The sequence below is a fragment of the Nelumbo nucifera genome, chromosome 5 (genome assembly GCF_055504915.1).
Source record: "Nelumbo nucifera cultivar China Antique chromosome 5, China Antique-T2T, whole genome shotgun sequence".
Lineage (NCBI taxonomy): Eukaryota > Viridiplantae > Streptophyta > Magnoliopsida > Proteales > Nelumbonaceae > Nelumbo > Nelumbo nucifera.
The window spans coordinates 3,414,704-3,552,645 of record NC_142653.1 but is presented as its reverse complement, the minus strand read 5'-3'; the positions used below and the strand labels follow the sequence as shown (position 1 = coordinate 3,552,645).

At 37.7% G+C, this 137,942-nt stretch overlaps 7 protein-coding genes and 1 pseudogene across 12 annotated transcripts; 6 read left to right on the top strand and 2 right to left on the bottom strand.

Annotated features, from left to right (window-relative positions):
* The first annotated feature begins 13,220 nt into the window (after positions 1-13,220).
* Positions 13,221-22,028, top strand: LOC104603663 (putative protein phosphatase 2C 60). Of its 2 annotated transcripts, none has more exons than XM_010267743.3 (5): positions 13,221-13,770; positions 14,270-14,692; positions 14,844-15,211; positions 20,461-20,697; positions 21,444-22,028. In XM_010267743.3, the coding sequence occupies exons 2-5, from the start codon at positions 14,374-14,376 to the stop codon at positions 21,711-21,713; spliced, it is 1,194 nt and encodes a 397-aa protein (XP_010266045.1). In that variant the 5' UTR covers positions 13,221-13,770; positions 14,270-14,373; the 3' UTR covers positions 21,714-22,028. The 2 variants fall into 2 exon arrangements, with proteins under 2 accessions (XP_010266045.1, XP_088743854.1); XM_088887728.1 differs by lacking the exon at positions 13,221-13,770 and adding an exon at positions 13,798-14,147.
* A 2,817-nt stretch (positions 22,029-24,845) lies between these two features.
* LOC104603664 (protein ALTERED PHOSPHATE STARVATION RESPONSE 1-like) lies at positions 24,846-31,009 on the top strand. The gene is made up of 4 exons (XM_010267745.3): positions 24,846-28,012; positions 28,496-28,719; positions 29,576-29,799; positions 29,910-31,009. The coding sequence occupies exons 1-4, from the start codon at positions 27,133-27,135 to the stop codon at positions 30,751-30,753; spliced, it is 2,172 nt and encodes a 723-aa protein (XP_010266047.1). The 5' UTR covers positions 24,846-27,132; the 3' UTR covers positions 30,754-31,009.
* A 630-nt stretch (positions 31,010-31,639) lies between these two features.
* LOC104603665 (protein CHAPERONE-LIKE PROTEIN OF POR1, chloroplastic-like) lies at positions 31,640-38,106 on the bottom strand. Of its 3 annotated transcripts, none has more exons than XM_088887729.1 (4): positions 37,532-38,106; positions 35,532-35,874; positions 32,372-32,448; positions 31,640-32,044 (listed from the first exon to the last, which is right to left on the bottom strand). In XM_088887729.1, the coding sequence occupies exons 1-4, from the start codon at positions 37,880-37,882 to the stop codon at positions 31,994-31,996; spliced, it is 822 nt and encodes a 273-aa protein (XP_088743855.1). In that variant the 5' UTR covers positions 37,883-38,106; the 3' UTR covers positions 31,640-31,993. The 3 variants fall into 3 exon arrangements, with proteins under 3 accessions (XP_088743855.1, XP_088743856.1, XP_010266049.1); XM_088887730.1 differs by having other exon boundaries at positions 31,640-32,041; XM_010267747.3 differs by lacking the exon at positions 31,640-32,044 and having other exon boundaries at positions 32,066-32,448; positions 37,532-38,103.
* An 8,358-nt stretch (positions 38,107-46,464) lies between these two features.
* LOC104603666 (beta-adaptin-like protein B) lies at positions 46,465-64,966 on the top strand. The gene is made up of 15 exons (XM_010267748.3): positions 46,465-46,782; positions 50,836-51,033; positions 52,107-52,220; positions 52,413-52,663; positions 53,874-54,009; positions 54,165-54,344; positions 54,607-54,699; positions 54,822-55,033; positions 55,144-55,207; positions 55,303-55,482; positions 62,823-62,915; positions 63,011-63,420; positions 63,531-63,711; positions 63,791-63,994; positions 64,534-64,966. Exons 1-15 carry the CDS (start codon positions 46,696-46,698, stop codon positions 64,831-64,833), a joined length of 2,703 nt encoding a protein of 900 aa, XP_010266050.1. The 5' UTR covers positions 46,465-46,695; the 3' UTR covers positions 64,834-64,966.
* A 5,016-nt stretch (positions 64,967-69,982) lies between these two features.
* On the top strand, positions 69,983-82,471 carry LOC104603667 (uncharacterized; annotated as a pseudogene). The gene is made up of 14 exons (XR_016076573.1): positions 69,983-71,814; positions 73,079-73,279; positions 73,365-73,449; positions 74,143-74,249; positions 74,550-74,618; positions 74,744-74,798; positions 75,549-75,596; positions 75,728-75,885; positions 75,996-76,234; positions 80,566-80,656; positions 80,888-81,016; positions 81,112-81,263; positions 81,938-82,032; positions 82,188-82,471. The product of XR_016076573.1 is annotated as an uncharacterized LOC104603667 (transcript).
* A 7,821-nt stretch (positions 82,472-90,292) lies between these two features.
* On the top strand, positions 90,293-93,880 carry LOC104603668 (putative nucleoredoxin 2). 2 transcript variants are annotated; one of them, XM_088888558.1, is made up of 3 exons: positions 90,293-90,782; positions 92,274-92,780; positions 92,982-93,880. In XM_088888558.1, exons 1-3 carry the CDS (start codon positions 90,561-90,563, stop codon positions 93,603-93,605), a joined length of 1,353 nt encoding a protein of 450 aa, XP_088744684.1. In that variant the 5' UTR covers positions 90,293-90,560; the 3' UTR covers positions 93,606-93,880. The 2 variants fall into 2 exon arrangements, with proteins under 2 accessions (XP_088744684.1, XP_010266051.1); XM_010267749.3 differs by having other exon boundaries at positions 90,321-90,680.
* Positions 93,881-107,857: 13,977 nt separating this feature from the next.
* LOC104603669 (V-type proton ATPase subunit B 2) lies at positions 107,858-122,592 on the top strand. Its single transcript, XM_010267750.3, has 15 exons — positions 107,858-107,961; positions 108,624-108,688; positions 109,916-109,971; positions 110,091-110,189; positions 110,519-110,578; positions 116,881-116,992; positions 117,121-117,329; positions 118,523-118,648; positions 118,752-118,889; positions 119,686-119,836; positions 119,943-120,025; positions 121,310-121,357; positions 121,513-121,566; positions 121,790-121,873; positions 121,998-122,592. Exons 2-15 carry the CDS (start codon positions 108,631-108,633, stop codon positions 122,181-122,183), a joined length of 1,464 nt encoding a protein of 487 aa, XP_010266052.1. The 5' UTR covers positions 107,858-107,961; positions 108,624-108,630; the 3' UTR covers positions 122,184-122,592.
* A 1,876-nt stretch (positions 122,593-124,468) lies between these two features.
* On the bottom strand, positions 124,469-126,440 carry LOC104603670 (NEP1-interacting protein 1-like). Its single transcript, XM_010267751.3, has 5 exons — positions 126,160-126,440; positions 125,389-125,567; positions 125,199-125,282; positions 124,913-125,080; positions 124,469-124,802 (listed from the first exon to the last, which is right to left on the bottom strand). Exons 1-5 carry the CDS (start codon positions 126,320-126,322, stop codon positions 124,680-124,682), a joined length of 717 nt encoding a protein of 238 aa, XP_010266053.1. The 5' UTR covers positions 126,323-126,440; the 3' UTR covers positions 124,469-124,679.
* Between the last annotated feature and the right edge of the window lie 11,502 nt (positions 126,441-137,942).

Here is a 137,942-nt window from a genome sequence, read left to right as displayed (position 1 = left end):
TTATAGTTTTACAGATTTATTATACTTATCATTTAGTTTGTGTTTTACTAAAGTACCCTTTATAGTTTGTAACCTATTTATTTAATTGGCATTTCATTAAGAACTATTTGTTTTGTCATCCAGAAATAGTAACATGATCACCTAAGTATATGTTTGGCATTGGTGTTGCAGATACAACACCGATTTCTCATCAGTGCTGCTGATGTATGGGTTGGAAGCACCATTTTTTTGAGAAAACAGAGTCTTTTTGGAATCGTTGCTGCCAGGTAGGACGTTTCCTGGAGCAACAACAACCTTTTCTATCTGGTACCAATGCTCCAGGAAACGTTTTCAGCACTGGTACCCATTATCCAGTGCTACATCACTGCCACCTCACATCCCTGTTGGCAGTAATGAGTTGCAGCTCCAAGAAACGCCAAATTCGGCGTTGCTCCAAGCCATTCCTTCCCGATTTTCAAGGCATGGTTTGGAACACCGTTTTTTATGGTAAAAGGTTCCAAACACCCGTATTCTGGAGCATTGTTTTTTCTGATGTGGCACCGTTTTCTGGAGCAACGGCAACGATGCCAAACAGACGCTAAAGTAACTGGAGAAAATGTTTAAGGGCTTGGACCCATGGTTGTTTATTCCAAAAGTACCCCCTAAACTGAGTGAAAAATGTTCAAGGGTATGGATCCATCATCCATGGTTGTTTATTCCAAAAGCACTCATAACACTTTTTGCATAAAAACAAAATTGACCAAATAGAAAAAAATATAGTGGTTGTCCATGTTTTATTAGGGGCAAAAATTGTATTTTTATTTTTAGTTTCTTTTGATTAAATTTATTTAAATAAATATTAAAACTGTCATTTTCTATTTTCATCTAATAGAAGGTCGATTAAGTAAATTGATTGCAAACTGTAAGGGGTGTTTTAATAAAAAACAAACTATAAAATAGGTTTGAATACATTAATGAAACTATAGAGGGTGTTTGCAAGTGTGTTGACTGTAGCCAGGCCCAGTTATTTTCTTTGGCCCATTTATACCCAGAATTAGCCCACGCACGTCTTTTATGGGCGTATACCATTTACACAATGGTATTACTGTGTAACAGGGCCCATTGGCATTTAGGTAGGCAAAAATATTGGACTTTAAACAATTTTACATTGTGGAAGATGTAAACCCAAAAACCTGCCCAAAGTTTAGCAGTTCAACTATGTACTTTAGCTAAGCCTGTAACTCTGTAAGGCGTTTTTGTTTATAGGGCATAGATTGCCTTCCAATTCTTTTTAGGTTCCAGACTCCAAAAGAGAGATCGGTTTTTCTTCAATGATTCAAAGGTATGGAATTGGAGTAAGCAGACGACGATTCCTCAGTTAGGTTAGGTAGAGAAGAGGAGATTTTTGAAATGAATCCACAAGATCATCGTCGTCATGGATTCAAAACCTTGACTAGGTATCCGTCATCGATCGGAATCCCAGGAATTATTCAAATGTTTGAATTAGTTGGTCAATGCTTCTACAATTTAGTTTCTTGATTTTCTTATGACCCGTTATTTTGACAACCTACATCTCTCTATCTGCCCAAAATCAAAAGTCTCCTGAGTGTAAGCACTTATGCATATTTATTTGTTTTAATTATGTGCTAAGATTTTTTTTTTCTTTCTTTTTTCTCTTTTGCATGAAGCCGTATTCAAGTCTATCTTCTTCAACTCAACATTTGACCTAGATTTTATTTCAGTACTTATAGGAGTGTTCGACAAGGAATTGCCTTATTTTCAAAAACAAATCGGCATATTTATTTTCTATTTGCTTGTTTGGCCTGTATTTGTATTGATGTCCAATAGTGGATTTGTTTTTCTTGTTTCTTATTTTTGGATTTTCTTTGTAAGGGGAAGAGTTGGAATTTGTGAGGGAGAGTATTATATCCTCCCTGCAATCTTATTGCTCTTTTGGCAAGGATCTTAGGTGTCCGCCGAATTTTCGAGTTGAAAAAAAAAAAAAAGCAATAATGTGATACATATATCAGACTGTACTACTCCTAGATAAATAGAATGCCACTCTAGAGGTCAGATAAAACCAAGGTTTTTCAAATCGATTTGGACAATGAATCGGTCACGGGTTCAGTTTCTGGGTTGAATGGCTTGACCGTTTGAACTGAATAGATGGCCTATTCTGACAAAAAAAATTAAAAATTAAAAAACAATCAAAATGGTGGAACAGTTAAACTGCCCAAATCAATGATTTGTTGACCAAATCAACGTTTTTTGGCAAAATTCCAGTTTTAGAAAAAAATGAAACCAATCAAATGATCGGTTCCTAATTTTTCTGGTCCAACCATTCGGTCAGGCCTGGTTTTGAAAACCATGGATAAAACAACAATTGTTTGATTTATGCATTTTTTTTTATACATGTATGTATTTCATTCATTCTTTTGGCCGTATGAGGTTATTTTAATGCAACAGTTGGACATTACATGAAGAAACATCCAAATTTGGTCAAATTTTCATCGGTGGACTCTCTTTCCATAGTCGTAACCTGTAACCTTTCTCGTTATTTGAATGATTCGTTACAATTATTTTGGTTGGACCTTAGTTTTGATAAGATTGTTTTAAAATTAAACGGGCGAATTTCTCATTAGAGGGATTAAAACTTTAAACTGAGTATACGGTCTATGTCAATGGTATGAAATGTTTGAAACCAGAGTGTGCGGTACAACCGCAATTCGCAAATGTCGTGCTTCTCTGGTGGGGAAGCTTTACAAGCCATGCGTCTATTGGGTAACCTATTATAATATTATATTCCAGTCTAACAATTGCCACGTGGTAAACCCGGTTTCGAACCTTGGGTAAGACGTAATATTTGCTCGGGGGCAACCATAAGATTTACATTTGGTTGAGGAATGAAATGCTGTTTTTATTTTTTGACATGGAATTTTTCACTTCTACCACAGACTTTGAAACTTGAACACTTGACGACTAGAGACCGAAGAATGAGAGGCAGGGGACGGTACACAAGGCTCTGGATCTACCACACGTGTACAATGGTCTTCATCTACTTGACCAATCATGACGAATAAACATGTCAGTTGGCAGTACATCCGTTAATTGTACGGATTGCTGATCTGTCAATATTATACCTACTCCGTGCAATCAAGACCGAACACTATCATGACGCGTTGTTCAAAATGTAGCCTGTTATATCAAAACCGGGTTTGACCAGCCCTATGTTTAACGTGACGGGATCTGCTCCTCACAAATGGACGCATCCACCGTGTATTGGAAACATTTTTCGTGAATATTATTAAATACGGAAGATGTTTTCAATACATGTGCGTGTAAGGCGTCAATGAGGCGCCAGTAGTGAGGAGTAGACCGGTTCTCATGTTTAATTAGTTGTTTTCTCAGGATGGAAACCTTGTCCCTGTCCTGGTTTCAAAATTTAGCCATTTTTCACTGAAAATGGCGTTTTTCTTTGGTTTGCAGGAAATGGAATTCCTCCAAAAAAAAGCCATTTTCCAGTCCTTTTGACTCTTCATTTTTTTCTTCTCAACTTTCCAAACCCGGATGAGTCTGGGGATATGGTAGAAACTAGAAACAGTACAGATGACTGGTGAATCCATTGCTGTAAGATTCGAACCGGATTAAAAGCTGGAATGCCCCACGGGTCCCGGTTTCATTCATCGGTTAACTGGGAGGTTTGCCCATTCAGTCCATAAGAATCCGACGAAATCGTCATTTAACCGGGACGGGAAAACTAATGGGATTTGCTCATGGTTAAATCGTCATTTAACCAGAGTCTGAATCACCCGTCAACATCATCTAACACCCTACATTTCATACATGATAGATCCCACTTTTAGGGTATTGTGTTTTGTTGGTAGGGGATCTCTTTGTATATACTCTACAAAGTTGTAGAGTACCTTATACCAGCCTCCTAGTGAATTTCAGCTGTTTATTAGTAGCCTTTTCATAAATAATAACATCCGGTAAGGGTGTCAATTGACTGATTTTGGATTGGACCCATCCAGTCCAAAATTAATTTAGACGGATTGTATGGACCAACAATACATATTGGATTGAATCAATTCGATCTAAAATATTTATTAGATTGGATTGGATCTCGTCAGTCTGTAATAAATTTGTATTACATTGGATTGGATTTAAGTCAATATCTGAATATAGGTGTTAATGGACCAGGCTTAGGTTGAAACCAATTTAAATCAAAATGAATTTGAACAGATTGAATGGTCCAGACATTGAATTGGACCAATCCAAAATGGTCCAAAATTAACACCTCTAACATCAAGTACATGAGATGTTCTTAATGCACAATTACAATGCACTGTAAGGTTAGTATGAGGTGTGCTTTGTGAAGAGCAAATCCAATCTCCATAATTCCTGTTTTAAACAGCCTGTTTGTCTAATCTGGTCTGAGTCATACAACACTGGTGTTATGGTGTATCCATATTTATGAATTGAGACTGGATCTGCTCCTCACACCAACCTTATAGGCACATTCCACCGTGCATTGAAAACATCTCCCATGAATAATAACATATAAATATGAGAGATGTTCCTGATACATGGTGGGATGTTCTTATGAGGTCAGTGTGAGGTGCATTCTGTGAAGAACCGATCTGGTCTCTTATGAACTGGTGTACTAGCTGTTGTTACACATCGTGCTTCTAGCATATCTGGGCTATGAATTTTGAAGCCTTTTTCTTCCGATTTCTTGCCTGTTTGATCAATTGTCAGTATGCATTTACCGATCTTTACCACAAACAATGGAAATTCGTATTTCATATATTTACTAAAAATAAATGGAATATGGCATTAGACATGGATTCTGATTTATCTATTCGTCAATGGATATGACATTAAACATGATTCATGTAGTTAATTTGTCTAATGGGATAAGGCTTTGGATGATGATGTATTTAATAAAAATGAGAAAAATCATTCTAGGAAACAATTATTTTCTTTACTCTTTTTTTTTTCACCCAACCCAGTCACAGCATCTGATTGAACACTGCTTCTTTTATTTACTCGTTTTTTTTTTTTTTCACCCAACCAAGCATAGCATTTGAATATATCATTTTTCCTTCCAACAAATAAAAAGTATGTTGGAGTTTGGAGTTAGGTTAATTTTCAATGCTCAAAGTTTGTGTAGGTATGAAGTATGGAGCGCATACTAATTAGGAATGTATCAACGGAGGACCAATGAGTGTAATTGTATAGAGTGGTTTGTCTTAACCTCTTAGACTCAGTTTACAAAGAGTATAAATGTAAATATATACAGTGCAAATATATAAAATTAATACAAAATATAAGGTTTTATATTCTATATATTTGTATTTATAATCCTTCTAAATTTAGCCTTATGGAAAAACCATCCAAAATGGGGTCCGGATGTAGTAGGCACGTTAGGTAAACACAATGAGTGAGCATGTAATAACTGTGACACATGCCCTAGTTAATGTGCCTTTCATCCAAATGTTTTCGCTTTATTAGACGGAAATTATCCATTATTTTATTATCTTTGTCAAAATAATTAAAAATAGAAACAATAAAAAATGAAAACCTAAACGTATTGGGAATTAGGACTCATTTATGTTTTCCTTTTATTTTTAATTATTTTGACAAAAATAATAAAATAATGAATAATTTCCATTTAATGGAACCAAAATGTTTGAATGAAAGGCACATTAACTAAGATATGTGTCACACAACTATTATGTATTCACTCATTATGCTTACCTAACATGCCTACTACATCCGGACCCCCAAAATGGGGTTTGATCGGTTATTTATTTTCAAATTTAAACTAGTTAATGACCCCATACTCAACATGGGGATATTTATACTTGATCCACTATCCAAAGTTGTGAGTCTTGAAGCATTTATGTTAAGCTTTTCTACTTGATATAGGACACTAAATTAGGTATTATCTAATTAAATGACCAAGACCAAACTTATCTAGAAGAATGGGACCCATACCCATAACATCTTAGAAAGCCTCTAACACTCAATATTTTATTTGAACCAGGAAATCAAATTCAGGTTTGATTTGTTGTTAAAGGATATGAGCCAACTTTCAAACATGAATTAGTTAAAATGGGACCCATGCCCCTTTATATACTTTTTATTTTGAACTAAAACCTATTTAAACCCTTTTCTCTGAGTGGAAAGCTAGCCACGTAAACGTGTTTGAAAGAGAAACCCTCTTGTCTAAACTTGGAAAGAGAAGATGAATCAATAAACATAATAAATAGAGATACAGGTAAGGTTGGTGCTAATGCTTGTTCAATTATATGGTCTAATGGTCATCCATCCGACTTATTGTTTATCCACACAGACAAACAAAGAAAAAATGAAAAGAAAGAGAAAAAAGCTAACAAAGGTACAAACCGAACTGACAAACCATGAACCCAATGGATATTTAGTTCGTGGGTTTGGGGATTTGCTGTGGGTAGACCATCTTCATGTCTAGAAGAGCTTTAATTCAATTCTCTTTTATTTGTATTATTTGTTATGATATTTAGCGTTTCTTCTTTTTGAGGAAAAAAAAAAAGAATGACTTGAAGCCGGACTCAACAAGAGAGACAGACCTGAAGTATATAGGTATGGGTAGACAAACACATGGGCCCAAGAACCATTACTCTCGGTTAGAGAGAGTTGAAATGGGTTGTACTTGTAAAGGCCTAAAATTGCTGGAATGTTTTGTTTCAATTAGTATGTTGAAAGAACACATTAGTGTTTGAGTTTCGAGTCTCTTGACACTTGGGTTGGGTTCGTACTCGTAGGCCAATGCACCAAACTTCAAACATTATCGTGTTGGAATCTGAGGCCCAGCTGGGCAACGAAGAAGCTTCCTTCATTCATTGAACAAACCAGCCCCAATTTTGGAAGCTTTGGGGGGAGGATCAGGATTCAGGAATCCGGACCCATGAAGCCGATAAGGCATCATGTTCAGTGGCGTATTTGATACGTGTCCTCCCTTCCACACACACAGTACAGCGAAAGCAACCATTCTTGTTGTACTTGATACGGGACTGAGGAGTGAGGACCTCTGTTGGGACACCTTGTGCTTCTACCCAGCTAAAAACAAGCTGACATGGGGAGACTATTTTGGCTTAAAATCGAATCGATTTGACACTCTACCCATTCAATCCAGAAAAAGAAGAAAAAAAAAAAAAAAAGCTTTGTATTGCGTCTAAATGCTTTGCATCGGGTAGTTAGAGAGTTATGGGTTTCATTAGAGTAAGAGAATCCATCATCCTCCGCAATCCAATCCTAACATCAAATTTTTTATTCAGACCCTCCCAATCATTAGTGTAGCTTAAACGTCAAATTCATCAAATGATCTTGCCCTTCTAACCATTACGTCCAAATGAAGCTGGCCGAGTATCTCCCTGTTTCTGTAGAGGATTCGGAGTCCTTTGACTCTCAGACAAAAGCAATAGGTGAAAATTTTCAGCAGGGAGAGGCGACTGATCAATGTGTCGGCCCACTGTACAAGCACAACCGCAGGAATCCTGCAATGGGCCTTTTGGAATGGGAGATGGAGGGGGGATTCGTGGAACTTTGTTTTTTTATTTATTGAAATTATTTGGTGGTGATTGGTGAAGGGAGAGAGAGAAAGAAACACTTCACTGAATCACTGTACATCTTCTAAAGAGGATATCGAAAGATACTTGAAAAACTTGTGATATTGTTTTTGTAGTAGTAGAGGAGTGTAGGACCCATCATTCCATCAACCGTGAATGAGATTCATTATTGATATAAACTGCGGACTGCCTGAGTAGTGAGCAGGCTATATTTGGGCCTCAACTGAATGATGGGCCTGAGTTTAATTGTAAAATATCCATTGTTTATTGAGCCCTGTGAATCACATGAGAGTAGGATGGATATATTCCCATTTTGGGGGGACCCGATATTTTGGCCATAAATCCTTTCTGAATGAGCCATTTGGAATAGTTTCAAACTGGGGAAAACATTTTTTATAAAATCTTCTAGAAACCTTGTAAAAATATGAATTCAATGAGATAGAATTTGGCAGTTTCAGATACTCCAGATAGTAAAATAATTTAATACGAAACTGGCGCAGTATGAATGATTTAAAACAAACCAAATTAGTGCTACCAATAAGGTTATTAAACGTTGTTGTTGTTGTGGGCTTGTGGCTATTGAAAATTATGTTTTATCAAAATTAAACGGCAAACGCTATTATATTGTAGAGAGGAACGTATCCACCACACGCCCTTCTAATTTTCTATAAAGGTAAGAGCGTGATTGGTGGGTGTGGACATGTTGAGGGTTTGGTTGAAACTTGAAAAACAATCTCAACTGATGATGCCATTCATCTCTTCTTATCTCTCTCTCTCTCTGGCTGTTGCAATGAAACACTTGTTTTTCTACATATTTGAGGCTCGGTCTCTTTAATCAACGATTGCTCATATCATATGTGACTTTTGACTTCCTATCCATTTTGCAAAATCCCATCAAATAATGGAGATAAAAACTTCACATCACAACCAAAATTAGTGTCTTAATCATTTCTATTATCTACTCATACATCGGTTTCATTCTTTCTATTATCTTCACATCAGAATCTGAACTGATTATCAAGGAGGTTGACTGCGATGTTTGGGGCCCACCCCATCTGCTCACACATCACATATCATCTCCCTGCATTTTCAATTCCTAAATTGATCTTGGACATGGACGAAACAGAATATCCCCCCCCCCCCCAAATCCATCCACAAGAAAAGAAAAAGAAAGAAAATGCGTAAACCAATTCTACAATACAAGTCTAGTCATTCCAAGTCAAGAGTGTTTGATTAACAATGAACATAGAAAACAAATTTCAAAGGGCAAACTCTTTAAGCTTAGATGGATGGACCATTTATGTTTTGTTGCATCTGTTGATTTTATAATCAAAGAATACCGGCCGGATCAATTAGAAAATACCCTTGTAAACCATTTTGAGGTAGGCCTTAACCAAGTATTGGCGATTCCTAATTAGAAAACACATGCAAATCGTTTAATTTGAGGTAGGCTTCATCTGGGTTTGATTATTCTGTTTTTCTTTAATGAATCACCCAAAGTCCAACCACAACCATGAACTGGGTGCTTGTAAGCAATATATAATAGAAAAAGAGGGAAAGAAAAAGCTGTATATGATCTCATCTGATCGTTATATACCAAAGCCGAGGTATTACCAAACAGGAAACCAAGAAACAGGAGTTAGGTCACTCACCAAAACCAAAATTGACTTGGTTGTAGTTTTATCATGACTCTTGTAACAAGTTTACGACATCAAAATTATCAAATGCAGTTAAAGATATAGATAAAAAAAAAAGGAAAAGAAAAAAATAATGCTACCAAACCATAATTTAATAGAATATCTGGATTTACTCTATTCCTCAGTGTGTTCCTTATATCAATCTCATTGCAGCTGTGCATTAGAATATGAGGCTTGAGGTTGATTCGAGCTAAAGACTTGAACTCGAATCTGGTTTGAGTCAAAAGCTTGTAAGTTTGATATCAACTCGAGTTCCATTATGATTCAAATGTTTTATTAAAATAAGAAATAATTATTTTATTTGACATATAAAAAATTAAGAATTATAAAACTATTTATTATTATAAACATAAAAAATAAAAATATTATATATGTATAATATTTTTTTTATTTTTTATATATATAATATGTATGTATGTAAAAATTCAATTAAGCTTGTGAATTTTATGAGCCAAATTTCATTGGGTTTAAGCTCGGCTCAAACCTCAATTTAAACCGATACAGATCAAACTTTTCATAAGTCAAAATCGAATAACTCATAAAAAATTCCGCTCATGACCACCCCTAAAGAAATATCCCCAATGTACGGCTGCAATAATAAGATCGATGCGAGGAGCAAATCCAGCTTCAATTTATTGTTTCAGTATGGCAGTGGGTACTAAAGATAGTATAGAGAAGTCATGGTAGTTTGGCTAGGCAGCAACCCCAGTCCCGATAAAGTGTGCGTATTCATTTTTAACCCTAAACTGTTTAATTGGTGGGGGCCCATGACGAGTTGGATATTGGTTTAACTGGACAAACCAGATGAGTTGCAGCAATGATTCCTTTTTAATTTGAATGGCTGAAAAGCAAGGATTGTAGTGTAGAGAAACATGTTCAGTCATAAAATTCTTAGATTTTATGAGCTGCTCCATTGATTCTCCCCATCACATCCAGTGCCTCGTGATAGTATGCATATATACTGATTACATAATACCAGTTGCTTTTAGCTCTATATCTAGTAACTAAGAATTAATACATACAAGGGCATAATCACATGGGCGATGAATACAGCCTTTTTCTGCACATGGGGCGATTATTAAGATATTTTCGCTCACTCACTTAGACATGAAATATCGATCCTCAGTCTGGTATTACATCTACAATCAGTTAGGGGGTTGGCAAAATCACTGTGACTGATGATTCAATTCTTGTCGACAAGAACAAGAATTGATGCATTGAATGAAATATGTGGTTGGGATGGGCTGTTTTTAATCCATCATTGATCGAGCCAATTCGGAGTGTTTTTGCCTTTTGTTTTTATTTTTTCTGTTTAGGAGTACAAGTTGGATACCTGATTTGAAAACTTTAAGTTGTGTTAGACTCAGGCTTTTGGGCTGGGTTCAACCTCTGATTCATTGTTTACAAAGACATTATTGATGAGTCAATGACCCATCAACCCGAACAGTAAAACTGTTCACCTTTCTGATCCTTTTAATGAATCAGAATTGCCTAGTTTTTCATTTTGCTTTGAAATTTTTGATAATAATCACATCAGGGAAAATCTATGAATTTTGATGAATACCATCTGATCGGTCACCTCTTTTATGATATCTTTTGATTAGCTGTAAAATTTTCCGGTATTATAGTCGGATTTATTGAGTTAAACGGTTAAACCAGTAATCCATAATGAAAGCAGTTCAACCTTTGGGGCAGATTTTGAAACACTGGTTGGTTGAGATTATCTTACTTTTACCATTTGAATAGTTTTAACATGTGATTGTCATGATAGATTTTGACCTTATAAATATAGGTAAAGTTGGTCGAGTGTATGAATTTGAGTAATTTTGCGCAAAGATGAGTGTGGATTTCACCAAATCATCATCCATAGAAAAATGGTAACCGATCAATGGTTGAGGTGCTTTATTTCAATGGGAGAATCTGGACGGTTTTTTCCTTTTTATGCAACACTTTATAAATTGAAATTGTTGCAGATGTGACGAGGAACGACGATTTGTTGAGATAATAAATAAGGGACAGGAAGAAGGTAGCATGAGATGTGTTGAAAGTAGAAGAAGCCTATAGTTTGTCAATTATAGCAGTTGGAGATAAAAGAAAATGAAAACATTTGTGGACGAAATGGAAGGTCTTACTTCATCCGCATGGCGCATTTTAGAAACTTGCTGTGATCATCACAGTAGTCTTTAGAAACTTTACTGTCATGCACTGTTTAGCCTCAGATGTGAGCAAGTTCTGAATCAATCCAATCAAGGGCGGTGCCAGCATTAAGAAGGAATAGTTCTTTCATTAGGCATGCTCAGCCCTATCAATCCATCCCATCAGAATAGGGTGACATGGGTCCACTGCCATTGAAGACATTCAGTCATGGCTTTCAATGTTTTCTTTCCTGCTTCACTCGTCTGTCATTGAAGGGATTCGTCGATTGTAATTGATGAATTTAAACCTGGTTGACTGTTGTTTTATTGGTTTACATGTATATTTTTATATTTAATAAGATATATTTATCATCAAAATGAATTAATATTACATACACACCATAGATGAAATATTGCTTGTGACTAATGATCAACAAAGTTATTTGGCACCACTCAAATAAGGGGCTCGGATCTTTACCCACAGGGCATTATAGTTGCGTATTAGGAATATCTCTCAGTGAAATGTTCTCAATTAAGGATGAAAAAGAATTGAGCTTTTGATGAGCTATTCAAGTTTGAATTAATTTTAAATTGAGCTTGAGCTTCATATATAGGCTTGTTTGTTAATTGAGTTGAGTTCAAGTTCAATAAAACTTGGCTCGTAAGTTTAATCGAACTTAATATAAAATAAATAATCTTTATTATATATATATATATATATAAATATTTTTACTTTTATAATTTTTTATTTTTTGTATATAAAATAAAAATAAATTATATATATTTAATTTTTTTTTGTAGGAAGTTTAGTTCACAGTTAAACTTGAACTTGCGAGCTTTTGAGTCCGAGCTTAAAAATATCTAGCTCGAATCGAAGTTGAATCTGACATTATTGTGATGAACCTAACTCAAATAACCAATTGGGCTCGACTCAAATCCACCCCCACGACGTGTTCTGTACGTAAAGATATAGGATTAAAATCTCAAGCTTGAATTTGTTGGTCCTACTGTTACAACATATAGGCGGCTGTATAACCAACCGATCACAAATAAAGATACCACTACCAGTGTTTACTATACATCGGTGTGAGTCTGTAGGCTCTCACCAGCATGGCCGGTGGGTCCAAATCCCCTGAAATGTGTAGATTGTGATAAAAGAAATGGTAAATGAAATATATTCCCCAATTTAAGGGTTCCCATTCATTATTTGGATGAGGTGTATATAGTGGTTTAGATGACTGGTTTCCATCTCGTTTGCAGTGTGCCCAGGTGCAAACATGTCATTGTCAAGTCCAGACCAGGCTTCAAGAATCAAGATTGGATTGGGTTTGCCTAATTATTGCATCTTTCCCCACCTAAATCGAGTTTGGTCGGATGGTTGAACCGAAATGGTTAAACCGGAACAACTCGCCAGTGATCAGCTGCTTCTGAGTTATAGTAATTGTTCTCTTCTCTTCACCAAAACAAAAGTCCTGGTAATTGTTGCGGTGTGTTAGAGCCACTCATCTAGAATTATCTGGGCGGAGAGAGAGAGAGAATCTAATGGGAGACGGGGCCATGGATAAATAAGATGATTGGGATGTGACAAACATCACGCAGGGTTGGGGTGTGGGGTCGTCTCATCTGATACGTGAGTTTCACTTGCTAGTTACTACCCAATAAGGTGCTCATGGCGCACATTAGCAAGTACCATTTTAACGCTTTCACTGTTTTTTACTTATACCTTTTTACCGTTTTACGTCATTGCCATTTTAGAATCCACGGAAATAAAAAGGGGTCGGCACCCTCTGCACTCTGCACTGCAGAGTTCAAAATGTCCAAGCACTGAAAAAGGCCCACCTTGAGCGAGAGCGGACCGTTGCTACTCGGGTTGCACTGCAGCCAAACAAGTTGATTGGTGTAAAATTGCAAAAAGGAAAAAGAAAGAAGAGAAAACCTCTCTCTCTCTCTCTCTCGTTGTGTGGAGTGGAGCCCATAGCTGCCCCTCTGCTTTGCTGGCTTTGAGCTCTCCCTTGTTGGTTTTTATGGGATTGTCTGCTGAGAGTTTCAGTTCGCCCAATCGGCACTTCGGCTGATTGAAAACTCATTTTTCCTTGTTTTTTTCTTCTCTTGTTCAATCTTCTCCACTGCCTACTCCTTCATCCACAAGAGGGAGAGATAAAAAAGAGAGAGCGAGAAAAGAAAACGAAAGGGAGAGGCCTCATCTATTTCTATCTGATTTGATGGATCTACAGATCTAACGCTCTCGGAATCACATGGACTGCTCTCTCTTTTCAGATCTCCATCGTCTCCAGCTGTAGAACCCAGTAACTGTCCTGGAACAAGAAAGGAGAAAAGCCTAATAATAAGGTCCGTTTCTTCTTATTGTACTGCTTCTTTTTTTTGGGAAAATGTGTAATTTTCCGGATTAAGGGTTTTCTTTTTCGGCTTTCTTGATTTTGCGGTTTTTCTCAAAGTGTGAAAATTGAGATGGGTTTTTGATTCGAGTATTAAGACCTTGTCGATTTGGAAAGGTGTATCTTGACTTCTTGTTATTCCACAGCTGCTTGCTGTTTTTTTTTTATAGTTATATATATATATATATATATATATTTCAATTTCTGCGGTTATTTAGATTTTATTTGTCTTAGTTCTTCTGTTTCGAAGAGAAACATATGTGGGTTTAAGATTCCAGACCTTTTTCGCTTTGTATTAGCGAGAGGTTTAACTGAAGCAAACCAAGAAAGGCAGGTTTTACCTTTTCCTTTCTCCCCTCAATTACTTTCGGCTTCTTCAATTTGTGTTGGTTTTGTTTTAATTCTGTGGCTTTTCTTTTGATTTATGCTTGTGGTTGTGCTTCCTTGTGCAGTGGAGGAGAAGGCAGGTGGCTTTCTTTATCTAGTGGGGTTTGGATTCGTGTTACATATTTCGTAGATGTGGAGAAATTGGAGGCTGGTTTGGATGAGATGAGGTATGTTATCGGGGTTGATGAACCTTCTGAGGGCCTGTTGGCGGCCATCGTCGGATCGTTATGTCCATACGGGCTCGGATGCTGTGGGTCGACAAGATGGGCTTCTATGGTATAAAGACACTGGGCAGCACTTGAATGGCGAGTTCTCCATGGCCGTGGTTCAGGCCAACAATTTGCTTGAGGATCAAAGTCAGATTGAGTCGGGCCCTTTGAGCTCACTCGAGTCCGGGCCATACGGGACTTTTGTCGGTGTATACGATGGGCATGGTGGCCCTGAGACGTCACGCTACATCAACGATCACCTCTTTCATCATCTAAAGCGTAAGATACCCGGCTCCATTGGAACATCAGACAACAGGCTGACTTTTCATACATGCAAATGGATTCTGTTGCGTTTCTGTTCAGTGGTTTGAACTTGGAGATCACTTGGTTATTTTCTAACGCTTCCTTTTGAATTAATGATTGTTTTTAGGGTTCACTTCCGAGCAACAGTCCATGTCAGTAGATGTAATACGAAAGGCATTTCAGGCAACAGAAGAAGGTTTCCTCTCTGTCGTTACTAAACAGTGGCCAATGAAACCCCAGATTGCAGCTGTTGGATCTTGCTGCCTGGTCGGTGTGATATGTGGAGGGACCCTATATGTTGCCAACCTTGGAGACTCTCGTGTTGTTCTAGGGAGGCTTGTCAAGGCAACTGGGGAGGTGCTCTCTGTCCAGCTTTCAGCGGAGCACAATGCGGGCATAGAGTCTGTGAGACAGGAATTGCATTCTTTGCACCCGGATGACTCACGGATTGTAGTTTTGAAGCACAATGTATGGCGTGTAAAGGGCCTCATACAGGTAAGTTAACCAGTCACCTTTTTAAAATTATTCCCAGATCTCATTAATCTGTTTAACCTTTTCTTTGGGTAGAAAGTAAATACCGAAAACTTTATTAGAAATGATCAATGAAGATGCAAGAGGAGTTTGTATTCAAGGAGAGAATAGCCATGGCAAAAAAAAAGGTTAATCTGTTCAACCTTTTCTTTAGATAAAAGTAAATAATGAAATTACAAATTAGAAATGAAAGGAACAGAGAAAGATGTAGGAGAAAGCCTAGAATCCAAGTAGGGAATGGACATGCCAAGAACATACCAAACCCTGGCCAACGGTCAGAAAAAAAGATCATATCCACCTTTAAACGTATCTGTAGTATCACTCCTGAGCATTAGAATCAACCCAGCCCAACCTTTCCAAGGATATGAGATGCCAAATCTAGAACAAGCCAAGGTATAAAGTGAAGAAGGAAGACTCCATGGGCAGCTAGATGAGCAATACTGGACAATAATAATCCTTGAATCACCTTCAAGCAATACCCCATCAGAACTCAGAGAATGGGATCCCTTGAGGCTATGCACTGAAGGGATTTTAACTTTATTTGCTCCCTTTAAGTAGGCGTCTGATACATGAATGATTGGAACCCTTTTCCCCTTGTCGTTACCTAGGCACTTACTAATAGGGCTGTTGCCTGTATTGTGTATTTAAAGTTCTGGTATAAATTCTTGTCCAACACCTTGTTTACCCTCGTTTGTCACTAGAAAATTGAAATGCCTGTGAAACCATACCAGTGAGCAACCATGAAAATTGATCTCTGATATTATCTTGGGAACAGGTGATGATTTCTTAAATAGCATTGTGGGTGGACCAATGAAGTATGTGATATATACTATATTTGTGTGTGTGCGTGTGCATATATATGTGATATATATTATATTTTTTTGATAAGTATGTGATATATACTATATTTGTGAACATTAATGATTAAACACCTGGTCTACAATTTCAGCAACCACATATTGCTGGTACCACAATTTCAGCATGGGTTTTCCACATACGTGTGACTGTTTTGACAGAATGCTGTCAAGCTTGGAAAATAGTGCAGGAGTTTATGAAAGATCTTACACAATTTGGAGAATTGGGGGGTGGGTGGGAGGGGTGAGGTTGATAGGTGGATTTCTGCATCCAATCTACCACTCTTTTTAATTGAATTACTATGGTCTATCTTATACTGAGAACTATGCTCTCACATCGAATAACATTTTAGAAATATGCATTCAGTGATGTTCCCACCAGGGCTAGCAGATTCAAGTTTTTATATTTAAATCTGCAATGAGAATGTAATATATATGTATTTTAAGTCCTAATCAAATTGTTCATGTCTATCAAGGATTCAAAGTGGCTCCAACAAATCAAAGGAAACAACTTTTTCTTTTCCCTGTGCTCAAATTTACTAGGAGTTGTTTGGCTTATAAGCAAGTTGTTGAAGGACATCCTAGTAATGACATAAAATGGGTACACAAGTAAAAGTTAGACAACTGATGCTTATCCCTATCATAATTAGTTAAGCATGTAGGATCTCCTTCAATGGTAAGTGTCAAGTGAGAAAAGTAATTTGACATTTGATCTAGCCTAGGATTGGTTTTCGTTGGGGATTTTGTACAGTTACTTGCCAATTTGTTTTGGATCTCTTTTGTTTTAATTGTTAACAGGGGCCATTACTTGGTGTAATTGTAAAATCTTTGGGTTGTCAAGAGTAAGAACGCAGGTTCAAGTCTTGAGAGTGGTCACTTCGTGTGAAAAAAATGCCAAAGGTAGGATCATATCCTATCTAACCCCTCCCAGGACCCCAGATAGCTGGGAGCCTGGCACCAACATTGGGTAATGGCCTTTTTTATTGCTAACAGTAGTAAAGGAATTTTTTTCCTTGGAAGAAATCCTCATGACTGGGAGATGGCTTGGTGAACCATGTATTTTTCAACTACAAATTCTCAGTGAGCTTCTGGACCTGGGTGAGAGGAATATTTGGGCTGCAGAATGTTGTCTGGAATCAATTGAAGCCCCTTTTTCTGTCATTTAGGGTATTTGGTCAAAAGAAATGCTAAGATATTTGAAAGCAAAATACAGTCAGAAGATTTGGTTGTTAGGAAGATACAAGGCATGATGTTTTCATGTCTTGGAGTTCATAAACTGTTTAGGAGAATACTCTGTACTTCTTTTCCCCTGAAGGAGACTCTTTTTGTGCAATTGGCACTAATCAAATGCAATTTACTTGACTTTTTGTATATTCATATTGTATGGTCTCTTGGTGTACATGGGTTCTTTCATTAGTCATTACAAATCCATACTATACCTTCTTCAAAAAAAAAAAAAAAAAATGCAAGTTATGTTGTTACTGGCTTAGGTGGCCCACTATTGACCGTGTAGGTGTTACTGTCCAACTTTAAGATGTCCTTTTTTGAAGTTGTGACATGGCAATGATTAAGGCTGTCAACAGACTCTGCCTATTGGATAGGATGCAGATTTGGCCTCATCCAATCCAATAAAAATCCAAGTCCAATTATTTGTAATGCATATATATTATAATATTTCATATTATATACATTTCATGTGTAAGTTCAAAATAATTATTTTTTTTATTTTTTATTTTAATGACAAGTGCAGTCATATTAAACCTGAATCTGAATTGAGTCCAATATTTTGGATTGGATTTAGATTTGGAAATTCAATAATCAGATTGGATTCAAATGTAGCTGAATCTGATCTATATTCAACCTGATTAGAGACCTAGTATTGATGGTTGTTTCTTAAGACCCACAACATACTAGAGATGGGACTATGGAATGTTAAGTAATGAAGTGGCAGAGGGCTAATATTTTTTTTAGCTGAGTTAGGGACATCTGGACGTGTAGTTTTCCAGTCTATTCCCTATCTCTTTACTGCTTATCTTTTTCTGTTTATTTTTGGTATTACATATTACACATGACAGGAGGATCAAGGGGATTGGGACAGAACAGGGTGCATGTGAGGTCCACTGACCTTTTCACAGAGAGCCTACAGTCATGTAGGCCTGCGCCTCCATATTTGGAGAGATGCCAATTGACCATCTCAGCTACTGGGTCATCAGCATCTTTTTCTCTTTATTGTATCTTTGACCAGAACTTTTTTGAGAGCTAGGCTGTACTTTGAACTGAGAATATTATCTTGTTGTCTAAACAAATCTTGGAGACATAATCTCTGGGTTATTCTGTACTTCAAAATCACTGACTTGATCTTAAACCATTTAAATGCCCATAAACTAGACTATGTATTCTTATTTCCAGCTTCATGTGTAGTTACATAGATACTGCCTAATGTATCCAGTTATCTTCATTGAACTTGTGCTCGAATTGCAATGTTTTCTCCTGATTTTCCTTGTTCTAGGTCGTAATCATTGCTTTGATTATATTATTACAAAGTGTGGTTTGTCAATCTTACAGTTTGATGTATTATTTATGGAGAGTTTTCCTATGTCTTTGACCATATTCGTATTAACTTGAGCTTTGTAGAAGTTTGTAATTTGCTAAGGTTGCCTTGTCAAATCGTGCTGACAATAAAAAATGAATTTAGCCTTAAGTAGATGTTTTGGATAGTTTGTGTCTTTGTGAGGCTTATGAGGGAAAGAAGCAGTAGAACTATCTCAATTGTGTGCGAAGATGTTGAAATTGCCTTGAAAAAGGTTACATTTTGCCAAGTTATTCTGATGATAGAACAAATGCACTGATTTAGGTTATCAAAGAAAAAAGAACAAATACATTGGAAAGATAAATTACTGGGATGGATGAAGTTGAACAACTTGGACATGGGCATATGGCAATGGTAGATCTTGATATGGCATGGTGCCTTGTATCCTTAACCGTCTGGCATGTCAATCTTTAGAAATCACGTCAAAGTTGGCATGCTCACAAGTGTCAATTTACACATAATTTAAAAGTGCACTGGAAATATTTTAACTAAATTCCATTCTTAATAGATGAGTCCATGTGTCCATAAGATTCAATTACATAAATGATTTAAAAATAAGTAAAAATATGTCCATAATCATATCTGTCCGACATTCCAATATTTAGAAATCATGGTGCAGTTAATGTAGCAGTAAAACTCGAATGATGTAAAAAAAGCAAAGGCATTACCCAATACTGGTTCCAACTATCCAGGGTCTTGGGAGTTGGGAAGTGTTCTACTAGATAGAAGACTTTGCATTTTAGCATGAATTGGTCACTTTCAGGCTCAAATCTGCATTCTCACACTAGTCAACCTGAGATTTCACCATCACCATGCAATGTCCCCAATTAAAAAGTACAGTGAAATATGTTAGACAGTATAGAGCACTGGCATGAGGTACCCACAATTGGATACCTCACTCAGATAGGTAATGAGATAGGTGTAGACAGTGTAGCTGGGTAGAGATGTTATGTTATTGGGTGCTTCTGTGCCTGAATAATGTAGTCCTAGGATCTGGTTTTTGGCTTTGTTTATGCATCTTTGATAAGTTGTTTTTCCTTGAAAGAGTTGTTGGTAAACTAGAATATTGCAATTTTCTCATCTTTTGCATTAACAAGTCTCTTTGAGCTGGTTATTCATTAAAATAAAATTGTGGAAATGAAAGAAAACTTGGAATGAAAGTGCTGACAGGTTATTGAAAGAGTTGGGGGCAATATTTTGGTGTCCCATTACCAATCAAAAAATATTTTGGTGGTGCATTTTGGGGACAGAGATTTTGAACAATTCTTTCTGGTTCAGAAATTTGCCAATAGATAGGAGGTTCAACGGTTCATTTCCACACAATAAGAGGCCAGAACTTTGATTTCTAATATGAGCATCAACAAACACATCTGAAGATTCTTTTAGTAAGGGAAACAGCCAATAGGGAAGATGCATTCTGGGAATCTTCTATGGGGGGCTGACATTTGTAAACTTTATTTTTTTACTATCTTAGGCTTCTGGTAAGCCTATTTTTAATAAAGATAATGGATTTAAGGTTAATAAATTGGGATGCCACTGATAAGTATGAATTTCATAACCTATGTAACTGGCAATTAGGGCTGGCGCTTCCAAATGTTGCTGCTTAGAATGTCTATTTTCATTTTTACTAGATTTAATTGAGGTTTTTGTAGATACTGAAAACTTATTTAGAATTAAGGTTAATATTTCATTTCTGTTTCCTTTCGGTAGTGTAACAGGATTTATGACCTTCAAATGATTTCTCTCTGATGTTTTTTCCCATCTGGCAGGTTTCTAGATCTATTGGCGATGTGTACTTGAAGAAGGCTGAGTTCAATAGGGAACCTCTGTATTCTAAGTTTCGCTTGCGTGAACCCTTCAGGAGACCAATACTGAGCTCCGAACCATCAATTTCAGTGCATCAATTGCAGCCACATGATCAATTTCTTATATTTGCATCTGATGGTCTATGGGAGCACCTTAGCAATCAAGAAGCAGTCAATATTGTTCAAAATCATCCACGCAGTGTAAGTGTTATCTGGACAGACCCTTACCTGGGAATCATTATTTCTATAACCTAAGAGATTAATTTCCATCATCTAGTAGATTGTCTGTAAAATGTACCTTGACATCAGTGGAATTAGTCATTTTAACATGAAATAAAATCTAGAATCCTGGGTACCTGGATCTGGATGATGGATCAGATAGCCTTATGTGTACCTTGACGTCAGTGGAATTAGCCATTTTAGCATGAAATAAAATCCAGAATCCTGGGCACCTCGATGATGTATCTTGTTTAAATTTTCATTTTTGCTAATAACGTAAGAGATTTGTTTGAAAATTTGCTCACATTAGTTTGGAACAACATTATAGTAACCAATAAAAAACGTTTTGGGGGCAACCTTTTAATTAGCCACTGGAGTTGACGACTTATATTTAAGGGAAAATAGAAACTAATGCTTTTGTTGTGGGTGGACCTATTATTAAAGGGTTTGTCTATTCACTGTCCTCTTGGGTGTATTGAGCTTTTTTACTGCTGCATGTTTTTTTACTAGTCCACTCCACCTGATTCCTGTCTAGGTGTCTTTTATAACATGTCACACATGTGCCCAACTGACTTCAAGTCTCTGTACTGTATAAATTAAAATGGACCACCCCCTTCGGTTCGGTGCTATAGCCAGGAAAATGTAACAATATATTTTTGCCTGGTTAGGTGGAAATACATGATCTGAGATTTATTCTTACTGGTATAAAAGTTCTTATGCTCATGCAGGGAAGTGCTCGGAGGCTTGTGAAAGCTGCACTGCAGGAAGCAGCAAAGAAAAGAGAAATGAGATACTCAGACCTGAAGAAGATAGACCGTGGAGTTCGCCGGCATTTCCACGACGACATAACAGTCATCGTTGTTTTTCTCGACTCAAATCTTGTGAGCAGGGCAAGTACAGTCAAAGGTCCCACGCTGTCTGTGAGAGGGGGTGGGATCAACCTACCTGCAAACACTCTTGCCCCTTGTGCCACGCCTGTGGAACTTGGTACCACATGATGAAGCCATCTCTTTTATTCTCTTTGTTGTACTAATATGTGACCCTACTTGAATCCTCTGTGACTGTCAGGTAGCATTCAAGAGAGAGAAAGAGAGTAGGAGGCATTGAATTCTTTAGTGTACACTATAACATTTAACTGTGGGGACAGGTAAATGAATTTAGTTTCGGAGCTTCAAAAGAAAAAAAAGGTGGGGAAGGAAAGAATTTATTTCCTTGGAACAGATCCTCCTACTTGTCTTCTTTCGAATCTGGCTTCTGTAAATTGTGTGAAACATCTTCCTTGGCAATCGAAGTTCATCTTTTCCTTTTCCCCATCCCTTGGGCCTGTTTGTTACTGAAAGTCTATTCTGGTAGAAATTGAATTTATTTTGTTATAGCTCCGTGGATGATGTTCTACAGCAACCGTTGACGGAGTGTCATTGACGACAAATTATATGTGAACAGCTCAAAGCAATTTCTTCCTTTCTGTTTCTTCATTTTAATTTTTTCCCCTTGCAAGTTGTAGCTATCATAGATTGAATGACTTGGTACTTTGGTAGCCGGGTTTGGGTAATTCCATTATTCGGGACGATGGGGTTTGCGTACTGTGTTTTTTTTCTGTACCCAAGTCCCAAGTGATTCATATTTCATATTTCATACATCGGGTTGGGCATCCGAGACTAAAACCTGTTGGTGCCTTAGTGGGGAGCCCGAATCTGGAAGGGTCAGCGGGCCTGCCTCCTATGTCCTAGCCTAGGCTTGCCACTTTACTACGAGTTGCCAGAAGATCGTGACCGCTTGACTCTTATCCAGTCCGTTGGTGAAGCGCGTCAATCCAGATAGTATGTTGTTTATTCTGGAGTGGACAATGGACATACCTATTAAAGGCTCCTATTCTATGCAACAACAGGTGACATATCGATTAACTAAACATGAGAAAACCCTCAGGTGAGAAGATGATAGATAAAACCAACCTTACCTTACCGGCTCGGAAAATGGAAACTTGTTTTCTCCTATACTAATCCTAACTTTCTTGAGGTGAGAATGAGGAACCCAGATTTCCTACCCATTCTCTATGCCGTTTGGAGAAAGAGATGGTACGAGTTTTTGAGCGAATGTTAGACAGGCACGGGCAGGGTTTTCAGTTTTCACTTGTTTCCTCATCAATTCGAATAACCTCTTCTTCCTCAAAAATATTTATCCATGGGCTAGGGTGGAGATAGAGAGATAACATGTTGGTTTACTTTGCGAAATTAACTGAAAGAACTGCTTTTGCTTTCTGGAGTTGAAATCAATACAGCAAAAACTAAAAAGCGCATATGCGCCCTGTCTGTTAAAGCTGATTATGTCCTGCTTAATCTTCCAAATGGCACTCATTCCACCACGGCAGCTCCTGCCGAACAGAAAGCACTCGTTGAACGTGGGCCATTGGAGTCACCGTCCTTCAAGTTTCTGCCTCAGGCCCAACTGCCCAAGAATGACATGGTGCTGCCAGCACAAAATTATAGTAACTTCAACTTTGGCAAGAAGATAGAATAGATAGAAGAAACAAATTTAAAGCGAATAAATTGTTTCTCTAACTAAATATGGTTTTCTTCCCTCGATAAATTCTTAAAATCTCTCTACCCATTTATTATTAGGGTCCGTTTGGTTTGCAATCTAAATCTTTCAAAATTGGAATCAGAATGGTCCAATCCCATAATTTGTTTGGTTCATAAAGGAATGAGAATGAGAATTAGAATCAGCAGGAATGAGATTTTATTCCTAAGGGATAGGGCAGGGAATTTCCATTCCCTCAATTTGAGGAATCCCATTCCAGCAGGAATGATGATTCATATTCCGGACCAGTTGCCTGACTATCAGGTACCTATTGACAATTTATGATGTATTTTTATTTCAATAGTACAGGGGTGCATTTGGGCAGCCCAACCCTGAGTTTGGATTGACCCAGACCACAAGTTTAAATGTGTTGGGTTTGGATGTTCAGCCTTCGGGCTGGACTTGAACCCAAAACCTTGGGCTTTCTTATTTTTCAGAAGGGGCCCAATCTTAGGGTCCATTTTGTTTGCAGTCAGAATTGGAATCGGAATTATCTATTCCCATAGTTTGCTTGATTCAAACTGGAATTGGAATCAGCTGGAATGAAATTTCATTCCCAAAGTGAGAGGGAATGGCCATTCCCTCAAACGGAGGAATTTCATTCCACCGGGAATGAGAATGGGATTCCAATTCTGCTCAAGTAAACAGTTAGATTCTGATTCCAATTCAGATCCCTGTTCCCATAAACCAAATGGGACCTTAGTCTTTGGGTAGCACATGCCCAATTCAAGCTTTGCCCCACCATTTACATAAATACACATGTACATTGCACTTTTGGTTCGAGAAGCACAATTGTATAGAGGCACAAAACATGGTTTGTTAATGAGACAAAACAACACAAAGTTGGCGTAATACGGCAAAAGTAATTCGTTTTTCTCCTTCAAAGCAACTTGTTTTTTTTTTCTTGACAAATAATGTTGAAAACTGAAAAGAGTTGCTTTTTTTTTGGGAAGTAAAAACTAAAAAGAGTCTTTATGCTATGTGAAAGGTGCTACTATGCGAACCCCAAAATTCTCTTATCATTTTACACGGTACATACAGTATAAAAAGCGTTTTTCAATGGCTTTGGCCAAAAGACTTCTCAGTCAAGAGCGTTTGGGTGCTCTTTAGTCTTTACAATTGTTAGATACATTGTTTCTCAGCCACTCAGGAGTCAGGACATAAGATTCTTCTTAGCACCAAATCTGGAACTGGAGTTTTGGGCCTTATTTTGAAGGGCCTGGATCCACGGGCCTTTGTATGTTCATAATTCATAATTCATACATACAGCCCAAAATGTTAATACAAGCAAAGCGATGATTGTTTTGGTGAGTGCGACAAGCATCGACAACAAACCCATTTCCACCTGATGTCCCTTTAATGCTTTCTGCGACATGTTTGCTGTAATTGAGACTCCGTTGCGTAACAGGTAACTGATATTAATCCCTTCTAAATTCTAATGCTCTACTCTATTAATCCACGAGCAAATTAGGGTTTAGGACACTAAACTGGGCGAATAAGTGCGCGAGGTAGGAGGGAGAGAGAGATTGGTGGCGAGGGATTTACGAGGGGGAAAGACTGTTTTTTCTTATGTGCCAGAGCATATTCACGCCACCCATAAAGACCCATTCCTCTAAAACTGTTCCTTTATTTACTTGTTTATTCTTAAAAGGCACAAGTTTCAATATCCACGAAAGGTTCCTCCTTTCTTCCATCAAGCCCCTTGCTGCTCCTTTGCGCCTGGCCTGAGAGAACACTAACAGAGTAACAGTAACAGCAACAAAGCAGAAGCAAGCAAAAGAAGATGACACTCACATGTCTACTTTGGTTCAAAATGCTTTTTCCACACCAACTAATCTGTTGTACTAAACAATCAATTGATTTGAACGACTAACAACATACCCATCCTCCCATCCAGAGTCTCTCACATATGCTCATACCCAACAAAATTTACCTTTGCTAGTCTAGTCTACCGTCCAGGTCTGCACAGTTCTGTCAATTGGTTGCAGCATGAACTTGGGTCTAGGTCTAGGGTTACTTGACCTGTATGGTGGCCTAGACCACCATTAAGCTAATTTGGCTGGCAAGTACAAACACATGCAGTTAGATGGTTGAACCCTGATGTCTGAACACTCTTGAGTCTGAATAAAGGTTCAACTGGCATTTCCTTAAAAAGTATTTTTGAAATTGGTATTTCCCTAATGGGATCCGTAAAACTATAAGATCTTGATCCTCTCTGCTTCTATAGAGAAGATCAAGATTCAGTTGCCGCAGACTCGCATCTGTTTAGCAAAGAGATCTCTTGAGTTAATGGCGCTTCTCTGCCGGACTACTCCACATGCATGCCAAATGTTTGAAGCGGGTGCAGAGAGAGAGAGAGAGAGAGAGAGAAGGGCTTCATACTCTAGAGGCAGGTTTATATGCATTTGCAATAGAATATTTGTTAGGGCCACAGCTCCTCCATGACTTCATCACCGTTTATTGGTTGAAAATATGCATTGAGCACCGTGTTTCCAACCAACTGATGGTGGTTGATAAAAGGCAACACAGGCGTTCCAGAGTTGCAGCAAGTAGCCAACACTAACCTCCCTCGCAGAGTCGCAGAAGATAATGGTTAAGCAATACCGGGATGTACCGCATACGTACGTATGTATTATTTACAGAAAAGAAAAAAAAAATTACAGTCTTTGTCTGGAAAACCCCCAGTCATGCACCCCCCACACCAAAAATCCACCAAATCCTTACCCTTATCTTGCTGTCCTTCAGAGATTCTTTGAAGGTCTCCAGCCAAGTATCTGATTTGATGTTTACAAGGGCTAGGGATTGCTTCTTGCATAGAAAGCACATTTCCTCAATGTTAGGGATGAAATTGTCCTTTCAGAAAGAGGAAAGGATAATTATGTCTTTTTGTCCCCAGAGCCCCACTAAACCCACATTTCACACAAATCAGTGAAATAACAAACAGACCAACAAAACCACTGTCCCGGTTATTTTATAACTTTTTATCATTATTGTCATTAATTATTAATTGTCACTACTTAGAAATACAAAACACTAAAAACAAAGACTACCCTCTCTCTCTCTCAGAGTCTCTCTGACTCTAACCTTCTTACCACCTTTGACTCCTCTTTTCTCTCACTGTCCCCGTGGTCCCCCAGACCAAAACCCTCTCTCCCTCTCTCTCTAAAATAGCTGCCAAATTTAGCAGAACCTCCATTAGATAGCAGAAATGCATTGCTCCAATACATCAAATAGAAGAAAATGGTTTGCCTTTCTAATCTTCGGATACCATAGCCAGGTGGTTCATTGGCTAGAGATTAGTGAAGATGGAAGCAGGACTTGACCCCAGACTTTATTACCTGGATTCTGCCTTTTCTCTTACTCCCAGCTGCTCCCTTCCTACAAAACCTCTCTGCTATCCAACATCACCATTCTTTCAACATAAGAAGTAGAACCAGAGAAGAGCAAAAGAAGACAAAGCTATTTTCTATATATGAAGACTGTTCTCTCATTATCGGGCCTCTTCTGAAACCATTTCTCCCAAACTACGATCTTCCTTCCCCCTCCATCTGCCAAAACTGGAACTATCCAGTCCTCCACTTGTTTTTCTCATCAAGCCAGACATCCCTGTCTATTTTACCGAGAAATGAGATGTCTTGACCTGAAAGTACCTGCGTTTCTTTCTGTGTCTGAAACCTCTCTTAAGACCAATACAACCTCCACGGCAGTAGAAACCCAACTCTGTTTTATTAAGCAAGCAGATGGGTTTCTCTAAAAGAACCATGCTGGCTGCTTTATCCTAAAGCTAGCACCCAGCACTGCCATTTTAGCAAAACCCACTTTTAATTTAGCAACAGAAGAATGGGTTGTGTAGCCTCTAAGCTAGAGGGGGAAGAAGAAGTAGTCACCCTCTGTAGAGAAAGGAAACGCCTCCTGAAATCAGCGGTGGAGCGCCGCTACACCCTCGCCGATGCGCATTGCAGATACCTTCACTCTCTCTACGCCGTTGCAGCGGCGATAAGGCTTTTTGTTGCTCGTCATTCCTCTCCACCTTCGCCGTTCCTCATCACCTTCCCTCCCCCTTGTCCTTCCTCACCCTCTACCGCCACCCATAACGTAATCTCCAACCCCATGTTTCTCCAGCAGGCACCATCAGAATCAACAGAAGAAGCCGCTGCCTGTCAGTCATCGGATTCTTCCAGTTGTTCAGACTCTTCGGAGACGAGGAGGGAGGAGGAAGCGGGAAGAGAAGAACAAGAAGAAGAACATGAGGTTTGCCAGTATTTTTACTCAGAAATGCCCCCACCACCGTCCCCACAGAGGGATTTCGGGTGGGACTTCTTTAATCCGTTCGACGGAGTGAGAGCAGAGGTGATTGGTGGATTCAGTCGGAGCTCCGATGAAGACTTGAAGGTGGTGAGGGAGGAGGAAGGGATACCAGAGCTGGAAGAAGACGAGGAAAGAGAAAGAGGAGAGCAGAATGCAGTGATGGTTGCGGAAGATGAGAAACATGAAGAAAGTGGAGCAGAGGTTGTAGATGTAGTGGGCAGTGCTAATTTGAACGGTGGAGAGCAGAAGGGGCTCACTGTGATCGATACCCCTGAAAGGGGTAGGGAATTATTGGAAGCATTGAAGGATGTGGAGGACCACTTCATAAGGGCGTATGACTCTGGCAAGGATGTCTCCAGGATGCTGGAGGCCAATAGAGTTCATCTGCAATCTGGTCTTGAGGAGATTAAAGGTGGGTTCTTTGTACACAAGTGTTCATTTTTCTATGTTTCTCCTTAGATTCGTATGTGGGTCTACTTAATTTTTTTTTTTCTGCTGCAAATTTGCGGAGGAGTTTGTTTTATTTTTTTATTTATACTTTTTATTTAATTTTGTACCTTACAATAAAATCTGATTGATTGGGGATCCCGTGATTAAAACAAAGAGAAACTCAGCTTCTCCTTTTCAGCTATTTCTTTACTTTGTGGTGTCCTCCCAGGTAAAACCGTAAAAAGTTGCACATTCAGTTTACAGGGGTTCAACTTCCTCTATGTATTTTTTGTTATCTCTTATCTGGGTATTCCTCTCTGATTTCAGGGAAGCTTAATTTGTTAAACTAGATATATCTCTATGACTTATTCTACCATTACTTGCGTTGGTTCATATTTATCAATTTCTACGTAATGGTAAATCCAACTATGCCCGTAACTAACCTATTTATACCAATTAAATGCAGAGAACTCCACAAAAATCATCCAAGCCATAACGTGGCACAGGTCTACTTCGTCTCAATCTTCATCTTGTAAGAGTTTCCTCGCGTCCAGTTCCAAAGGTTCCTCCACATGGACAGAATTTAAGAACGACCTCTTTGATGATTATGGAGGAATGGAATCAGGGAGCCATTCACTGACGCTAGGAAGGTTATACGCTTGGGAAAAGAAGTTGTACGAAGAAGTTAAGGTAAACAAATTTCAATTACTTCTACATCCACTTCAACTTTCATGCTTTGCTTCTAGAGCCAATGCCATTCTTTTCCACCATTGGGTTTGTTGTCTGAAATCTGCTGTTATATTATTGAACCAAATCCCCTGTTAAATGTTCTTATTTACATGTTCATGTGCACAATACACAAACTCCGAATCATTTCTCCCTATTTAGTTTAGATTTTTTTGGTATTCCCCTTGTCCTTTTTAGAGTCTCGGTTTAACACTGGATCATGCTGTTCTCTATGAAAAAACCTTGAGATTTATGATTGAACTTTCCGGTAGGTCATTCTATATCATAATTTCATGGTGTTGCCATATAATTTTCAATGCTAGTATCCTTCAGTTACACTACCTAGAAATCTAGTTCAATGATTGGCCTGATTTTAGTCATTCAGCATGGAAGAGCTGTAGGATGCAACATTTTAAGTATGCAGTATGTTGCACGAGAAAATGGTTAGTTGACATGATTGGCTGTTTGAAATCTTCCAAAATTACACACCTGTTGGTCAGAAACAAATTTTGGCCGAGGGCATAATTAGGGGTGTCAAACTGTCAATGGACTGGCTTTGGGTTGGACCAAAGTATTTATTGGATTGGATAGGACCTGGTCCATTTGTAATGGGTTCATATTGGACTGGGTCGGATTGAACCAATATCTGGTCCATTGACATAAGATAAGACATAATGTCTAAGGCCATCCTGTCAAACCTTTGACATGAGATCCCTTCAGATATGCAATAACTCAGCAAATTTCTTTCTCTTATCAATAATAATTTAGTACTGCATCGAGACCTAATACCTCCTTTTACAATTTTTTTCCTGCCTTGTAGGCTGGAGACAGCACACGGAAACTTTATGAGCGAAAATGCTCACAACTGCGGAACCAGGATGGTAGGGGAGATGATGTTCGTTCATTGGACAAAACCAGAGCTACAGTAAAAGATTTATATACTAGAATTTTGATTGCCATTAAGAGTGCTGAGTCAATTTCAAACAGAATTCAGAAATTAAGAGATGAAGAACTGCAGCCACAGCTGGTTGAACTGCTACAAGGGTAAGGCATTAAACGGTACAGACTTGTTGCTTGCAAAACTTGTAACCCCCCCCCCCCCTCCTCTCCCCCTTGTTTGGTCTTATATGTAACCCCCACCTGGGCTTTTGCAGTTTAATGAAAACCTGGAAGATTATGTTGGAATCTCATGAAACCCAGAACCGCATAATGTTTGAAGTGAGATCCTTTACCTGCCCTGCTTATGGAAAGTTTTGCAATGATTCACATCGTCTTGCTACCCTTCAGCTCGAGGCTGAAATTCAGAATTGGCTTGAGTGTTTTTCTGGGTACATTACTGCACAAAGAGCCTATGTGGAAGCTCTAGATGGGTGGCTGTCCAAGTTTATTGTCCCTGAAGTTGAATTCTATTCCAGGGGCAGGTCTTCAATACCACCATATCGAGCTAGTGGACCTCCATTGCTCGTGATTTGTCATAGTTGGTTAAACTCCCTTGAGAAATTGCCCGATAAGACAGTAACATATGCCCTGAAGAGCTTTAGAAAAGACATTCGAGCTTTGTGGGTTCAGCAAGGGGAGGAGCAACAACAGAAGAGGAAGGTTGACAACCTTGCTAAAGAACTTGACCGGAGGGTTCTTGGATTCCAGAAGGTAGAGACCAGGATTCTCGAGTCCAAGCTTTCAGAACACAAAATTGAGCCAGACGTTCAGCAACGGATTGAGTACTTGGCAGAGAGGAGGAACCTATTAGATATGTTTAGGAAGAGACTGGAGATGGAGAAGTCAAAACACCATAATTGCATGCAGGAAACACAGCGGATCACGCTAAATGGGTTTCAGACTGGATTTTCTTCAGTTTTCGAGACACTTGCAGAATTCTCCAAGGCATCCCTAAAGATGTACGATGAGCTTGTGACATTCAGTGAAAAGGCAAATGGGAAGGGTGGGAACCCATCCTACATTGAAGGTTCTTCTCAAGTTGAAGTAAATGGTATGTAACGATGGGAATCAAGTTGTGAAATTGTATATTAGCTTTTGTCGAAGCAGCTCGCTGAGACATTTATTTATGACAGGCTCTAGGAAGTAGCCCTGTTTTGATTATTTTTTGTCAATAGACTCTGTTCCTGCTCACAGTTTTGTTTTATTAGATGTAACATCTTGATGTCTAGCATCCCTCTTGCTCAGAATAAGTGACAAGCTGTGTCAAAGGAATTAAAGTGAACGATCCCTATGTAAGACTTGGTTTGGTGTTGCAGCAGATGACTATGATGGCTAACAAGGGTAGTTTGACTGCAAGTCATCGATATTTCCCCTCGACTCTCTCCTCACTAGTTTTTGTTTAGGTATCGGCGTTTGGCTCTCAATCCCTCGAATCATACCCATCGTTAACAAAGGGGATGACTATTATGTGCATTTGTGAGCATTTTGCTTGCTCCAAAAGCAAGAGAATGGTATGCCAAGAGACTGAAATTTCAAATTTGTGGTACATAAACTTGCTTGTGATTGATTCTGCGAGTGGTTTAGAAATCAGGCGGAGCGTGTAGGGGAGGCTTGCTTGGTTTAGAAACTGGGCGTAACCCTCTCAGGGAGGCAATCAGTCTCTGCCTAAACCTAAAGCTGTGTTTGGTTTTGGTTTATATGGGCTTTCTTACCTTTCCCTTTTGCCATCTTTTTCCTTCAAACCAAACACAGGCTAAAATTCCTATGCTCTGAGCCCAGGAAAACGTTGTTGATTACCTATTTTTTATTACTATATATAATATAAATTGATTTTTTTGTCTTTTGTGACACTTGGAAAACGGACTTCTAGGTGGAAGCAACGAGAGACAAGTGGTAAAAGCAAACTGATAAAAAAAAAAAACATCTGGGAGGCAACTGGGCTTCACAGTTCACAGAGCAGCTCAGGTCAGGTCCAATCGTTGAGTTTCATTCACTACAGTTACAGTATGTATTGGTTTATCAACTAAATCCTTGAAAATGAAAATATCATGCATATACAAGAACAACGAATATGAATAACTTCCCAAGTGCCGGAGTGGATTTTAATCTACTTGAATTTGTCTCGTTTTCGCAAGTGTGGCCAGGTTTTAATTCATAACTTCCCGAGTTAATCCCACAAGTGATGTTTTTGTCTGGTTGTGTATGTATGCACCTACTTCTTGATCAGTCTCCTTAGCGTAATATAATAGGTCTTTCCTTCGTCAAACGATCGAATTGAAGATTCAATTTCTCGAATGGATCACAGCAAAAAAAGCTGTTTTTCCCGCCATGCAAGTCCAAAAGGTATCTGCTAAAATGAACAAAAATGACGTAATAGCTATAAATATTTGCCAGCATTTTATGAGCAAAATCTGTTAATGATGCAAGCCTTGTTGCATTTTTGTATTTCCCATGATAATCATACATGGTAAGAAAGAGCAACATTTATAGGATTGGGCCAAAGAATACACCGCCCGGCAGTTGCAATAATACTTACAAACATCAGAGTTTCAAGATAAGATGATTACTGCTCTAAAGACTATCTTAGGTACAAGGAGGTCAAAAGCTGTGAGAAAAGTATGAATTCGCTTACTACTACGGCAGGAGAATGTATGCCAAGAAATGGGACAATGTCTACCTGCAACCAGTATTCAACTGCTGAGCCCACGGCTGCACCAATGACAAGGCCCCCAATAGTTATTGCAGTGGCCTTCCCTGTAAAAGACATGGTGAAATACCTCTCAGATACATTCATCCAGGCTTCATGAAAGCAAAGGCAAAAATCTAAATCTATTCATTTGGTGGGGCATGCTATTTGACGCCTTATCATTCCACATCTGTGACAATTTCAGCCATTGATGCAGAATTCAATCCTTTTATCAAGGTGCACCAGATTATCTCCTGGAAAAGAATATTTCTGATCCCCAACAAACAAGAACCAATGATATTGTAGCGGGGTGCAAGATCATCACCCTGGTCAATATTATACCTTTCAATTTTAATGAAATTTCTTTTATTTACTATTAAAAAAAAAACACAAGAAATCCAGCCTCCCCACTTTGTTGCAGGCATGGGATAAATAGAATTTTGGAATCCACAATTTCATCACTGCAGAAGAGATAACTCAGGCTGAAACCATTCCAATAGGAAATTCTTTCAACTGGCAGACAAATATGATTGCGGCAGAAAATTTGTTATACTATGGGTTGTTAAGATTTAAGAGTACTTAAACTGCAGAAATTTATTCTTATCTATAGAAACCATGTCTTGGTGAACATGACCTCTCTTAACATGTGCAGAAAACACTTAGAGGTGACAACTTCATTATGTACTCTCCTGGTCCTAAAATTCCTACCTGGGGGATTTTATTGCTTCTAGAGTGGATTACTGGCAAAAACTACCAAGGCATGTGATTGCTGAGTCTTCCCAAAAGGTTCTATATGTTCAGAAATAATTGGCAAAATTACAAATAGACCTTTTACGTATATAATAAAATGCATGTGGAATGATCTTTCATCATAATGAGCTTTCAGCATCAAAACAGAAGTAGAAAAAGGACCAGTAAGGGCACCCTATAAACAATTCAGGACACTATTTTGCGGGACGACGGACGACTTTGTAGCCAGAGAAGTTGTGGACCAAGTAGCCAGTATGTTTAGTGTGTGCAACTTGATTAATTCAATTTCTATACTAGAGGTAGAAAATTGAACTACTAAACATTAATTAGGTGATTTTGAAATACAGATCATCTTGTAACCAATTGAATGTGGTCCTAGGTATAGTTGGTGTTCTTTCTTTCTGCAAAGCTCTTGTAATTTTATATGAATTAATGAAAAACTCACCATGACTGGTGATGTATCAAAAAAATCAAATGCTTCATTGAAAATTCAAATTTAACCCTCTAATATGAATCCTGCATTGCAGTTTTACTAAACATTGCTGCATAGGTTCGATAGGGCAAGGATAAGTCCATATAAACTGACAAAACATTACATTCTAAAGTTAAATAATTGCTACCATTTGCATAGTTTTTCTACCTGCTGCTTCATAGTTCATACTTATTAATGAAATATTCACCATGAACAAGTACCTAACAAAAAGGTCAAATACTTTGTCGAAATTTCAAATTCCACCCTGTTTACATGATTACTGCACTGCAACTTAGACTGCATAGGTTCAATAATGACAAGGATCGAATCTTGTAAAACTGATAGAATTTTTATATTCTATGGTCAAACAATTATTACCATAGTCAGGGTTTCTCTAATCCTTATTGAATTTTTTTGGCTCAGCTAAAAGAGCTCTGTTTGATTTTACACTTGGTCTAGGTCCTGAACAATATAACCACATAGCTGCCTGTAGATTTTTATTTTTTTGATTGGTTAAATGGCTACCTATAGATGCCCAGTTAATGAATTGACATCCAGAGTGTGACATTGGATTAATCCCAACCTTTGGTGAATAATTACTTTTTTCATAATTACTATGGAAGCAAATCTTTGGTGAATAATTACTATGAAAGGAAATCTTGTCTCTGGGCGGGTCTTCTCAGATTAGTCATTGTTCTATGGTGTGTGCCTTTTTTTTGTCTATCTAACTCCATAGTATATGCCCTTAATCATTTCAATTTGTTTGTTACAACACTTAAAATTGAAACCCACTGGATTATCTCTGGGGACCTTACCAATTAACTTATAAGTCAATAAAATCATATCAAGATATTTCTCTTCTCTTGAAACTTAACCACAATTGTCTACATAATGGTTGATCTCCCTAGCATCAAGCAAATTGTTTTCTTATTCTCCCATCTCATTCCTCCATGTTGGCTCAAAAGCTTTCTTCCAAATATGGTTCAAAATATCAATGTGTATCGGTTTTCAGGGTCACTGAAACGCCAAGTACAAGGATTTAGGGGGGCTCTATAGATTTAAACATTAGAACCCCACCTTACATTTGTTCCTGAAAGATTGGACTGAAAATATTATATATATATATATATATATCAATGTGAGTGTATCAATACAACAATACTTTGATCCATATTCCATGCTTCCAAAGTTCCAATTCATGGGTCATAAACTTAATAACATGATAACATGTATTATACAAAATTTCTACTGTATGGACATATATGCATTTATGGTCTTATTGCAACTTATTTAAAGCTGAGTTTTCAAAATGGTCTTTATCTGCTCCACATTCCCTTGATCTCTATATCTTTAACCAAAGAAGCCAACATATAACATACAATTTCAATTTAGACTCAAAAGCTGACCCAAAACAAATTCCAACTGCTTCAAAACTAATACAAACCCATAAGTGTGAAACAAGTTATCAATTTAGAAATAGAACTTTTCTATTAGTAATAAAAGATTTATAAGAATAAGAGCTACAAATCAAATTCAGCAACAGCTGAAATATCTGGGAAGTGTGAAACAAGTGGAATTTTTCGAAGCATACAAACTTTGTATCTAATATAGGAAGTTGTTCTGAGAGCACAGGGCCATGACTATTTCTTATAAGTTCATCTTTAAGGTGGACCATTCTGGTAACCTACTAGCTTGTTAACACAATCACAAAACCAATGCATGCAAGCACTCACAGAGATAAGCACTTCTGCACAGAAACATGCACATATAGACCCAAAAGGTATGGGTTCATTTTGCTAATCTTTTACTTGTTAAACTAAGACTAAGAGTTAATGTTAAATCAGATAATCCATGCAGGTATTAATTCCTTCAAATCCTAAAAAAAATCGGTGTAAGAAATCTAAAATTAACACTAAAATGGAACCATACCAAGGTTAATATTCTTTTTTGTCAAGAAGTATAATGAAGCTCCAAAGCTTGTAGCTAAGATGATCCCAGGAACATTAGCCCCAGAGTATGACCCTACTGATGTTGAGGCTCCATTCGCATATGCTAAGCCCATTAATGCTCCATATACCCCTGCTTGTATAGCCAAGCTGCCTGTAGATGGTGTTTCAACTGAAACTGGGACATTCTTGACTGTAGCTTGTAACCATTGAGGCATAGCATTTACAGGTTTCACATCAGCATAACGTATGCCGCTATTTACAACCTTTCCTGCCCGACGCCGTGTTAAGCTCTGCATAAGCAACATGTCATATGCAGCCTCCACCTAAAACACAACAACCACAGAATTTCCTTGAATGAAACGATCATCTATTGGACATTATGGACTAGAAACCAATTGCATCATGGTGCATGTTTTGGTGGTTGTGCAAGATTTTACTCCCATCACTAGCTTGGTCATTCAACAAGAGAAATTCAATGAGAAGCTTTTCTATTAATATAAAGGGAAAATTCCCGATTAGTACATTGTACTTTGCGCCTAGTGCCACTTCAGTTCCTGAACTTTAAAATGCGACAATTTAGTATCCGAATTTTCAAAATGTGTCAATATAGTACCTGTTGTTAACCAGTCCGTTAACTAACTGTTAAGTGGCATTTGAAAAGACACAAATGCCCTTCAAGTGTCATCTAATTCTCTTTATCAACCATCCAAACATTGATAAAAAATGAACAGTCCCAAATCCTTGAAAGTTCGAGTACTAAATTGTCACATTTTAAAGTTCGAGGACCAAAGTGGCACTAGACCCAAAGTACAATGTACTAATTGGGAATTTTCCCTAATATAAATTCCAGTGCATCAAACTCAACCTGGCCTCTTCCTGTTTAGAGTTTAGACCATACGGTTAAACCTCTAAACATGATTTAAAAAAAGTAAATAGAACAAATTTAGTGGATGCCAAAACCTATTAACTATTAAAAAAGCCATTACCCAACTTGGTCCTAGCTATCTGGGGTCTTGGAAAGGTGGACTGGATATGGACCTAAATTTTGTTTTTTGTCTTTTCCCCTTTCTCTTGCATAAAGTGGCAACTGTCAGACTTGAACCCATGTTCTGACGCTTGTCACCTATTCACTATGTAAACTAAAAGTCTAGAACAATGTCCAAGCAATGCCTACAATACCAGTAATGCTACTGGTAAATAATATCTCTCAAGTTAGAAATTGCCCACTGGGAAGTACGTTTCTGTTAGTTACATAAGAAGTGATGCACATGACTATAGATAACTGCAATCGCTTCCAAGATCCCAGATAGCCGGAGCCATTCTTGGGTAATGGCACTTTTTTCATCAAAAGAAAGGCAGCCCGTTTTTTTTTTCAAATATTTGTCGGTAGTCTTTGGGAAGGAATGGAAACTGGAGTGGTTTGGAGACAAGTCAAGAAATCGTCAAACCATATTTCCAAAGACACATAGCAACTAAAGAGATTCTTCAATTATAGCTAGAAGCAACTACAGTACTCTATAGATGAATAGGTCAAAAGATCAAACAGACCTCCAGACTCCAGCTTTTAAAGTGAGCAACCCATGTCTCAAAACTCCTTGCCCCAGAAAGAATAATTATATTTCTCAATTCTCACCCCAACCTAAAATTGGTCTTTCAATAAGCAACCCAGAACGTAAATTCACCAACCAAGAATGAAATTCTAGTTCTTCCAGTGAGTCCAAGGCTCAAACAGATCACTGTGTCTTCTTGAGTTCTTGTAACCAAACCCAAAACATAAATACGCGAAACCATGTGGATATTTTACTTACTCTAAGGCACACCCTAAAGAAAATAATAAGCAGGAAAAAGAAATAAATAAAGTATGGAAAAAACCCATGAGGAGAACCAGTTGGACAAAATTGAAGATATCTGGAACTGGTACTATTCCAATTCATTCACAAAAGAATTGATAAAATTCGGCGTGGGTGTACGAAAAGAAACCTGGGCCACAGTTTCCTGGTCGTCCTTACAGGAAGAGAGGATAGAATTCTTGGCGCGAAGGATGTCGTCAAAGGAAGCCCCTTCGGAGACACCGAGTAGTTTCAGAGCGTTTTCGACAGACATCTCGGAAGGAGCGGAGTCGTCAGCTCTGGAAGCGGCGAGGACGAGTGTGGAAGCCCTGGCTAATGTGCGCCGGGAGGGAAGGACCATACCCCATAAACGGTTGTTGTTGGTGCTTCCCAGCTGCGCTATTGTTGCCGTTCGACGACAGAAGGGTTGAACCGAGACGGACCTCGACGATTTGCCGTAGACGATGGCTCGGTCAGGACCGACGGAGAGAGAGACCTCCATCTTTGTCTCTTTTTCTTTTTGCTTTCTCTTCTTCAGTCGTCTCTTCAAATCTTCTTCTCTCCTCTAGCTCTTTCTACCATAAACGTGTGTATACGATCTCTTTTACAGTTGGTTTTTGACTCACTGAGAAAGAGGGAGAGAGAGTTGGTTTTTTCAGTTTTATAATTTTAGGAAGGAGTAAAAGAAGCGTTGATACTTGATAATCCTCGTTGGATCGTAATGGTGCATTAGTTACAGTATGGCGCTTGTTATGATTTATGAAACTGGGATGCTCAATTGGTAGACGACAAGTAAGGCAATCTTTGACCATCAATGTGTATATATGATTGAATGCATCTTTGCCGTCTGGTAGGTAGAATTTTCCTCATCAATTGCGCACATCAATCTCTGCCTTCCTGGCTGTTCAAGACGGACAAAATTGCTTCGCGTCAAAATCAGGAAAAAACCCATTAATTGTGGTTAGTGTAACTTATACGTTTTTGAGTCCTTTTTTTTTTTGCTATTATTATTATTTATTTATTTATTATATTTTATAGCAAAGTTCTGTGGTCTGGAATTCATTGGTCCAAATCCAAACATGAGATCTCTCTCAAACGTTGCTTGTGCCAACTCTCTCTGTGACTGAGAAAATTGTCAATTTGGAACAATCGATGGATTAAGAGTAGAAGCTACACAAGTTCCCCTCACAATGAGGAACTTGTTAACTGAGTTGGGGCGGCAGTGGAATAGAGAGGAAATCCTTGGACTCTTTCACCTTCAGAGTTCAGATATCATCCGATATTCTTCAGGCTCATATTTTGAGGAGATTAAATGAAGCGCAATGGGTGTGATTTAGGGCTAAGAGTGAAAATTTCTCACCCAAAATTCTTTATCAACCTCTTACCAGGGATTCCATTGCATTAATTAAAATGCCATAGCCCTTTAAAAATCCACATAGATTTTGCAAGGGTTTTGGTTCTAAAAAAAAAAATCTATACTATCTGCTATAATCAAAAGGAAACTTTAGGGCATCTCTTCTACAATTGTCTGGGGTCTCAAATTTGATCAGGTAGAAGATTCATCCTGGTTAAAGATCTTCAGTGTTAGGATGGATGGCAATTGGCTTTTACCACATTTGGTCTGCACATAATGCTAGGCTGTTGCAAAATACAACATTTCTGTGTATTGAATCACTCGAAATAATAACGAGATTATGTAAGCCGCATATCAACAAGGGAGGCTTATCAAGTAGTGGAATACTGTTCCTCGTTCTCCACGGATCTTGTTTCCTTGTCTCGTAATAATTCTTTTCTTGAGCTACAGCCTGCTGGTAGTCATGTTGAAATAGAATGCCCACAATTGAGTTGGAGCTCCAAATCAATCAGTCCTCGATGCTGTTATTCTAGTGCGTGATAGGCAGTGAAATTTTTACCGTTTTCTCTTATTCCATCTCAGGTTTGTATGTTTGATGAATAAGTGGTTTTAGAAATAAGTAATTATTTCATAAGTATTTATTTAAATAAATAATTATTAGTATTTGAAGGTCATTTCTCAAACCACCTACATTTATTTTAAGTACTTATTTAGTATATAGTGTTTTGTGTGAGCCACTTGGCCCATGTCTCATACGCGTGGCACTATTAAATAATTAATTTTTGGGGATAGTTTTGTCCCACCAAAATAAAATAAGTATTTATTCTATAAACACTTAAAATAAGTTAATCCAATGTTGCTTATTTTTAAGCATTTATTTTCAAAATAAGTATTTATTTGATTTTTTTGCCAAACATGATAAATACTTATTTTCCACTTAATGTGTGGTTTCACCACTTATTTTAAATATTTATTTGAATAAGTGGTACGAAATAGGGGCTCAATAGTTCAAGCCTTGAAAGAGCAATGTGTGGACATCTCCTAGCAATTTCTTTCTATTTTGTACAATATTAAATATCTATGTCAATATTTTAGTTATGCTCCCCCAATGGCTAATGAACCTTGACATCCCTATTTCTTTTAATATAGAATCGAGATACCCATGATTGGTAGGCCATGTTTAACTTTAAATGGGCCAAAGTCCATCCATAGAGGGCCATTTACCTATTACACAACATGATAATAATGGTTTGGTTATACTAAGCAAAGTTAAAATTGTTGTAAGTGGGCCTCTAAACTAGATGACCGAATGTGGACAAATATTCCTTTTGGCTGTTTCTCCTTCCCAGCGGCAATGGTGGGAAGATAGGGGAGAGAGAGAGAGAGAACCGCTGCTGCTAAGAATTGCAACGGCGGTGGTATGAATACAAGAGAAAGAGAGAGATAAGTCGAATGGGGGTATGGGCATTAATTACTTTAAGCCACATTTGAACACATTAAGTGGTGTGCCTGAGTCTTAAAATTTTAGATCTAAAAAAACTTTTCATATGCAATACTAAACAAAGGTGGCGTATGGAAAGCAACATTTTTCAGATTCATATATCTAAAAAGTGTTATCAAACGCCACCTTAGTAAGATTAATGAGCTGAACTGACCAACAACAAAATGTCTGCAGGCATATTTGAATGTAGGAAATCTCTTAAAAGTTGCCTTTCCACAAATTAAAATATCAGATGCGAAATGAAAGGCGGTTTAAGGTACAAAAAACATAACCAAAACGACATCCCTTTAACTCACCATTTTCGAATGGGTCATTTACTAAAACACCCCCTATAGTTTTATTAATTTACTAAAACATATCATATAGGCTGTGTTTTACTAAAATATCCTCTATAGTTTGCAATCAATTTACTTAATCAAACTTCCATTACATGAAAGTGGAAAATGGCACTTTCAACACTAACATCCATTCAAATAAATTTAATTAAAAAAAACTAAAAACAAAAAAAATGTCATTTTTGCGTCTAGTAAAACATGAAACCCATTATATCTTTTTTCTATTTGATCAATTTTGTTTTTATAGTATAGACATTAAAATTTTTATGGGCTCCTGAATGGGCCCTACCCCCATAAACTCAAATTTGCCCATGGGTCTTATTTGAATTTGTCTTCATTTTTCTTATATTTGAATTTATACATGAAATTTGTGTCGATAAATATAAAAAAAGTGTTAGGAATACTTTTGGAATAAAATAACAATGAATTCATACCCTTGAACATTTTATCCTCAATTCAAGGGTACTTTTGAAATAAACAATCATTAGTCCATGTACTTGAACATTTTTCACTTAGTTTAAGTGATCATATTACTATTTTTGTATGACAAAACAAATAGTTTTTAATAAGAGATCAATTAAATAAATAAATTACAAATTATAAGAGATGTTTTAGTAAAATGTAAATTATAGGATAAGTTTAAGTATATTTGTGAAACTATAAAGGGTGTTATAATAATTAATAAATGACCCTTTTCGAATCCATTCAACATGAGATTGAGATAGCATTTATGCCGAGAATAAATAAGTAGGGAAAAAAAGGGCAGCCTTTACTTTTTATTTTAATTCTGGTACCCTACGATATTCTTAATATTAACGAAAGGTTACCCTTATTGACAAAAAAATTGTCTAAGTGGACCTACACTTATTCCTCAAATATCTGCATTGTTGTTAGTTGTTAGTTGTCCCGCTACAACTTGCTGATAACATGACGGAATATAACCTTGCCAATTACACTTGATTGAAATCTTGTTCTTACGACACACGTGAACCCAATTTGATGTGCGGATAAAAATTGCATAAAAATAAAAGGAAAAATTGTCCATCAGAAAGATCCTGATCAAAGTCTAAACAAAAAGAGTCCAAACTCCAAAGCATAACCATAGTCCCAAGTCAATCCTTCCAACGTTGAGGAGAGATCCACTACTTGTTACTCCTAACGGCAGCTTAAAATTTATACTGGCAGTCACGAAAACTGCCGTTAGAACGTTTTAGTGACAGTTGTTTTAGTAGCAGTTTGTCGATTACTGGTAAAGTCTCTAGTGGCAGTTTTAGGGACTTTTAGCAACAGTTTTGACTTCCGCTAAAAATCATTCTTTTTGTAGTGCATCTAAATCAAATTGATCAATTTAAGAAGTCATAGTTAGGTAATAAAAATTAAAAAAATATAAATAATTATAGAAAAAATTAGACACATTTATGAAATTTTTATTAATCAAATTAAAAAAATAAGTGTAATATAAATAATAATTATTTTTATTGATAATAAAAAATGAAATACATAATTTAGAACTAATAAAAAATTAAATATAAAAATTAATAATAAATAGTTTGACTTTTGGGTTAATTTTTGTAACCTTTAATGTTATAAATATAGAATAAAAATTAATAAAATATAAAAAATACAAAAAATAAACAAAATACACAAATTTTGAAAAAAAAAACATTTAGGCACATGTATAATATCATATATTTATCATATTAAATAGAAAGTAAGTGTGATATATTAGAATTACTTTTACACACAAAAACACAAAAAAAAATGAACGTATCTATAATTCTATATTTACATTTCTATTAAAAATGTGAATAATATTGCATAACTTTCTTTTGACTAAAATACTCATTTTTTAATTTAGTCATTATTTAATTGTATGATTTAAATTGTAAATTGAACTACTACTTTTCACCTAATTCAATTCCTTTTATTTAAATCTTACATTTTTTTTTGATAAATGAACAAAAGAAAAAAGATATGCCCAAAAGAGAAAACACTACAAAAAGAAGAGTCTAACCAAGCAGGTAGGCCTTTCAGTGATACTTGAAACTTCATAACTCGATTCGATTATCACATACTTGGATGAGTTGTTTATATAATTAGATTTGGATTTTGTAATCTGCATTTGATTAATAATAAAAAATACATCAAAATATATAGAAAATTTTGGATATATTAATAGTATCATTATCCACCTCATTTAACCCTCTCTCATTAAATCTTATACTTAAGGTATCAACTCCTATTTTTTCTTATTAAATCCTGTATTTAAGTCATTCTTCACTAATAAATGCTACTAATTAGATACATGCCAATATTTTTAACAATATAAACTCATATATTTTAAAAATTGACTCAAAAACATAATTGTTCTTTATAAAAGTGGTGGCTAAGCAATTCAACCATCCGAATAATGATCAACCTAAGAAGTTATAGTTAAGTAATAATTTTTTTTAAAGAAATAAAGAAAGAAAATTATAAAAATATAGAAAAAGTAGGCACATTTATGATATTGTTGTTAGTTAAATTAAAAAAATAAGTGTAATAAACAACAATTATTTTTATTTATAATGAAAACAAAATGCTTAATTTAGAACTAACTAAAATAAAATTATTTTACTATTTGGCAAAGATCAATAGTTCAACTTTTGGGTTAAATATGTTAATATTTAATGTATGTCATAAATAAATAATAAAAATACAAAAAAATATATAAATTTTGCAAAAAAAAATCTAGGCACATGTTTAATATTGTATAATTATAATATTAAACAAAAAATAAGTGTGACATATCAAAATTATTTTTACACACAGAAATGCAAAAATTATAGAAAAAATTGGACACATCTATAATACTATGTTTACACTATTATTAAAAGTATGAATATTCATCTTTAAATTTAGTCCCTATTTAATTGTAATATTTAAATTGTAGAACCACGTTTCCCCTCATTCAATTCCCTCTATTAATCTTACGTTTTTTTGGATAAATTAGCAAAAGAAAAAAGATACACCAAAATGATAAAATACTATAAAGAAGAGTCTAACCAAGCATGTAGGCTTGTTAATGATACTTGAAATTTCATAACTCGATTTGATTATCACATATTTGGATGAGGTGTTTATGTAATCAAATTTGAATTTTGCAATCTATATCCGATTAATAATAAAAAACAAAATATAATATATATATATATATAGAAGCAATAAGTAAAAAATACATAGTTATTGATGTTTTTAGACACATTATTACTATGATTATCATTATCTATAATTACTATGTAAAAAACATTTGCACACTTACTAGTCTACTAAAAAAGCATAAGTTTGAAAAATATACCTATGTGTGATTTTTTTTTTTTTTGCTATTGGACGAGAGGAGTGAGCTGCAATGTGAGCCTATTTCCACTTTTTTTTATCCAAAATAAAGAGAGAAAATTGAGTGTTAATAAGTGAGAGATACATATTGAAAAATTAAGAGAAGACTACTTGTTTCATTGATGCAATGTGGCAACCTGTTATGCTCCCGGTTTTTTGGTCCCAAACAAAGAGAGAGATTTTGAAGATTTGAGAGCTAGGATGTTTGAGCAAGGTAGAATTCTTGAGGGAAATAGGATGCCACATACACACACACAGGAATAATTGAGAAACAATGAAACTCTTACATTTTAGAAGTAAAAACATTAAAGCCTCATTTGCTTTTCAGTAAGTTATTTACCCGAGTAAATGCAATTACTTGGGTACTTTTTTTTTGAGAAATACTTACTCGGATAAATGCATTTACCCATGTTTTTTTATTTTCTAGGTAAACAAGGCAATGGCCATTTTAGTCATAAAAATCTACTATTAAAAGGGGCATTTTTGTCCCATTCAAGTATTGGCAACCTTCCCACTAGGTGGGAAAGTTATTTATCCACCTAGGAGACCCAGGAAAATAAACTTTCCTCAGTCCCCACATAAATCTAAAAAAAGAACATGAGATTCTTGGTCAATGGGAACCAAAATCCCAGTGACCAACTTTCCCCCCTCTCAAAATCCCAAAAAGGAATGCCCCCCCTAAAGAGGAAAGGTTTCGTTGTGTAGACTTCTAAAAATGGGGTGGAAAAGGGAAAAAATTTCATGATGAATTGATAGCATGGGAGATTTAGGAAAAGAATAAGAAACATACTCTAAAACCAGGGTTGGGCAAGGAGAGAAAGGAGAGGTCATGTAACATAACATGTTTTGTTTCAATACTAACATGTATAAAGTGACTCAGTCTACATGTCACTCTTGTCCTACTTCAAAACTTGTTCCAAAATCTTCATTCTAATTTTCTCAGTTTTCAGATTTTTTTTTATTTTTTTTAAAGCCAAGTAATTGGGCTCTTAAACCAATCAGATTCCACCGTTGTCCCACCCTCTAAAATCTCTCTCTCTCTCTCTCACTCGTTGCCAAGTCCTCAATCCCTACATTTCTATTGAACAAAGGAATTCTAATAAAATTTCTCCCACTATCTCCCCTAGAAAACTAAATCCCATGTTTTTCTCAACCCCTCTTCAACTATCCCCTCACTCCATAGTCTCTTCCCCACTTTTATAAAAGCTTTCCCATTCCGTAATGAGTTATGTGCCTATCCAAAACTTTTGTTGCAAATACTAAGAAGGGAAAATCTATGATATAGAAAAGATATGATATGAAAAGAGTTTTGACCAATCAAAACCCATGAGTTTTAATAAATAATACCTCATTCACTACCACGTTTATGATTCCAATGGGTTCGACTATGATATGAAAAATATATGATATCTGGAAAACTTCTGACAAGTCAAGTGAAATGCATGTTTATCCATAAAAACTTCTGAATACTTGAGCCCTTGATAATCAAAGGTCATTGAAAAGGTTGACCAGTGTTGGAATTTATTTATTTATTTTGGTGAGAGACAACCACAACCATCCTGGAGAAGACAACACACTACACTACGAATGGTTTGGATTGGATTTTCTTTTTTATTAACATTAATACTAATATAGATAACTAACTGAGATGTCTTTGTTAATTGCTAAGGGTACGAGTAGAACAGTTAATGAAAAATAGGGGAGTATGAGTAAAACATATGGACACATAAAAGATGGGAGTACGAACAGATGATCCTAGCTCTCATTTTACACATTATATTTTTAAATTTTCTGAGTAGTTCAAAATTCCAACTCTACGGTGGATTTTGCTTATTTTGGATGTTAGGGTTTTTGTCAATAGACCTTTTTTTGTAGGTTTCATCCTTTTGGAATTGCAATAGCATCTAGGTGAAATTTTATGTTTCTTTTTTTTCTTTTTTAAGTTCTGCTTGTAAAGAAGTTGGTAATGTTTGTTCTAAAAACTTCTAACCGTTTTTGTTCTTCTAACGGCATAGCCAAGCATGCGTGAAGTTGTTAATGTTTGTTTTAGATGCTTGCTAATCATTTTTTGTTCGTTGTTGGGAGAATGACGGTTGAGTTCGGGGTCAGAATTTTAGGCCTAAAATAAATTAGGGTAGGTGCCAGCTCGGAATTGATGCTAATTTACAGGCGGATATATAATTAATGGTGTATGACACCAAATACCCCCCACCCAAAAAAAGAACGGAGAAGTATGGACAAACCTAATGTAAATTTCTGATTTTCACTGCAAAACTATAAATATTCAAATTGACAAAAATCCACACTCTATGCACCAATGCTCACCTGTGAATTAACATCAATTTTGAGCTGGCACCTACCCAACAGTACTCTGTGCCTATAAATTCTGAGCCTGGGCTGAACCGTATTTCTCCCAAAAAAATACAAAGGGCTGTTGATTTGGCCATTGGCTGTTAAATCGGGTGGCTGAACCGCTAAACCGTCTAACCCGTGTTTTAAAGCACTGCCCTCAAATAGACCGGCGACCCTTTTAGGTCTGCTGCAGTGTAGAATCTGCTGATGATGGTCAAGGCTTAAAAGGAAGAAGGTATACGTATACCGGTTGGAGGAGTGGTCCGACTTTAAAATTTGCCCATTTATTTCTTTGATCAAGATCAACCACCTTGGTTCTGTTGGCAATTTCTTCTCCGGCTGCTCCGTCGTCGGACGAGTGAGCAGAGAGCGAGAGCGACCGAGCGAGCGAAGAAGCGATGAGCGGTCACGACTCCAAGTATTTCTCCACCACCAAAAAGGGAGAAATCCCTGAACTGAAAGACGAGCTCAATTCTCAGTACAAGGTAATACCATCTTGTTTCTCTTCCTCTATCCATACAAGACATATGCATTTCCGTTTCTGAATCCGCCTCATTTTCCGAACTTTCATTTCTGATCCGATTTCCTTGTGGTTTCATCATCGTGGATCTTCATGTTTGTTTAATCAATGAAAAACGATCTCAGCAGATCCTTAGGTCTTCCCTTTCGTTTCAGCTTTATCTGGTCACATTGGAATGGCAATTCCCATATATGACTATTCCTGTTTCCTATTCATCTTAGTCTGCTTTTCTCGCTCTGGAATTGATGAGATCCATGCCGTATTTGAAACTCAAGCTCGAATTGAACATCCCTTTGCTTCTCCTTGCTAGTAATATTTCAATTTATTTTTCTCCTTATGGCGTTAGGTCTGTTCTTGAACACATGTTGATCGTAACTAATTTCATCTAGAGATGCTGCTTAACGGTTTGCAGCTTTGACAAGCACATATGTTGCTCGAAGTCGATAACAGTTATACTTATTGTGCTCATCTATTTTCTAAACAAATCAATAAGAAAAAGAGGAAAATTTTCAAAACATATGTCCTAAATTAGAATTTTCAAGCTGTTCTATAATAGATTCCCACCATTCATCTTATGGAATTGAATTTGCAACTAACCAATATGGTGGCAATATCCTCCCAAAACAATCCAATCATGCCGAGAAGAGACAAAACCTAATCATGGACCTTACTTTTCCATATCTTCCATTTCAATGCATCCAAAGGATCTTAAGTTCTTAACCTTCCCAATGATTTTTGAATGAATTGCCAAGATGAGTTTCCCCAGATTGATGCTACTCTTTACCTTTAGCTTCAGCTAATCTTGATGAGAAGCCAAGAAGGCTGCAAATTGTTCTGTCTTTTAATTTTAAATATGTAACTTTATCTCACTCACGGATAGTTGGTACAAGGAGATGCTATTGATTATTGATGACAAACTTGACTAGTTCTTCTCCAGAAATGTTAAAAACATTGCCTCTTATTGGACCCCTATTTCTAAGAACGTAGAGAATCTTAATTCCTGATCATGGCAGTTTCCCAAGAACACTTACTCAAAGAGGATGCTTTGTGGTGGAAAGACTCTTTCTAGATACTGGTAAAAAAGAAGACTCTATTTTAGCTGATGCATTCAAGTATCTTATTATTCAAGCTGTAGTTTAACAATTTAAAATGTGATATCTGCAAGTAGGGTGGTGTCAAAAAAAGGTCTAATGAGAATTGCAAACTTGGAATTTTCTCGGGGTACCGAGTTGAATGTGTAAAATAGAGAATTCCAGAAGTTTCATAGGACTTGTGCATAAGACCTAATGATTTTGATTGGAATGAGAGTTCATCTACTCTATTGAATATGGTACACTGTATTCAAACTCTATGAGATCTCTATCCATTGAAAGAGATCAAAATCATAACAAAAGGGGAAAAATACAGGAAGCATTTCAACTGGACAAGAGCTCCCATATTATTTCCAATATTCCCCCTCAAATTGGAGGTGGATAGACTCTTTCAAATGATAGTAAAAAATTGAGGTGAGCAAAGGGGTCTAGTGAAGACATCATCAAGTTGTTCATTGGATGGGAGGTCAGCAGTTTTTAATCCTTTTTTGAAGCTGTTCATTAATGACACGGCAATCAATCTTAGTGTGTTTAGTATGATCATGAAATACAATGTTCGCTGCGATGTGGAGAACTGCTTTATTGCCACAAAAACATGATAACCTGTTTTGAATGGGGAGCATGCAAATCACTTAGGAGATGAAGTAGTCATTTGATTTTAAACCAAGTGGATGCCATAGTACGGTATTCAGTTTTGTCAAAAGATCAGGCTACAATGTTTTGTTTCTTGGACTGCCATGATGTAGGAAAATGGCTAAAAGAATACAGTATCTGGTAATTGAGTGCCCGGTGTCTTTGCAACTAGTCCAATTAGTCATGGAAAGTTGCAGTTGTTAAGGAGCTATTAGAAGATAAGAGGATACCTTGGCCAGGGTCATGCTTGATGTATCGAGACAAAGGGCAGCTTTGGGATGAGGTTGGTAGGGGTGTACAATCGGTCAGTTCGGTTTAGTTAGAACTGAGGACCTAACTGACTATTTGGTTTGACCATTTCTCCAACCGAACTGAATCAAACTAGAGTTCAGAACTGAACCGACCCTAACTGAATTCAATTCGGTTTGGTTCAGTTTTCGGTTCAGTTGGGCCTTGATTCCACATAAGTGTTAAACATTTAACAATTAATGAATAATTAATAATTAATAAGTGTTATTAATTAAAAGGTAGAATGGCCCAAAAGCCCAATGGGAATTGCCAAATTGGTCATTGGGAAAGATGATAATTAATAAGTACAAAATATTAAATAAAACATTAAAATTTAAATATTTTATATACTTAACTAAATAAAAGCACTAGTTCGGTTTTCAGTTTGGTTGAAAATATCAACCAAACCAAACCAAAACCGATAACCAATTAAAAAAAAAAACAAATCGAACTGATACCCGGATTAATCGAACCGAACTAACTTTTCAGTTTGGTTTGGTTCGGTTTTGGTTTGTCATCCAAATTTGAACACCCCTAGAGGTTGGTGTGGCTCATCCATGAATTGGGTGAGAACTTGAACAGGAAAGACAATATCTGGTCAAGTGGTAGCGAGATAGAGAAGACATCCAACTAAGGGCTAATATTGAATATTGAGAGGGGTTGGACAGAATGGGGTTGTCATCCTTGGTATAAGTTTTAGGAGGTGCTCCATAGGTGTTGTGGATGATAGAGAGACAAGTCAACCTGCATCTTCAAGCAATTCAATAGCATATTTCTTTTGAGATAGATAAATGTCCCTTGGACTGGGCAGCCTTGATACCTAAAGATACTTGAGTGGATCGAGGTCCTTTAGTGTGACTTGAGCATTGAGTTGATCCTTGGGAGAGGAAATAGTTAACATGTATTACTAGCAATGATAGTGTCATCCACATATACTAGACTGATGGTAATGATGATTCCATTGTTACAAACAAAGAGAATAATCTGACTTGGTTTGAACAAATCAAGTTCAGATATGCGCCCCACAGAGGGCACCCCACATGCACATCTCAATGTGCGTTGGGAACATCTCCCGTACTTGTCATTGGGAGATGTTCCCAATACACGGTTGGGATGTGCTGTAAGGCGCAGATGTGATCTCGAACAAATCTTTTTTCTGGCCTGATTCCTGAACAAGAGTAGGGCTGTTAATGGGTTGGCCAGACCTGACAGACCCAAACTGAATCAACCCAATTATATAGGGTCTGGTTTAGGAGTGATCATTGGGGCCCAGGCTGGGTTTAGGAGTGATCATAAGCCCGGGCCCGGGTCTGTACAGGCCCAGGTTGGGCATTGGGCCTATGCCTTTAAATATACTATATTTAATAGTTATATTGTTTTATATTATAATACATACAGTATATGTATAAGATGCATGTTATAATGCGTGTAAATACAAAATGTAATGTACAATGTATTATTATATATGTCATTTTATAATATTTGTACAATATATTATACAAATAAAACAAAACATATTATATGTGTGTGTGTGTTTTACCAGCTGGTCCTGGCCAGATTTCCGGGCTGGGCTGAGAGGGCTGAGAATGGTCGCATGTCACACTTAGTATGGTTCTGCATTATATGTCCCGATTATAATTGGGTTGGAATCAGTTTTGTTTGTTCTGAACTGATTAACACCCAAACCCACTATATACGATTATATATAAATTAATGTATGTATATTGGCACATTGCAAAGATACCCTAATCTAACACAGTAATACCTATTTTTCTTTTTCACTTTATCCTATTTTTGCCACGAGACAATTGTAATATTATCTTATAATGATGTCCAAATATGTCAATTTAACAAATAAGTGGGTTTATTTTCAAATTACAGTTTAAATGTACTTGCTTTTATTGTTATGGTGCTCTGCCTTCTATTATTACTGTTCTACCTCTATGTTTTCTCTTCAGAATGTGTGATTGGCCATGTGAAACTTACACTATTAATTTACCTTATAGGATAAGAAAAAAGATGCTGTAAAGAAGGTGATTGCTGCAATGACTGTTGGGAAGGATGTTTCATCGCTGTTTACAGATGTTGTAAATTGCATGCAAACAGAGAATTTGGAGCTGAAGAAGCTTGTCTATTTATACCTTATAAACTATGCTAAAAGCCAACCTGATCTAGCAATACTTGCTGTAAATACATTTGTGAAGGTAATGATCCAGCTTTCCAATTAGATTTTGTTATTGATTCAATATTTCAACTATTGCTATGGCTTCACCAAATAAATAAATAAAACTATTATGATGGAAATATTTGTCAAATGGTGCACGGTAACTAGTGTTTTGGTTCCATCCATCCCACAAATTTTTAATTTTTTTATGGTTGAGCAAGTCAGGCTTAAAAGTTTAGGGGTGGCTGAGGGAAAAATTAGGATGAAGGCTATGATCAGGAAGTTAAAAATTGTAAGAAAGCTTGATTTTAAAAAGTAAAATTTGCTATTGGAACTTAGGGAATTACCCTAGGCTCATGGTTTTTATTCAAAGAAAATCCCATTACCAAGGCAACGCCTAGGTGCCTGCTTAGGCGACATGGTGCCACACTATCGCCTAGTCTCGCTTTGGTGCCTTGAAAATGGTGCTGCTTCTTTCAAACGAAAACACACAAAAATAAAGGGATTGATAATCTAACTTTTATCTTTATGTACACTCCTATGACCCAAAATAGATTACACATACATGGGCCAGGCTCGGGTTCAGGTTTTGCCAAAATTTGAATGGGCACAGCTGAAGTAGTGTAAAGTTGAGACTGATGGGCTGCCCATGAACAGTGTATGTGTGTGTATATACAAAATTATTTGCTCCAAGTAAAATGTTTATATCTATACCACTTGCCTAGATGGTTGCTTAGTCAATGCCTAGGTGATATTTTAACCACAGCGGGGCTAATTGATGCTAGATTTGGTGAGCCATGAACAGGCATATGTTATTTGCATTTGTGTCCATATCAGTTAAAAAACTTAACATGGGATTTGCACCTGTCCTAGTGTCCTATACTTGATTCAATATTCCTAAATGCTTTCATTATGACATGGCATTGCCATTCATAAATGTACACATAATTTTCTGTTTCAAAATAGGAGTTTTTTTATATATTATATTTAAGTATGTTATCTACAGTAATGATAACATACTTGTTATTGATAAAAAAAGAAACTACAGTAATGATGTCCAGACATTCTTCTCCTTATCTCTACTCAGCTTTTCACTTGTGATAATCTTTGCAGGATTCTCAGGATCCAAATCCTTTGATCCGTGCTTTAGCTGTACGGACAATGGGGTGCATTCGTGTTGATAAAATTACCGAGTATCTGTGTGATCCCCTTCAAAGATGTCTCAAGGTTGATCTTGAATATGAATGCTTCCTCGCTCATTTACATGATTGTTAGTGTTGCTTATTAATTATTAGTTTTTTTTTTTTTTGTGTGTGTGTGTGTGTGTGACTATTGAGCCTTTGCATTGTAGACAGGGAATTAGTTATAGAGTTTATCATCTACTTCTATGATTCTTCTTATGGCTTGTATCTCTGACAGGATGATGATCCCTATGTTCGAAAGACAGCAGCTATTTGTGTTGCCAAACTTTATGATATAAATGCTGAATTAGTGGAAGATAGAGGTTTCTTGGAGACTCTTAAGGATTTGATTTCTGACAATAATCCAATGGTTGTTGCAAATGCTGTGGCAGCTCTTGCAGAGATTCAAGAGAACAGTACTAGACCCATTTTTGAAATCACAAGTCACACGCTTTCAAAACTCTTGACTGCTTTAAATGAGTGCACTGAGTAAGTTCATATTTTGGAAGGAAAGGCAAGCTTTGTTATAACATTTTCCAAATATCTGTTTTTCTCTCCATGGATGAGTAAATGTATGCTTAAAAATATTTTTGCTTTAAATAGCACCTTTAATTATAAAGGTACGGTGGTTCTACCTTTTGATATGCCATTTCAAGCAAAAGAAACCCATTTCACTTCATTCTTATGAATTGCTTGCTTATCTGATTATCTGATTTCAATGTTTCTGCTAGTGTAAGTGTATTTATGGTTTGTTTACATTTTTCTTATTAGAAGATTGGGGTTAATGTGGGAAATGCTGTACTCAGCCTAAGGGTGAAGTAGTTATATGTTTAATTTCTATGTATATAACTTTTATACATCAGATTGTTCATTTAGTTAACACTCACTTGTTACCTTTTTAATTAAACTATTCCTATGGTTTTAAGTCCAACCTTCTAGTTTTTCTTGTTTAGCTTGCTCTTGGCTGGGATCCTAGTCTTAAGTGGATCATCCACAATAATCCACATGGATGTGTATTTCTCACTGAAATCATGCTCATGTAGTTTTAATGTGAGTTCATGATGTCCTTAGCACTTTCTACATTTTTGCTGGTTGCCAAAGATTGCAAAGCACTTCATTACAATCATTTCTGCAAACTGCAATATCTTTATTCACTTTGATATCTAATTTTCTTTCTATTCATTATGCAGTATGATTATGTATAGAAGCTAACTGTATTCTTATTTTTACTAGGCAAATGGTTTTGTTCATTATGCAGTATGGTTTTGTTCTCATGGTTTTCCCTTTCTCTCTGTATGTGGAGACATTTTATTTTTATGACAGTGGTACAAGGTTCAAAGTATTGGTATTGCAAAGAGTTTCAGAAAGGCAACCTTGAGTGATGTATCGGGATATACTTGGGAAATATTAGGATAAAGTGGAATAATTATGATAGACATAAATATGGTGGGAAAACCCACATAAATCTCATGAGACATTAAGAAAATTAAATCTACAGCTCAATTGGCTTTAAAGCCGGCTCAGTCAGCTGATACTTCATTTATTATGCCTTATGAGTCCCAAGGTTTTATCCAACTCCTAGTTTGTTCTATTGATGCAAGTACCTTTCTCAAATTTGAAGGGAATTTGAATGATATACTTGATTTTTTTTTTCTTTTATATTATGCTTTCCTGAGTGTTTTTTTTTTTTGTTGTACAGATGGGGTCAAGTTTTCATATTAGATGCTCTTTCCAAATACAAAGCAGCTGATGCTCGTGAAGCTGAAAATATAGTGGAGCGAGTTACTCCACGACTTCAACATGCAAATTGTGCAGTTGTGCTTTCGGCTGTCAAGGTTATATTTATTGCCTTTGGTTTAAACTGTACTATCATCATTGTTGATAACACTATAAGTGCTCACCTGTATACTGAAAAGACTTTGATGATCTCCACATCTTCTTTCTTTACAGCATCTGTACATAAAATTACATGATTATATGGATGTTGCAGATGATCCTTCAACAAATGGAACTCATCACTAGCACTGATGTGGTCAGAAATCTTTGCAAGAAAATGGCTCCTCCTCTTGTAACATTACTCTCTGCAGAACCCGAGATACAATATGTGGCACTGAGAAACATCAACCTTATTGTTCAAAGGCGGCCTACTATCCTTGCACATGAAATTAAGGTGATTTGAAATCTAAGTCCTAGCTTAGTATTTTTAAATACAAGTGTGGAGGCATGCACAACATAGTACGTGGTATTAATAGTGAACAGAACAGATAAGGGCTATCCTTGCATACTTTTTCTACGTGTGATTTGCAGAAGTTAGGTATTCGTTTTATATATGGAAGGTGGAGTCCTTGTTTAGTGTTATTTTTTCTGTGTTTTTTTTTTTTCAGTAGGGTGGCTATGAACTCTGAATGTGTTGCTGCAATATCTGTTGGTAGGTTTTCTTTTGCAAGTACAATGATCCAATTTATGTGAAGATGGAAAAGTTGGAAATCATGATAAAGCTTGCTTCTGATAGGAACATAGACCAGGTATATAATTGTTTTTAGTGGCACCTTGGTTAATGTGATCCAATGTAATCCTAAATTGTATAATCTAACTTTGGAACTTCTTTGCATTCTTTCCATGCACATATTTTGTTGTTTTATTTTAGGTTCTACTGGAGTTCAAAGAGTATGCCACAGAGGTAGATGTGGATTTTGTTAGAAAGGCTGTTCGTGCTATTGGCCGCTGTGCTATTAAGCTAGAGAGGGCAGCTGAGCGGTGCATAAGCGTTTTGCTTGAGCTGATAAAAATAAAGGTTAACTATGTTGTCCAGGAGGCCATTATAGTAATTAAAGACATTTTCAGAAGATATCCTAACACGTAAGTTGCAAATATTTTGGTGTGTTCAGTCAACATTTATACCAGTAGACCAGTAATTGATAATCACCGTCATTTGGAATCTTATGATTGCCTACTATGTTTCTATGCAGCTATGAGTCTATTATTGCAACACTCTGTGAGAGCTTAGACACTTTAGATGAGCCAGAAGCGAAGGTATTCTAGTTTGTCCAGTCATGTTGACTTCTATAATTTTGTCTTTTTGTCTTTTATTATCATATTTCTGCAAAAAATTCTTTTGGTTGCAACAGGCATCAATGATATGGATAATTGGAGAATATGCAGAACGAATAGACAATGCTGATGAGCTCCTTGAAAGCTTCTTAGAGAGTTTTCCAGAGGAGCCTGCCCTTGTCCAGTTGCAATTGCTAACTGCAACTGTGAAATTGTTTCTAAAGAAGCCAACTGAAGGCCCACAACAAATGATTCAGGTATACTGTAATTTATTATACCTCTGTAATTTTGTTTTTTATCTTCATTATTTCAGTCAACATGAGACATTTTGTCCAGCTGTCTTGCTCTTAAAGCAAATAATTTCTGACTGGTTTTCTCTTAAAACAAATAATTAACAATGAATGTGACACTAAACAGAACGGAATGGTGAAACAGGATTCATGTAACTGACTCCATATGGTTGGGACAAGGTCACAAGGCTTAGATCATGATGATGATGATGATTTTTTTTTCTCTGGGCTTCCTAGTATAAGAGCATAGATTTGCAGACCACCACAGATCCGGTTTAAGCTATCCTAAATCCATCCAGTCTGGTCCAGTCTAATCTAGACAGTCACACATGTGGCTGATAGCTGGTCACTGAGGATGAATTGGCAAAATTATTAGAAGATTCCAGAATAATCTCTCAAAGAGAGAAAATATATAAGTGGGGACCCATGTCTGAGAAAGGCCCCAAGCCCAAACCCTCTCTCTCTCTCTCTCTCTCTCTCTCTCTCTCTCTCTCCTCAGAATCTCTCAGACTTTCTCTCCCATCACCAACTTATAGGGAACTATGGGAGGCTTGATCCCTCGCCAGAGAGGCTATGTAGTGCAGCCCCTCCGGGGGTCCAGCCACTTCTCAATTTCCCCAATCTTTTTTCCTCAGACTTTCAGAATCGACCATGAATGCCAAATCCATGATCTTTCACCTAGCATAATACCATCCCCAATTTATTCTAGAGTTGATTATGCATAATATGTCCACTGCCTGTGTTATTTTTATTTAATTTTCTGTCATTACAGATAAATGAACCACTTAATTTTTTGATGAAATAACAAGAAAAAGATATAGTTCTCTTTCCACCCCTTATTTTGCCAAAGCATCAGCCTCAGTCAGCTTATTTGCTGATCTATACCCAAGACACATAAAGCACTCTTTTGCTTTTCAGCTCCATCTCCCTCATAATATTTCTATATTGCCAAGGAGTTCTTTCTGCCTCCTGAATCCAGCTCACCACCACTTTGGAATCACCTTGAATTAACAAATTTTTGAGGTTGTGACTTTTTGCTAGAGTTGTCAGTGGGTCGGGTCTGGTTCGAGACATGGTGTACCAATCCCATTCCTATTATTAATCAAGATAGTAAGGACCCAAAACTGAACCAATTATTAATCAGGACAATCGGGTCTGACCTGATTAGACCTGGTTATACTTGGCACCTATAATTACCAATGATAATAACAATTTAGAACTTCATTTTTATAAAATAACCTTAATAAAACTGAAAGTAAAATACTAAACTGTTTATATGTTGATAAAATGTGTTTTTAAACATAAAATCTTATATACTGTTTATTAAATTTACTCTTTTAACATAAAATATAACAAAAATTACAAAAAAGAGCTCTACATATAACCTTAATCAGTTTGGAACAGCAAGAACCATTCCTAACCCAATTATTAATCGGGACAAAAACCACAGTTCCAGAATTGACATAATTGGTTCAGTCAGGTAGAGTGGACCCATTGACATCACTACTTTTTACCAGCTTCAAACTTTGCAGTATTACCAATATTTCTGTCCTAGTTGAATTCCCATGATCTGCTGGTCCAGAAAACAATGATAGGACATTCCCGTTACGGTTTCTGAAGACCCCTCTTATTCTAGATTGACCCAGATTTTCCCTTCTGCATCCATCAAAATTTAATTTGATTAAATGTGCTGCTTGTGGTTCTCATTGAGGAGCAACAATTCTTAGTAGACCAAGAGTTAAACAGCCCCACTGTTTTAACCCAACGGACAACTTTCAACCTAATGCATTCTATTTTTTTTGGTAATAAATAAAAAAGAAAATTTATTAATAGAAGTACATCTGATAGTGATGACATACCATTAGAAAACAAAGCTACAAAGGACAGCAAAAAAAGCATAAAGGAAACACTGAAGGAAAAAAAAGGGAGAAATACATAAACCAAACAAAAGGGAAACTATTAAGCCAACTCCAGAACGTTCCAAAAAACCAGAACCAAGGTTTTCTTTTGTGATTCCTTTACTCTGGGAGAATGAGAACCCAGTCCGTAATTCTTTTGCCACATGGTAATGTCATTTAATCCCTTGTTTGTTCATTCTCTTCAAATATTCTTCTATTTTTTTCTTTTCAAAGTTCCCAACAGACAGCAAAAGGAATGCAGCTCCAGGCGATCTTTCCCTTGACATCCCTTACCTTTGGCCACTTGGAGAAAATCTCCTCCACTGAATTGGGAAACAACCCTCTAGACTTGAAGAGCCCAAAGAAGAATCCCCAAATGAACTTGGAGAAAAGGCACTCAGCAAGTAGATGATAGACAATCTCCTCTACATTCTCACAAAGATAGCATCTGCTAGCTAAGTAGCTAGGTGAAAACCTCTGTTTTAAAGATGGTTTAATATCAAAATGTTATCCAACGCCACTAGCCAAGCAAAAGCTTCCACCCTTGGGGGAACAGGGTTTCCCCAGATGCCTTTAGATTTTGAACTTTCTCCATTTGGCCTTGACAAAGTCTTGTAGAAAGATTTAACTGAGAATAGGTTATTTGTAGATTCTTTCTACCATCTTGAATCCTTCCTTTCCACCTGAGTTTCAGCTGACTGGAGTTATGGCAGAAGATCTAAACATTCTTGAATTCCCCAATCCAAGAGAGATCTCCGAAATTTTGGACACCATACTGCTCTACCTTGATTGATCTCAAAATTCTCCGTAATGGAGTTATTTTTCATACCCAACCTATACAGACGAGGGCAAAGATCACACAACTTTCCGATACCCAGCCAATCATCTTCCTAAAATTTGATTGTTGAACCAACACCAACCCTGAAGGACACAAGATTGAGAAAAGCTGACTAGAAACACATAATCCCTTTCCACACACATACTCCATAAGATGTCTTCACTTCTTTGGAATCCCACCCAAATCCAATCTAATGTGTTCTATGATGACATTTCTATGTTAGAACTTATCTCTGAACATTCTCCCTTGCCTCTCTTCCCCAATGGACTACAAGAATGCTGCCCACCTGCCCTTGCACATCTCCATAACGTTTTTTTCCCTTCTACTAGATGGACTGAAAAAGAAAAAAGAAAATAGAGTGAAAGAGAGAGAGGTGGGGTTCTACAAAGCAAACAAAAACCATTATCAAATACGGTAATGATTTCTTTTCAACAAATTAATAAAGTTCTCAGTTATCCATCAATAAAACAACCAGTAACAAAAGAACAGGAGGATTTTTTTTTTGATAAATAAGTGAAATTTTATTAAACCAGCAAATAAGAGTTACATGCAACCCGTGGAAAGGCACGAGATGCGACCTTTCCTTTAAAACTAATTACAGAATTATAAGTACAAAAGAAATTACACTGAAGCCCAAAATAAAGTATCTCGGGAAACCCCTTGTTTTGCAAGTGAATCAGCCAATGAGTTTGCTGATCTGCCTACCCACTGAATTCTGATTGTCATATTCCTTGTTAACCATTTGACCTTTTTGAGAAGATCTCTAAAACCCCAAATACACAGTGTCTGGATCCTTCAGCCAACCCACTATCACCTGGGAATCCCCTTCAATAATCAGATGCTCTATGCCTAGCTGATTTGCAAGCTGGATTCCTTGTACAGCAGCCAGTAATTCGGCCCTTAAAGAGTCTCCCACACCCGCAGGACCTGAGTACAAAGATATCACGTTAGTATCTTTGTTTCTCAACACTCCTCCTATGCCTGAAGGTCCTAGATTTCCTTGGCTATCAAAGTTCAGCTTGATAAACTCCTCCCCTGGTGGCATCCGTTCAACCCCATGTCTGTCCTTCCTGGTAGAAGTATTAGCCACTACTAACCAACTTCTCCATAGGTCATCAAAAGAGTATGGATCAAACATCTTTAGAGTTTTCAGCCACTGAATTGCCCTTGTCAAAATACATTCTTTAACTTTCGAGAAGCTCCTTTCTTTTTCACAAAAGATTTTGGTGTTCCTTTCTTCCCAAACTGTCCACAACAAAGCTGCTCTTATGCACTTCCACATAATTCTCCCTCTCTTTGTGTGCCATTCAAAAATAGACGGACTAAACAACAAACTAGTATCAGATGGCAGGTTCCACCTACACTCTAACAACGTAAGAATCCAATTCCATAAAGCTGTAGTAAAGGAGCAAGAGATCTGTAAGTGGTGACAGTCCTCATTCTGAGATTTACAAAGAACACACCAATTAGGGGATAAGCACCAATTTAGTCTTCTCTTTTGTAGGTTTTCAAAGGTGTAATCTTACCATAATAAACTTCCCAACAAAAAACAACAATCTTTGGGGGAATGGGCCTAGTCCAAAATTCTTTAACTGGGAAATTCTGAGGTGCAGAAGTGGAACAAAGGGACTTGAAGAAAGAGGAGCAAGTGAACAAATCATTCGGGTTAGGGGTCCAAATTCTTGTGTCAGGTTTGAGGGGATCTAAACAAATAGATTCAAGTGAAGACAATAAATCTGAAACACAAGCACTTTCATCATCACGTAACCCTCTACGGAAACCAAAATCCCAGTTTAGGGCCAAAGAAGAGTCTGAATAGGAAATAAAACTGGAAATGGGCTCTTCCTTATAAAGGGAAAGAGAGTAAAGAGGGGGAAAAAGGTCTTTAAGAGGTTGGTTTCCCACCCAAATGTCTTCCCAAAAAAGAGCATTGTGTCCAGAATTAACATCATACCTGACCAGATTGAGAAAATGGGGTAGAATTCCATGAATGGCCTTCCAGGGTGTTGCAAGAGTCACCCTTCGAGATACCCCGGCATCCCAACCGTTCCGCAAACAGCCATGAATACTATTCACCACCTTGTGCCACAACCTCTCTCTCTAACGGTCATCTCCAAAGCCACTTCCCTAGTAAAGCTTCATTCTTAAGAACTAGATTTCCCAATCCTAATCCCCTTTCTTCCTTACTCCTACTGACTATCTCCCACCTAATCAAGTGATCATTCTTCTCTTCCCCTGGCTCCCATAAGAAATCCCTCATCACCTTTTCTAGCTTCTTGGCTTCCCTTGAGGGTATCTTGAATACAGAAAGAAAATAAACCAGAAGACTAGCGAGTGTCGCTCTAATCAAGGTCACTCTACCCCCTATCGAAATGTAACTTTTTTTCCAAGCAGCCAGCCTCTTTTCAAACTTTTCCACAATTGGATACCAGAACCAACTTTCTTTTGGGTTAGCTCCTAACGGAAGGCCCAAATAGGTTAAAGGCCAATCAGATACTCTAGAGAACCTGCTATAGCCTCTACCTCCCAATCTTCCAAATTGATTCCCACCACACAACTTTTGTCAAAGTTAATCGATAGGTTTGAAGCAGACTCAAAGAATTTAATAAGATCTTTTAGGTTCCTCACTCTCCCTAAGTCTCCCCCTTCACAAAAGATGATGATATCATCAGCAAACTGAAGATGAGTCACTGTGACATTATTCCTGCCTATCCTCTAACCTCTTATTAGCCCTTCCCTATCTGCTCTAGAAATCATTCTACTGAGCACATCTGCCACAAGTGTGAACAAAAAGGGAGAAAGAGGATCTCCTTGCCTGAGCCCTCTATGTGCTGGGAAGAAGTCCTTGACCCCTCCATTAACTAGAACTGAAAATTGGCAAGATGTTATGGTTATAATTCTCCATAAAATAAACCACTTGTTTCTGTTATAATTCTCTATGTGTTTGTTGTCCTTTTGTCCCTATCACCGTTTTTTTTTAATAATTTCCTTGTAATGGCAGCATAGTTGTCAAGGTGTCTAGGGTACTCTAGTCTTCTGCACAACAGTGGGGCATCTAGGCGATAAGAATTTCATAAAATAAAAAAAAGCTAAAGTTTGCTTAATTTTCTAGTTTTATATACCATTCAACATGAATATTAACAAATAAAAATAGCAGTTCTCTTTGTAAAGAACATTATCTGTCCTCTCAAAACATGGAAAATCATCATGTCTATGACAGTAGTATTACAAATGTGTCAATTTCAATACTTTCAAAAACAATATTAATATAATAAACATTTAATACAACAATTTCATATCAAATAAGCAACTAAAGAAGGCTATAATTTTATAAGATAGAAAGTAAAAGAGAAAAAAGAACAAGGGAGGGAGGGAGGGAGTATTAGGATATTAGTACACATATGAATGATATTATAATAAAGTGTCTGCCTTGTCATTTTTGTTGCCTAGTCGGGCACATTTTTGCCTAGATGCATGCCTAGTTGCCTCTAGGCATTAAGACGAGGTGCCTAGTCAAGGAGACCTAGTCACCTAGTTGATGCCTAGGCAATGCCTTGACAAACTATGAATGGCAGTGGAATTTGCTTATTTCCACACAAGCATATTTTCCTTCTTTACTCTTCAATAACAAACATGTGTCTCATGTACATAGGTTTAGGAAACCTGGAAACCTACCACTGGATATGTCTACCTAAGCACATTGCCAAGGCCAAGAATTAGCCTGAAGAAATGATCTTTGACTATCTGATCTGTAAATTTTCACTGGATTTTTATGGATTTTTTACCATGAAAATAAGAAGAATCAAATAGATTGTCCATCTGCAGAAAATGGGCACAGACCCATATGTGAAACATTAGATTTTAAGGTGGCAATTCTTTCCAGACCAGTTGGCCAACTGTAAAATTTATCTTGTTTTTTTTTTCCTTTTCCTCCCTTGAGGATTCAGGTTGTCATGTGTCAAGTCCCAACATGATTAGTGTATGTACTGGAACTATCTTGGCATTTTTGTTCCCAACTGTAAAGGGGTGGGACCCCTGTTTTCATGAGTTTACTTGTAGGTATGTGTTCCTCCATAACTGTCACTAAATATTTATTTGGAACGAATGATAGTTTTTATTTATCAAAAAAAATGAATGATAGTTTTTATTTATCAAAAAAAAAAATGAACGATAGTTTTTTTGATAATTGTAAATGAATGATAGTTATTAAGTCATTTAGATATGTAAAGCACGGAATGCAGATAGGTTGTACATTACATTCCACTTGTGAGGTTCTGCATGTGCTGTTATTATAAATTATAGTAGGGCTGCCCAGTGCATGAGGCTCCTGCCAATGTGGGGTCTGGGGAGGGACAGATGTACGCAACCTTACCCTTGCACATACAGAGAGGCAGCTATTACAAATTATAGTAGCGAACTACAAAATCTGATGATGCTACTGATCCCTATGCAGTCAAGGGGTTGATGTTACTTTTCTTGTTGGGAACAAAGTCTTTAACCATACAATTGTTAAATGTTCTTGCATGTGATTTCTTGTCATCTTGGTTGATGCTTTAACTGCACTTCTACAGGTTGTTCTGAATAATGCCACCATAGAGACTGACAATCCAGATCTGCGAGATCGTGCCTATATTTACTGGCGGCTTCTTTCAACTGATCCAGAGGTAGATCTAGCCTATTTAGACACCTTTAGGGCTATTGTGTTTTTATAGCATTTGAAAGTAGTGATATTTTACCTTTTGATTCCCATTTTTCTCAGGCAGCCAAAGATGTTGTGTTAGCAGAGAAGCCTGTTATCAGTGATGATTCTAACCAGCTTGATCCTTCACTTCTCGATGAGCTTCTAGCAAATATTGCTACTCTGTCTTCTGTATACCATAAGCCCCCGGATGCATTTGTAAGCCGTGCAAAAACTGCAGTCCAAAGACCAGAAGATGATGAATATCCTGATGGGGGTGAAGCAGGCTATTCTGAACCCCCAACTCATGCAGCTGATGGTGGTGCATCAGTACCAACTAGTTCAGGTAATGCCCCATATGCAGCTATGAGGCAGCCAGAACCTGCACCTGCCACACCAGCCCCTGCTGCTCCAGTGCCAGACTTACTGGGTGACTTAATCGGCCTAGATAATGCACTTGTCCCTGTTGATGATGCTACAGCACCTAGTGGGTAAGGATTATTGGATTTGAATTGTACTAGTAATGTAATTGAAAGTTTTGACAATATATAGACATTGTGCAGAATGACACTAACATAGTCTTCTAAAAATGCCTCTGCAGCCCTCCTTTACCTTTGTTACTAAATGGTCAAGGCCTACACATAAGTGCTCAGCTTACACGCCATGATGGACAGATATTCTACAGCATGCTGTTTGAGAACAATACACAGATTACACTTGATGGGTTCATGATTCAGTTCAACAAGAATACATTTGGTCTTGCAGCTGCTGGACCTCTGCAGGTAGACGCATCATACAGTCTTGAATTGGCTTATTTTCAACGCTTTTATGTCAAACTGATCATTTTCTTCTGTTAGCTAGGTTCCACAATTGCATCCAGGCACATCAGCAAGGACTCTTCTGCCAATGGTGCTGTTCCAGAATCTCTCTCCTGGTCCTCCTAGTACCCTTCTTCAGGTTGCAGTTAAAAACAACCAACAGCCGGTGTGGTACTTCAATGACAAAATTTCATTGTTGGTCTTCTTTACTGAGGATGGTAAAATGGAGCGTGCTAACTTCCTTGAGGTAAATTCTCAAGGATTTGTTTTTCTTCATATCTTTCTGCCTTTTTTATCATATTACACAGTTGATTTCTTTTATGACGAGGAACATATCCCCATTGCTTTTTTTTTTTTTTTCTATGTTTGATCATCAATGACCAAATATATTTTATTAATGAAAAAAGAGGACAAAGTACAAAAAAAAAAAAACTCTAAATAGTCAACAAAACAAGGTCAAAGAAAAACAAAAAGTATATCCAACTCTGATGTACAACTCCAGGGCCTGGTTCCCCCCGAATTAGAGATCTGATGATGTAATGCAGTACTTGAGGTCCAAAATAGGTTAACAAGGTGATTCCTGAAGAATTCATTTATGAAAACACCACAATCCTCCAAGTTCCTTGGTTTTGAATGACACATGCACATCCATCAAAGTTTAACTTAATATTTGCTTCAAGAAGTGGAGCCCACAAATGAATTTTTCCCCGATTTTTTGTTACCTTGGTGGAGAGATGGGTCAAAGCCTGCTTTAGTAATCAATTTGGATTGCCTTATACTTCGCAGACATGGAAGTCCCTGCCTGACTCAAATGAGGTCACAAAGGACTTGCCAGGCGCTGTGGTGAACAGTGTGGAAGCCACCCTTGACCGCCTTGCTTCATCCAACTTGTTCTTCATCGCAAAGAGGAGGCATGCAAACCAGGAAGTATTGTATCTCTCAGCGAAGATCCCCAGGGGGATCCCATTCCTGATTGAATTAACAGCTGTTGTTGGTATTCCTGGCGTTAAGTGTGCAATCAAAACACCTAGCCCTGAAATGGCACCAATTTTCTTTGAAGCCATGGAGACGCTTCTCAAGGGTTGACGGTGTTTGCCTGTGCTTTTTGTATGTTTTCTCTTCTTTTCTTTGTATAATATATAATGTTGACTACCAATATTTTGGTTGATACTCTTTTGTTTGTCTTTTTCCTTCTTCAGCGGTTATACTATTGATTTAACTGAGTGCAGTTTCAAGGTATTTATTTTCTGGCCATGATTCTGGAGTTCAGATCTGCCCCCCACAGAGTGTGCCCCAACAACGTCCCACACAGCACATCCCAACCGTGTATTGGGAACATCTCCCAATGACAAATATGGGAGATGTTTTTAATGCACACTGAGATGTGCATTTGGGGAGTTTCTGGGGCGCATTCTGTGGGGGGAGGGGGGGGCAGATGTGAACCTAGGGTGACTGAATGTGGTGGCACTGCATTTTATGGCTGCTTGATTTTTTTAACTGTTCCACAATTTTACATTTCTACTTGAATTCTTTTCCTAGCTATTGGCTGTTGAATGTCCTTTATCGTTTTTATTTTTTATTTTTTATTTTTGTATTAATCAATGCCTGATACCCTATAGGGGCCATTACTCCTTAAGTGAACAGTACAATATCACATTAACATCTTGAAGTAAGCATACAATTTTTTTTTTTTTTTACATAAATGATAATATAGCGGGAATGCCCTTACCTTGGTGATATTATTCTATTTCCTTTCAGTAGATGTAGGATTATCCCACATTGTGAACATATCTTGTATTTTATATCACCAATATTCTCGGTGTGACTGGACAAACGTAGCTAACAATATACTATGGTCAGCAGATCCGACCTTCATAGAGTGTGACTTGCCAACCTATGTTGATATCACATTGGCGCCCCACAAAGTGCACCCTCACACAGTACATCCAAAACATTGGGAACATCTCCCAATTATAAGTATGAGAGATGTTCTCAATGCACGCTTTGATGTGCATGTGGGGGCGCAGATGTGAATTCATCTTTTTTCTGTACTCACAAATCTTTGTTGGAATTCGTGAAACGATGAAACCAAAACCAGAAAAAATCTAGAGGCAAAACGCAGCCACAGGCACAGAGAAGACAAGATTTGCGGTGATCGGCAGTGTGTTCCTATGTCCATGGATGGGTCCATACAGAATTTTATTATATTCTAAACTGAAATAAGCACCCTAGCTTTCTTTTGCTAGTTTTGAAGAAGAGTTTCTCCTCCATGGGAATTGAAAATGGTGGTACACCCGTACACCGAAACACCCGACAATGTTAGATTTGTCAATGGGTGGGTTGGATCTGATTCTCAGGACCCAATTATTACCGAGTCCACTTGGTCCCGTACCGATAAGAGCATCCTGTGGATTTGATTGTTGGGATTAGGTGTATTGAAAAGATAATTTTAAGAGATATTTCAGGATATGCTTTGGATACGTATGGATGTATATCAAAAATAAAGATACGCATGGATACATTAGGATATTTATATAAATCTTAAAAAATACATTAATAACAATAAATATAAATTTTATATGACCTTAAATAAGTTATTTAAACACTTATAAAGAAAGCAAGTTATTTAAACATACAAACCCATACTTCGATAGTTTATATAAAATGTGAGATATAGCTATATGGGGACAAATTGGTGATCATTGAAGATAATGGAAGGGGTAAAATGTGTATTAATTTTCAGAAAATCAATATAATTTATATTAATGTTTATTAGTATATAAGTTTTAATACTCAATTTTAACATTAATTAATGAACATTCATTAAGAAGAAAAATATTTGCTTAAGAATAATAATACATAAACTATTAATCAACAATTGAATATGGTGTAGTGGTTTGTTTATGTTTATTATAATCAAATTACTAGGGTTCAATTCTCCTTACCTTTTTTATTTGTTAGTTTTAAATATGCTGGTTTAATGACAAGTCAATTTTGAATTTATTGCTTTAATGGCAGGTCAAATTAAAATTTGAATTTGAATATTGTCATAAATGTAGTAATTAATTATTAATTAAAAGAAAAAAAGAGTTATTAAGAGAGAGGTAATAATTATAGGGGATTAGGAGTTATTTAGGGCAAGTTTCCTTAAATATATGAGTTATTAGAGAGACAAAGTATTATTAAATAGGCTTATTTATGAGAGAGAGATAATATAATATTACAATATGTATAGGCTGATACATTCAAAATATCGGTCTGTATCGGTCGATGCAGATCCCAAACGGCCCAATATGGGTCCGCATCAATCCGATATAGACAAAAAGGAACGAAGTTACTAGATTTGTAGTGTTCCATGTATCGGGATGTTGCTAGAATGATATGTATTGGTTGATATGTTGTGATTTTTTAAGCTTGATTCCACCCCTAGGGTGGAGCTAAGATTCCTAAGGGTGGACTCAATAGTTAAACCCCTAAAAATAGGTTTAGGTGGTTAAGTGAAAACCCTCAATAGTATAAGTTGTATATGGAGTTTACCCTTCTTGTAGGGAAACAAGTTCAATCCTTAACCCTCAAGGACATGGCCAAAGGTAACCAATGTTTAAAGACTAAAGTGGCATTTGGTAGCGTGTATATATCATGGACGGGACCGTTTTGGTCCTATCCACGGTAAGATATGGCATTTTGCTGTGTGTGGATGGTCTCTGTCCATAAAATAGCGTGGACAAGGATTGACCCCCCAATTTATTGTCCATAATATTTTCTCGTAGATGGTCCACACTATGATGTAGACAGTTTGTGGGAAGGTTTCAGTGTAATGCACCCACGTTGCATTGGTCTAATTACTCTCATTTTATTTAATCTTTTAATAATTTTAAACTTTTAATATTTTATCAATAAAATAATAATTTTTAATGTTAATTCTAGCACAAGTTCGATAGTTCTCCTTCTTAACTCTTTTTTCATTATTTAAATATTATTTTTTAATATTTTTATCAATAGAATAATATTTAAAATAATATTTTTTAATATTTAAAATAATATTTTTTAATTATTTAAAAATGAAATTATTGTCTACATATTGACGCCTTTTTTTCAATTTATTTACCATTTAAAATGCAAAAATTAGACATTTATGATCAATTGTGTAGATCTCCCATAAAATGTATATGAGATACATGGAATCAAAAAGTGTGGTTTGGATTGACCCACACCACACCTACAGAACGCCACCATGGGGTGTGGACACAATTCAGAATAGTTGTGGACTATGGTGTGGTGTGGATTGATCCCTACCACGGGGTGTGGTGTGGACCAATCCACACCCACCAATTTCTCATCCACACTATAGAACACCCCTAAAGTATTCAAAATGTTGAGTAATGTAAAAGAAATTTTAAGATAAGTATCTAAATGTGCATAGATAAAGTAGAAAAATTAGGGTATGTATGAATATTCTAGGAAAATTCAAATAAATTTCAAAAAAGGAATCAATGACGCTAAATGTAAGCCTTAGGTAAACTATGCATAAGGTATGTATGTAAACACTAGAAGCACATATTTCCAATCTTTAATAGTTCATGTGAAGCATGAACCACTAAGACACACTTGGGAAGTTTTGAAAAGTGATAGAATAATTAAGGTATGCCTGCATGCTTCCTTAGAAAAAAACAACTGTTGTACATATTTATAATATATAAAGTTTAATGGTCGATTGTTTTTTTTTTAAATTATTAAGCATGAACTAATAAAATAAAATGTTTATTCAAATTTAAAACTCACATAATTATGACAAGTAATTGAAGCATAGTATTGTGGATTTGGTGGTGTGAATAAAGTTCTGTTTGGTTGCAAAACAACTTTATTTGCATTAATAAAAATGAATGGGAGTGCAATTGAAAAAAAATGAAAAATTTGGTTTAATTTTATTTGAGGTTGTACTTTATTATACTTCAGGTCTTATTTACTTCATTTGTTCTGCAATCAAACAAAATAAGATAAAATTTGAAGTAAAAATAAATCAGAATTGCACTAAAAATATTTGTACTACAATAGTTTTGCATAGCCTAGATTTCCTACCCACAAAAACTCTACCACATAATGAAATCATGGGCATCCAGCTGCAATAAATTTTACATACATATACATATAAAGGAGATATTCTTTTTTTTTTTAATAAATTTGTACTCCAACCAAAAGAGTCAATGGTGTAATTAGTGGAAATTAATGAGAGAGAGAGAATGGTAAATTAATGAAAGAGACTTAGAGTTAATTAGAGAAATAAATTAATGATTTAAATGTAGAATTTAATGAAGGAATAGGGTTTAACATAGCAATTAATGAGAGAAAACAAGTGTTAATTAGAGAAACAAATTTGAAATTAAAAAAAAAAAGAAAGATCATTTCAGCTGAAATGGTTAAAATAACAACGTATTTCAGCTGACAAGCCACCTATGTCCTATGCTAGCAGGCTCCAACAAGGTATAATGATACACTCATACACCTTATACATATGAATTTGGGCATTAAGTGTTTCCATATATTATAACTTTTTTTAAATGAGTCAAAGGATTTCCTCACAAAATGGCCATAGCATTATCGATGCAATTTTCACCATCCTTGATGGGTACCCGACTTCCCCGACCCAATGGGGTTGGGGATGGGGAATGAGGTCCCAGCCCCGCCTCAACCTAATTATAAATATATTAAACTTGGTTCGGCTCTCACATGATCACATCTCAACGTACAGTTGTCATCTCATCGTACAAGATATTTCCTAAATGAATCAGCGATGGGAAATTTTACAGGTTGTACAGGTAGCCCGTAGCCTACCCTGCTGAGAGAATGCGATTCAATATGAGCGGGTGACTCAATTACGACTCTGGATTTGTATTTTCAAATTTCAACACGGAGGACGGAGATAGCCTTCTACGTGGGTGTTGACACCGATGCGTTTTACAAATATTCCGTTTCTGTATGCCACATCAGCTGGCAATTGTCGTTTCTTGATGTGTCACATCATATTTCTGTTGATGTGTCATGCATGCCACATCATTGGTGCGTATTTGGCAAGAAAATCTATATATATATATATATTTGTAATTATTAACTTGGAAATTTGAGAAAGAAAGAATTTCTTGAAACGTCAAATGATGTTTCCTGAATCACATTGATAACACTTGTGAATCGAAATCATATGAAACGAAACTCTTGTAAAACGCACCACCCACACCCATTGCTTGGAATCAGGAAACTCCCCCCGCGCATTTGCCTACGGTTCGTGGTCGAGGCGCCGAGCTAGCGACACCAGCACAGAATTGTGAGACATCAATGGTCAGATCAACTCTACAACACCACAACATCATTGGCCATCAAAACCTATTCTCCCACCGCTCCATCAGCTATTTGTCTCTCTGATCTGTCCCGGTCGTCGTCACACTCACACGTATGTCGCTCTCCCCTCATGTCTCATGCCAGTAGAAACACCGTACCTAAACTAAAATGGACCCGTCAGGTCAGACAGATAGAGAGATGAGAGAAGTTTTGTCCACTACCGAAACTGTGGGTGCAATAAGTATACCGGTTCCCACCCCTGGCTGATACCGTGTCTTATATAGTCTCTCCTGACTACAGCTTGGTTCTTACGTTCCCCATGTATTCATTAAGCTCTCAATAATTCATAAATGTGTGTGTATGGAGTATAGACTATGGAGGAGTGAGTTCAGTTGTGGCACCCAAACCAAAAGGCCAGAACAAAATTGGACCGAGGCGACGATGTGGAATGCGTAGTGCAACAGAACCGGCGCAAACACAGCAGTAGTAATAGGCCCCACCCCTCTCTCTGTCATCACCAAATTATCACTGCAGACCCTTATTTATAGTTCTCTCTCTTTCTTGTCTCCCACGAAACGCATCCTCCCCTTCCCAATACAAACACCAACTCTCCGTTATTTCCCGCCGATTAATTCGTTGCAACAAGCGACGGACGACGACAAACCAGCAGCCCAGTTCAACACCAGCTCTGCACCTGCACCAGTACCCGACTACCACTATCACCATCCCACCCTCCCCCATCTTTCTCCTCCTCTGCACGCAATGATGCGCAGTACTCATCCGTTCCACCATTTCTGAAACCTCCAAAGAAAAACAGAGAGATAGGGAGAGAGAATCAGAGAATGCTGATCTCCATCATCTTCGCCCTCCTACTCCCCTGCCTTGGCATGAGCTTGGTGTTCTTAGTCTACTTTGGCCTCTTGTGGTGTGCCACCAGGAATTCCGCAACGTCCGCATCCATCCCTTCGCCGGAGAAGCCTTTGCCGCAGAAGGGTTTGTCAGCATCGGAGTTGGAGAAACTGCCGAAGACCACCGGTGCTGAGTTAATGGGGACGGAGTGCGCAGTTTGCCTCGACGAGATCGAGAGCAGTCAGCCGGCGAGGTTGCTCCCCGGATGCAACCACGGGTTTCATCTTGAATGCGCTGATTCGTGGTTGTCAAGGAATCCCATCTGCCCTCTTTGCAGGGCTAAACTTGAAACTGAGATCTTAAACCCTGATAACAACATCTGCTGAGTCTCTTCTCTTTCTGGGGTTTGTACTTTCGAGTTCCGAGTCCAGAATTTGGTTTTAATTTTTCTTTTTTTTCCTTTTAGTTTCTGGATAGGGTTTTTTCTTTAGGATTTAGCTTTACAACCTACAGGGATCAAGATTTCATGAATGCAAGGTGGAAGAAAAAGAAAAGAAAGAAAAAAAAAGAGCAGAACAGTGACGTTACTACCGAATACTGATGTGGTTGTCCTGTGTAGTGTTTTTTTCCCTTCAGTTTTGCTTTCCAGGCAGGACATGAGGCCAAGTCAGGGTGGCAGCGAAATGATACCAGCAATGCCATGCCGAAAGCCGAGAGGGCGCATCTGCCCGCAGTTTTCCTTTTCCTGTTTCACTTTTTCAGAGATAGATGGAGATGAATGGTTGGTGGTGTAGGATTGTGGGGATCGGATGCATCACCAAAGCAACTGTTGATCACATTTCCCTTTTGATGCCCGATTCCAATCCAACGAATGGATAACAATCGGTATATCACCATCATCGGATCTAGGAATATTCACCATGGGCCCAAAGTAATCAAAGTTTTATACCAGGTCCCTAATTTAGAATTACAACTTTTTTTTTCCTACAAGCCACACCACAGACCACGCATTAGCCCCCATACTGATTTTACTAAACCCTAAAAAGGCTAAAAGCCCAAAACTAAAACCGAAACTAATTTTTAATAAAATTGAAATAACCGAACCGAAATTTTTGGTTTGATTTTCAGTTATTTTGGTTAAAAACCGAATTTAATTATTATATATTATAACCTATAATATATATAAAATTTAATTTGATTATAATAGATTATATAGATATATAACATGTTATATATATATATTAAATATTATATAATGAATTTTAGCTAATTTGGTTTTTTCCATTAACGGAATCTCTAAATCTGAAAACCAAAACCGAAAACCAAAATTATTAAAAACCGGATTTTTCAAAAACCGAAAAAATCGAAACCGAAATTTTCGGTTCGGTAATTTGTTTTTAACCGAATAATGCTCACCCCTACCTGGGGTCATGCTGTCATGCAAAGATTGGGAGTTTGGGCCTTTGGGGCATTGGGCTTGGGCTGCTTTGTGAAGGTGCATTAAAGATAGGCCCCGCCCATCCCGGAGACAAAAGGATATAGCCCAACACAGGCCGTCGAGCATATGTAAGGCCTGAACCCGATTGGGTCTGTTGAACACCAAATCCAGGCCCATAAACATCGTATATCTATAATTCTATATCCAGCTCTTATTATTCGTTGTCAGTTGCCAGTTGCCAGTTGCCACCCCACACCTCCACAAGAAACATGTTTTCAGGAAAAATAAAATCAAAGATGTTTCAGCAACTTCCGAACTCCGGAGAAAAGCTGAAATCAATTTTAAAATACTCACTCACTCACGGCCCAAAATCTACAGTCTTCAAGCTCCCCGAGTTCCGAATTTCGGTTTAGGTTTTTGTTCTTTCAGCCCATACCGGCCCACGAAGTGTGGGCCTTTGGATTTCTATTTGCTAAAGTGGGATCCATTGGATTTGGACCATTGATTCGACGTTACGTATAGCTGCTGTGAAAGATGAAGCGATTACACATGTTTGACGGACAGTAGCGACGTAGCGTCAGCTCGAGTTTGTGGCTAATGGAGTCGCATCGGCATTGCTCTTTCCTTTTCTTATATGATAAAATAAATTTTCGAACGATAAGCTAGTTGCATCGTTCTAATAGTGGCCTTCTGTTTGGTGAGCGATTACAGACTTTACAGTTGCATTCGTCTCAGCTCAGAGAAAGTATGTGGGCTTCTTGGAGGCTCTCTCCTTGTTATGCTTACAGGACACGTAATGGGTTCTGTTGCAGAGCTGATGGTCTGCCAAGTAATACTGACGAGAAGAAGAAAGTTGTCGTCGTTGGTTCTGATTGGGCTGGCCTAGCCGCTGCTCACCACCTCTGCAAGCAGGTCTCTCTCCTAAGCCCATCAAATGTTTTGTGTTTGGTTTCAAGTTTTGAAAATCGTTGGATGAATTTTAGCGAGTTGTTTTCAGGGTTTTGATGTGACCCTCCTTGAAGCTGGAAAGTCTTCTGTATCTAAGAACATGTCTGCTAGCTATGGAGATGTAGGCATCCATGGTAATAATGCATGCTTACTATTTTCTCTGTGGCATCTAATTTCTTATTTTGTAATTTGGCTTTTCCGTATCGATAGAACCTTTTGAGGGATTATAAGAATTCACATCAAGTTTATTTGATTGCATTCACCGGAGGCTATGTTCTTTTGATAGAAAATAAGAGTGAAATTCCTTGGGCTCAGTTTGGAAAGAGTAGTCAAATACAAATATGTACATTGTAAATGCAAGGTTTAGAAATATAATATACAAGGTTTTGCACTGTGCATATTTGCATTTGTAATCTTATCAAACTGAGCCTTAAGAACTTTCCCTCAACTTGTTTCTCTCTTATTTTCTGTCAAACCAAAAACAGCCTAAAAGTTAAGATATAAACGTCGAAGTAGGACTATTTTCCCTGGTATAGAAAACATAACCGTTCAGGAACCTTACAGGTTGACAGAAGAAATGGTTCTTGAAAGAATGGGATGTGAAACAGGGTTTATGTACTGGAACCATATAGTTAGGATAGAACCTTGTTGAATTAAGCATGTCTTGATACTTATCCAAAAAAAGTTAAGCATGTATTGAATTGAATGCGTGTAACTATGGACATGGAGTTCCCAACATTTCAGAGTGATTGCCATAAAGGAGGGAGGGGATAATTCTTTTGGACCTTTTTCCCCAATAACCAACAATTTTCTACTTTTTCATTCAGGCTTCTGGTATCCCTATCGAAATATATTTTCCCTTGTTGATGAACTGGGAATCGAGCCTTTCACTAGCTGGACAAGATCAGCACAATACTCCCCAGAGGGTTTGGAGGTAATTTATGTCATGGAGCTCCTTGATACTTTCAGTACGTCCAACAATGAGAATAAAAAATTCTCATGACTTTACTTTGTCAGCTCACCTATAATGGGCATATATAATTCTCATGACTCAGTTTCTAGTTGGTTTTGGTGTTGTGCTCTTGATCCTTGTTCTAGCACTTGGTTCTGTGATTATCCAAAATCTACTAATGTCCTGTTTAGTTTAAAATAATTTTGAAGCTAGCAGAACCCTCCAGGGAACATTACAAAGAAGCCTAGACTTCATATTGAGTTGGAAATTGCTACTATGCAGGTTGAATTTCCAATATACCAAGAACAACCTGAATTGCCAACTCCTTTGGGTCCTTTATTTTACACACAGGTATGTTATGTACTATAATTTTTGAGAAATGGTGGATATTATTAATGGTGAACATTTTGTTCTTTCATTCACCAGCACACAATTTACAGTTCTTCGTGATAAAATCCTTTTCATATTCTTCCCAGTTCCTTCGCCTCCCTTTGGTGGATCGACTGACATCACTTCCTCTGATAGCCGCAGGTATGGATTCCTGTAATTTTTCATAGTTTCAGTAGCCACCAGTTTTCATGGTTCTACAGGTTCAGCAGTGTGAGCCCTATGGTAGCTTCATATTGAGCGACCGTTTGTACTATGGTATAACTTACAAGTCCATTTTGGTAAAGTGGCTTGCATTACATATTACTTATATTCTTCAAGTTACCAAGTGGAAACTTCTATCTGTTTATCCTTTTGATCTAATCAGGACAAACATCTATAACTTTTTCCTTGATTTCATTTATTATCATTTTCTGTTAAGATCATCCATCATGGTTTGCATTACATATTACTTATATTCTTCAAGTTACCAAGTGGAAACTTCTATCTGTTTATCCTTTTGATCTAATCAGGACAAACATCTATAACTTTTTCCTTGATTTCATTTATTATCATTTTCTGTTAAGATCATCCATGATTATGATGATGATATATCTATCTATCTATCTTTACAAACAAACATACACCCCACTGAATCATCTTTCCTTGATTTCTTTAGTTTTTTTTTTTTTTTTTTTTGTAATTCAATTTTAATCATTTCCATTGCCACTACCACTATTCTTTACATTGTACATGCATATCTATTTTTTAACATGTTCATTTGTTTGGAATTAGGGTCCTTTGGCAAGCAACAAATTGTGTTATATTCATATAGTCAATAAAATTGTGTAATAGGATTTTTTTTTTCTCTTACATTTCCTTTTCATCTACCTCATCTCCGCCCTTGGTTTGCAGTCGTTGACTTTGACAACACTGACACTGCTTGGAGAAAATATGATTCAAGTATGAAAGATCCTGATAACTGAGTTATTTATCAAATTTTGTAAAATATTTTTGGATGATAAGTATTGATCCTACTAGTTAATTTAAAATTGAAATATTTTAAGCTCAAATTTTGATCTTGTAACTTGCAGTGACTGCTAAAGAACTTTTTAAACAGTTTGGCTGCTCTGAAAGGCTTTATCAAGATATTATCAATCCAATGCTTCAAGTGGGCTTGTTTGCTCCATCAGAGCAATGTAGCGCAGCTGCAACATTAGGAATGCTATATTATTATGTTCTAGCTCACCAGGTTTATATTCTTTTTTTTTCCCCACAAAGACATCATGCCCTTCTAGCTTGTCAAGTTTGCTTCTCTTGATAGGTTCTTTACATCTGCAGCTTTTTGTGATGTGTCTACAGAAACATTTTGATGTTAAATGGTGTCGTGGGTCTGTTGGAGAAAAAATTTTCAAGCCATGGATGGACTCAATGAGAAAAAGAGGTTGTGAATTTCTGGAGGGAAAAATGGTGACAGATTTCTCTCTGAATGAGGAAACTGGATGCATTTCGGAAGTTGTGTGTGAAAAAGAGAGGTACAAGGCTGATGCAGTTGTCCTTGCCATTGGAATTTCCAGTCTTCAGAAAATTGTTATCAATAGGTATCTTATCTAAAGGCTTTATCCTCCTGGAGGAGAAAATCAACTTTGCTAGTTTAAATCCAGATTTCCTAAATTTGGTCCAGTGTACCAGTTATATTTTAGCTTATTTTTAAAGAATAATTGCCTTCTCCAATCCAAAAAAATAAAAAACTCACAAACATACTTTGTGCACGTTAAAATATGCTTAATTTTTTAACCAGGAGTCATGAACCAAGCCAAACATCTTAAACATTCAAAGTATGCCAAAAGTCAGAACCAAAAATCTTCTTTCTTTAGTCCTTCAAATTCTGGAAGTACCAACACCCAACTAACAGATAATGAAGAGGTTTTTTTTTTATGAATGAATATAATTTATTAAACCAGAAATATGAGGCAATACAGGAGACCCAAGAGGAGGCACGAGTTGTTACCTCTTCTAGCAACTATTACATCAATTTAAAAACAGAAATAACCAGAAATAGAATTACAGAGCAGCCCAAAATAAACATTCCCTTGAAGCCCCTTCCTTAGCTAACCCATCCGCTAAGGTATTTGCTGATCTTCCCACCCAAAGAGAGGTAACAGTCATGTTTCTTGTGAGCCAGTTGACTTTCTTCAACAGGTCTCTGTGTTGCCACATAGCTGAAGCTGGGTCTATCAGCCATCCCACAACAATCTTAGAGTCCCCTTCAACAACCAAGGGCTGAACTCCTAATTGTTCTGCAATCTGAATACCTTGTACCGTCACTAACATCTCAGCTCTGTTGGAGTCTCCTATTCCTACGGAGCCTGAAAACAATGCTAATATTTTGCTCTCCTTATCTCTCAGCACCCCTCCTATCCCCGATGGGCCTGGGTTTCCTTGGCTGCTTCCATCAAAGTTCAGCTTTTCCCATCCTTCAGGCACACTGCAGATTCCCTATCCTTCCTTGTATGGCTGTTAGCCACCACTATCCAGTTTCTCCAAAAATCATCAAAGGAGAATGTATGAAATAAGTCCATAGTTCTTAACCAATGAATGGCCTAGTCAATATATCAATATACTGTCCTCAACAGCCTGAATGCTTCTTTCCTTTTCCTTGAATACCCTTGCATTTCTTTCTTCCCAGATTGTCTACAAGGCAGCTGCTCTAATACATCTCCACATTATTTTTCCTTTTTTTGTAGGCCACACAAAAAAGGAAGGATCGAACAACTGACTTAAAGCTGTGGACAGATTCCACCTGCATCCAAACAAAGAGAAAATCCAAGTCCAAATAGCACTAGAAAAGGAACAAGATACAAGTAAGTGAGAGCAATCCTCACCACTAGCCCCTGCAAAGTACACACCAGTTAGGGGACAAACACAAAGAAGGCCTTTTCTTTTGCAAGCAGTCCAGGGTATTAATCTTTCTATAAAACACCTCCCAGCAGAAAATAATAACTTTAGGTGGAACCGGTCTAGGCCATATCTCCTCGGTTGGAAAACCCCACTGTCCTTGGGAAGAGCAAAGGGATTTGAAAAAGGATTCACAAGTGAAGTAGCCTTTTGGGTGAGGGGACCATAATCTCACATCCAAGCTAAGAGGGTCTAGAAAGACACTACCAAGAAGGGACAACAGATCTGAAACACTGTTAAGTTCATCATCCCTCAACCCTCTTCGAAAGCCAAAGTCCCAACTTAAGGAGTGGGGTGAAATAGGGGATGGGAGAAAATGAGAGATAGCTTTTTCCTTGTAAAGGGAAATAGAATAGAGAGACGGGAATTGGTCCTTAGGGGCAACAACACCCACCCAAGTGTCTTCCCAATATAAAACAGAGATATTGGAATTGACATCATACCTGACAAAGTTGAGAAACTGAGGGAGAATACTTTGGATTGCTTTCCAAGGAAATTCCAACGTAGCTTGATGTGATACACCCTTATCCCATCCATTTTCCAGTCTACCATGTATACTAGCCATCACTTCATGCCACAACCTCTCCCTTTCTCTAGGCTATCTCCACAACTATTTTCCTAAAAGAGTTTTATTCTTGAGAGTTAACCTTCCTAGTCCCAAGCCACCTTCCTCTTTACTCCTACAAGCTATTTCCCAATTGATTAGGTGGTCTTTCTTTTCCTCCCCTGGCTCCCAAAAGAAATTTCTCATTAATCTCTCCAACTTCTTAGCTTGCCTATTAGGAATCCTGAAAATAGAGAGAAAATAGATCGGTAGGTTTGCTAGGGTAGCTCTCAATAAAGTCACTCTACCCCCTATAGAGATGTAGTTCTTTTTCCAAGAAGTTAATCTTTTCTCAAACTTTTCCAACACTGGGGTCCAGAAACTACTCTCTTTTGGGTTAGCCCCTAGAGGGAGACCCAAGTACTGCAATTGCCAAGAAGAGACGGAACAACCTAAACAATCTGCCACAGACTGAATAATCCCCTCATTCATATTAACACCTACTACACAACTCTTATCCAGGTTTATCTTCAAATTGGAGACCTCTTCAAAGTGTTGTAGCAATGCTTTGAGATTCCTCACTTTTTGCCTGTCACCCCCTTCACAAAATATTATGATATCATCAGCAAACTATAGGTGGGTTACCTGGATATTGTTCCTTCCTATTCTCCAGCTACTCACTTCCTCTTCCGTATCTACCTTAGTGATTAATCTACTGAAGACATCTGCAACTAAGGTGAAAAGAAACGGGGAGAGTGGGTCACCTTGTCTAAGGCCTCTACAAGCTGGGAAAAAATCTTTGACCACCCCATTCACCAGATAATGAAGAGGTTTCCGCCCCAACTTCTTCCAACCTTTTCATTCTTCGTTCAAAGATCCTCTTGTTTCTCTCCCTGCAAACCTCCCAGAAGACAGCAAACAGAATGCAGCTCCAGATTATTTTTGCTTTAGTACTTCCAAAAACTCTCAGCCAGTCACAAAAGATTCCAGCAGAGTCCACTGGTGCCCATCCAACCACTTTAAAGAGATAAAAGAAGAAAGACCAGATCCTTTTCACAAAATTGCATTGAACTATCAAGTGCGTAATATTCTCCTCTTCAGCAAAGCATAGCACACATCTGTTGGGAATTGATAGCCTCTTTTCTTCAACATGTCATGTGTAAGAATTTAGCCTCTTGAAATCAGCCATGCAAAAGCTTCAGCTCTTGGGGGAACAGGTTTTCCCCAAACACATCTAATTGCATCAGCCTCCACCTGGTTCCTCATTAAAGCATTATGCATAGATTTGACCGTAAATATCCCATCTTTACACTCTTTCCACCATTTGACAATCTGATGACAATGGGTCAATTTCCACCTCTTGAAGCTTAGCCAGCAACTCCATGCACTCCTCCAATTCCCAATCAAATAAAGGTCTTTTAAATTTATGGCACCAGATCACAACACAATTACTAACCTCATAGAAGTGTAAAATAGGCACTCCCTTCTCACATAAATTATACAATCTTGGACAAAGATCACACAACTTTCCAATTCCAGTCCAATCATCCTCCCAAAACCTAATACTAGACCCACTCCCCACCCTCCATGAGCAAAAAGGAAGCAACAATGAGTTGAACTTCATAATCCCCTTCCACACGCATACCCCATAAGATTTCCTCACCTCCCTCCCATCCCACCCAAAGTTTACCACTCCATACTTACAAGCCACCACTCTCTTCCAAAGGGCATCCCTCTCCCTCCCGAACCTGCAAACCAACTTACCCAACAAAGCTTTGTTAAATACACCCACTCTTCTCACTCCTAAACCCGCATCTTTTTTAGGTCTACACACCGAGTCCAACTTAACCAAATGAAACGTCTTAGGAAGAGAAAATAAATTGGCAAATTTGAAAGAACACTCTTAATTAAAGTTTCCCCCCCAAAAGACAGAAATTTCCCCTTCCAACCCGCCAATCTCTGATCAATTCTATCTAGGACAGGTTGCCGAGTGGAAGAAGCAATGACCCTAGCCCATATTGGAAGACCCAAGTAAGAGAAAGGAAATTCCCAATTAAACGTCCCTAGGCTCCAGCACCTTCCTCCAAAACAGCTTGCCGAATATCTCCCACTCCAATCATAACACTTTTACTAGGATTATCTTCAAGCTTGACAACAGTTGTAAGCATTTAAGAATACCCCTTATTGTTCTCAAAGTAACCCAAAATCTGATTGCACATCTATTTATAACCTAAGCAAGCAACTTGGAGAATCATATTTCTCCTTTAGGCTCATTTTGGAAGGAGTACAAATACAAATATGTACAGTGCAAATACATAAAAAATAATACAAAATACAAGGTTTTGTACTCTACAAATTTGCATTTGTACTCCTTCCAAACTGAGCCTTAATTTTTATCCTGTTTCACTGACAATTGGATACTGTATATAGTTCAGTTCTACAATCAAAAGGGGAGTTTCTGAGAATTTTGAACTTGTCAGGCATCGATGTGCTCACTGTTAGACTGCATCTTGATAGGAAGGTCTGTTCAATGACTCTTTTCTTTCCTTTATTGTCATGAGAAATGCTTGCATCTGTCTAGGCCTCTAGGATTTGCACTTCACATACATGCTGAGGAAATTTCTACCCTGCATTATGTTCCATGTTTGTGACTTAAGTAGGGAGGTCATTTCTTCTTGTCACCATGTCCAAATATTCTTCTCTATTTTGGGAACTGAGGGAAGCTTATGGTGTTAACTCCATATATAACCAGGTTAACATTCCAAAAGCATGCAATATTTGCTGTGGTTTTGATGATTCAAGTGGGTGGACTTTCTTTGACTTGAATGCTATTTATGATGAGTACCGGGACAATCAAGTGACAATAATAGAAGCAGACTTTGTAAGTTTACTATCATCTCTTTCTACAAACCAAAGAATGTTTAAGTATGGTTTTCAATTGTTTTGTCTGTCTCCTATAACATTAGCTCTGTGCAGTATCATGCAAATCAATTGCTTCCACTTAAGGATGACCAGATAGCATCAAAAGTGATGTCTTTCCTTTCACTGTGCGTTAAAGACATTGAAGATGCTACTGTGGTTGAGAAAGAAGTGGGTAGATCCTAAATCCTTGACTCACTTCTTTCCAGGTAAGTAGTTAGTTGGCAATGAGATGATTTCTGCAGCAGTTTTCTTCATTGCACAGAAAATAGAATTTTTTTTTATTCTTTTATTAGTAGAAAATAGAAAATTTCCCTTATCTACTGTGGATGTGCATTGTTTCGTTAAATGAATACTGCAATCATTACAACAGAAAATAATAATCATTATTCACAATTAGCCATGCTTTTGCCCCTTAATGTAGGGCAATTGATTTGGCATCTTGATTTTGGCAAATGTGGCAATCCTTGTAAAGGAAATTTGACCCATATTGAATGGTTGTTATTCAAAGGTTAATAAACAACCCTGGCTTGAAGACTTACAACTTGCTAATGAATACGTGCCTTGAGAGAGTTGAATTATGGAATAGGATTCATGTAGCCAACCCCATATGGGTGGGATAAGGCTTTGTTGAATGGAGTTGATTGGGGGAAACTGGCAACCCATTGACAAGATTTGAGGTATAAAAAGTACTGCACCTTAATTGAGATCAATGTTTTTTACTTGAACAATTGGGCAGTTGGGTTCATTCAACAATGCAACCTTTGGGTACCATCAGAGGGATGCAACTTGTTGGTCTGAATGTGAATAGACCATCAAATAATACAGTTGTCTTTACTTATGATAAATACCTCCTGGTATGTTTCTTTCTCTTTTTCTTCAGGTTCTTACAATTACATGATGCGTGGGTCAACAACTTTTCCAAACTTGTTCATGGCTGGAGACTGGATAATAACTCGACATGGATCATGGTCACAGGTTATAATGCCTCAAAGTGTAAACCTTTTCTTTTTCTTCCTCTCTTTTTCTTTCTTTCCTCTCTCCTCCCTAGTAAACATTCTAATTAAATTCCCTGCCGTCTTGTATTGATTGAGACAAAATAAACAACAACATCTATTTACATTTGCCTGCAGGAGAAAGCTTATGTCACAGGTCTTGAAGCCGCCAATAGGGTGGTCGACTACTTTGGGGAGGGAAATTTTGCAAAAATTATAGCAGTGGGGGAAGACGAGCCCCATATTGAAACTCTTCGCAGCCTCAACAGCTCCATAAATGAGTTAAGAGCACAACTGCCCTTGTCTGATTATTTTCTCCAGTAGCAATTTAACTCCCTATCTGTGATTCTCTAGATTCAATGTTGACTACGTATAAGCAGTAAAAAATATAAAAGAAAATGATTTATATTTGAGTATTTCAATTTTCCCTCTTTGCATGTGAATTCTCTTTTTTGGTGAATAGTGATGAGAGAGAGCTCTGGGAATTTGGGTTGTAAACGAGTCGGATCAAATTCGAATAGGGGGTATTGTTGTTCAGAGGGATGCACGAATCTCTCTCCCTCTTTTTTTGTCTTTTGTCCATTTTTCCCCCATTGTCTTTTGGTTTAAACTTGATTCTAGACCTTTTCCTATCCTCTTATAGCATACTACCATGTGAAGGCTCGTAATCCCACATTGCTTGCTTGGAAAAGGAAATAAGGTCTTCCTCATTAATACGGGGGCCTGCACTGTATCTTTAAAGAGTATGTGAGCCTTGGTTCCCATGCAAGCTATAAAAGGAAGGTTCAAAATATTGGGCGTATCGTATCGTATCTTTTAAAAACCGAACAGGATATGTATGAAAATCGGATGCTTCATCTTTTTTTTATGCGTATTGGACCCTATTGGGGGTGTATTGGGGCATATCGGTAGCGTATCGATGATAAAGATATGACGAAAAACTAAAAATAATTGAAGGGGGAAAGTAAGCTTTTTTTTCTCCGAAATAAACATTCTTTAACCCCCAAATGACTCTAAAATTCCAAATTTCATTCCTAGAGTGCTAGATTTGCAAAATTTTGCAAGAAACAAGTGTGAATCGTTAATTTTTTTAAAGAAGTTTCAAATTTTGAAAAAATATGGCAAAAATAGGTATTTTTTTTAATCTTTTATAATATCTTGTGATTTTTTTTTCTTGAATGTTTAAATTTATGTTGATATACATTTCTTACATTCAAAATCATAATTTTTTTGTACTATCAATAGATTTATGGAAATTTCATGAAAATATTTGGGGAAAATATAAATTAACAAAAAATTTGAAAATATAAGTTTTTTCTCTACCTATAAAGACTAAATATGTTTTAGATCTATGGACTTATCTATCATATTCATAGAGCAATTGAAATTTCGTCTTTAATATTTTTTTTGATTTTTTATATTTTTAAAATTAAAAAATAATTAATAATTAATTATATTTTATCATTTGATCATAACAATTGAATATATTATAATTCTATGGATGATCTATCATATCCATAGACCAATTGAAATTTCTTTTTTTAATAACTATTTTTCGAATATATTATATAACGTTTATTTATTTGTTATAATTTTTTAAAATGAATAATAAATAATAATTATTTAAACAATAAATAATTAGTAATTATATTTGCACAAAGTTGTGCCAATGCATGTTTTATGGTTGGATAGAATAGTTGGGATTTTCTCATCCCATAAAACATTAAAATTTATGAATTATAATTTATAAAATATAGTTGAGCATATAGGATTTTTAATGAAATTATAATTAGTTATAGTATATTTCTTCATAAAACCATTAAAATATATTAGTTTAATATATATACACCTCATTTAGGTCTTATATTTAGTGTTGTTGATGTATTTTTATGATTTATTAAAGTATTTATAGTGTTTTCAAGCGTATCTTAGTTTTTCTCCGATACACATGTGTGTCCAAGGTGTATCCCGATATGTATCTTAAAATCGTCTCTCTAATAACGTTTCCAATACTTTGAACCTTGTATAAAAGTTAAAGGGTAAATTACAAAGACCCCCCTGTACTATGGGGTTTGTGACAAAGACCCCCTATATTTTGTTTTGCGACAAAGATCCTCCCTGTACTAAGACTGCAAGACAAAGACCCCCTTCGGTTAACTTTTCTTGAAATCTGCTGTTACAATATTTTTTAATCCCTATACTACCCTTATAATAATTATTCGAACAGGAAGAAAAACACTGTTCATCTTTCTGGACTTCACAATACACGAACAGTAAGGGTGATAATCCCTTCTACCTCAAATTCCTTCACATCTTTTTTTCTCTCTCTCTCTTCTTCCCCTCCCTTTCTTCATGTCATTTGGGAAGAATAATCTAACGGGAACCCATTTTGACCAGCTTTGTGATCGGTGGTAATCCCTCTCTCTCAAAATGGGTTCCCGTGTGAAACCCAGAAAGAATACTCTTCATGAATAGAAAATTACAGCCAAAGCGATTGCGTGGTCGTAGGCCTTGAATCCCGTTCTGTACTCCAACTTTGAGATCTCTCACGTATCCCCGGAATCTCTAGAACCTTCAAGGAAATTCAGCTTGGATAACTCAGGACCTAGGGTTTTGTTCTATGCTGATCCTGCCGTGGACCTGTTACTGAAATCCGGTGCAAGTCACTACATTGAATTTAAGAGTATCGACGCAAGCTTCATTTACAGTGGTGACGGGAGATTTTTGGCAATGCCAGATTCTCGAGCAGCAATTTTCAAGGATCGGAGTCTTGGATTGACCGAGAAGAGCCAACTGATCGATCAAAAAGCTTCAGCCCTATAAATCTAAAATGGGCTTGTTTAGACCGACAACCATAGGGAGAATTGAAATTTTGACATCGCCAGATTATTCTTCCCAAATGATACGAGAAAGGGGAAGGGGAAGAAGAGATATCGGGGGAGAGAAAGAGAGAAATGTGAAGGAATCTGAGGTACTGTTCGTGTATCATAAGTTCGGGGAAGATGAACAGTGTTTTCTCACAATTTGAGGATCTGAGTTCTGTCGACTGTTCTTAATGGTTAAGGAGAGTCTTTGTCTCACAGTCATAGTCCAGGGGTCTTTGTTATAGACCCCATAGTACAGGGGGGGTCTTTATAATTTACTCAAAGTTAAATTACCAAATTCATATACTGTTATAATTAAACCTCATGTATCATATTAATACTTGCACTTGTGCTCTAATACTATTATAACACTGATGTTTATTTTCACCTCAAAATGAACCAACCCAAAATTTTAGTCCATTTATCTTCCTATTTCCACTCTTTCCACGGTACACATTCACGCATTGAAGCAGGTTTGGCCGTTTAGTTGAATTCCTCTTTTTATTTTTTTAAAGCTATATCCTAATCTGGCCCGATATCTTGAATATGAATTTATCTATATAGAACTAGTCTAGTTTTATAAAATTAAATATAAAACAAAAAATATACCATAAATGGATAAACAAGCTTATCTGTATCCCAAGTATAATGTAATTCTGAAGAATTTTAATACTAAAACTTAATATTTTATATATGTATATATCATCTGATAATCAAGCAATAGCCAAATTTGATTCAACTATGGCTAGACAAATATCTGAATCCAAGTTAACTGAATCATATTCAATTTAAAAATCGGATCAAATCCAATCCATTTGCAGCCCAATATAGAATGGTGCCAATATAAGACTCAGAACACATCTATATTATACATTATAATAGGGTGACGATTAAGTCTCTCCTAATGATCTTTATATTTTATTTTATTTTTTTAAATGTAAATTCAATTCAGACGTGATATTGAGCGTGTCTTTATTTTCATAATTTTTATTTTATTTTTTAGTACTACTTAATAGTGCGGAAGGTATGGCTATATGAATTAACGTGTCATGTCACGTGGAGAAAGCCTGTCGACAGCCAAAGTTTTTCTCCTTTCCTTCTTTCTTTTTCTTTGACAATGTAAAGAGAGAACTAGCCTGCTGCGTCATCACCTTACTATCAGAGCATGGTGTGCACGCATCCAACCAATAATCATGCACTCATGGCTTCATGCCACCTAAATGAAATAAAGCAAAAGAGGCTAAAGGTTGCGTTCCTTCGATTGGATTGGGCTTTTGAAGTTTGGAAGCTTACTTGTCTAGTTAGGTAACAGGGCCTAGGAGGGTCGACCATCCAGTAAATGGGCCCGGGTAACTGGGTAAGCTGACATTTTGTGAACGGAAATTCGATTTGGGCCTCCATGTCAAAAATGCTCTCAGTCGCAGTTAAGACACGTAATTTCTTCTGTGTGTGAAGGGTTTCAGGCCACGTTCAATCGTAATCGTTGCAGTTGAGCTTGACCGGAGATCATGGGGCCGACCCCAAGCAGACACAGCCACACAGACTCTGAGAGTGAGAGATCCTCCTCTTCCTCTATCTTCAATTCCACATTCCGTTACAAGTGGAAGCTACCTCGGCCCAGTTTCCTCGAAACTATAATTGATACGCGTGCCGGCATCTGATACGGTTCGAGGCATGTGTAGCCAGCATCTTCAATATGTCTTGGTCTTGGTGGGACGTGTGAGTCACATTTTTGGTTTTTATCCACTTCGACACGGCATTGTTCAGACACGTGTCCGAATCTTGGGAGACCAGGACGATCTGAAAGGGTAACGTGCTATATCCATAGCAATTGGTGGTGGACCCGACTCCCGAGAAGATTTGGAATAATTGAGACTTGAGACAGGCCAACATCTTCAAAGGGGGATCACATGTAACATCTGGCACTTTTTACGTGTCACCTGTCTGCACGGAATCGAATTTTTCTCGAGAATTTAACAAAAAAAAAAAAAGAGAAACGTGCAGTTTTACTCCCTGCTGGGAATTTGATCCAATGTAGCCGACATGCATTTATATTATACACCACTACTATTACCCTATTAGGCTAGGCGTGTGAGACAGCGAGTTTGTAACAGCAGGGCCCTGTAGCTATAGCCTATAGGATTATCGTTTCTGTATTTTATTATAGAAAAAACGGGACATCAATCTAGAATCTTGATCTTTAGCGGTCATGTAACGTATTACGATCGTTCAACTACTATCATCCCATCGTCTCAGGCTTTCCAATAGCACACCCTCAAAATAAGTAGGCAGTTTAGAGGGAGACTAATTTATTCACATATCAATAGAAGAAGATGTCAAAACAGCTCTCTTTTAAATGAATATTTACAAGGTGCCGGGGCCCATTCTTCCAAAAGTACTGGCACATAGTAGGAAGAAACACAACTCATTATAAATTTTTTCCACAGTCGACACCTATTTAAAGAGTTAAACCATACCCACCTAGTCTTCATACCAAAAAAAGTAGGGGTAGAGTCAGTAGACCAACACCATCCAATTAGTCTTTGCAATGTAGTATACAAGGTGCTAGCAAAAGTAATGGCTAACACGCTCAAACCTCTTCTTCCCATGATAATTGCTCCAAACCAGGCAGCCTTCGTCAAAGGCAGAAACATTGCAGATAATGTAATCTTAGCCAAAGAAATAATTTACAAGATCAAGCATCAGAAGGGAAAAACAAGATGGGCAATGTTAAAAATTGACATGGCCAAAGCCTTTGATAGAATGGGGTGGGAATTCCTCATCCAAACCCTAAAAAAACAGGGGTTTCCAGAGAAATGGTGCAACTTTGTTAGTTAGTGCATCACCACTGTCACCTAATCAATAAAATTAAATGGGAGTCCTCTTGAATTATTTCATACTAACAAGGGACTCTGGCAGGGGGACCCCCTATCACCCTATCTTTTCATAATTGGAATGCAGGTGCTAACAAAAGTTCTGGAGAAGGAGGCTACGGAAGGCATGCTGCAAGGCATAAAGCTAGCTAGGCACTCAGAACCCCTTTCCCATCTCCTGTTTACTGATGATCTTCTCATTGTCAGCAAAGCTACTCCAAAATCCCTCTTTGTTGTCAAATCAACCCTCCTCCAATTTTAGCAAATAGTTGGCCAACAAATAAACTTCAACAAGTCAAGCATTGTCTTCAGTAGGAACACACACGGAACTCATCAGAGGCTCATGGGTCATCTGGTAGGCATGGAATTAATGCAACCTAGGATGAAGTACTTGGGTGCTTGGATGGATGAAGCAAGAGGAGGCATTGGCCCTCATGCGGAAATTCTTACAAAAACAGAAAGCCAACTAGACACTTGGAAAGCTAAAGTGCTCTCTCAAGCAGGCAGAACTACCATGCTAAAAGTGGTCACCCAAAATATACCTATCTACCAAATGTCCACCTCATTATTCCCAAAGAAGACTTTGAAGAGATTGGACCAACTACAATGAAATTTTTGGTGGCAAGGTGAAACAAGCAAACAAGGAGGCCACAATATCCCTTGGAGCAGGATTTGCAAACCCAAATCTGAAGGGGGGGCTAGGCCTTAGGAGGCAGAACCAATGAACAAAGCCCTTTTTGCAAAACATTTTTAGAGGTTGCTAACAGGAGAGCGAAACCTGTGGAAGGAGCAAATTTGGGCAAAATATCTAAGGAACAAGTCCATCTTTAAAGTCAAACTAGGGAGATCTCAGTCACATTGGTGGCGAAACATCCTAAGTATCAGGAACAGTTTCACACCACACCTCTGTTGGAAAGTGGGGGATGGAACTTGCATCAACTCTCACGATGATCCTTGGATCCCAAGTCTTCCCTCTAATAAACCCCAACCCCGACAACTGTAAGACCCAAATGTCAAGAATTGGATGGTCAAAGACGTCATCTCCTCTCAGGGGGTTTGGAACTCCTAACTGTTATACCATGTCTTCACAGATCTATCAGCCGAAGCTATCCTAAATATTCCTTTGACCCCACAAAGCCAAGAGGACAAGCTTCTTTGGAAAAGATCGAAGGATGGGGAGTACTCGGTTTGATTGGCTTACAGAAGCTTCTCATACTCTGAAACTATGGGTCCCTCTCGAAAATAAATAAGGTAGTCAAAATTATAGACCACAAAAGCCCCCCTCTATGCCAACTCATTGGATGTAAAGTCCTAATGAATGGCGTAAAAATGAAGCAGTCAATTTGGTTCCTAAGACACTCAGGGGGCTCGATTTGTGTCCTCTGTGACACTACACTGGAAACACAGGCACATCTCTTCTTCGATTGTCCCCTAGCAAGGGTAGTTTGGCTGTCAACACAAATTGGCTTCAAGCCAGAAGCCTTTGCCCTCTCAGGAACACCAGACTTTCTATCTTGGTGGATGAAGAGGAACCCCGAAAAGAAAAGTCTCTCTGACTTTTTCTTGGCTAGACTTCTAGCCATCTTGAGGGCTATATGGGATCACAGAAACGAAGTAATCTTCAAAGGAAAGTCCCCGAACTCCCTTGAAGTCATAAGAAACGCCAACTTATATGTTCCAGATACAAAATCTCAAAAATGGTTTGAATCTCGAATCCAATCTGAACAAAACAAAATACCCACCCACAATCTACCCCTTGCATCTCACTCCATTGCGATAATTGATGGATACTGAAATCCAACAATGAGTTCAGCCTCCACAGATTTATATATAATCTCTTACACACAATGTTTGTTTTACAGAAGAACAACGATGCAATGCTATTAACTCCTCATAAGCTGAGCTTTGGACAATCATAAGATGCCTAAAAAAACTTATCTTGGTGGGTATCAACCATGCCATCATTTTGTTACATGAGAAAGAAATCCTATAAAAACTCAAATAAATACAAGGTGGAATAAAAGTCGTTGATCAAACATATCAAATTCCTTATGTGGATGTTAAAAATATGTACGCAAAGAGGATTGATATAGGCGCTACCCACGATATACCTAAAAGGGCCAATTTATATATATCTTATATTCTAACCGGTAGACCCCTCCATAATCTTAACCTTTCACTTTGATAGGTGGATGATGACAATGATGGTTTCTCGGGGCTAATGAAAGGACACATTTTGTTGCTTGTTCTCCTTTTCCACCCCTACGACGGCCCTACCCTTCTGCCTATTCATTATTCATTATTATATGAAGAAAGAGCATCTCACGCTTACACGTGGTCCATCTTCTTTAGATTTTCTGTGTTTTTTCCATACCAAAAGATATAGATACCATGATCTTGACAATCCATCCATATCGGGTGGTTCAGTTGGGGCTAATCGGAACGGATATGTTGAAGAGGAAGGGTCATTACTCCGGTATGCCAGTGAAACACTTTAGTTATCCTCTCTGTAGATGTAAAGGACAGACACTACATGTGTGACGACGACGGGGTATGTATGCAAATGTAAGAATACATGATGGATGGCCATGTCTCATGTAGTTAATAAAACAGAATTTCTAATATAAAATCCTGGAAGCTGGAAGGATGTAGGAACAGGTCGTCGCAGCCTTACAGGTGTTTTATGTTTTTAGAGAGAGAGAGAGAGAGAGAGAGGAAGGAGGAAGGATGAGGTGAGCAGTCTGGAGAACACCACCACCAACAACCAGAAGGAAATGAATAAAGATGAGATGTGGGTATTGAACAGTGAATCCTACAAGGCACCGAGCTCCAGATTTTCGTCTCTATTGGCCTCCAAAGATCGTGATTTTCTGCTCTCTCCAACTGAAAACCAGGTCTCTCTCTCTCTCTCGCTCGCGTTAACTTTGATTGTTCAAAACAAAAGAAATTCAGATCCGATATGGTCAGATTATGAGTGCGTTCTGCGTAGAGAGATAGTACGGACGCATGATCTGATACTTTAATTTTTTTTATAATTCTCTTTGTTCCTACTGGATCAATTTATACTCTAAAGCTGCTAGTTCTAGCTAATATTCTTAACAAATGTATCTCAAGGTTTTTAATTTCTGTCTTAAATCTTAAACCCTTAAGACAGTAGTTCATCTTGCTCTCTAATATTCTTAACGAGAGAGTAGTTCATCTTCAAAGAGATTTTCTCTCCCACCCTGCCGCCCACCTATCCCAAAAGATAATCGCCCCCCCCCCCCCCCCCACTCTCTCTCTCTCTAATTGATACTTGAGTTTGAAGATGGGTAGATCTGAACAAGCGCTCGCCATAAATCCTTCTCAATTACAATTTCCAAGCCGCCTCCTGGATCAAAGAAGTGGAGAACATAAATGTTGTAAATGGGTTTTCAACGGGGGACATGTCAGTCAATAATGCAAAGCCCTTACCCACTCAGATTAGTCAATTTCAGTAGTTATAAATGTAGATAATTAGAGACAGTGCACTGTACTTACTATCAATTGATTATCTATTATTATTTATTAAGTAGGTTAGCTTAATTAAGAGGTTGAGGTCCCAATTTGTGTAATAATGGCTTTTCAAATCCCGAAAACCAGCCAGAACATCTGCTAATCTACATTTTGCTTTATGGGACCTCCTATAGTCCTATTTGCTTTCCAGTCTTCCTGGAGTTAAACGCGCTAAATGCTCAGATCACCCCTCCATGGACCACACCTCAGAACTCAGAAGGACATGTGTCATAAATCCAATCGTTACTTTATCTTCAATTAGATTCTCCATATCTGCCACGAGTTCACATCTGCGCCATACAACATCCCACAGCACATCCGCCGTGTATCTACAGATGACATCATCATTTCTATTAATATCATCTGGAGATGTTCCCTATATATGGCGGGATGTGCTGTAGGGTGCATATCTGAAATCATATGGCACGTGACCCTCATGTCCCCCAAAATTGTACTAGATTCAGAATTATAAGCAAACATTACTGATTCTGGCCCATATCAACATCACTCTAAAATCTTAGTTATCAAACAAGAAATTATTAACATCTCTCTATCCAAACTGTATAATTAGAGTTAGAATGCTTAGTGAATGTTTTCTGTTACTTGGGCTGTGTTTGGTTTAAAAGTAAAGGTAGGGAAAAGAAAGGAATTAGCTAGGGAAGCCTGGTACACATTTCTCTGCCCTTTTCTTTCAAACCAAACACAGACTTTATGAACCATAAACATGTTTTCTATGGCCTATATATGCTTTCTTGAAATTGATCAAAATTAACAAAGAAAAATGATTCACGTTGATGAGCTTTGCTGTAATTTTGTTTGGTGGTTCAGAACAGAAAACCAAAACCAGCATTTATACATATATATATATATATAGATTGGATATTAATGAATCGATGGATCATGGCATTGGTGATTGGGCCGGCTGATCTTATTTGTTGATTATATCTCTTCAGGTGAAAGTATCGGACCTGGATGGCAAGGTTGTAGGCATCTACTTCTCGGCCAACTGGTACCCACCATGTCGAAAATTCACACCTATCCTAGCAGGTGTGTACGAGCAATTGAAGGGTCGTGGGTGTGGTTTTGAAGTGGTGTTTGTATCGTCGGATGAAGACTGTGATGCATTTGCCAGTTATAGATCAAGCATGCCATGGCTTGCCATTCCATTCTCTGATCTGGAATCAAAGAAGGGTTTGAACCGAAGGTTCGAAATCGAAGATATTCCATGTTTAATCATTCTCCAACCCGTCAGTACTGATAATGAAGAGGATGAAATATTACGTGATGGTGTTGAACTCATTTACCGGTATGGTGTCCGAGCTTTCCCATTTACTAAACAGAGGTTAGAAGAGCTGGAGAAGGAAGAGAGGGAGAAGCACGAGAATCAGACCATAACCAACTTACTTACAAACCACAATAGAAACTTTCTCTTGGGCCATGGCCATCCCGTACCTAAACAGGTTAGCCTGCATTACTTATTAATCCTGAATTATTATTGAATCACTAGTGGCATTCCAGTCCAGAAAATGTCGCTAGTTAATTAACTACATGTGAAAGTTTCCAAACCATGCATATATGTCGTCTAGTGCTGATTGAATTAATGACAGATATCTCTGGCTTGAGATTTCTTAATTAATTATGTAATGTAATGGTGTTTGCAGGTGGATGTGGGGTCCTTGGTGGGGAAGACTGTTGGGCTCTACTTCTCAGCCCAATGGTGCCTACCTTGCCTCAAGTTTACTCCGAAGCTGATCTCTATCTACCATAAGATCAAAGAGATGTTGGTGGAAGAGAAAGAAAATGAGGACTTTGAAATAGTGTTCGTGTCAAGCGACAGTGAACAAGTGGGGTTCGACTCCTACTTCGGGACCATGCCGTGGCTAGCATTGCCGTTTGGGGACCCAACCGTGAGGAGCCTGACCAAGTACTTCGACGTGCAAAGGGTCCCTTGTCTGGTGATATTGGGGCCCGATGGTAAGACCCTCACCAAGCAGGGGAGAAACCTCATAAACCTCTACCAGGAGAAAGCATACCCCTTCACCAAGGCACAATTGGAATTCCTTGAGAAGCTAAAGGATGAAGAAGCCAAGGGTCTCCCCTTATCGGAGTACCATGCAGGGCATCGCCATGAGCTCACCTTGGTGTCTGAGGGAACGGGAGGTGGACCCTTTATTTGCTGCGAATGCGATGAGCAAGGCTTTGGCTGGGCTTACCAATGCATCGACTGTGGGTACGAAGTTCATACCAACTGCGTCAAGGCAGTGAACCGTGGCTCCGCTGGTTGAACCCTTCTTGTATTTGTTTGTTTTTCCTGCTTGGGCAAACCTGTGCATTATTTTAAATTTTTAATACGTACGGGTTGGGTTTGCCTGATTTTAGATGAGATCGAATCAGCGAATCTCCCTGGGCTCAGGGATAACTTCGTCACCGCATTACGTAAATTTTCAAAAAAAGTGTCACGTTGGTCTTGCCACCAACCAATCTTCAATTATCTGTTGAAAATGTCAAAATTATATTTCAAAAGAAAATACTATTCATTTTCTTCAAACTTGAGACTAAATGGGTTGAGGTGTTTGAGGTTCTAGATTAATGAAGTCATTCTCTTCTACCTTCTATCATATTTCATATTTTTTCTCTCTTTTTCTTTCAAGATAATCAATCCAATCTTAAAATACAAGACAATGAACAATGTCTTATTTTGAAGGATAATTTTGACATTTCCAATAGATAACTGACAATCAATTAACGGCCAGAGACCAATTTGACACTTTATGAAAATTTAGGTACAGCAGTGACACATTTAAAAGTCCAGGTATTACCTTGACATTACCCCTAAATTTCAGGGTACTAAAGTAGAATTTTCTCTTTCTTGGAGGTCCACCAAAACCAATTACAGCACAGATAGAGATGCAATAACAGTGTGTGGAGCATATCATAACTCCATCTACTTAAAAACATGTCCATCGCGACCTAAAAACATCAAACGGGATTTCCTACCCACACTCTACCCATCGTGAATTGCAACTACACATATCTATTATAAATTAAGAGATGTGTGGCTGCAATTCAAGGTGGGTAGAGAGTGGATAGGAAATCTGGACTCAAAAAACATATGTTGGGAGTTTAAATTAGAAATGATCTTCAACATCTATTTCTATTGAAAATTTGAAATGTGTTGTTCATGACAAAACATGGCTGAGGTTTCAGGTTTGACGAGGAGAGACAATGATTATATGCAATAATAATATGTAGGTAGGAAGAGAATATCGTTGATCATCATCTTGTCTAATGTTATTTCTTTTTTTTTGTCACCTATACTCAGATAACTATTTTTCAAGTCTTGTACTCATCAACAAGGGGTTTTTTTGTAGTGTGGATGATATATTGGATGGTCTATTTTCATCCACACCAGACCTTAACTGTGGTATGGACATGTCCACACCACTCCACAACACGATAATGCATTGCGGACAAAACTGGCTGGATTGAACCACATCACACCCTTATAGGCATTCTACAATGTGTTGTGCAATTTAGTCAACATTCTATATTTTGATCCCATGCATCTCACCTACATGTGTGATGATATATGTTCTTAATCAAGAATAAACAATTTTATTTTTAAAGTAATATACATTATAAATAGAACAATATAACTTAACCATGAAAATACAAACTAATGCATTTATATATAGTATGAATAATTAAGATAATTAGTGAAAACCATTTAATAAAAAGCAATAATAAATCACAAAAATAATAAATAATAATAAATATAAAAATAATTCAAAAATATATTAGAATTTGAAAATTGCCAAGAGTAATATTTTTTATAAAATCAAATAATTTTATAAAAAAAACATAATTTTTATACAAATTATTAAAAGGAAAAAGTCCACAAACTAAAGTTTGGAATCATCGATTTTGAAATTAGTGAGTTTGGGTAAATGCACTCTACAAAGTAGGGAAACATTAATTTTGATATTGACTGACATGGCGCGGAAAGGTCGATGAGATTTAATTGTGGACAAGATTTTAAGATATGGTGAAAACCATTCTATGATATAGTGTGATTCGGCCCACACTACTGTCACGGGGCTATTCAACGAGGCCCCGTGCGGCGCTCGATGGGGTCGAGAAAGCCTACGAATGCAAGCAACAACACACAAAAGACAACAAGAAGGCACACAAATTAGTCGAAAGGCTACTTGTATTGCATTGATTGATGGTAAGTACAAGCACACAGTACAGTGTCGAGGGGATCTCATGCTTAACCTTTACACGCTTATGACTCACTCGACTACCTACCTCCCCTCAAAGAGTACGTTAAGCTTTTGGGGGAGTGACAATAGGAAACTTCAAAAAGATGAAAAGTCATACTACAGAATTACAATAATACCATTGGCAATCCCCCCATACAAAATACATGCAATGTCCCACCCAAGACACACACTTGGACACTCGGATGGCATGTTGTGGGTGTGGTGATGGCACTTGAAGGCGTAGCAAAATGGTCCCTTGTGACATTCTCCCCCACTCAATTCCGTCTTCTTCCTCAAAGACCAGCTTCTGCTTGTGGCTTGAACTTCTTGTTGGTGAAGGAAAGTTTTTCAACTGCTCCACAGATAGGGTTTCTTCCAAGGCCCAGATAGGAGGTTGGGTAGATGGCTTGTGGATGTTCTTGATGGTGGGAAAACCTATGGCTAGTCCCTAAGTTAAGTCCCTGCCTGGTTGCTTTAAGGTAGGATTTTGGATGTTCCCCGATGGTGGTAGGAAAATTGGTGGCCAAGGCTGGGTCAAAATGATAGTTTGGATTTTTGGGGTATTGGTTCCCTTGCATTTTTTGCCCAAGGATGGCTGCTCACCATGCTACTACGTGGTTCAGCTTGAGGAAGGGTGAGAATGTGATTCCTATATTGCTTGGGTGACACTCGCTTTCCCCAATGATTGAGGTAGTGGGTACGGTTATAGTTGAAGTTAGCCAACCAGTTGTGGGCATGTGCGGCTTCTGCTGCAAAGGTGGCTTCTATTGCTGTTGCTGGGGCTGTGGCGGCGTTGGCACTGACGCTGGCGCTGACTTCTTCCTGGAGTTGCTATGATCACTTCTGGTTGCAATGGTGGTGATGGTTGTAGATCTCTTTGCCATCAAAGGTTGAGGTTGGTGTTGGAGTTGCAAGGCTGAGACTTGCTTCTTCTTGGTGTTGGTTGTGGTGATCATGTTGACTATGCAAGGTGACTACTTGTCCAAGATCATTAGGGTGTCAAGGTGAGGCGTCGGTGCCGCTTTTGCCTATATCATGAAGTCCATTCCAAGGACAACATCGAAGTCATCTATGTGAACGACGGAGAGGTCAATCTCTCCATCCTAGGTACCGAGTTGTAGTCTTACTCGGCGAGCCATGCCTTCAGTTGGTTTGGCACCTGTGTTGACTGCTTTGAGCCAACCGGGCTCTTTGGAGATGGCCAAATTAAGTCTCTTGGCCTCTGCAATGGATATGAAGTTGTGTGTGGCCCCCGTGTCAACTAGGGCCCTAGTTGTCCTCCCGCCAATGGTTACATCAACATACCTCAGTCCTCTCTTAACTGAGGCGGGCTGTTTGGAGGTAGCCCCTTTCTTCATCATAGCATTGAAAAGTTGTAGGGCGCCCACTCTTGGCGCCTGTGTACTCCGCTCCCCATCACTATGCTCGTCATCACTCAACTTGGCAATGAGGGCATTTAGCTTCTCCCACTTCGAGCAATGTCTTGTCAAGTGTTCCCCCCTACAAATGTAGCAAGTAGGCGGATGGGTTGGTCTACCTTGGTACTTGTTGTAGGAGCTGCGACTTCCCTGTGGGTGCTTTCCCTTCTGGTACTGTGCTGGCTAGTTGTGATAGGGCTGCTTCTCTCTCGGGGGACTTGATTGTCTATCTCCCCCACTCAAATGTGCGGCACGTGGGCTGACTGGCTTGGTCCCTTCATCATCCGACAATCTCAGTTCACTAAGTTGTTCGGCCACGGCCATGGCAAAAGCAAGGTCTTGAACATTGCGTCGCTGGAGCTCGAGCTCGGCCCAAGGCTTTAGGCTATCCATGAAGTTGAACAATAGGTCTTTATCTGACATGTCGGTGACTTCTAATGTGAGAGCAAAGAATTCCTTCACATACTAGTAGAGCGAGTCACCGTGCTTGAGGGACTTCATCCTTCGACGTTCAAGGAACTCCACATTCTCTGGATAGAACTATCTCTTCAACTCTCGCTTAAAATCGGCCCATGATTGTATGGTGCACGTACTGTATGTACCTGAGTCCTTTCATCAACCACATTGGCTACAGCAAGGTATTGTTCCATTTGCCATAAGAAGTTGTTGAGTTCTCGTGCATCGCGAGTGCCTGAATAGGGAGTTGGCTCTCGAATCTTGATGTAGGAAGGAGTGTGCAAGGCTGAGGTGCTGGCCTGCTTGGTAATTGCTCTCTTCATGATGGCACACTCCCCCTTGATTTCCTCAAGTTGAGTTTGGACATCAACGGAGGTGTTTAGGACGGACATCAAAGTTGCCCATTCAGTCTTCATCTCATTCAGTTCGGCCTGAGTGGCCATTGATGTGGAGATGGTTCTTCTCCACGTTGCCCACTCTCTCTTCATCTCGTCGAGTTGGGCTTGAAAACTGTCAAGCTTGTCTTGGACATGCGAGTTGGATGAGCTTCCTTCTTGTTGAAACGTGGTGCTGCAAATTTCCTTGAGTGTGCCATTGATTATGTCACGGACCTCATCCATGACTCCGCTTAGGTGGCCTTCCACTTCCACCAGTGTACTCTCCATGGTTTCCATGTTTTGGTGTAGCTCGTCTAACGAATCTCGCATCTCACCTACAGTGGCTTCACAACGTAGCATGCGCAAGTCAATGGCTGCATGCTTGTTGGTGGATTTCTCACGTTTGCTAGGCTTTGGTGCTTTGTCCTTGTCGATGTTGTCGACGGGCGGATCATCGGCCTCATGGGATGTGGAGAGTCTATGCTCGATCTCCTCCATGATGTCCCTGTTGTGCTTCATGTTGTCACTTGCGTTGCGGGTCGAATGGCTTGAAAGGAACTCCTGCTCTGATACCAACTATCACAGGACTATTCAACGAGGCCCGTGCGGCGCTCGATGGGGTCAAGAAAGCCTACAAATGCAAGCAACAACACACAAAAGGCAACAAGAAGGCACACAAATTAGTCAAAAGGCTACTTGTATTGCATTGATTGATGGTAAGCACAAGCACACAGTACCGTGTCGAGGGGATCTCATGCTTAACCTTTACACGCTTATGACTCACTCGACTACTTACCTCCCCTCAAAGAGTACGTTAAGCTTTTGAGGGAGTGACAATAGGAAACATCAAAAAAATGAAAAGTCATACTACAGAATTACAATAATGCCATTGGCAATCCCCCCATACAAAATACATGCAATTTTCCACCCAAGACACACACTTGGACACTCGGATGGCATGTTGTGGGCGTGGTGATGGCACTTGAAGGCATGGCAAAATGGTCCCTTGTGACACTACGGTGCAACCGAACACTCAGTGGAGGCATGACATGTTTCAAAATGGAATATATTGTGGTTGAGCCACTGTTTCAAACACCACTTAGATCTACCAAGGCCTTGGCCTAAGTGCAATTTGAGGTTTAACCGTTTAAGCCCAAGCCCTGAAATAGAAGTCCAATGACCTATCTTGAACTTCGACTTTAGATGTATTAGGGCTAGGGTTGGATTGAATCCAGGTCTAGCTCTGGTTTTGGGAATAGGAGAACCAAAGGGTTTTATTTTATTTTATTTTTTCATGGGCCATTTGTACCCACAGGCCACAACCCATCAATCCTTGTGACAGTGGGATTTGATCCAAGTCTATTAAAACTATCCATAGGCCTTACCAACTAAGCCAGCATCAGTTGGGTAAACCGAAGTTGAATATCCATTTTTTATCCATGCTATGTGTTAGACTTTAGACCATATCCATTTGTATTAGTTTTCTGGGTAAATAAAATTACCTAATTAGTGGGATTTAGGGCATGTGGCATTGGATGGTTTAATATCCTTCCCATACATATTCAGTTTAAAGATTAACACTTAAGGCCCGTTTAGCTCGGGGGAATGGGTCTAAAATCGGAATTGGAATGGGCTATTTTGATTTTAACTGTTTGATTGGATGGAATCGGAATTCTATTCCTATTCCTGCTGGAATGTTATTCTCCCATTTAAGGGAATGGCCATTTCCTGTTCCTCCCTTGGGAATAAAATCCCATTCCTGCTTATTTCAATTCCCGTTTCCATTACTGTTTGAACCAAATAGACTATGGGAATGGATCATTCTAATTCTGATTAGGAAGGATTTTAATTCGATTCTGATTCCAATTTCAACTCCAACTGCAAACCAAAAGGACCCTAAGTTTTTGCATCCATGACCTAAGAATTATAATGGGGTGGGAATGATACTCCCCATCCCCAACCTCAACTTTTAAATAAGTCTATCCCTTATTTTCACTAGCGATAAAAGTTATCCTTCATCCTCAATCCGCGACAAAGACAAAATCCCATTAGTAACTCAAATCCCTAAAACTATTTTAGTTAAAAGTTATTTTAGAAAATAAATTTAATATATACATTTGAGGTATGATAGGGTGGGAAATTCATTCTCCATCCCCATCCAAGTTCTTATCCCCATTCTTGCCAAATCAATCTCCATCCCTGACCCCATCCGATCAGAGAGGTCAGGTACCCCAATGGGGATGGGAAAATTGCGATCCTAGTACTATCACCCCTTTGGAGCACATAACAAGTAATTTGTTTATGGTGCATCATGCATGCCAACACTTTGAACCAGTTAATGCTTCTTGTTTTCTACTTGATTTGCTTTTGGCATAGTTGAACGATTTCGGATCTCCTGCCCACGAGAATTCTGCCCATGCCTACCCACAATACACTACCCCCGTGAATTGGGAACATCTCCCCCTGCATAATACTATGCAGAGGATGAGATGTTCTCCATGTATGACTGAGATAAACGTGGGCAGAGTTCTCATGGACAGGAGATCCAGACTCTAGTTGAACTGGGTTTGACCCGTTACCCAACCACCTTTCTAGGTCAGCTTCACCCTGAACGATTCAATTGCAGCAAAAAAAAAAAAAAGAAAAGAAAAGAAAAAAAAGCTGACTTGGTAAATGATCCAATGATCCATCTAGCTAAATTGTTGCACTATTACCCATGAGAGTGCAAGTGAGAAAATTGCAAATTTTAATTCATTTTCATGTTGAATTTTGCTTTATTTTACTTTAACTACACCATTGATACACAGAATAAAGTAAAATTTATAATAAAATTCAACTAAAAATTGGACTCGGCTCATTAGCATTGCCTGGCTTTTGTATTAACAGAAATTAAATTACAAAAATACTGCTTAGTAAATATATGCTATTGAATATTGAAATTATGCCTACTTTTTCACTATTTTAACACATTAATTATAAGTTGTAACCTGTGTAATGAGTTCAGATTGGCACCCCACATGAGCATCTCAGCATGCATTGGCAACTCCCATACTTGTCAATGGAAAATGTTCCCAATACATGGTTTAAATGTGCTGTGAGGTGCACTCTATGGGGTGCTCATGCGAATTCGAGTATAATTGAGTTGAGTTTAGTTAAGTTTTGGGTGGCTCGAGTTCGAGCTTGATTCAAAACTCAAAGCTCGATTCTAGCTCCATCTAATTTTGAGTTTCATACTTGAACTCGACTTGAATCGATACTCATGAGCTACTTGAACTCAACTCGGCTCGAGCCAATTATAAATAAATTGCTATTAAAAATTACAAATAAAATAATATTATAAATATCTAAATAAAAATATATTATAAATAAAAATATATAAATAAATTGCTATTAGAAAGCTTGATTATAAATTTATTTATTTATATTATAAATATTGAAAAACTATTTTGCTAGAAGTTTGGCTAGGCTCACGAGCTACTCGAACTAGATATTACAAAGTATGTGTTTGCTTTTGTGGGCATTTATAGATGGAGTCTTTATCAAATAAACGTTTAATTGAAAAGCATTGCTTTAGACATTTATTGTTTTTGTTATTTGATTGGATGTTTCAAGTAACACCCCACAAACTTATTTCCACCTCAGCTTACAATGCTCCATATAACCATTTCATTTTAATAAACATTAGGGTGTTGGAAAAAAAAACGAGAATTTAAAATTTCCCCAATATCTCATACACATAAATTCAAACGCTTCTATTTTAATATTTATTTGATAAATATTAAAATCAAACAATGATTTTATACACAATAAACACCAACTCTTAAATATCACTGATGCAAAGACGTTTTCCAATAAACTCCCACATAACCAAAGCTTTAACTCTATTCAACTAAATACTTATTCTTGAAGCGGAAAAAAAAAAACTAAGTACTTATTCGAGTCCAGCCAACTCGACTCAATAATATTCGAGCTGAGTTAAAATATTTAACTAGCCGACTTTGAATATATCGTAAATTGGTTGTTAGGGTTTTCGTTTCAGCGGGGGTGGCTCCCATCGGGGAGTCCCCAAAGGGGGCCACCCATCTGGGTTCTCCTTTCCCCTTTTCCGATCTGGTTTCTCTCTCGCTCTATTTCGAGAGAGGCTTCATCTTGAGTTTTTCTAGAGGCTTTGTTCTCTATTTTCTCCCATCTGGGTTCTCCTTTCCCCCTGTTTTTTCTCCCATCTATTCATTGTTCTCTCGCCTTTCCCCATAATTTGTTCTTCTCTTTCCCACTATTTTTTGTGTCTCTTTTTGTGTTTTCTTTTCTTTCTATTGGTGTTTTGACATGGGGTTTCTTCTCTTGGATTTTTTATTAGGTGATTGTTATTAATAGATGTAGCTTCACGTTTGCCTTTATGATTGAGTCAGTTCACGTCCGACTGATGTGGTTCATGGTGAGTCCCGTTCGCAATTCTCTGGCAAAGGCAATTATGGATGGCTGTTACTGTCTCTGGTAGCGATTGTTATGTCTGGAGCTTTGTCATCCTTTGTGGATCTATTCCAACCATACTATTACAGAATTTTTGCAGTCTTTTGAAAAACCTCTTCTATGAGGTTTATTCGTCGTTTGTGGTGAATTGAAGATGTATTTTTCTACTTCTATTGTTGATTTTATTTCACATTTATTTGATTGAAGAGGTTAATTATGTCCTCATTCTTCCAATTTTATATTTTTTTCTTTTGAGAAATTATATATATGTTTTCTGATTGGCATTTTCGGTTTTTTTGTTTCAATTTGTTGATTGAATGAGGTATGATGACTAAGGGCGTATAAAAAAAAATGGTTCGGCTGAAGTACGCCCAACTCGTAATTTGGTCCATGGGATAAGAATAGTGAAGCAGCATCCAGGAAGCTTCCTAGGTCCCTATTTTTTTGCTAGAAAGCAGAGGCGTTGAAAAATCGGGTTGAGTTTTATGATGCCTCACTCTTACGCCCCTTCTTTCATTTCCTTTTCCTTGGTGTTTTTGGTAACGGGGCTACACGAACTTTAACCCATCAACAAGCCAGTCGGCACCGTCACATTCATCATACCTGATCTATCTTCCTTTGTATGGAGAAATTCCTCTATTGCAATGTAAATCGTACACGTGTCATCACCGCCAGCTCTTCAGACTTTTTTTTAGAATGCTACTGCCTCGAGGATCATGTGTTCTTATTTTCGACTTTAAATCAGCTCCCAACAAGATTGCCCCCAACAACCACCCACAATATATTCTGACAATGTATTGGGAACATCTTTCAATGATAATCTTAAAAATGATGGTATTATCATTAGGAGATATTCCCAATATACAGTGGGGATGCATCGTGGGATGTTGTGGGGGGCTGATTTGGTTTCCTTATTTTCCTCTCTTTAAAAAAAAGATGATTATTTGGCGATTTTCTTTAGCTCAGTTTGGAAGGAGCACAAATGCAATTATGCAGAGTACAAAACCTTATATTTTGTATTATTTTATATGTATTTGCATTATATATATTTGCATTTGTATTCTTTCCAAATTGAGCCTTAATTTTCTTTTCACTTTTTGAGTAAAATGAAAGTCAAACTTGACGAGAGGTTTGATGTGTAATGCTTGAATTCATGGTTTTAAAAACCCGATCAAACCAATTGACCTGGGAACCGATCAGTTCACCCTAAAACTATTTCTGGGCCAAAAACCATTGATTTGGCTGGTGATTGACTAACTCGGGTGATTGAACCGTTTATCTAGACAACGGTTTTTGATTCTTTTATTTTGATTATTTTTTATTTTTAAATCAAAACAAGTCATCCATTCGAACTGAATGATTAGGCCGTTTGGCCCAAAAACGATGGCCAAAACAGTTCTATATCCGGTCTGATTTTTAAAACCTTCCTCCAAAGTGTGCACCAAAGCCTTAAACCAAAGAGTAAAACAAAATCGCATCTTCACGTGTGTATTGCTCTCATAACATATTACTCTCCCAACTATATGGCTGTATATATCAACAATAGAGTTGGGATCACCTGCAAAGAAAATACTTTCTATTAATACCCTTCTAACATGATCTGACACCACACATCTCATTATGAAACTGCGACCTACCATACAATAGGAACCCACCATGTATGAGATGTGTGATATGATGGTATCATATGATGTTGGGAGGGTGTTAGATCATTTTTGTTGGTAGGTAATCTAATGCTGGACAATAATGTGATTGTCTGCTTGCGTATTAACTTTAATAATCATAATAAAACGCAAATTACTTGACTCAACTAAACCTTTTTCTACCAACTGATGGTGGCTCATGGACAGGTCTCTATCTGTGTATGTGTATATCCCCATGAAGCAACCGAACCTTTTCCAAAGTAGCGTTGTCAATTGGACCAGATTTGGTCAATCCGATCCAATCTTAGGTGAATTTATTATAGATGAACCAGGTTCGATCCAATTTGATGAATATTCTGATCATTTTGAACCAGTCTAATTCAATGCCTGGATCGTCAAATCTGTTCAAATGGTTTTAATTTATATTAATCCTAACCCAAGTCTGGTCTATTGTCACTTGTATCCTTATTTTCAATCAATAAATTAGATATTGGTTCAATCTGACCTAATACAATATAAAACCATTACGGAATACGGATGGATCAGGTCCAATGCAATCCAATAAATACCTTTGACCATTAAATTTAGACTGGTCTAATTTAATATCTTTTATTGGTTCATTCAATCCATCCAAAATGATTTTGATTTAGACAGAATTCAATCTAAAACCAGTCCATTGATACTCTCAAGTCTCAATAATATGTAACCAGTGATGTCTACCAATGTTTTACCAAAAAAAATGATCTATTAATAATAAATTATAAAATATATACAAAAATCTAACCTTTCAAAAAAGTAGTAGACATTCAAAAAGGATAGATGATAAAGGAATTTGCTACGTTCTAAAACAATAGTCATGGCGGTGCCCACCTGCTGAAACCATTCAATTAACGTTTTTTTTTTTTTTTTGTTTCATTATAATTGATTCAAGGGTTCCATTATGATAAAAAAACTTGTAACCAGTCAATTAGTATTCAAGGGAGTGGATAAATTCGAAAGAGACCTTTAGTATACAATGACTTATATTTCAGACCTTTAAAAGTGAAGGTTTCATGGAGACTGATGAACTTTTTTTTTTTTTTAATTAGGGGTGCTCACGGTTTGGGCTAATTTTTGAAATCAAACCGGGGTTACTGATTTTTGGAAAACTGGTAATTAAAACCGAACCGAAGCTAATTAGTTTGGTTTGGCTCATTGGTTTTTTATTATTTATAATATTTATTATAGAAAATATATAAATATATAATAAAAAAACTAGAAATAATCTAATATTATATTTAATAATATTATAATATATAATGCATATTTATTAATTTATAATATATAGAAAATATAATATATATAATATATATAAATATATGTATATCGATTGATTTGGTTAACTGCCGGTTTTCTATTTTGGTTAATCGAAACTGAACCGGTACCTTCGATTTTTTAAATATTGAACCAAAACCGAATCAACCGGTTTGGTTAACCGAATTTTTGGTTTGGTTTCAGTCAATTCGGTTTTTTTTCTCACCCCTATTTTTAATCCCAAGACAAGAAATTTTCCTTTCACTAATCTTACATTGTTTCGGTGCATGAAAAAAATACTTAAAATCTAGAAAGTTTATCTCACTATTTTTTATCTATTACATGCGGTATAGTATATCTTAAACCAATCAATTTAGAGTCTGTTTGATTTGCAGCCTCGGAATCAAAATACTTCGAAACTGAAATCGAAATGGTCTATTCCCATTATTTGTTTGGTTCAGACAAGAATTGGAATGAGAATTAAAATAAGCAAGAATAAGATTTCATTCCTAAGGAAGGGGCAGAGAATGGTCATTTTCTCAAATGGGGGAATGCTATTTCAGCAGGAATGGGAATGAGATTCCAATTCTGCTCAACCAAATAGTTAGAATCAAAGTAGCCCATTCTAGCTCTGATTCCAAACCCCTAAACCCATAAGTGGATAGCCCCTCGATTCGAATCCGAATCACCTGCCAATCAAACACGTTCCAACCCCCTACCAACATGATCTTACACCACACATCAGGTCCCACTTTTATGATGGGTCCCAGTCTCATGATGAAATGTACGTTATTAGATCAAATTGATAGAGGGTTGGAATACGATATCCAAGTCTTTGTTACAACAATCAGCCAGAGACCTTACCAATTAAACAATTGGCAGTTCAAACTATCAAATTTGAAACTGTATTGTCTTGGAGTTTAAAAACTTGTCAATGCATCAAATGTTGGTCTGAATCATTATAACATTCGTCCCAACCATCTAGGGTGTTGGGATAGTGGATTGGATACAGTCACACAGACCTATCAATTGGCAAATTTTTATACAAACCAAAAACTTACAAAGTGACCGTTCTTGTGCTAAAATCCGTGTTTTCTCATTCTCGTCCGTTCGTTCATGTTCACCTCTTTTCACAATAAAACTCGTGAAGGTACCGGAAATCTTGATTTTATCGATTTCGGATCTCCTGCCCACAACAATTCTGTTCACGTCTACTTATAATACACTATCCCCGTGAATCATGAATTGGGAACATTTTCCCCTGAGTAGACGTGGACAAAAGATCCAGACTCAACTTTATTTACATCTAGACCTGTTCACGGGGTGGGCTTCGGGGCCACCTTTACATTATTTCGGACTCAGACTTTATACTGACCCATTAAAATTTTAACAAAAGTCAAACCCGAGCTAGCCCATAAACAGGTTTATTTGTATCTCAATTCTCAACATATTCACATACATATTCAATAAAGATTACCTTTTTGCGATTAATTTAAAGATCAGCCGCACTAGCTACTGCTGCTTTATATATGAATCGTCGAATTCACCCCCAATTAATATTTAAATATATATTAATAAAGCCCGTGCACTCCTTCTCAAGTTCCTTTAACAAAACTCATGTATTACACTGGTCCCCTCTATTATTTACTATATATAGATTATGAAAATTGTTTTAGTTCAATTCGTTAATAATACATAACACCGTTGTTATTTTTGTTTAACCTATCCAGGCGTCACTTGTAATATTTATCATTAGTGTGGAGTAAGATGATTGATCCCACAATCCATGAAATAACTATCAATTTCAACTAATTTGCTTTACATTCTCAAGGGAGATTCACTTGTTGCATTCTGATATTCCGCTTCGTTGAAAAATCAGACATTTCATCGATGGTTAATTGCAAACTCCTAATGTCTAAGGATCCTTCACTGTTGTGTTCCTAATCAAGCAGCAGTTCACAAATTAGATAAACGTGTTTTATTTATTTCTAATCTTTTACTTGTTCTATCGGTATCCCTCTTGGTTTTCTGTTTGAAACTGTTTCTTTGGATTGTAATTCCGCGAAGGTTTCTTGATAATTTTATGCCGTCAACACTCAACACTCTGTTGATTGGCCTGTTTGCTTTCAGGAAAATAAAATTCTTGGACGAATTTGAATTAATTGAAACTGATGGCTGTATAGTAGGCCTTTTTTTTTTGTTTGCAAAAAGAAAGCAGCCTTGAATTAATTAGAAAACCATATATGTGGAGTGCGGCAATGTCATAGTGCAGTGATAAACGACCATTACATGAAAAATATGCAAAAAGGTGAGCCGTTTGGTTGTAGGTTCTATTTATAGTAGGCTTTTAAACCATATTCATGCGCAGAGGGCGTTACAATTGATTCCACGATCTATTGCATTCAGTTAATCCGATCTCACTATCATAAGAGATTTGTTAAATGATGAAAGTTAAATTCAAATGTTATAAATCATTTAATTTTTATGCCATCGTAATACATTATATATGATTAATACTTAATTTTACACACTTACTCTTTAACAAATTAAATCCAAATACATGACAGCACGTGGGTTTTAGGCTGTTAAATATGAAAATAAAATACAAAACAAAAGTGAATTTTAACTCTTTTTTTTTTTCTTATATTTAAGGCGCTCATTTTTTCGTCAAAATATTTTTTGTCCATCAGATCTCTCCATCCTTCTCTCTCTCTCTCCAAAGGTCTGCTCCTTTCCCAGATCTCTATCTTCCTGTTATTGTTTTCAATTTGATTTTCCTCGTTCGTATCTGAATTATTCAATCGTCGAAACATTTCTTTGATTGGTTTCGTGTTTGAATTGCAATTTTTGTTTAATCCGAAGATCAGTCGGATCAATTGGAGGGTTTGGGTCTGTATATATCCGATTTTGCAAATATATTAGGTTGTGTTTTTTGAATAAGAATCAGTATTACTCTTTCCACAGAAGATCAAAATTGTTTGGAGTTTCTAGGGCCAAAATTTGTCCTGAACCTCTATTATCTCACTTTAATTAGTACCGGAATCGTTTATCGATTCTATAGATTCCGGAGACTCGTGATTATATTACCTAAAGGTCCAGATCCATGGTAAATCTCTGGTTTCTAAGATTCGAGTGATTGAATCGAGCAGTTTTAGTAGGTAAATAGACCCCCGCCTCTGAATTATTTTGTGTCGGAAAATGGCCCTGTTGAGAAGAACTTTTTCAATGGTCATACAATTTTGAACTCCCCTACTGTAGCTTGCATTATAGCTATCTGTTAATTTTGAGAGGTTAATGCATTAATGGAGAAGTTACTGTTTACTGGTTCAGCATTTCTCTCTCTGGAAATATTGTCTAATGTCTCAGGTTTTCCTATATCATCAGGTTGAAGATGGGTGTGGCGCAGAAGATTTCTGACATGGATGAAGGAACGCTAGAGATTGGCATGGGTAGGTTCCTCAATCTGTTAAATTGTTTATCTTGTTTTTGGTTAATAACTCATGAAGCTCAGTTGCATATTGTATTTCACGGTTTCAATGTAGATTTAGTTGCATATGTTAGCATTTGCATGCTAGAACTTGCTACTGGTTTTTTGCATCAGCAGTTAGCATTTTTGTTCTTTGTTTTATTTTCTCTCAGCATTGGGTAATGGCCTTGATTTTTATTTTCTTTTCTGTCAATGACCTTATTTGTGAGTATTCATAGCCTCAAATAAAATAGTGAGTTTGTGTTTGTTACTTTGTTAAAGCTTAGAGAAGGCTGGCAAATTAGTAACAACCAATATGTTGGAAATTTTGAGATTGCTTTTTCAGTTGGTTATTAGATAGGATGCATCTATGCATATCATATCTTTATTTGTTTTATCTATATTATTATTTGTTAGGTTCCATGATCATAAGGGTTTGGCAGAGGTTTTAATGTTATCTGCGACCCTGACATAACCCTCCTCCTTTGAATAAGTGTTGAAGAAATGCGTATGCTGAGATGGATGAGTGGAAAAACTAGAAAGGATAGAGTCAGAAATAAGTCATTTGAAGGAGCCTAGGAGTAGCTCCAATAGGTGATAATATGAGAGAAAGTAAACTTACATGGTTTTGTCACATGTATAGAATAGCACCTACAGCACCTGTAAGAAAAAGTGAGTTGAAAGGGCTAGAAGTGCTAGGGGAAGACCAAAAAGGACATGGGCTTAAGTAGTAAGAAATGATTTAAGTGGTCATGATTTAACAATGGATCTGGCATTAAACAGAACAGAATTGCGAATTCATTCAGCCGACCCCATATATTGGGATAAGCCTTAGATGATGATGAAGGCCACTTGTTTAAGTGTTCTAAAGTTTATCTTTCATTTCCTCTTTAAATTCAAGTGTTGAGGTTTGAATGTGTTTCACAATAATAAAGAGTCCATATAGAAATCAACACCTTGATAGTTAACATTAGGAATAACTCACTAATGGTGGTTGGTTTGATTTTACCTGTATATATGGGGGTGGATAGAGTATTATGCATAATTGATTTTTGATGAGTGTAACTTGCTGTAATATGAAAAGAATTAGATAACTTTACAACCCCACCCAAAAAAAGTAGCTTTGCTCAAGACTTTGGTAATTAGGCCTTATGGTGGGGTTATATGCATTTTTAAACTCGAATTTTGCTTCTTTATGTGCACTTTGCAGAGTATAGAACTGTTTCTGGAGTTGCAGGACCATTGGTCATCTTAGACAAAGTTAAGGTAGGTTACATATACTTTTGTGTTTAGCTGCTATTCTTGGTTATGCTCTTTTCCTGGTAACATGGTATTGTAATGCCTGCATCGACTGATTTTGGATTGCTACTGCTCAACTGCTTTAGGGTCCAAAATATCAGGAGATTGTCAATATCCGTTTAGGAGATGGAACAACTCGACGTGGGCAAGTCCTAGAAGTTGATGGAGAGAAAGCTGTTGTGCAGGTTATTGATCTGTTTGCTGATATTCTTTGCTGATCTGTCCTAAAGAATTCTTCCACAATAAATTGTCTAACATGTGTTCACATGTGCACATAGTCACATTTATATTGTTGCCAAAAGAAAAGGAAGAAAAGACAAAAAATCATTGATAAGGGGTCTACTTCTATTTCTTGTTGGGATTTGAGGTCACTAATCCCCTCCCCTTAGCTTGGGATTGGTGAAATCCGTGAAAAATTATACTGTTACCACATTCCTCAGATTTTTTTTTTGCTACATTTCGTTGGTGTATTTTTTTTTTTTTTAATTTGTCCATATACTTTTCTTGTTGCCAGGTTTTTGAAGGAACATCTGGAATTGACAACAAATACACAACTGTGCAATTTACCGGGGAGGTACAGTACCTTTTTTCCTCCTAAATAGTAATTATATTAAATTTACAATGAGGAATAGATGCCCTTAGAACAGAATATATACATGTGAATAAGACTCACAAGAGTTCTGAAACAAGAATATGTACATGTGAATAAGACTTTAATGCAGGAGCTGAAGAATCAAATTTGGAATTTCCTTAAATTTTCTATAGTTTTGTATACTTGGACAGTATGGGTATTTTCGTCATTTTAACTAGTCCTGTGTGGGACCTGGGCTATAACATGTTCTTCCTCTAGTTTAGTAGGTCTTGTCTTTCAATTTTCAGTGTATTTGCATTAGTAGATAGAAAGTTATTGTGTTTCTTGATGCACAAAACAAAGAATGGCATTTTTGTAATTATGTTGAACAATATACCGGGCCACACATGTCACTGTATAAATAAATGTATTCTCTTCCTTTTGAAGCTAATGAATGAATGAACGAATGAAGATTTCTTTAGAGCAAGTTTGCTGTATGGGAGTGATTCCTACAAACCCTAGAGTGATTCTATGACCCCTTGGTGTGATTCCTTGGGATTTCTCTCTCATTTCTCTTTTTCCACCCCTTCTCCTCTCTCTCTCTCTCTCTCACACTCTCTCCCACTCTCTCATTTCTGTCTTGTGATAGTTTGTTCCAGCCCTACTGCATCAGACTTGCAACACCATTCTGATACATATAGACCCTTTTACATTGACATTTGATGGTCAAATATATCCTCTGAAGCACCTCTGAAAGTGGACTTGTTTAAGGTTTCTAAACTCTTTATGGATGGTGGCCCAACAGAGAAGAGTTCTTTGTATTTTACCAATGACAGTATACTTCTTAGCAATCATTCCTTCAAAAATCTTGCTGTTACACTTTGTCCAAACTATCCACCAGAGAGCAAGAGTTGATGAATTCTAGAGAATATCCCTTGTGTTCTATACTCTCCTACTGGCCTTAATGAGCTTAGCCTGGGAAGATTTTCCAGAATGACTTATTTCTGGTCAAACAACTGCAACAAGTGGGACCATACATTGCCATTCTCCCATCCTTTTTGCAACACATTATGTATGATCTTTGCTCTGGGAATTAGATTAAATTTTGGGAACACTTGTGGGTGGGGGATGTACCCTTGAAACTCCAATTTCCTTCATTATTCTCCTCCCGTTTCAAAGGGAAGTGTGCGGCTGATTTTTTGGTCACTTCTGAGTCAAATTTTGGGTATGGTTGGGATTTGGGTCTTAGAAGATGCCTTAGGGAGTCAGAATTTGGTTGTGGACTTAATTCAGATCTTGAATGGAGTGGTTTTGGACCCGTCAAAGAGGGACAGGAGAATGTGGACTTTATCTCCCTCTGGGGTTTTCTCTTGTGCTTCCTTTAAATCCTTGGCACTACAGACCAACATTTCTATTCAGTCTTTCCCAGTTAAGGAAATATGGGGTGAGTCAATTCCTCCAAGGATTGGAGCTTTTTGTTGGGAGGCATTCCTGGAAAGATGTAATACATGTGATTTACTCTAGAAGATTGGTGCTTGTTCCCAAGTTGGTGTACTCTCTGTAAGGCTAACGGTGAAAACTGCTACGACTTACTAATTTCTTGTCCTTTTATTGCTGATATATGGGAATGGTTTATCTCTTTATTTGATTGTAGGTGGACCCCTCCACCAGATATACGAAGCTTTTTGTTTCTTCTTTCCTTAGATGGCCTAAGAAAAGGGGTAGGGTTATGTGGAGATGTGTGAGGGCTGCTATTTGTTGGACTGAATGGGAAGAAAGGAACTCTAGGACTTTTTCTGATAAGGAAAGGAACAAAGAAGGTATCATCGATACCATTCATTCATAAAAAAAGAAGGTATCATCGAGGTAAGAAAGGAGCTCTAGGACTTTTTCTGATAAGGAAAGGAACAAAGAAGGTATCATCGATACCATTCATTCATAAAAAAAAGAAGGTATCATCGAGGTAATAATGGTTAGGGTGGCACATTGGTTGAAGTCTGTGGATATGTTTGCTGATGTCTCTACAGATATTCTGCTGAATAGCTGGCTGGAAGTGGCAAATTCTACTCCATTTTCATCAGTTGCCTATCCTTTGTGGTCCCCACCAAGCCCAGGATGCATAAAACTGAATTTTGATGGCAGTAGTGAAGGTAATCCCGGGCCCTCGGGTGATGGTGGGGTGTCAAAAGATGAGAATGGAAAGGTGATTGCATTGTTTTCAGGCCCCATTGGGAATGGTGACTCTCTCAGAGCTGAGTATGTGTCTTAATGGAAGGTTTAAGAAAAATAAAGGAGTTGAATATTCTTAGATTAATTGTTGAAGGAGACTCAAAGCTGGTTATAAGCTGGTTACAGAAGGACAATGGACTGTGAAAATATGCAAATGAGAGAAGGGAGGCTAGATGGCTAACTAGGGGGCTGGAGGTTCAGTATCAATGGGTGAAGAGGACTGCAAATGCTTTTGCAGATACATTGGCGAAACAAAGGGTGGGAAGGGAGCAGATGTTTTGGGCGGTATTGTAATCATATTTTCTATTTTCTTTTTCAGGAGAGTTGAGCTTTTTTATCTCTTCCCGAAATGCTGTAATATTATTGTCCATTAATAAAATGATTTCTGTTATTGATAAAAAAAGTGGGTCCATACTCCATATACAAACCTGCAATGGATCAACAATTGCTGGACAGATTCACTACTCTGTCCACAAAGATTGCAACTATTATGCATCTCCATGTCCATTTTCCAAGAAGTACCTTTTTTTTAAAGAAGATTGGTCAGATACTGCTCACCTCAAAGGACGCTTTGAGGGAATCCTAACCTCCTGAAGGTGAAGAGAGAATGGAGGATAACTTCTTGCTTGCCCACTACTTTCATTTCATGCTATTTGTACTATTACAAGGGAAATGCACTTTACATGCTCAATTCTCACTATGCTGACATATTCTCCTTTATAAATGTATTGAATTGGTGTACCTGGGGCTCTAGCTGGATTAGGGGCCCCGTGGGTACTGGGCTGCTCCCTCTGTTGAATTGGAGCTTGAACTGAAGCTCGGTTCTCTACTACTGGACCATAGGCCTGGGGCCCTGGGCATTATCAACCCACCCCTCCTCAAAAACAACCTTCTTCCTCAAGGTTGATGTCAGGAAAGTGTTGTTCCAGAGCTGAATAGTCCCCTGTGTAGCATCTTCCAGTGGCAAGTGTTTCCGAACTACCAAGGCCTCTTTGACTATCCCCTTCCCCAATATGACCCAATGGAAGTCGAGACTTATGGCTTTGGCTGTAGTTCTTTTGTGTCATTGAATTCCAACAGGGTTGCACTCGTTAGCGCCTTAATCCCTATGCTCCGCTTTAGCAAAGAAACATGAAAACAGAGTGGATCCAAGAGGAGGGTGGTAGGTCCAATATATAAGCTGCCTCTCCCACCCTTTTAGTGATGTGAAATGGACCAAAAAAGAGCAGAGCAAACTTTGGCCAATAGTGTTGGGCTACTGACACCTGCTTGTAAGGCTGCAACTTAAGATAGATGATATCTCCAACTTGGCAAGTTACTGGGTAGTGCTTCCAGTCGTACTGGGCCTTTATCTGGTGTTGGGACCGACTGAAATGCTTCTTCAAGGACTTCTTTTTTTTTTTTTTTTGATAGATTGCTCCTTCAAGGACTTCAATATCTGATCTCGTTGCAGAAGCTGGTTCTCCACCTTAACTACAGATGAAGAGCCTCTCTCGTAAGGCATAATGGAGGGAGGCTCCTTTCCATATAGGGCCTTGAATGGGCTTATACCAATGGAGGTGTGAGATGTGGAGTTATACTAGAATTCAGCCCAAGGGAGCTGATGGACCCATTGCTTGGGTTTTTCACCATAAAACGAAATAGGTTTTGAGGCACCTATTAATAACTTTTGACAAACCATTGGTTTGAGGGTGGTAGCTAGTTGAATGGCAGAACTTGGGACCTTGCACCCTGAAAATTCCCCCCCGGAAACAACTCATAAATGCTGGGTCCTGGTCTGTGAAGATTGATCAAGGGGTACCATGAAGACGAGTCTCTTCTTGTATGAAGAGTCTATCCACCTGAGCTGTAGCATATGGGTGGGATAAGGCTACAAAATGGCTGTACTTCGTCAATTGGTCTACCACAACCATGATAATTGATTTCTCCGCTGCCACTGGCAAGCCCTTGATGAAATCCATTGTGATATCTTCCTACACATGTTTTGGACTATGGGCTTGTTGCTCTAGTAGTTTGACAATCTATTTGATAATAAAAGGCTGCCCTAGTAGGTAATAATGCTATTTGAGAATTAGATAACACCACTGTGATCAATTTTTTATCATATGTTGATTTCTAGGGATGCAACTTGGGTGGGCTCAGGTAGGGCTTTTGTTAAAACTTGAATGGGCCTGACCTTAAATCCCGACCCAGAAACAGTGGTAAATGCTAATTTGGGTCAAACTGAGTTGCACTCCTATTGTTTTAAATTGGGCTTATGGGGATAACATTTTTCTGAAATAAGCAATGGGTTGTCTCTGTTGCATTAGGACCACACCTATCCCAGTTTTGGTGGCATTACACTCAATTACAAAGTCTTAAGAGAAGTCAAGCAGGCTCAATGTAGGGGGTGTGGAGAGGGCCTTCTTGAGATTGCCAAAGGCATTTTGGGCCTGGTCACTCCATCTAAATGCACTCTTTTTGAGTAACTGTGTCAATGGGCCTGCCATTAGCCCATAGTACTGTATAAAGTGGGGGTAGTACCCTGTAAGGCCCATGAACCCCCTAAGACTCTTGAGAGAGTTGGGCTGAGGCCAAGTAGTTACCACTACAATCTTATCCATGTCTGCTGCAACCTCCCATTGGACATGATGTGCCAAAATAATGAACCTGAGTCATACCAAAGGAAGACTTGGATGTCTTCACAACAGTGTGTGCTGCCTTAAGCTATCAAGAGCATCCTTGAGATGCTATAGGTGGGAATCCCAGTCATTGCTGTAAACCAAAATGCCATTGAATACGAAAATGAAATGACTCAAATAAGGCCAAAATATATCCTCCAAAGATTGGAAAGTAGATGGAGAATTAGTTGGCCTGAACAGCATTACTAGGAACTCATAATGGCTGTCATGAGTTTGAAATGCCATTTTGTGAACATCTTTGGAGTGGATTCTGATCTAGAGGTACCCAGCCTGAAGATCCAGTTTAGAGAATACTGTGGCTGACTTGAGCTCATCAAAGTGTTCATCTATAACTGTGATGGGAAAATCTATCCCTTATTGTTATGTGATTGAATTCTTTATAGTCCACACAAAATCTCCATGTCCCATCTTTCTTCCTGATGAGGAAAATGGGAGAGGAGATACTGCTCACCTCAAAGGGCTCTTCAGGGTAATCCTAACCTCCTGAAGATGAAGAGAGGGAGAGGAGAGAGTGAGGGTGAGAGAGAAGAGAATGGGGATAAACTTCACATGCTCACCTTCGCTTCAACAAGAGTCCCCCTTTCAGCTAGTGTTATGCATCTTCATTCTTCTTAATATAAGACATCTTTCATTGAAAAAAAAAAAGATGAAATCCTCCTTCCTCTTCTTCCTCATCCCCCTCCTCTTAAGGAGCCTTATGCTTCCTTGTGCTTGAGAGGATTATGTCTCTTACATTCTGAACTACACTTCTCACCATTAGGTAGTGGAATGCCTTGTGCCATGCCTCCACATTTTAACAGTGGAAATAAGAGGTGAGAGAGAAGAAAAAAATTGAGAAAGCCAATTATGGGACTCAAAGGGACACTTTATGCTGAAAAAGAGGAAAATTACATTATTGTCCTTAATAAGGCAGCAGCATTATACTATCAAAAAAGGAATAGAACTAGGCCCAAGGCCCACTAACCACAAACCCATAATCATCAATAAAACAAAGATAAACAAGAATGAAAGCAGCAATCTAAAGAATACAATCTTTTCTACAATAGCATCCTAAATCACCTTTGACTTGGAGTTCTCATCCAAGGGCAAGCCCAAGACCTGAGTTCTTTTGTTTTTTTTTCCTGTTTTTTTTTTCTTTTTATCATTTGTTCTTTTCCTAGTAATTAAAATATGAAGAATCTAAAAAGAATAAAGGGCATCAAATGTAATATGTGTTTTCTACAAGCATTGACTGGAAATCAAGTTGCAGTTCCAACTCCATATTGACACAAACTGCAAAAATTAGCTACTGAGCTTAAAAAGATATCATTCATATATATTTCAATTTCTAGATCTATTCAAAATATAATTATAAAAGCATACACCTCTTATTTCAATATTATTCTTATATTGCAGGTTTTGAAGACTCCTGTGTCACTGGATATGCTTGGACGGATCTTTAATGGATCAGGGAAGCCAATTGATAATGGCCCTCCCATTTTGCCTGAGGCTTACTTGGATATTTCTGGTGAGTGGAATGTGTATGATGTTGTTTTGCTGATGTGGAATTTTATTGGACAAAACCAACATCCCCTAACCATTATACCTTGAAATCTGTGCTATTGCTGCATATTATGTAATTTTTTGTTTTTCCAGGGAGTTCCATCAATCCTAGTGAGAGAACATATCCAGAAGAGATGATCCAAACAGGGATATCTACAATTGATGTCATGAATTCCATTGCTCGTGGACAGAAGATCCCTCTCTTTTCTGCGGCAGGTCTTCCTCATAATGAAATAGCTGCTCAAATTTGCCGTCAGGCTGGTCTTGTGAAGCGGCTGGAGAAGTCTGGGAATCTCATGGAGGTACCTATATTTGGTGTACCGATATTTAGACAGACTGATAAAAATCAATTAAATTGAGGAAGTATAATTCATTTAAGGAAGGTTATAGTTATTACAATTTAAGTTTTTTCTCTGTCAGTGATGACTTTTCTTATAGTCCCAATCCCACAAAATGAAAGAGGGTTGTGTCAGGTTGGTAGTGGACAATAAAACTTATGCCAAATCCTTGTGGACACAGGCTTTGAATTGTCATTTCTTATTCATGCTAGGGCATTCTTTTGAATTGACATTATACATCTTAACTTGGGGTGTGGTGAGAAATGGGGGTCCTACAATTTTAACAAAGGGTATTGAACTGAATATAGTGGGGCAGTAACACAGGATTCGTGCAACTGATGCCATATAACTAGGGCAAGGCTTTATTGAATTGTGTTGAGTTGTACTAGGTTGTTGGAAGGATGTGGTAGACAAAATTGGAACTCCCCCTGCATAGAGTAGGGGCCTTCTTTTTCTGAAAATCACTGGGCTTTCCTTTTGTGAAAGGACAAATGTATGTGAAGCCCCCTCCAACAAGTTCTAGCTCAAGGATTAGAGTGGGTGATGTGGACTTCATCTTGGAAGAACATTTCAGCTGAAGCCTGCTTCTCTTACTTTTTTTCCTGAAAGGAATGAAATGGTTTTTGGTAGTTCTAATTTATGATTGATATGGTATCCAACTGAAGAAAAATGCTATCATATGTAGCTGCTTAAGCAGCAATTGTTTTCTCCTCCATGATAGCTGTAAATACCAGGCAAACCAGTATTGGACATGATAGGTACCTGACACTATAGAAATTTATAAACTGGTATATTTTAACAAATCATACCGTAGAAAACCTGTATATATAATTTAACTAAATTTGGCAAGGCATTAATATTGAAAAATGACATGTACCTTCAAAAAACTAGATGTAAATACATGATAAAAGCATGTCATATAGGATACCTGTACCTTGATATGCTTAAGAGGTTTTAGCAAGTGGAGGGTAGCATCTCTATTTTCTATATATATGTCCATTTTGGTTTTCGTATCTAGGTTCATAGTGCCCCTTCCCTGAACAAACATTTAGAGTTATTTATATTAGTTTTACAGCCATTTATTTTTGTGCTTTGTTTTCCTGGAGGAAGAAAGTTATGCGAATCTTCTGTCTGATCAAGTGGTTCCATGAATTCAGGATGGGGAGGACAATTTTGCCATTGTGTTTGCAGCTATGGGAGTAAACATGGAGACAGCACAGTTTTTTAAACGCGATTTTGAGGAAAATGGGTCAATGGAGAGAGTTACCCTTTTCCTAAACCTGGTATTGTTGTTTATTTTATGGTTTCCAAAAAAATCTGTTTTTGTTCTATTTAAGCCAAAATATTTTGATGTTTGCCACTGTTTCTGGTATGCTTTTTGGACAGGCTAATGATCCCACAATTGAACGTATTATTACTCCTCGAATTGCTTTAACTACTGCGGAATATTTGGCTTACGAGTGTGGGAAGCATGTTCTAGTCATATTAACAGATATGAGCTCTTATGCAGATGCACTCCGTGAGGTAAACTTTCTTCTTTTAATTGGTAAACATCTTTAGGCTATATCATTTTACTGGATGTGACTATCTTAACCTAATCTTGATAAAAGCAATGCCAGTTAGTTCCTTAATATCACTTGGGCTATAACTTGGTTCTCTTATCAATATTCAAACGAGTTAAATTATGGTTGCAGAATTTTCCAGGGTCATGTTACCTTTTTGGGGCATGCTCAGAGGTGTAAAACGTGTCGGGCCCGGCACAACAGTACGCAGATTGTGCCAGGCACGACACGATTGTGCTGGCCATGCTGGGCTGGGGGTTTCAGGTCTGTGGGCCGGCAAGGCATGACACGCACAGGCGTGCTGTGCCACCCATGGCCCACGTGTCGACCCGGCCCAGCACAGCCCATATATATTTATTTAAATAATATATATAATATACAATATATTATATATATTATAATTATATAATATTGTATAGTATATAATATATTAATAAAATAAACAATCGTTTTTAATTTTATTTAATTATTGTATATATAAACAATCGTATGTATCAAAATTCATATAAAATAAAAATTTTAAGATTTTTTTTCAAATTTTTTAAATAAACCTTTCATAGTTTTGGCTTGGTCCATGGCCCGGCCTGGCCTAAGGCTCAGCCCACGGACCAGCCTGGCCCATGGCATGGCATGAGCCCACGCAGGCTTGGTCCATGGGCTGTGCCAAGCCGACCCCCCCCCCCCCCCCCCCAAGTATTTTTTAGTACCTTCCATGAATGTTTTATCTTTGTTACTCAAGGTAGCAATTTTGAGCACAGGTATCTGCTGCCCGAGAAGAAGTGCCAGGAAGGCGTGGGTATCCTGGGTATATGTATACTGATCTTGCAACAATCTATGAGCGTGCTGGACGTATTGAAGGACGAAAAGGCTCCATCACACAAATTCCTATTCTAACCATGCCTAATGATGGTATTATTCATTATTCTCAGAATCTGTGCACAAAGCACTGTCTTACGTCCTTGTTTCCTAATGTATTCACACACTGAACACAATTTGTCTTGTCATGGTTGGCCAGACATAACACATCCCACTCCAGATCTTACGGGTTACATTACTGAAGGGCAGATATACATTGATAGGCAACTCCACAATAGACAGGTGAGGTTAAGCAACTAAGGTTGGAGTAACATAAATATTGTATAATTGTGTTAGGTACCTAGGGCTAACTATTAGTAGGGGTTGCTTGGCACATTTATTTTTGTATATCATTCTTTTTTAATGATATAGCAAAACAGGGTTGATGTAGCCAACCCTATATGGTTGGGATATGGCTTAGATGATGATGATTATTCTTTTTTAATGATAGCTTTCTTCATTTATGCAACCAAGGGTTCACAACAAACATGGGAACTTCAAGCACGGGACAACAATTTTTTTACCCAACCCATTCCGTTTTCTTAGGTTCACATTTGTATGACAGATGATCACTGCAAACATAATTAACCCAGGCTCAACCTAAAGTGCAATTCTACGGGTACCTCCCCCACCTTCTTATGGTTGATCTGGGTGTTTTGGACCCAACTTGATCCACTCTGCTGTCATGAACTGTGAGCTACCCATGTATCCAATAATCAGATAAAGAAGTGAAGGATTCTTAGCAATGGTATGGAACAATTTTGGAAATGGAGAGGGTTTTAACAAAGGTGAGTTTGGTTTTATTGGGCCAGAAATTCGTTTCTCATGTGTAGGGATGTCAATGGATTGGTTTTGGGTTGGATCCTGTCCAAATCAAAATCAATTTGGACAGATTGGACGGACCAATAAGACACATTGAGTTGTACCGGTCCAGACTTAATGGTCCAAAGTATTTATTGGATTGGATTGGACCTGGTCCATCTGTAATGTATTTATATTGGATTGGGTTGGATTGAACCAGTATCCAGTCCATTGATAGAAAGATAAGAACACAGGTGTCAATGGACCAGGTTTGGGTTGGAACCAATCTAAATTAAAACTAGTTTGAACAGATTGAACGGTCCACAGACATTGAATTGGACTGGTCCAAAATGGTCCAAAATATTCATCAGATTGGATTGGACCAAATCTGGTCCAATTGACACCCTTACTCGTGTGTGTGTGCATGTGTTTTTACTGGGGAAAAGGGAAAAGGGAGCATACCAATGAAGTGAGTTAATTGTGCAGTTGGCTTGGTGAAGTTGTAAATGGTTGTTCATATTAAACAAACCTACATAACTTAAATTCTCATCTTTGATACAGTTGAGATGGCTTAAATTTTGGTCCAGTTGGTTACTGGGTCTTTGTTTCCTGAAAGTGGTTTTTTTTGGTGTTCAGCCACATGGATCTGATAATTGTATGAATCAATTAGATCTAGAGTTGAATGTTATATAACTGATCCCTTGGTTTTCTGTTTTTCTTCAACAGATTTATCCTCCAATCAATGTTCTCCCTTCGCTTTCACGGTTAATGAAGGTATGCTGCATGGGCAAAAATCTTGTTTGGTTTTTACTCTCAATAATAGAACTATGTTTTTCTGAATTCCCGTTGTAATTTCCTCCTGCATAAAGGGAAAGAGAATGAAACTGTTCTGGGTTCTTAATGTATTATATTGTTGATCATTCTTTCAGAGTGCAATTGGTGAGGGGATGACTCGTCGAGACCATGCTGATGTGTCCAACCAGGTATTAGTCATTAACAATGTTGTAACTTCCCTCTGTATCACATCCAGGACGTGGAATTTGTGGTCCCATTAGGGTGGAATTGGCTAAATCCATCACAAAGTAAAACTATTCAGAGGAGATTCTGAAGAAACTTTTAGATTTCATTCCAAGTTTGTTCACGAGGGATATTGAAGAAAGGTGGATTTATTAATATTGTTGGTTATTGACTTGTTTATTTTGGCAGCTATATGCAAATTATGCTATTGGAAAGGATGTCCAGGCAATGAAGGCTGTAGTGGGAGAGGAAGCTCTTTCTTCTGAGGATCTGGTTCTCTCTCTCTCTCTCTCTCTCTCTCTCTGTGACACGCACACAACCACACCCAACAAATGAAATCCCCCAAAATTTTTGTACTGGGGAAATACTAACCGTAAGTTTTATCCTGCAAAAACAGCTTTATCTGGAGTTTCTAGACAAATTTGAGAGGAAGTTTGTTACTCAAGGAGCATATGACACCCGCAATATCTTCCAATCGCTTGATTTGGCTTGGACACTGCTTCGTATCTTCCCCCGTGAACTACTCCACCGAATACCAGCGAAGACCCTAGACCAATACTACAGTCGGGATGCAGCAAACTGATGAAAACAAACAAATCCTGTTACCTAGTTTCCCAAAGCAATTCATTTTTTTTTAGTACGAGCTATATGTTCCCCGGCTTTTTCTCTATCCTTGTTTTACTACATAGGCCGCATAGCTCGTTGGTGCCCAGTGAATAATAAATGGGTGGGTTCTTTCAAGCTCGATTGTCAAAGCTGTTCATCTAGGTTTCTAGCCATCCATATTCTTTCATTGAGAACTTTAGGCTTCTGTAATATCTACACCTTTTATTTATTTTTTTCTGGCTACCCGGATATATTGCGTGGAAACGGGTTTCACACAAAAAAGTTGAATCTTCCTTTAGTGCTACTTGCTGTATGTCATGTTTGTTTGATCTATTTTGGCATGTATTTTGGTCTTCAGCAATGTTCATTCTAGGGAATTACATAAATCTCTTTATGTATCTATGCTAGATCTTTTTTTTTTTTTTTGGTTTTTTAATTTATGCTAGATGTTGAAGATACTAGCAAAGCAAATTACACATGCCTCATGGTTGTCTTGGGGCCCCGGCTCGGGACTCGGGAGGGCTTTCATACTAGCTTTTAGCTTTCCCAGGTGGAGCCCACTTAGAAGGCAATATTCTGGTTTACATTTGCTTGGCATTTTACTTTACTCTGCTTTAGGTTTTATTTTACTCTATTTACACTGCAAATAAGTAAAGTAAAATTTGAAAACAAAAAATAAATCAGAATTTACATTTAATTCAATCGCACTCTCATACTTTGTACCAGTGCAAATGAAATTGCATTACAAACGAATTTGGCCTCAGTAAAAAAATTCATCACGTTTTCCTTAGACAGTAGGAGTTAGTTAATTCTGCTTAAACCTCTTCTTTAAATCTGCTGAATTAAATGCACTTTATGATAAAGCTAAGCCTCTTTTAAGGATCAGCTGAATGCAATAGCTGTTCAACCAATGATAATTCTCCAGCCCCCGACACCATTTAATTTCTCACTATGGGCCCTATGTATTATATCACTCGTGTGGGTCTTTTCGCACTGTTATGTGTCATTTGTTATATAACCAATCGTGAACATGGTCTGTACACATGGGGCCTACATGCTAGTGTCACTAGTGATTGGTTACTTAGCAAGTGATATATACAGCCGTGTGGCCATCTGACCCCAGGCTCTTACCTTGCAAGGGTTGTGATTCTGATCGGATGCCTTGTAAAGACGAAACATGTACATGGTAACGGGCCTTTTGATTAAAATATTAAATATATAAAAAGTTGTACCAAGGCTTAAAATTTCGGAAGATATTGCCATTTTGTTACATATGCGGAGTACAAATACAAATATTTACAGTAAAACTACATACAAAATAATACAAATAAGAATTTGTATTTGTACTCCTTCCAAACTGAGTGTAATGAAATATTGGGGAGTGAGGACATTGTTTCTAAGAATTAATCTGTGATTCCGGAAATGTATGACATCGATACTCTTATACACTATATAAATGCTTTTTTTATTATTTGAATATTCTATCCGAACAACTAGCGATCGAAATTCTCGATATTCGAACAAAAATTTGAAAGTTGGCTGAATAATAAATCCACCCGATATTTGCATATCCAATATGGAATGGACGACTACATCCGAAACAGAAAATTCAAGTTCGTTCGCGACATTTAAAACCATTGTCTCAAGGCTCAACTTCACCCATGAGCCATGGATTCAGGTCCGATCTGCTGCAACTTGCAAGCCATTCATTCAAGATCTAAAAGTTCTTTTTAGCCACATAGCGTTTTGAAGAGCTTCAAAGTAGGCATTTATCGCATGAATTCAACAGCGACAGAGCCCTCATCCTCTCAAGTGTCTCCAAGAGTTGCATCTACTGGTGAAATCCTCGTGATCGGATTAGTTAAAAGTGACTACTAACTAATAGATAAGTCCAAGAAAACTTCAAAAAGGTATAGTTGTGGCTGTTTTAAATTTTAATCTAGCAATGCTGTACGCCATTTGGTCTCAGCTAAGCTGACTTGAACTGCTCGGGCGGCCTCGGCAAAACCAGGGAGGGATCCCCAACTATTCACATCCAAAATTCAATGAATTGAGTCCATCTTCCACTTGAATCATGACCAGAGAATCAAAGGTACCTCGCTTAAAGATGAATCGAAAACCCCAGAGAGTCTAGCACCAAAGATGTTAAGAGCCCTCTCAATTGAAGAATAGGGCAACCTCCCAAGTTAGCTATTGTTAGTTTACTAGATTTAATCTGAAACTATTTTTTTTAATATAATAAAATTGCAATTTGCACACAAGAAAAAGGAAAAAGCTCAATTTATACATACTCGCTTTGAATTTACAATGATCATAGTGATGGTATGGTAACTCCGACATTAAACACAAGGATTAGTTACAAAGGGTGTAAGAGAGGGAGAGAAAACTGAAGAGCCGGTATTAGTCACGTAAAAATCAATAAAATAAACAAACAAACAACTCCTATTTCACCTTGTAATTCACACTAGGATGATTACAGATCCCTTCTGCATAATGGGCAAGAGCCATGTCTGATGAGCCATTTATCGATGCAAGGTAGATGAAACATGTGGTGACAGTGGGGCAAGCTTCGAACTGTCTCTCCAAGCTGGAAGTCCTGAAAACCAAAAAGAAAAAGATCCAAGCTTGAATTCTCCTTTATGGCAATCAATTTTTGTCTAGGACCAAAAAGTTGGGTTGATGACAAAGAAGAGATAAAGGATGAACCTGAAGGCACACAGAACAAGAGACCTTCTCCCCGGAGGCATCGACGTTGTTGTTGGTTGTAATTCTCATCTTTGGGATCTTCTCAACCGAATCTCCCGACATCCCTTTGGTCCCGCCCGTTTCGAATATGTTGGGCACCTCATCGTAGTTCGCTTCTCTAGCACCCATCTGATCAAACATGTCCAAACTGTAAGCAAATCGCCACATTCACATTCACCATGATTTATCTCCTTGGAGTTTTTCGATTTCAACTTTTATAATTGCAGTTGTTGTTTGTTTCAAGTACCTGACTCTGTACGGCACTAAGCATCACAGGACCAATCCGCTCCCGAACAAGTCTTCCACTAATTAGACTCACGATAACATCGATCTACACAACGAAAACCAAATCGATACATCGATTGAATACCTTCATCAATCCAGAAAACAAATGGGGGATCTGTTGGAAGCGAGAAAAATGAGTTATAGTTACGCACCAAGAAGAGGAGACATCGAATTCCTGTTTCGTCGTTATGCCAAAGATTAAGAGAAGACTCAAAGACGTCAATTGAGAAAACTGCTCCGGAGATGGCTCCAACTGCGGCTCCACGGAAAAACCCGCTCTCTGTTTCTTGGCCTATCAAAGCTCCTGTCATGGCTCCTAATGTACAACCCACTGCAAACATGCGAGGGAAAGGGGAGACTTATTCCATTGGTAGGTGGCAATTTCAAGAAACCCTTTTCTTTCTGGTAAATTACATGCTTAACATCCCTAATTTTTGTTGAATTAGACAAAGGTTGACAGCAATTCTGTTTTATATCAAGGATCAGAAACCCAAACCTCCTCTCTTCCATTCACCACAGATGCTCAGATGAGCTATATATTGCCTATTTTTTTTTGAAGGACCACTTTTATAGAGAAATTGGGGAAAAGCTTTCCTCGATTATTCCAAACTAATGGGGGAAAGAACCCGATAACATTTCTAGGCGTTTCAGAGAAAGAAGACACAAAAATCGTTGAAGGTTAAAGTTGAAAGGTTTTCAAAATTAAGATGAAAAATACAGGGATCAACCCAATCAATCTCCAAACTTTCAAATATCAACACAGGAAAACAGGAAAAGAAAGAAAATCCGAACCGAGTTCATGAACAATCGAATGAATTGAGGAAACCTTGCTTTTAGGTATTATTTCTCTGTCTTCTACCTAAGTAACCAAATTCAAGCAAATAAAACAAATAAAAGGAATCGAAGGTGGAAAAGAAACTAACCCAATGCGAAAAAGAAGGTGAAAATTGCAGAGACGAGGTTTCCAAGAACTGCAGACACCCCGGACCTACAAATGTCTCTTATCTTTTCAACCCAAATCCCGAAGGAAGAAGAAAAAGAAGGAAAAGGAGAAGCAGAGGGAGATGGGTAGGCGTAAATCTCCATCCTTCTTGTTTTCTTATTTTCCTTCTCTTCTGTGTGTCCGAACTCCGAAAATAAAGAAATTTAAGCTCTATAAAGGAGGAGGTGCGGTTGATCTCGATCGTAAGAAGATATTCACTAAAAAGCAAAGAAAGATGAATAGATGATGCTCCAGTCGTTAACAAAACACGATGCCATAGGAATGGGATCTGCTCCTCACACTTAGGCGCCTCACATGCACATCCATCGTGCATAGGGAACATCTCGCGTAATGTTCCCAATGCATGATGGGATGTGAGTGTGAGGCGCCCTATGTGAAGAATAGATCCGGACTTGATGCGATAAAGCCAACTAAGCAGTTATGGCCTTCGGTAATTGACCCCTCTTGTTTCTTTATTATGCCACTTCCCTCTCTATCTCTACTGAATTTTACTTTTATTAAGAATAATTTTTCTTTTGGTACAAAATTGTGGCCATTTCTTTTTTTATAATTTTAATTATTTTAAAAACTGATCAATAATATAATTTTAAAACTTTTTTTTGTGAAAAAAATATATATCCCAAAAATTTTAAGTTTTATTTACTAGTTCCAAGATTTTATTTTATTTTTTAAGTTTAATTCACAATATTTCGTTCATAAATGCTCTGAATATGATCTCAATAACTACAATGAGTTGTGTTTATCTATTTCTGTTGGTGATTTAATTCACCTTTGTTTGATTGGAGAAGTTGTTATGTTCTCTTTCACTCATTTATATATTTTGTTCTTTTAAAGAAATTGTATTTGGGTTCTGATTGGCCTTGATAGTAATTCTTTATACTTGTATCAATTTATTGAATGAATAAAATATGTTTTAAGCTTTCAAAAAAAAACTACAATGAACAAAACAAGCATAAAACAACACTTTAAAAATAAATTTAAACTTGCTGAACAAAAAAAGATAATTACGAACATTGGGCAAAAATAACTCGAAAGAATTCAGATCTGCTACTCACGATAGATTGCTGCTCATATTCATGCAGCCGCATCTTTTATACTTTATAATGTCAATATTTCATATGTACCAACGCCTAAGAGAATTAATTCACCAAGCATGACTCCCTCGTCTCACCAGCTGAGCCGGCCCTGCTAGAAGACAATAAATAGATTAAAGCTTTGTATAGCATAAAAACATACCCCCTCCCCTTGTCTATTGTCTGAATTAAAAATAAACAAATAAATAAATATAGAGTATAGGTAAGGTTCAAAAAATCGTTACATATTAGCCCCTTTTCAATATCGGATTAAGGACTATTTTAGAGGGTAGCCGGCACTTAAATCAACCCTTTTAAATTGATATTAAAAAAAAAAAATAAAACTTAAAACAAAGGCCGATACAGACTGATATGCCCTAGCAGCGTGTCACCCTGTAATGATACTTTGAACATTAGGTATAGGGATATCCTAAAATTAAAATTGGAAGAACAGTGATATGATCATTTAAATTTAAAATCCAAACACAAATAGATCACATGCTTGGTTGAAGGAGAGTGGTGGAGACAAAGAAAACTCAACATCCAAGTCAGTAAATATTATCCATTTTAAACCCCAACCCATACCCATCTCCCATCTCACCAAATCATACTTGCATGGCTGGTTATCAATAACCGGTCCCGTTGGAAGAGTCGCCATGAGATCGTGCAGAGTGCAGACGTGCAGTGCAACAGCAAGGTTAAGATCCAACCAACGTTCCCTACAATTAGGCATTGGGTCTCGGGTGGTGCATTCTTTACGGTACTCGACCACCGACGTTCGGCACTTGGGCCCAGACCCTTTAATTAAGGCTATAAGCCTCTCAGTCTAACAATTAATTCGCTCTCTTCTTAATTAAATTCTTAATCCTCGATTCCTTGTGCAGTAATAATGCAGACAGATATTGGTGCCCTACACCCCTAGCTACCCGCTGGCTTCACCGCTTTCCTGTGTTGACTGTTGAGTAAGCTTGCCTGCTGGTGCTGGGTCTGACCTGACGAGTGGTGGTGGTGGTGGTGGATTACCATTTACCATTTACCATTTACCATTTACCATTTACCATTTACCATTTACCACTTTAGCATGTATCCGTGACTGTGGTGGGATAACTAAGATGTGCGTACGGTGTGTACTGTATATTGCACTATAATATTGAGTAGGATGAGATTTGATGGCTACGGGTTAGGATCATTTATTTTGCACGTGAATGGGGGGGGACCCCTATTACAAACAATACATCTACTGAATTCTCGAAAATTGATACTTTAGTCCCCTTCATTATTGATGAATCAATTTCTGCGATCCGATTTACTATAAGTGGTCTATGATTTAAAGGCCGAAGTGAAGAATTTTGTCGGGTGAAGATTTGGATATCGAGCTGACCAGGCCGAGTTGCATATTAGGTGCCGAGCTGTATTGATTGTTGAGTTTCGTAGTTGTTTAGAGACCTGCAAAGAATCAATGTCAGAGGACCTGGGGTGATTAATCTGGCGAGGTTGCTCTGATGATTAAGTTAGTATTCTCATAGTAGATTGCAAGCTAAAAAATCACAAAATATGAGAGTTAGAATGTGCTTACTTGCCCCCCTTTGTCATTGGGGTTGGTGACTTTATATAGGCATTGTTTGGCGTGGGCTTCACGCACCACATCCGAGATTTCTGAGAGGTCGCCTAAGTGGTCCGAGATTCCCGGAAGTAACCGCCACGCACGTTGGCCATCATCCGGAACACTCAATACGTGGGCCAACTTCCAAGGATCATGGGAGTGTTGGGATATGCATGCTGAATTTGTCGGCGAGCACGTCTCGTAGGTCGCCACCTGGACCTCAGTCAGACCGATACACCCTCGAAGGAGGTCGCTCCTTGTGTTGAGGTCACTTCGGCCAGTGACGAGGTGTTGCAGGTCGGCCCTGGACGAGGTGCTTCTAGCCGACTCGAGTTGTGATCGAGGTCGCCAGTTCGGCGCCTGTACCAGGTTGCTAGGTCGCCAGTTCGGGACACCATCATCTTGGCTAAGTTGTTGCCTAAGTGGTTTTAAGAAGACACGTGTCACAATGTCATTGAAGGGTCAAATGTTATGAACACACCACCCGGCAACGCACGGCGGCACAGCCATAGGCAGCAGCACACACAGCGGGCCGCCTAGTGGCACGCACCGCCCGGCAGCGCCGCATAGCAGGCTGGCAGCACGCGGCACATACCGCCCGACAGGGCGCTGCACGCACACGCCTGACACCATACGGCAGCGGCACCATGGCGCGCGACACGCACCGCCAGGCAGCAGCGCACACTGCACGACAGCACGCACCGCGCACACGCTGGCACCGCAAGGCAGCGATACCATGAGCCGCGCGCACGCACTGCGCGCCCGAACGCGCGGCAGGGCACCATGAGCCGCGCGCATACACCCGGTAGCAGCAGCAGGGCGGGGCCCACGCGACAGCTCATAGGGGTGGGCCCATCCTTATCTGAATATGCCAACTCGCCACCAGCTTACCTTATCCCTTATCTTTATCTAATCTTATCCTTATCTTATCTTAAGTAAGAGTGAGTTACCATTAGGAGTAGGTAATTAGGAGTTTGAGTTCAAGTTGGAGTTTTAGTTTAATTAGGAATTTCCTTCTGTAATCTCCTATTTAAGGAGCTACGAATTGAAATAAAACATTCAGTTTCCAGCCAATAAAAGAGTGAGGAGAGTTCGGGTGGTCTCTTGGACAAATCACCCACTAGATAGGCAAAATAGGGTCTGTGCGCAAGGCCAAGGGCAAGGGAAGATCAGGGGTTCCTGCCGTGGAATGACCCGTGATGCGATCCTACGCTCGGGCCCATAACATCAAATTCGCCATCATCAATTATAAATATTCTTTTCCTTATTTATCTTTAATAGGTAGTGAAGATATGTATGATTTTAAACTTTTAAAAAATGTCATAATTATCTTTTCAATAGGTTTTAGATCATTTTATCATTTTTTAAAAGTTAGAGTTTTTCCCTATCTTCGTTTAAGTTCTTCAATCATAACGATGGAACTGGAAGATGAGATCCAATGATGTCAAGCTCGTTGCATTAGGATCAATCCCTCGCCAAATTATTATCATATGTTTCCTAAAGTGATTTATGTATGTATATATGATATGATAAAGGTAATATATATATATAACATTTATCCGAGAAAAAAAGCATTTTTTTCTATATATCCCTTGTGTCCAATCAAAAGAAGGTCGGGAAATTGGTCAACTTCAACAGTTTACCTTTCATCTGGGACATAATATTACATGGACGGACGGCGACAAGGCGACAATAGTAATGGTATTGGTGCATATGAAAAATAAAAATATATTCCAAATTTAATATGGTGGGCCAGGATTAATGGTATTTATCCATTTTAATATAAAATCTCAATATTATTAAAATTCAAAATTGAAGTCCAATGCAATTGCGACGGCAACCTTCCCAACTACCAGCAAACAAAGGCATTTAATGAACAGCATAAGTAACGGGCAAACGTAACCCTTCATCCTCAATTTCCTCCCTTCCCTTCCTTTGCCCTGCTCTGCTAGCGCTAGCTGGTTCCAAAGAGTGTATTATTCCTCAACTTAGTTACTTAATTATAAAATTCATTTCCATAAGTTTGGATGTATCCACTATCCATCCAAAAAATCTTTTTTCTTGCCTCTTTGAACGTGGTTTAGCTGTACAACGGATCTCTTGTAAGCAAAAATTCTATGCATATACACCTACATTTATGTCAATTCATGAAGAAATGTTTCTATATGTAGAGTTTTTTTTTTTTTTTTTTTGTTTATGGAGAATTCCTTTAACAAAAAGTCAATAATAATAATAATAATACCTAACTTGAATGCAGTAATATGAAGTTGCCCTCAATGCATCGATGCCAAACACCCTCCAAATGAAACCTATCAATCTTTATCATGAGCTAGTTGTTGTAGTTAAAATCTGGCTAACAGATAAAGAGGATGAATCGAGATGAGTGGTTGAACCAAAATACTTCCAAAGACCCGTAAAAGGGCAAAGAGCCCCAAAGCATGTCCCCGGGTTGAGCTCTTTGATGCTTAAATTAGTAAACGAGCAAGGGGTCATTGGGTCGAGGCGAAGAGTCTAGTTAGCGAGGAACTAGAATTCTATGTATTGCGTGTGTATCTATATGCTAGGGGTGTTTTACCTATTCATAGAGGGGGTGTCATTCTCGTTGAGGGCATCTTTTTTGAGGTTGAGGTGATGACTTGTCCATACTTAAGGGCATTCTTTTTTAATCTTTGGTGCCATATGACTAGCTCTGGTTGGTGCTCAAATTTGGCCTCATCGCTTGCCCCTCACTTTTGAGGACAAGGTGAAGACTTGTCCAACTCATCCGAAGGAAGTAGCTGCTTCTTCAGACTACAAGGTCGAATTTTCCCGCGTATTTGGTGGAGTTAGCGTAAGTCTACCACCAATCCAGTCATTTGTGGACATTGTCACTAATACCATTCATTTGTGAACATTGTTGTAGAGGTCAACTATTTGCTAGTCATCTATTTACAGACCTCGTCGTAGAGGTCGGTTGTATATTGATTGGATGTTTGTATACCTTGTCATAGATGTTGGCCATTTGTTGGTTGGTTCACCAATTGTAGACCTCATCATAGAAGTTGGTCTTTTGATGGTTGGGCGCTTGTGGACCTTGTCATATAGATCAGCCATCATGGATTTTATCATAGAGATCGACCGTTTGGAGACCTCGTCGTATAGGTCGACCATTTGTGGGCCTCATCATAGAGGTCAGTCATTTGTGGACTTCATTATAGAAGTTGGTCTTTTGATGGTCGGCCGTTTGTGGACCTTGTTATAGAGTTTGACTGTTTACTAGTCGGCCACATCATTTTGTTATATATAAAATACTTGTTATATATAAAATGGGGACCACATCATTTTGCATTCCACTTCACTCCTACATACATAACCCTCCTACCTCCATTCCTTTAAAGTGGAACTCCATCGTTTTACTTTTACCTCTCACAAATAAACAAGACAGAGTCATATTTGAAACAAAACTAAGGCTATGTTTGGGAGTGCTTAAGTTAAAATTAATTAAAAACAAATACTTATTCGGATAAGTACTTATTTGCATTTGCCACCTAACTTTTCAAATACTTATTTTTTAAAATAAGCGCTTATTTTATATTGGGTGTTTGGTAGTCTTTTCTCTAATAAGCACTTAAATAAGCACTTGTGACTTTTGTTATTCATTTTCTTTCGTAAAAAATGTTTTCATAAAAGTACTTTCTTAAAAGTGGTTTCGTAGAAGTATTTATTATAAAAGTGCTTTTGTAAAAGTACTTTTATAAAGTGTTTTCATAAAAAGTACTTTTATAAAAGTATTTCTATAAAAGTACTTTTGTAAAAGTACTTAAAAGTACTTTTGTAAAAATGCTTTTGTAAAAGTACTTTTACAAAAGTGCTTTTATAAAGTTCAACTAGAGATAATTTTAAGCACTTAAAAATTAAACAAGTGCTTATTGTATAAGCACTTAAAAAAGCTAATTTGGGCTTAAAAAATAAACCCATATTTTTAAAATAAGCACTTATTTTGGGCTTATTTCCCAAATAGCAATAAGTGCTTAATGGCACAAATAAGCACTTATTTTTAAGCACTCTCAAACATGGCCTAAATCAGATTTTACACTCAATGTTTTTTACCACAAACAAGCTTATGCAATATGTCTTATTTGTTATATTGTAATATAAAATATAAAATAAAACACACACACACACACACACATATAATAATAATAATAATAATAATAATAATAATAATAATAATAATAATAATAATAATAATAATAATAATAGACATAAATAATTGCAGGCCTTGCCGGGCTACAAATTATCACTTGTAATCAAAAGCCTCTCGAATGCCTAAATATAAATCATAATCTCATTTGTTTTTAGGTTTTTAGCTGATACAATCACCTTTTTTGCCCCTTAATATCAATAAAAATAAAGGAGAATGACTGTTCAGCCCAGGGTCAGAATTCATAGGCCTAAAGTACAATTGCGGTAGGTACCAGCTCGGAATTGATGCCAATTCACGGTTAGATATGGATGCATAAGATATGGATTTTTGACCTTTTGAATGTTTATAGAATTGCAACAGAATTCAAAATTCTGCATTAGGCCTGTTTGTACTTCTCCCTAAATATAACATTTTAAATATAATTTATAACTTTTTTGATAAAATATCAAATAAGGGCAAGAGATGGGCAAAAACAATGTTCATTGTCTCCAAACCCATGACGAGAGCAGGGCGGCGGAAACAACTCCTCTATCTCGGACATCCATTTTCTCTCTTTCTCTTTCGCCCTTCCCCCTCTTCTTCCATCTTTGGTCTTCGATCCTGTTTATCGTCTTTTGGCGATGAACATCTTTCAGCAGTGATGTTTCCTAAACTTTTAACAGACCCGCTATTCTCAGTCCTCTACATTGGTCAAGTAGAAATCACGGTGACACCCAGAGCTTCCGGCTGTCTTCTTCTTGGTTTCAGACAAATTTCTGACCAGGCGATCGATAGTTTCTTCTAGCTGAGCTTCTATTCATAAATGTCTCACCATTGTCGATTGAAGAAGGAAACCATGAAAGTCAAATATTCTCATCCCCTGTTGTAGTGAACAAATTCAGGGCAAAATCCATTGCAAGTAGACCCTATTCTCCCCTATGACTCTCTTTTTTGTTTATTTGATCATTTTCTTATATAGGCTCTTCAATCCCTGTTTGAACAGCATACGTTTGTTCGATCATTAGAGGCAGCAATGAACCACTGCAGAGCTATCTTCCATGGCCAATGATGAACTCATTTGTTTACAATTTATTATAAAAAGATTATTTTTATTGATATTAGGAGAAAATTTTGCCCTTATTAACATTCTACTAAACTTTTATCCAGATTCCCCACTTTTCTGGCTCTAGAGACTGCTATCTATCACTTTTATTTAAAACGTATGTGTACCTTTATTTATCAAGCCAACATTAGTGACTCATAATAGAAGTGGTCCATTCGTCCTCATTTCAGTGACAAAACTCACCACGGCTGACCACTCTCTATCCTAATAAAAAAAAAGCCACTGGTTCATTTGTATCCCCTATTTGACATTTCATCTTCACTCTCAATCATCTCATAATCTATCAATGTTTTTTTTTATTACTATTATTAATAGAAGGAGCTAAAGTAAACAGGGTGTAGGACGTCCCGCGAAGTCCATGGAAGAATACATTCCTCCGACAGCGTTTGACACCTCCATACATATACAGTTGGAATAAAGGGACGAATTTATTTTTGAATCAGAAGGACAGAGAATTGAGTTGAAGAGAAGGGCATCATTGATCATTGTAATCTTGTGAAGGCCATCTAATTTTCTGAACAAATTAATTGTCTATCAGCAGAAAAAGGGTCTCTAGATATATCCCAAAAGTCGGGGCAAGTTAGAAAAATAGTGAAGGGAGTGGAGTTTCAGCTATTAACACCGATCCCTCATTTAATAACTCTGTTGGTATATAATGTCGGCCCTCAACATTTAACATATCAAACTTGTTTTATAATATAATATTCAATGAGTCATTCTCTCTCTCCTCTCTTTGGCGTTTCTTGTCCCTTCACTTGGATTTCTTTGTCATTCCTTCTCTGGAAGGATAAAAGGAAGAAATAAGAGATTCGAAAATGTTGGCAAGAAAATTCAGAACCTGAAAACCCGGTCCAAGTTTAATGGGCAGCCAGTCCATACTCCATAATCCACATGGACCAGGAGTAAAAGAATATACCTGTAGTTCTAATCTCCATTCTCCACCACCACGAGTATGAGTGTACGAGTCATATATTATACAATTGATTTTAGCCTTGAAAATTATAATGAAATTAATTTACATGGATGTGGGCTTTAATTAGCATTATATGATAGGTTGATCAACTTTCACTCTCAACAAATTAAACTTGTTTTTCTGTGTCACATCTTTCGGAGGAGTCGGAGTCAAGTGAATGAATGACTCGTGACCGACTCGATCGATAGATTGCATACGAGTCATGACAACTCAAGCTCTCCTTGGAGCTACTGTAAGCCTGTAAGTAACGTAAGCGAAATATACATATTAGATACAGGGAATTTGGTTTCCTGTTTCTTTCTAATAACCCATATATAGTAAGTAATAGAAGGCGTGCTCCATCAATTTCAGAAAGGTGCTGTTGAGAGATGCTAGCTTGAAGGTTTAGAGGTACCACCTGCATTAATGTAGTTGATGTCTTAACTTCTAACTTTGATGTAGTAACTAATTTATTACTTTTTATTTTATTATTTATGCCATGTGGTGAAGGGGGAATTAATGCAGCCCTCTTCCTCACCTTTGAATCTTGCTTTGCTTGCCATATGCTATCTACCCTCTACCCTCAAGTCTCGACCTCCTAAATTAATACTATTACTATCTTCAATTTCTTAAAGCAAAATAAAAGGCTTTTGATCATTGACGTGACGTGGAAAATACTGCTTCACTCTTTAACTTTCTTAATATATACACAGATGAACCGATGAAGGTAACTATTTTTTGTATCTACGGCGAGATTGTGCAGGATTAATCACCTTCTTTGAAAAGTGGCCCGCAGCCCATAGTTTTCTTTCTCGATCTGTTTCCTCTTCTGAATTTTGACATTTTTGTTCAAAGAATTTAATGGAAATTAACGACTAAGGCGCTTTTAATTGATATATCTACAGTACAAATACATACAAAATATAAGGTTTTATACTCTATATATTTGTATTTGTATTCCTTTCAAAACTGAGCCTAAGTTGAAAAAAATGATTAGTTTTATGAAGGGAAGACCGATTCACCAATTCTCCAGTTGGATTAGCAGGTTTGACCAAAGTGTCCAGTTGACTAGTTCAAGGTTTTTTCGGTCAGGCAGGCCAAGTTTGATTTTCTGAAATAGGGCTGTTCATGGGTCGGGTTGGGTTGGTTTACTGGCGTTTTTCTAACCGACCCGACCTGGTCGGTTTACCTAGAAATGAAACCGAAACCGACCCAGTACTAAGTAAAACCGACCTGATCGTTTGAACCGGTTTGGGTCGGTTTTGTGAACGATTCTCTCGGTGTGAACAGTAAAGGATTCAAGTCTAAGAAAGCAAAGGCTGGATGCCTGGAAATTAAAAATGAATTGATGGATTAAAACTGATATTTTATATAGAATATGTATATTTCTGAAACAAAGCTGAAATATATATATATATATATATATAATATATATATATAATATTTCCACAAATATATATCTGAAATATATTATATATATAATATATATCTAAGTCGGTTCGGGTCGGTTCAGTTTTGGTTTTCACACATGAAACCGAACCATCAGTTTATGTTTTTTTCTAACCTGAAACCGACCGATGCTAAAGAAAAACCGGCTAACTCGGATTGAATCGGACCAGGTTGGTCGATTTAATCGGTTTGAGTCTTGTTATGGACAGCCCTATTCTGAACATTGTTTTGATTTTATTCCATATAAGATGGCCAATGATCTGAGCCAAACTTGGTTTTGGTCCAGACCCTTCTAATCCATTTTGGCCCAGACCAATCCCAAGCCCAACCCAAGGCCTAGGTTGATAAAATTGGGCTTAATCTCAGTTGGATCAGGCCGAACCCGAGGTTTGCACTTTTAGGGTTAGCTTGGATTGAAATTCAACCCAACTCAATTCGCCCAAGTTGCACCCATACTGGTACAACATCCAAAGAATTTACGCAGTATTGGGCCTGGGCTCTTTTAAACTTTAACAAAGCCCACTCTAATTGCATCATTGCAGATCAAGTCCACAGTCCACAACTCCACATGTATCGGATTAGAAGAACAGATCAAGTCCATCCACCATTAAATGAAGGACTAAACTAGAAAATCAAATATCAACTTTTTCACTCATGGTTGCATGTTCTCAAGATTAGGGGTGTCAATTGGACTGGATTTGGTCCAATCCGGTCCAGTCCAATGTGAGTCTATTACAAATGGACCTGGTCTAACCTAGTCCAATGAATATTATGGACCATTTTGGATTGGTCCAGAGACTGTTCAATCTGTTCAAATTCCTGTTAATTTAGATTGGTTTTAACTCAAACCTGGTCCATTGACACCTATGTTCTAATCTTCTATCAATAGACTAGATATTAGCCCAATCCAATATAAATTCATTATGGACGGACCAGGTCTAATCCAATATGTCATATTAGTCCGTCCAGTCCATCCAAATTCAACATGTCTTATTGGTCCGTCCAAATGAATTTTGATTTGAATGGAGTCCATCCCAAAACCGGTCCATTGACACCCCTACTCAAGAATGATTACTTCCGGACTTCAAAGCCACATGCAAGGTTGCAAATTTTTGTATCTCTGACTCTTGAGGTGTACAAGTCCGCAAGTTTGAAATCCTCAAGTGTGAATAACTTGTACAAGTACATTAGATTTTTGGGTTCTATTCACATAAAAGAATTGAGAGTGTTTATGAAAGAAATAAAAGAGAGAGATATTTTATATCTCACAACATTTCTTTTGCAAAAATTATGAAAAGAACATATATTTATATTTCTTTGGATTTGCTTTTAAAGATA

Bases quoted from the DNA above. Each gene is read 5' to 3' on its own strand.
- LOC104603663 (XM_010267743.3), top strand. From the start codon at position 14,374: ATGTTATCGGGGTTGATGAACCTTCTGAGGGCCTGTTGGCGGCCATCG. The intron at 14,693-14,843 runs GTAAGATACCCG...GATTGTTTTTAG, and splicing joins CCTCTTTCATCATCTAAAGC to GGTTCACTTCCGAGCAACAG. The intron at 20,698-21,443 runs GTAAGTGTTATC...ATGCTCATGCAG, and splicing joins TTCAAAATCATCCACGCAGT to GGAAGTGCTCGGAGGCTTGT.
- LOC104603664 (XM_010267745.3), top strand. From the start codon at position 27,133: ATGGGTTGTGTAGCCTCTAAGCTAGAGGGGGAAGAAGAAGTAGTCACC. The intron at 28,013-28,495 runs GTGGGTTCTTTG...AATTAAATGCAG, and splicing joins TGGTCTTGAGGAGATTAAAG to AGAACTCCACAAAAATCATC. The intron at 29,800-29,909 runs GTAAGGCATTAA...GGGCTTTTGCAG, and splicing joins CTGGTTGAACTGCTACAAGG to TTTAATGAAAACCTGGAAGA.
- LOC104603665 (XM_010267747.3), bottom strand. From the start codon at position 37,882: ATGGAGGTCTCTCTCTCCGTCGGTCCTGACCGAGCCATCGTCTACGGC. The intron at 35,875-37,531 runs GTTTCTTTTCGT...GTTGTGTTTTAG, and splicing joins ACCAGGAAACTGTGGCCCAG to GTGGAGGCTGCATATGACAT. The intron at 32,449-35,531 runs GTATGGTTCCAT...TGTCTTTTACAG, and splicing joins AAAAAAGAATATTAACCTTG to GGAAGGCCACTGCAATAACT.
- LOC104603666 (XM_010267748.3), top strand. From the start codon at position 46,696: ATGAGCGGTCACGACTCCAAGTATTTCTCCACCACCAAAAAGGGAGAA. The intron at 54,010-54,164 runs GTTATATTTATT...TGGATGTTGCAG, and splicing joins TTGTGCTTTCGGCTGTCAAG to ATGATCCTTCAACAAATGGA. The intron at 55,483-62,822 runs GTATACTGTAAT...GCACTTCTACAG, and splicing joins GCCCACAACAAATGATTCAG to GTTGTTCTGAATAATGCCAC.
- LOC104603668 (XM_088888558.1), top strand. From the start codon at position 90,561: ATGAATAAAGATGAGATGTGGGTATTGAACAGTGAATCCTACAAGGCA. The intron at 90,783-92,273 runs GTACGGACGCAT...ATATCTCTTCAG, and splicing joins GCGTTCTGCGTAGAGAGATA to GTGAAAGTATCGGACCTGGA. The intron at 92,781-92,981 runs GTTAGCCTGCAT...TGGTGTTTGCAG, and splicing joins GCCATCCCGTACCTAAACAG to GTGGATGTGGGGTCCTTGGT.
- LOC104603669 (XM_010267750.3), top strand. From the start codon at position 108,631: ATGGGTGTGGCGCAGAAGATTTCTGACATGGATGAAGGAACGCTAGAG. The intron at 109,972-110,090 runs GTAGGTTACATA...CAACTGCTTTAG, and splicing joins TCATCTTAGACAAAGTTAAG to GGTCCAAAATATCAGGAGAT. The intron at 117,330-118,522 runs GTACCTATATTT...CCATGAATTCAG, and splicing joins AGTCTGGGAATCTCATGGAG to GATGGGGAGGACAATTTTGC.
- LOC104603670 (XM_010267751.3), bottom strand. From the start codon at position 126,322: ATGGAGATTTACGCCTACCCATCTCCCTCTGCTTCTCCTTTTCCTTCT. The intron at 125,568-126,159 runs GTTAGTTTCTTT...GCATGTTTGCAG, and splicing joins CACCTTCTTTTTCGCATTGG to TGGGTTGTACATTAGGAGCC. The intron at 125,283-125,388 runs GTGCGTAACTAT...TTCGTTGTGTAG, and splicing joins TTCGATGTCTCCTCTTCTTG to ATCGATGTTATCGTGAGTCT.